General features: G+C 43.4%; 1 protein-coding gene across 1 annotated transcript; it reads left to right on the top strand.

Annotated features, from left to right (window-relative positions):
• Positions 1-927: 927 nt before the first annotated feature.
• Positions 928-74159, top strand: TLR5 (toll like receptor 5). The gene is made up of 3 exons (XM_073628312.1): positions 928-1054; positions 22270-22324; positions 63948-74159. Exons 2-3 carry the CDS (start codon positions 22314-22316, stop codon positions 66547-66549), a joined length of 2613 nt encoding a protein of 870 aa, XP_073484413.1. The 5' UTR covers positions 928-1054; positions 22270-22313; the 3' UTR covers positions 66550-74159.
• Positions 74160-144179: the final 70020 nt, after the last annotated feature.

Raw genomic sequence — 144179 nt, forward strand, 5'->3', positions numbered from 1 at the left:
TATTCTTGGCAAGTAAATTTGTGAGGAGCAAGTAAATTTGTGAGGAACAACCCTGCCTAAACTCCAGGGTGCTACATAGCAAAAAAGTAAAAAATATTGTTTCTTTTTCAAAATTGTCTTTTTTTTTTTTATATAGCGCAAAAAATAAAAACCGCAGAGGTGATCAAATACCACCAAAAGAAAGCGCTATTTGTGGGGGAAAAAAAAAAGGACATAATATTTAGTTGTGTACAGCGCCGCACGACCACGCAATTGTCAGTTAAAGTAACGCAGTGCCATATTGCAAAAAATGGCCTGGTCATGAAGGGGGTTAAATCTTCCGGAGGTCAAGTGGTTAAAATTTGCAGGGTTAAGTCTTTGTGCTTTGTCATCAATCAAAAAAAATAAAAAAATTCCAGACTCGGCTCAGACAAATTGGCAAAACCCAAGTTGCCTTTTGCAGTTATAGTTTTTTTTTTTTTTTTTTTCTTATATTAGTTGTTTACCACGCCTTTCCTCTCGCGATGACCTGGATACACTCAGAATTTTTTCAGATTTTTGGGAATAGCTCCAGGTTTGACCACAGGGAACGCTCAGACTTTGCGCCGTCTTTGCAGGAAAAGTTAATGAATGCGGTTTTCGGAGGTGAGACCTTGTGTTGGGAGTAATTCCATCCCACCCCAGGGGCAGCGTGTAGGAGTATTAGGGATGCCATTACCTTTATGTGACAATTCCCTGCTAAATTTCATTTCCACTGCTGAAGGTTGTTCCCTGGGAGGTAAGTCACCCTTGCAGAATGGCAATTCCCTGATCGATACTTATGTGCCACTTTCTAACTCTTATAGAAAGTTTCCTAAACCCCCCTGAGAGTCTCCTACGTTTTGTTTGCAATCAGGTTGGGGGGAGGGAAGAGGAAGGGAGGAGGATGTCTCATATTCCACCTCCTCTTACATGTGAGATTAGGCAAAACATGAGTGTCAGTGTAAAGCAGGTAGGACTGTGATACGGACTCAGAAATGTCCTCAGCTGGGACACCGCAGACTCCGGACCGAGCTGGATCCTCAGCAACCGTTACGTAAGTATGTGAGAGTCCTCCGTCATACACGTGTGCAGATTTGGGGGGGCTTAAGATGACTGGAAAAGAGGGGGTCCAGGAACGATCTGCCTGAAAATTCCTTAAAGTGTAAACTAAAAATGTCTTATACGGCAGATTGCCATTTCTTGGATGTCCTTAGTCCTTTTTTCAGGCTTTTCTCAGTTTAATTCCTTCCGGTGATCCTGCCAGTAATGCACTTCTTCTCCTAGGTCAGGGATATGCAATTAGCGGACCTCCAGCTGTTGCAAAACTACAAGTCCCATCATGTTTCTGCCTCTGGGTGTCATGCTTTGGCTGTCAAAGTCTTGCTATGCCTCATGGGACTTGTAGTTCTGCAACAGCTGGAGGTCCGCTAATTGCATATCCCTGTCCTAGGGTGACAACGCTTCTTTACTGTGCTGTATAACAGTGTTGCCATACTAGAACAGGACTACAAAACATCTCCCTGTTTTCTCCAATATTGAGATGAGGCGAGGAGAAATGTACTAATGGTAAACCTGTTTTGGGGACATGTTTCTAAAAAGGATATCCCCCTCACTTTCAGAGATTTCCCTACTTTCTGCTGTTAGGACATGGTGGCTGCATAAGGCTGCCCATAGATGGATTATTATTATACAGGATTTATATAGCGCCGACAGTTTGCGCAGCGCTTAACAAAATAGAGGCAGGCATTACAGTTACATTACAATTTGGTACAAGAGGAATCAGGGGGCCCGGCTCATTAGAGCTTACAATCTAAAAAGGAAGGGTCAATTAAAACAAAAGGTAATAGCTGTGGGGGATGAGCTGACGGAGGAAGTAATACAGTGTACTAGTTAGAAGTAGGATAAGCTTCTTTAAAGAGAAGGGTTTTCAGGGATTGTCTAAAGATGAATAGATTAGGGGACAGTCAGACAGATTGGGGTAGGGAGTTCCAAAGGATGGGAGAATCTCTGGAGAAATCCTGTAGGCGAGTATGGGAGGAGGTGACAAGGGAGCTAGAGAGCAGGAGGTCTTGGGAGGACCAAAGAGAACAGCTTGGTTGGTATTTTGGGACTAGGCTAGTGATGTAGCTTGGGGCAGAGAAGTGGATGGCTTTGTAAATTGTTGTTAGTACTTTGAATTTTATTCATTGGGTGAGTGGAAACAAGTGGAGGGATTAGCAGAGAGGGGTGGAGGACACTGAATGGTTGGTAAGGTGGATGAAGTTTTTTCATTTAAAAAGACGAAAAGGATTCTTCCAATCACACAAGAGAGGTGGATAGAGGAATCCTCCCTGCTGAGACTTTTTAAATTGTTTTTCTATGTGTGTGGGAGTGATATTGCTTTAATAGTGGCGCCAGTGGAGGGTCTCATCCCTAGGATCAATCAGCGATCTACAAGTACAAAGAGGGATTTTAAATATCCCTTTAGTGGACACAAATGCATCATGTGGTATTAAAAATATATACAAATCTTTATTTCATCCAGTAAAAAACTTTATAAAGCATGTATCATTAGTGCATGGACATTGATATTACCAATCATCGCCCACCGACGGGGTTAAAATTGCTTGGCATGGTAGTCTTCGAAAACCAGGAAATTTAGGTCAACACGTTTCGCAGAAACTTCCGCTTCCTCAGGACCTCCTATCTCATGTACAGGTACAGACAGTAGAATACTTTTCTAAGAACTAAAATACATTTACGGTACGTCACACAGCTACATGTGCAATCACAGGCAATGTCAACAGTTTATATCTGGACAGTGAGGGTCGGTTCACACTGAGACAGCACGACTTACAGCGCAACTGCCTCAGGCGACCAGGACACGACTCAGCGGCGACTTGCAAAACGACTTCTGTATAGAAGTCAATGCAAGTCACCCCCAAAGTCGTACAGGAACCTTTTTCTAAAGGTTTCTTAGAACGGTTCCATTGCAGAGAACGGGACGCTACTTTTCAGGCGACTAGGTGGTCCCAGTGTGAACCGAGGCTAAATGGCTATTCCCAAAGAGGGGGGGGGGGTGAGACTTTGTATTGTAGTAGCTGGGATTCTCCGCTGTCAGAATACACTAATCAGCGGCTGCAGCCCGATGCCTGCAGCTGCTGAATGAGATTTTTTTTTTTTACAAGCTTCTCCATCAGAAGTTGATTATTAGATTGATTTCTGTTGAGCGGGAGCGGCCAAACATGGATCAAAATGTGTCTGGTCCCTGCTGAAAATTGCAATTCCTCTATGGCTAACTTCAGGCTTTCCGTCCCTTACTTTTCACCTGGAGATCCTGCCAATACAACACTTGTCGTCTCAAGTCTAGTACACATAGGCCAAATGTCAGGCATGGAAGACACCGGAGGGGGGGGGGGATGTCAGGACACAAAAGTACAGCAGGGGAGATCGCTGTACTAACATTGGATTGAGCGGTCAGTTATTATTTTTCGTTCAACCTGCTGGGTTGAATGAAAAAAAACAGTGGTGTGTACTAGGCTTTAGGGTGACAACACTCACTCACTGTGCTGTATCTGTGGAGCAATAACATTGTTACTCTAGAATAGGAAGTAGTGTGTTAGCACTATAGGACAACTCTCAGAACGATGTGCATAACTTACCTTCTAATTGATTTAGTCTCAATTTAGATCAGTTTCCATCAAACTGAGTCGTTTGCCCAGGGTTGAAATGTCTTGATTGTTTTTAATTGATTATTAGCCCTTAGATGCTTAATTCTTGGATACAATCATTATGATTGATCAAATATGAGATTGCATGGTGATCGTTCACTTATGATAGTTACGATCATATCTTAACAATTGATTGAAATACCTCCCTGTGTGTGGCATATCGATCAACCGGGTTAGTTGTCTATAAATTGATTATTCCTATTGGAAGGGATCAATCAGAAAAGAAATTGATCATTTATCATAGTGTGTATGGCCACCAATAGCTGGCAGGGTGTGTAGGTCCCAACAAATGTTAGTTGATTGAAGCCTCTGGAGTGGGTGACATCTTCTACCTATTGCCATCTTTAGAGTGATGAGTGAACTTGGCCCTGGCGACAACCCACCAATGACAGAATAGCTAATAGGCCCCTTACGTTAATAACCGGTTCAATACAGGGCATTTTCACCCCCTTCCTTCCCAGGCCAATTTTTAGTTTTCAGCGCTGTCGCACTTTAAACGACAATTGCGAGGTCGTGCGACATGGTACCCAAAAAAAATTGACGTCCTTTTTTCCCCACAAATAGAGCTTTCTTTTGGTGGTATTTGATCACCTCTGCGGTTTTTATTTTTTATAAACAAAAGAAGAGCGACAATTTTGAAAAAAACACAATATTTTTTACTTTTTGCTATAATAAATATCCCAATTTTTTTTTAAAAAAACAAATTTTTTCCTCAGTTTCGGCCGATACGTATTCTTCTACATATTTTTGGTAAAAAAAATCGCAATAAGCGTATATTGATTGGTTTGCACAAAAGTTATAGCGTCTACAAAATGCGGGATAGATTTATGGCATTTTTAAAAAAAATATATATTTTCTTTTTTTTTACTAGTAATAGCGGCGATCGTGATTTTTTTTCATGACTGCGACATTATGGCGGACACATCGGACACTTTTGACACATTTTTGGGACCATTCACATTTATACAGCGATCAATGCTATAAAATTGCATTGATTACTGTGTAAATGTGACAGGCAGTGAAGGGGTTAACCACTAGGGGGACACAAGGGGTTAACTATGTTTCCTAAGGGAGTGATTCTAACTGTAGGGGGCGGGGACATACAAGGGGAGGAGACCGATCAGTGTTCCGCTGTACTGGGAACACAGATCGGTCTCCTCTCAACTGACAGGACGTGGATCTGTGTGTTTACACAGATCCACGGTCTGGCCCGGTTAACGGGCAATCGCGGGTGCCCGGCGGACATCGCACACGCACCGGGTCCCGAGGAACGCGGCGGGCATGCGCGCGTCACCTAGGAGGCCGGGAAGCCCAGGCTGTCATATGACGTCCACCCAGGATGGGAGATCCTATCTGTGGACGTCATTTGTCTATGGCCGGGTAGGAAAGTGGTTAAGCAAAGGAGCCAATTCAGTGGAGGAAGCGATTGCCAAACCTTTTCGGTGGTAGAATCTCCCTTCTGGCTTCATTCTGAGATCGGATTCACATCTGTGAATATCACTAAAGCTGGCCATACACTAGTAGAAATTCATTCAAATTTTTTTGCTTTGAGGACGTTTGTTCAATTTAATAATTGATAGTGGGGACAAATCAATGTTTGTTTTCAACCACAGTGATGAGAAAATTCGAAGGAGAACGATGCAAATTTTTTCAAACGAAGGAATTTCTAACCGTGAATGTGCTTTTCATTTAGGAAAGGCCATTCATTCAATTTGAATGTAAAGCCGGCCATAGACAGTTTGAACCATGTATGGGCAGGCAGATTGTACCCAAGTCGATCCATCTATCTTCTTGGGTACAGCTAGCATGCCAGATTTTTAGGATGCAATTATTTTTCAGCGATTATAGCCGTAGATTATTGTGTTTTAGAATAAATCAGCTGGAAGTATAGGCAAAACCTTTTTTTTTATAGTAGGAAAGACTCAAAATATAAGTTCACCTTTGGGATTCTGGGAACATGCTACATGTCCCACCCGTTTTTAGCGTGGAACATGTAACATGTTCCCAATCCCCCCCCCCCCCCCCCAACCCTGTGACAGCAGTACGGGGAGAAGGTCCTGGCACTAGCTGTCAGTTTTTGAAATGAGTGCGGCCGGGCAGGGCTGCGCCCACACAGCCGTGTTATTCATTCACAGAATTCTGTGAACGAATGAACTACAAGTCCCAACATCCTTTGCAGATGTCAACTTGTAGTTCTCAATGAACTACCACAGTGCTACCGTATGGAGTAGGGTGACCACATTTCCAAACTTCCATTCAGGGACACCCCCCCCCCCCCCCCGCGCCGCCCAAAAAGGATGGTTTTTGATACTTTTTTTTGCCAATTTTTGGGGGGACAGCAGGATGGAGGGGGACACGGAGGAAGAACGGAGGGGGACAGCAGGACGGAGGGGGACAGCAGCAGAATGGAGGGGGACACGGAGGAAGAATGGAGGGGGAAAGCAGATTTCAATTTACAAATACTGTACTGGTGACCCCACAATAGGGATAAAACTTTTTCCCAGAAGAGAGTTTAATAAGACTCGTGGCCACTCATTACAATTAGAAGAAAAGAGGTTTAACCTTAAACTACGTAGAGGGTTCTTTACTGTAAGAGCGGCAAGGATGTGGAATTCCCTTCCACAGGCGGTGGTCTCAGCGGGGAGCATTGATAGCTTCAAGAAACTATTAGATAATCACCTGAATGACCGCAACATACAGGGATATACAATGTAATACTGACACATAATCACACACATAGGTTGGACTTGATGGACTTGTGTCTTTTTTCAACCTCACCTACTATGTAACTATGTATGTAACTATGTAACTATGTAGCAGGACAGAGGGGGACAGCAGCAAAACGGAGGGGGACAGCAGCAGAATGGAGGGGGACACAGAGGAAGAACGGAGAGGGACAGCAGCAGAACGGAGGGGGACAGCAGCAGAACGGAGGGGGACACGGAGGAAGAACGGAGGGGGACACGGAGGAAGAACGGAGGGGGACACGGAGGAAGAACGGAGGGGGACACGGAGGAAGAATGGAGGGGGACAGCAGCAGAACGGAGGGGGGCACGGAGGAAGAATGGAGGGGGACACGGAGGAAGAACAGAGGGGGACACGGAGGAAGAACGGAGGGGGACAGCAGCAGAACGGAGGGGGACGCGGAGGAAGAACGGAGGGGGACACGGAGGAAGAACGGAGGGGGACACAGAAGAAGAACGGAGGGGGACACAGAGGAAGAACGGAGGGGGACACAGAGGAAGAATGGAGGGGGACACAGAGGAAGAACGGAGGGGGACACAGAGGAAGAATGGAGGGGGACACCTAGGAAGAATGGAGGGGGACACAGAAGAAGAACGGAGGGGGACATAGAGGAAGAACGGAGGGGGACACAGAGGAAGAACAGAGGGGGACACAGAGGAAGAACAGAGGGGGACACAGAGGAAGAACGGAGGGGGACATGGAGGAAGAATGGAGGGGGACACGGAGGAAGAATGGAGGGGGACAGCAGCAGAATGGAGGGGGACACGGAGGAAGAACAGAGGGGGACACAGAGGAAGAACGGAGGGGGACACAGAGGAAGAACGGAGGGGGACATGGAGGAAAGATGGAGGGGGAGAGCAGCAGAACTGAGAGGGAGTGTGGGAGACAGCAGCAGATCTGAGGGGGGTGGGGGACAGCAGCAGAACTGAGAGGAAGTGTGGCTGTGTGGGGGACAGCAGCAGAACTGAGGGGGGTGGGGGTCTGGGGACAGCAGCAGATTTGAGAGGGAGTGTGTGTGCATTGCTCACTAGGTAGTGTGGAAGTTACACTAACCTGAAGTACTCTGGGGCCTGGCGGGCGGACCTCGTGGGCGGGAGGGAGGACTCGGATCAATCAGGAGGATGGACGACTCTCTCAGGACGGGCAGCTCGGAGGGTTGCGCTTGCTGGCTGGCAGTGGCAATCAATGTTCGGCTGCTGGAGTAGCTGTAGTCGGCTCGGCGGCTCCGGGAGGCACTGTCCACCACTGACTGGGGCTGGGCGGTGCGCACAGGGCAGGCTAGTAAGTGGACTCCGACTCACTGACACTGGCAGGCTGGCAGCTGCTCTCTCTCTCAGAGGCGCGTTGCTCAGACGTAGAGTGAGTCTAGACGAGTGCGCCGTCGCCGCCGTGCCGTGCGGGTGCCCAGTGCCCACTGCACTGACTCCAGTCCCACGTGACTGACGGTGCCAGCTGACGTCACTGGTTGCTAGACGCGGGGCGGGCGGCCCTAGCCTAGCAACCAGTTAAGGCACTTGTGTATACTGATATAATAAGGGTGGCAGTCAGACTCGGAGACAGAATCGGCGGCGGTGTGTTTTTTTTTCATTCCGGGACACTGTATTGTCCCGGAATGAAGGTACCCGGGACACGGGACAAATATCTAAAATAAGGGACAATCCCGGGCAAACCGGGACACGTGGCCACCCTAGTATGGAGCGCTGTGGTAGTTCATTGAGTCTTCCTGTCAGTGTATCTGTGCGCCCATACGGAAAGTGCAGATATACTGACAGGTCTATAGAAGACCTGCATGGTATCAGCAATCTGCTGATCACTGGTGCAGTGCTTTACAGGCTCCAAAATAAATAAATACACATTTTTTTTTTACCTGCAAAAAAATGTGCATTTTTTTTTTAAGTAAATCTTATCCATTAAGCCCTTTTAGTTTTTTGCTGCCTGTGTTCAGTTAAAGTGTTTATTACCCCAACATTTCATATTCCTGATATGTCTGCTGTGCCATGTACAGTACTTGTATGGAAAACTATCCTATTCTCTTTGTATTGGTTCCCTGGTGTACTCATCAGTCCCTCTGCTTTCCTATTAAAAACTAAGCAGGAGAACACATTGTGTTCAATTATCTAGCTATACTGAGAACTCGGTGTACTCTCCTCCAATGATCAGATTTGTCCTGACACGCCCTCCCTGCACAGCCATTCACTGGGTATCTCAGTATGCTGCTTCTCCTCCCCCAGCTCTTATGCAGCTGAGAACAGAGGGAATGTGATCATTTAAAAAAACTGGAAAAAAAGGTATTTAAAATGTTTATTTTTTATATCTATACACAAATGTTTTGCCTTTCATTTCTATTTTAAACTGAATAGGTTGTTTTTTCAAGGGGAGGGTTTACAATCACTTTAGGGGAATTACCGTTCACTTCCTGTTCCAGAAGCGAAACAGGAAGTGAGAGGAAATCTCTTGCAAAATGAAGGGAAATTTCCTCTTAAGCTGGTCATAGATGGATCAAAAATCAGTCAGTTCAACAAGAACTAGTTGAGTTTGAATCCAGCTATGGCTCTTTCCACTTGAGAGAAGTCGATCTAAGGATCAGCTTCCCTTGAACAGGAATGTTGGAAAATTTTCATTTTATCAGCTCATGCAACCAATCAGCTGCAACACTGATCAGTGTATTCTGACAGTGGAGGACTCCCCTAGAGCACTAGACTAGAGCAGGGAGCACCCCCCCCCTCCACCTCAATTGCAGTGTTGCCAACCTACCAAATTGAAATTTACTGACACAACACCCAAAATTTACTGGCACAGCCGAGTTTTTACTGGCATTTCCAAAAGTTACAAAATGATAGTTTTAAATGCAAATGAGAGTATTTAGGCTACAAACAAATACAATATGCAATTAGCAATATGATTTAAAGTAGATAATAAGGCAAAAAACATATTTCTTATTTTATTTTCAATATAGTAAGTAAGTAGCTCAGGGACAGGACTCAGGAGGGCAAGAAATTAGAATGGGCTGCACACACACATAAAATTGACTCTCACGGTGACACTGACAGCAGTGTGCAGCAGCACAGATGATGATGAGACCTCACTGACACCACACATCCCCTCCTGAGTCACAGTGACAGTCTCTCCAAGCCAAGCGGTCCTTCCAGTCCTCTCCAGTCTAAACAGCACTGACAGTCCGGGTCCCAGCCTGCCTTGCTCCTATACCGCAGACCCACACACGAGGCTTTGGCCGCTGTGCTTGGCTCCATTGCACCATGACATCACATGACATGCTCAGGCACCGCCTCTGCCAGAGCCGCCCGATCACACTGTAATAGGCACTGAGATGGTGCCTGCAACTCCGGACCAAGCCAAGCATCAGAGCCATATTTTTTACTGGCAACCTTTTTACTTTTACTGGCATTTACTGGCAGCAGAAAATTTCCATTTTTTTACTGGCTGCCAGTAAAAATACTGACGGTTGGCAACACTGCTCAATTGTGTGCATGGGGGATAAGCCCACTGGCTGATCAAGAAAAAAACAATCCATCTATGACCAGCCTTAGACAGTTGTCATGGGAATAGGTGTCCCCATTGGAAAAGTTTTCTCACCTCTTTTTCTGTTGTCAACTGTAGAAGTTTTGATTTCCTAATACTTTCCATCTCGGTGGTGATGGTCACCAGGGCTGCTGTTAGAAACCATGGGGCCCTCCCCCAAATAAACACAGTTTACTATGCTTCAGTTATGAATGAACACAGTGAGTGATCGGTACCAATGACTCTTTGTGTTAATTAGGGAAGGAAGGGCCGTGTATATATGACATTGTGTATTTATCTGATCCTTCCCCCATTCTCCATTATGAAGGATCTTATTGTGTGCTTGCAGCTTCCGATGGGAAGGAGAGGAGGGAAGCCAGCAGCACTGCAGGGGTGGGGCCCAAAGGGGGGCCTGGACAACAGGGGAAAATGTATGGTGCACAGGGAGAGTGATCAGTGGGGGGGGGGGTGGGGGGGTGGATACTGGAACTGATCCCCTGATTGGCTCTTTCTGCAGCAGGTGCAAGTTGGCAGGAGGGAGAGGAGAAGATGCCAGCTTTCAGTTGTTGTAGAGGGAGCCATACAGGGTATCAGCTCCAGTAATTGTCCCCCCCCCCGGCTGTGCCAATCACTCACCCTGCTGGCCTGGGCCCTGTACAGGAGGACTGGTGGTACCCCCTTATCCACGGCCCTGGCGGTCACTAGGACAAACAGGGCGGGTGAATCTTCCCAGCGAGGACACAGACAGCAATAAAAAACCTGACAGGGGCTCTAACCCCTAACTGTTTTACTATACATACACTGAAACCCAAAGCATGTTAGAGCACTGCAACAGTGTGAATCTGGCCTCAGGGTGGTATTTGAAAAAGAATGGACAGTCCCCCACAGTATTTAGGTGTGGGGTGAGATTAAGTGCAGGGACAGCCTTGGAAAGTCTTTCTGACAGCCTCCTAGAATGGAGATAAAGTAGAAATACTAATGCGCAAACCACAACAACTAATTTAAGAGTGAGTAGCTGCCAACATGAAAAAGTGTTCCCAGACAGTGATAAATTACTAATAAATAAATGTAGCGCTTACTCAATCACCAATTCAAAGATAACAATCCAATATAAATTATGCAGGAATGATGACTAATAATTGACGTATCAAGTGCAATAACTCTTAAAGTGACAGTGCAATAAAAACATGTAGTGAATAATTGATAGGATGTATCTTCAAACACAATATAAAGGGCAATAGCTTATGAAGTGACAATATATGTAAATGATGAGAAATAAGCGTGATAAGTCCAAAGTTCTTCCAATATAAATAAAGTGCTTTTGCAAAAATAGATGAAACATAAGTGCCAAAAAATCCAGTTCATATAAATGCTTCCACCATCCGCAGTGCACCAATGATGTGCCCCAGCCGCTCACCTCAAAGACCCCTACGGGTCTAGTCGTGCCTTTGTTATTGAGTAACTCTGATATCCAAAGTAGCAGACTCCTTCCCTTGCAATATCCAGCCAGATCGAAAATACTTCAATAATGGAAAGGAACTCCACTATTAGTGATATCTTCTTTAGTAACCTTCACTTCCCTCCATACAACACTCACATGCAATATAAGGAAGTCTCCATGGTTCAGTAACCCAGTAAAAATATTTAACCGCTTCAGCCCCAGAAGATTTAACCCCCTTCCTGACCAGAGCACTTTTTGCGATTCGGCACTGCGTTGCTTTATATGACAATTGCGCGGTCGTGCGACATTGCACCCAAACAAAATTGACGTCCTTTTTTTCCCTACAAATAGAGCTTTCTTTTGGTGGAATTTGATCACCTCTGCAGTTTTTATTCTTTGCGCTATAAACAAAAAAGGAGCGACAATTTTGAAAAAAAAAACACATTATTTTTTACTTTTTGCTATAATAAATATCCCCAAAAAATATATCAAAAATTATTTTTTTCCTCAGTTTAGGCTGATATGTATTCTTCTACATATTTTTGGTAAAAAAAAACCGCAATAAGCGTTTTGATTGGTTTGCGCACAAGTTATAGCGTCTACAAAATAAGGGACAGATTTATAGCATTTTTATTATAATTTTTTTTTTTTACTAGTAATGGCGGCGATCTGAGATTTTTATCATGACTGCGACATTATGGCGGACACGTCGGACAATTTTGACACATTTTTGGGACTATTGGCATTAATACATCAATCAGTGCGATTAAAAATGCATTGATTACTGATTATCAGCTTTACCTAAAATAAGGACTTCCGGTCTCTGCCGCGACCGGAAGTGACGTCACCTGGCTCCTCCCAACACGTTGCGTCAGAGATGAGGTGACTTTATCAAGGGTCCCCTTGATAAAGTCACCTCATCTCTGATGCAACACGTCAGAAGGATCCGGGTGACGTTGCGGTTGAGACTGGATGTCCTTGTTTGCTGCTGTTTATTAATACTATAATAATACTTTTATTGGATTACTGCACCATGGACACTTCCTTTATATTGCATGTGAGTGTTGTATGGAGGGAAGTGAAGGTTACTAGAGAAGATATAACTAATAGTGGAGTTCCTTTCCAATATTGAAGTATATTCGATCTGGCTGGATATCCCAAGGGAAGGAGTCTGCTACTTTGGATATCGGAGTTATTCAATAACAAAGACGCAACTAGACCCTTCGTGGTCTTCATTTGAGGTGAGCGGCTGGGGCACATCATTGGCGCACTGTTGATGGTGGAAGCATTTTTATGAACTGGATTTTTTGCCACTTATTTTTCATCTATTTTTGCACATGCACTTTATTTATATTTGATAAATTTTGGATTTATCACGCTTATTTCTCATCATTTACATATATTGTCACTTTATAAGCTATTGCCTTTTATACTGTGTTTGAAGATGCATCCTATCAAATATTCACTACATGTTTTTATTGCACTGTCACTTTAAGAGTTATTGCACTTGATACGTCATTTGTTATTCATATTTCCTGCACAATTTATATTGGATTGTTATCTTTGAATTGCTTCTAGAATGGAGACCAACCATGTTCACAACTCTTAATTCAAGAGACAGAGTCTGAAAAAAATTGAACCAAGAATGGATGGATAACTGATTAGTCAGCGCTCTAACAATGCCCCATCTATAGCTGAAGATGGTTGTGTAATCTGGGATTTCAGCAGGGATTAGAGTTTAACATTGCAAACATCTAAACACACACATGCAATACCCACAGTATATGGGCACCTGCCCAAGGAATTGTATATTTGTCCATTCATTCCTGAGATTTATAAAGCTGTGCTGCACAGCCCTGTCTGGACAGTGAAAGGAGAAGCAGCAGACTGATGAGCTCATCTCTCTATCACTTGGCTCTCTTCTATTATCAGCATATTCCTTGTTACTGCAATGTAAGAATTAAATGCTCATTAGTCTAGGGCAATGGTTCTCAACCCTTTTAGCGCCGTGACCCCTTGATAAAATTTCCCAAGTTGTGGGGACCCCTAACAGTAAAATTATTTTCGTAGCGTGGGTTGTCAGCACCCAAGACAAGTAATTTGCGCCCCTAACCCACTGACATATAGTGCTCCCTGAGTCCCTTCCACTCGTACAGTATTAAAACCCCTTATGTTACATTTTAGGATGTACCACTCTCTCTCTTTGTTCTCCTTTCTTTCCCTTTTATCTCTCTATCCTAATTTCTTGTTTTTTTTCCCCATTCCTCTCTCTAGCCATCTTTCTTGTTCTTTCTCTTATTCTTGCTCTCCTCCCCCCCCCCCTTTTCCTCTCCCATGTATCCTCTATTTTTATTCCTTCTCTTACTCCTTGGTAGGGGGGGGTGGGGGGAGTTGGGATTAGTGGCAGTGCTGAGGGGAGTTCTGATCAGCCAACTTAGATGCTCTTGATCAAGGTCATCTGCTGATCTGAGAAATGTAGTGGGGACTTTTAATGGAAACTCTAATCACAGGTAGTGTTACTGTGTCTCTGATTTTGTGGTGTCTTGTAGCAGTGACACCTATGCCAAAATCAGGAGATAGGGTCTCCTCCAGCCCCTCCCACTTCATATTCCTCACCAGTCAGCTGACTTCTAGTCTCTGCCCCCCAGCCATGCCGTGAACTGAATGGGCGGCTGCAAAGAAGCTGAGTGGGCGGCCACAGACTCCAGGGACAGCCCTGCAAAAAGGCTGGGAGAGCGATGCAGGCTTCAGAACAGCCCAGGATTTGGTGACCCCTGGCAAATCATCATTTGACTACCGAGGGGTCCCGACCCCCAGGTTGAGAACCACTGGTCTAGGGGAACTTGAATGGGCATTGTACTTACCCTAAAGACTAGTACACACTAGTTTTTTTTCATTCAACCCGAAAAAAAATTTGTCAGCTATGCGAAGTTAGTACAGCAATCTCCCCCGCTGAGCTTTTGTATTCTGACGGGGGAATGCCCCCCCCCGCCAGAACACTACGATCAGCGCTCTCTTTACTATGGGCAGCCCATCAGCATCATCATGTAAAATGCAAGGCTATTAGCCCTGTTTTGTAGGAGGTGGGGGCATGTATGAGACTGTGGCCATGAGCGCTGTAGGGGACTGGTCACACCACTGGAGGGACACTGTTGGAGCGCAGAATAAGGCCGGACATAGACTTTCTTGATTTTCTTTCCTGCAACCATTGGCCATAATATTCTCCCGACGGGGACAGCTTCACCCGACAGTGATTTTTGGTAGTGGCTTCACCAACCGCTAGCGATAATCGCATGTAAAATCCGGCAAGTTTATCAATCAACTTGGGTACATTCAGCCTGTCGATATGAGATTTGAACCCTCTATGGCTGGCCTAAGGTAAGGCAGGACATACATTTAAAGGGGTTGTAAACCCTAAGGTTTTTCACCTTAATGCATTCTATGCATTAAGGTGAAAAACCTTCTGTAGTGCAGATAGGGTTGCCACATTTTTCCTTCAAGCCAAACCCGAACACTTTAGTGGCCTACAGTAATTTTTTTTTGTTTTAATATACACTATAGGACTAACATACCTTTGACACCTTTGGGCACTCCAAAGAGAATAGTAATGCAGCGTACATAGTGCCCCCTCACCCTCCTGTCAAGCCCTGCTCCGAGCCACATTCCTGTCTGAATAATGTGTCTGGGTTTCAGGTGGACTGAAACCCGGACACATGATTCAAAACCCGGCCTGCATGGGTGAATCCTGGACAGGTGGCAACCCTAAGTGCAGAAGCCCCCTAGAGCCCCCCTTTTACTTATCTGAACTCGATTGTTCCAGCAATGGGGACAAGCCCAGCAGCTCCAGCCGCTGTCTCAGTTCCTCATTGGACAGATTGATAGCAGCGGGAGCCATTGGCTCCCGCTGCTGTCAATCAAATCCAGTGGTACGGGAGTCGGGGGGTGGGGCTGAGTCCTGCTGTCTGTGTCAATGGACACAGAAGCAGGACTTGGGAGCGCGCCCGCACGAGTGCCCCTCTTTGGAAAGCGGGTTTCAGAGGGGGCACTCGAAGCGGGGAGGAGCGCCGCAGGGGGACCCCAGAAGTGAAGGAACCCTTGCACAGATGAGGTAAGTATGACATGTTTGTTTAAAAAAAAAAAAAAAACCTTTACAACCCCTTTAACTAAATTTCTTTCCTTCAAATACTGGTTGAAGGAAAGAAAATTGCTCAATTCCCCCATCAACACTGAATGGGAATACCTCCTGCTGCACTATTATATTCTGACAATAGGACGTTTGATCACTGCTTGCAGCTATAGCCCTTGGTTTTGTTTATCTTTTATCCATACATAAACAGGACAAACTGCGTGCCTATCAATACAATGTGCTGCAATCACAGCACAGTGTAACTTTTACAAGTATTTTATATTTCAATGTTTTTATTGAAAAAGTCCAGAAATAACAAGAGTATCAGGTAAACATAGGTAAATGCTTGGATTGTCGCACTGACCAATATACAAATACATAGAATATGTTTAAACAAAAAATTACATGGTCCATGAATATAAGGGAACAAACAATAATCATGGGCTGTTCTCAGGTAAACCTGCTGAGCATAGAAAGCCCAGCTTTTACAAGTATTTTAAAAGTCCAAGTACAGTGCCTCCGCATTTTTTTCATGTTACAACCAAAAACGTAAATGTATTTTATTGGGTTTTTATGTGATAGACCAACACAAAGTGGCACGTGATTATGAAGTGGAAGGAAAATGATAAATGGTTTTCAAAATTTTTTACAAATCAATATCTAAAAAGTGTGACGTGCATTTGTATTCAGCCCCCTTTACTCTGATACCCCTAACTAAAATCTAGTGGAACCGATTGCCTTCAGAAGTCGCCTAATTAGTAAAAAGAGTCCACCTGTGTGTAATTTAATCTCAGTATAAATACAGCTGTTCTGTGAAGCCCTCAGAGGTTTTTTAGAGAACCTTAGTGAACAGCATCGTGAAGGCCAAGGAACACACCAGACAGGTCAGGGATAAAGTTGTGGAGAAGTTTAAAGCAGGGTTAGGTTATAAAAAAATATCCCAAGCTTTGAACATCTCACAAAGCACTGTTCAATCCATCATCTGAAAATGGAAAGAGTATGGCACAACTGCAAACCCACCAGGACACGGCCGTCCACCAAAACTGACAGGCAGGGCAAGAAGAGCATTAATCAGAGAAGCGAAGATATGGAGGCCAAGAGCCCATGGTAACTCTGTCCACAGGATAATTATTAGTCCTGCACTCCACAAATCTGACCATTATGGAAGAGTGGCAAGAAGAAAGCCATTGTTGAAAGAAAGCCAGATAAAGTCCCGTTTGCGAGAAGCCATGTGGGGGACACAGCAAACATGTGGAAGAAGGTGCTCTGGTCAGATGAAACCAAAATTGAACTTTTTGGCCTAAAAGCAAAACACTATGTGTGGCGTAAAACTAACTGCACATCACCTTGAGCACACCATCCCCACCATGAAACATGGTGGTGGCAGCATCATGCTGTGAGGATGCTTTTCTTCAGCAGTGACAGGGAAGCTGGTCAGAGTTGATGGGAAGATGGATGGAGCCAAATACAGGGCAATCTTAGAAGAAAACCTGATAGAGTCTGCAAAAGACTTGAGACTGGGGCGGAGGTTCACCTTCCAGCAAGACAACAACCCTAAACATACAGCCAGAGCTACAATGGAATGGTTTAGATGGCCCAGTCAAAGTCCAGACCTAAATCCAAGTGTGAATCTGTGGCAAGACTTAAAAATAACTGTTCACAGATGCTCTCCATCCAATCTGACAGAGCTTGAGCTATTTTGCAAAGAAGAATGAGCAAAAATTTCACTCTCTAGATGTGCAAAGCGGGTAGAGACATCCCCAAAAAGACTTGGAGCTGTAATTGCAGCGAAAGGTGGTTCTACAAAGTATTGATTCAGGGGAGCCGAATACAAATGCACCCCATACTTTTCACATATTTATCTGTAAAAAAATTTGAAAAAAAATTTCCTTCCACTTCACAATTATGTGCCACTTTGTGTTGTCTATCACATAAAATCCCAATAAAATACTTTTGTTTTTGGTTGTAACATGACAAAATGTGGAAAATTTCAAGGGGTATGTATACTTTTTCAAGGCGCTGTATATTCATATTTTCTGAACATAATAAAGCTGTAAGGCAGCTTCCATGAGTGTTTTGGAGTAACCAAGAAAAAAAGTTTTTCAAAGGATGTACAAATAGTCACATGAGAGGAAACACAAGGGGGGAAATGAAACTTGGTGCAATAAATTAAATTGACTTAATTGGCACCTACGTGCTAACTGTGCCAACGTGCTACTATAGAAAAAGATCTGGAATTGATAAATGGCACAAATGCAGCCCTGTATACATGAATTCATCATTAAATGTATTTTTTTTTAAAGGCAAACGTTGTAAGTAAGGAAAGTTGGAATAGGCAGCCGCACACCACAGCGGGATACCAATCAAACTTCTTTATTGTAATGCAGACAGAGACAGTCACAGGAAAGAACGGAAGGTGAACGTGTTTCACACGTATTATGCTTAGTCATAAGTCATGGGTTATGAGGAAGCACAATATGTGTGAAACATGTTAACCTTCCATTCTTTCCTGTGACTTCATCTGTCTGCATTACAATAACGAAGTTTGATTGGTATCCCATTGGGGTGTGCGGCTGCCTATTCCAAGTTTTCCTTGTTTGTCGTGGTGGCGAGCCAGGCCAGCACCTGTGGGGGTTACCTGCTGTGCGAAATCCTCGGCTCACCTGGAGTGGTGAATAATCCTCTGCCTTCCTGCAAACAGTGTAGGTACCTGAATATGACCTGCTGTCAGCCTTCGGTAGTCCCATGTGCAGCAGACTGGGACTGGAAGAAGAAGCAACACAAGGGGCCATTCAGTTATGCTGTAGTGCTTGTGTGCTATCAAGGAACATGCTGATAGGAGGAGAGAGCAGAGTGATAAAAAAAAATGAGTTAATCAGTCTGCTGCTTCTCTTTTCACTGTCCAGTCACAGGCTAGAGGTGGGACAAGACCTGTAAGTGTTAAAGCAGAGAAAAATCAGTTTTTCTGCCCTGCCCATGGGTTGTGCTGTGTGGCAAAGGACTGAATTGACAGGAATGCAGATCCATTGGCAGCTAAAACAGTGCTCAGATATGTATTTCACTTATGTTGTTTAGCTGTTTGCCTGAAGTTCATCTTTAAAGTTAGACATGTGAAATGAAGCTTCGAGCTGATAAATTTAAACATGAAATATGCCCCGAAAAATGGTGGCAAACTGGTGGGTTTTACCTCTGTGAAATGCTATTGTGGCTGTACTCACAAGGCAACAGTGTCCCTGATGATGGCATTTCTAAATACCAGTAATTGTAAACCAGTGTCAGAAGTCTATTGTATTCAAAGTATAATGGTGCTTATGTGTGCAATGTCTGGCCGGACTGCCATGTTTTTGTCCCTGTTGGCTTTGAGGTTGAGCTCTTTCCTCACTCCATAGTGAGATTATCTTCTAGGCCCATTAGTGTTTTTAAGGGTTGGCCCCTAAAGTGTTACTAAACCCACAACAGTAAAATCAGTCTGTATATGCAGTAAAGCATGCTTGTTCAAAAAAAGTTCACTCAGCTTTGGGCAGAGGTTGTCATCATCCTTGTAATAGTATCCAAACATCAAATAATTTCTCTTATTAGGACTTTTACATGGCAACCAACATATACCACCAGATGGTTCATGTATAAAAAAAATATTAGTTTTATTATTCACAATTAAAAAAGACCTCCATGAGGCTCAAATATATGGCATTAGGACATTCTACAATATAGCACAATTGCTTTAGCAGTGGTGATACCCAATACCATATAACACTGTACATCACATAGGATTCAGTACCAGTTAATGTATGGAGAAGGAAATCCAACATGTTTTGAAAATATCTTCATCAGGGATATGTATCGCCACCATTCAAACAACATGTGACAATGCTTAAGAATCTGTCCAAGAATATCCTCCTCAGATAAGAACATGAGACACCCACGAAACAGGACCGCATGTATGTTAAAAAGTGACCAAAGGATACAGCATTTGTATCCACGAGAACTGATAAATGGTGGAAAGAGTCCCCCAAGGAACCAAACATATGTCTACCTAATTTGGAGACCAGTGTGGTGTCTCCCTCTGTATCATGGAGGGTTGTTGTGTTATACTCACTGTTGAGCCTAAGGGGTTAATCCTGCGCATTGTGTAAAAAGGCTGTTTGATTCCGTCTTCTCTGATCCTCCCCTTCTTTTACTGTCCCCAATCCATCTACTGATAGCACAGAGCCCTAGGAGACACTCTGCACATGCTCAGTTTGGTGAGCAATGATTTTTTTTTTTTTTTGGGAGGGTGCATGTGATTGGCACGGGGCCAATAAGCACAGCTCAGAAAGAGGGTCAGGGGTTATGCAGCCTCATAGGACAGTCAGTGGAGAATGAAAACTCCTCCTATAAGCTTTAACCAGTGCTTGGTCAGACACTGATAGAAGTCACGAGACTGCTATATACTGGTGATAAGAAAAGTTATTTAGCAGTATAAATTTATGAAAATAGTTTCCATGTTCTGTGTACTGTGTGAGATCCGATATAGTGAATACAGGGCCCTGGGTTTAGGAACAATTTAATCAGAGAGAATAAGCATTGCTATGAAGCTCACCATAGTTAGTGGAATGCAACAGGATGTTGGCAAAAAAATGTTTTTTCCATTTGGCTTGTATTTGCTGGAAAACCAATATCACCACTCTTTCAAGAGAGCAAGTAATAGTCAAAAAATTTCAACTCAGAATTTGTTTAATTTTTGTTAGAAGGCCTGGCAGTTTATTTTTTTCCAGTCTGTGTTTTATTGGATAGATTTCTTTTCATTTCCTGACCCAGAGACACAACAGGAAGTAAGAAATCTCTGCAAAGTGTCAATTATCAGAATAGGTGTCCTGTTCCAGTGACAACTGTAACATTTTGGATTTTCCATCATTTACTGTCCTGGTGACAATGGATGAATCTTCTCATCTGGAATACAAAAAAAAGCCGACAGGGGTTCTGACATTTCCCAACAAAGAATAATATCTAGTAGGTGTTTTAGGGAAAAAAGGGCTTCATAGCTGACGGGTAGTATAGATCATGTTCTTCACTTTAGGATTTATACATAAAACTGAAAGAGAGAAAACATTTTGTGTCACCTAAAACAACTATCCTTTTCTTCAACTATCAGCTTTTCTGATGTCCTGTTTTCATGGTATTTAAGATTGTTAGTTATTTCCTAGTGAAAAGTCATAGAACACCGTGTCCAGACTATGTCGAAACATTTTAATCTTGTGTAATGACACCACAAAGCTGACTAAGACAAACTGCACTTTATTGCCACATAGGTCAAGCCAAACAGAGATATGAAGAAAGTAAGATCTGTGGTGACCATTTCTTTACTACATTTCCTGTGAGGCATTAGGTCCACATTCATTATATTTATATATATATATATATATATATATATATATATATATATATATATATATACATAAGAGAGAACTGGTGATTGGCTGTCAGGTAGGTGAAGCCCAGAAGTCAGCTATGACAAGTAGGAGAGACCCAAGGATTGTCTGTGACATGAAGGTGAGGCTAATGAGTCATCTGTGAGAAGTACATGAAGCTCAATGATCATGTATACAAGTAATTGAGGCCCAAGGATCACCTGTGACAAGTAGGAGAGGACCAGGAGTCATCGATGACAAGTAAGCAAGGTTCAGGGTTCACCTGGAACATGTAAGTAAAGCCTTAGGATTTTTTGTGGCAAGTAGGTGAGGTTCATAGGTCATCTTTGACAAGTAGATGAGGCCCAGATGTAATCTCTGACCAGTTGGTAAGGCCCAGGTGTCATCTCTGACCAGTTGGTAAGGCCCAGGTGTCACCTCTGACCAGTTGGTAAGGCCCAGGTGTCACCTCTGACCAGTTGGTAGGGCCCAGGTGTCACCTCTGACCAGTTGGTAAGGCCCAGGTGTCACCTCTGACCAGTTGGTAGGGCCCAGGTGTCACCTCTGACCAGTTGGTAAGGCCCAGGTGTCACCTCTGACCAGTTGGTAGGGCCCAGGTGTCACCTCTGACCAGTTGGTAAGGCCCAGGTGTCACCTCTGACCAGTTGGTAAGGCCCAGGTGTCACCTCTGACCAGTTGGTAAGGCCCAGGGGTCTTCTGTGACATGTAGGTGAGGCTCAAGGGTCATCTCTGACTGGTTGGTAAGGCCCAGGGGTCATCTGTGACCAGTTTATAAGATCCAGGTTACACCTGTAACCAGTTGGTAAGGTCCGGGGGTCATGAGGCCTTGGTGAAATATGTTTACGCATGACTGTGGTAGAAGGTAACCAAAACGATGTGAAACAAGCTCCAACTGCTTATATTTATTTCCTGATGGCAATTGAATCTCCTGGAGTAGTCAAATTTTATAGCACGTTTAAAGGCATATTGCAAGTAAATAAAATATATTTTATGTACAGGAAAAATGGCAAGTAAGCATTTAAAATACTCAATTTTCTGTACAATTTTTATTGTTGGTGACAGCGTCTATTTATTGCCTGAGCAGCTTATACTTACCTGAAGCTAGCAATTATAAAAGAAGAATGATGCATGGGCTAACCTAACCTGTGCAAGAAGACCTTTGTGAATTGAAAATATAATTTCTGATTTAAATATTCTACAAAGGATGCACAATGGTAAAATGATGCATGTGTTATATTGTGAAATACTGACACCATTGAGATAATCTAGTGTCTTGTCCATGTGTAACTATGGTAATGTTTTATTGCATCTCGATTCCAGGCATTTCTGAATAATGAAGATTACTTGTCCATGCTGCTGAAAAGATGGGCGTCAGGTAAGTTTCTATTGAAGGAAAATTACAGCAGTTTTTAATCACTCTAATTTAAATATATATGTTTTAAGTTTATTTATATATATATATATATATATATATATATATATATATATATATATACACACACACACACACACTAGAGCTGCACGATTCTGGATAACATGAGAAACCCAATTTTTTTTTGCTTAGAATAAAGATCACGATTGTCACGGTGTAACATCATCTTTCACATTATACAAAAAAATTGGGCTAACTTCATGGTTTAGTTTCTTTAATTCATTTAAGTGTATTTTTTATTTTAATTCATTTAATTTTATTTTTTAATTCATTTAAGTGTATTTTTTATTTTAATTCATTTAATTTTATTTTTTAATTCATTTAAGTGTATCTTTTAACAAAAAATTGTGTTTGAAAGACCGCTGCGCAAATAAAGTGTGACATAAAACATTGGAACAACCGCTATTTTATTCTCTAGGGTCTCTGTAAGAAAATATATATAATGTTTGGGGGTTCTAAGTAATTTTCTAGCAAAGACTACAGATTTTAACTTGTAAGCAACAAGTGTCAGATAAAGGCTTAGTCTTTAAGTGGTTAAACTGACCTCATTTACAGGCCAAAGTTCATTCCTTTGAGCTAAAAGAACCAATTGATACATTGTATCTCTGTATCTCTTCTCTATCTCTCAGTGCTGAGGAATGTTGATAAACATTTGCCTTTTTTTTTTTGACAGCTCTGAGCAGAGAACGGCACTGTTTACATAGAATTGGGGAAATGCTGGATGAAGATCGTGAAGGGGGGTTGAATCGAGATCTTGATTTTTTAATGATTAATCATGCAGCTCTAATATATACACATACACTATGTTGTCAAAAGTATTGTGACACCTGCCTTTACACGCACTTGAACTTTAATGGCATCCCAGTCTTAGTCCGCAGGGTTCAATATTGAGTTGGCCCACCCTTTGGCCCTTTTCTGTTCCAACATGACTGCGCACCAGTGCACAGAGCAAGGTCCATAAAGACATGGATGAGTGAGTTTGGGGTGGAGGAACTTGACTGGCCTGCACAGAGTCCTGACCTGAACCCGATAGAAAACCTTTGGGACAAATTAGAGTGGAGACTGCGAGCCGGGTCTTCTTGTCCAAGATCAGTGCCTGACCTGACCAATGCGCTTCTGGAAGAAATTAAACATTCCCATAGACACACTCCTAAACCTTGTGGACAGCCTCCCCAGAAGAGTTAAAGCTGTTATAGCTGCAATGGTGGGTCAACACAATATTGAACCCTACGGACTAAGACTGGGATGCCATTAAAGTTTATGTGCGTGTAAAGGCAGGTGTCCCAATACTTTTGACAATATAGTGTTTTTTAAGTATAACAAAACGCAAAACTTTTTTTTTTTTTTTTTATTTAGTTTTGGATAGAGTGGAGAGGGATCATAACACCTGTCAGTTTTTATTGCTGTGTAGGCCCCTGTTGGGGAGATTCACTCTATTTGTCCTGTTTACTATTACCGTTATCAGTGAAAGTAAAAGAAATTTCCAAATTTGGGGTTGACATCAGAACAGTAATAGAGGGGGAATTTTCCAATGGGGACACTACTTCTGGTGACCCAGGTGACCCCCTGGGATTCCCACATTTTGGAACGATTTTCTCTCACCACCTGTTTTTTCTATGGAACAGGAAGTGAAGGGAAATTTTCCCTATTGGACCGTATGGCAAAAAACAAACTAACAGGGGTTATTACCCTCCCTTGTAAGAGGTCTTTGTGCCCCAAAAAAATGGGAAAGTGGTGTCCGCCGAGGCGCCCGAATGTAAAGGAGAAGCTAAGAAGTGGATTCTTCATTGATTCAATATTTATTGCTCACAGAAAAGTATAAAACACTGTCAACGCGTTTCATGGCCTCCCTTACTCTATCCAAAATTAGAAGAAAACATGCTTGCCTCAAGTTACACTTTGACTATAATATGAAACCTTTGTTTTGCAAATAACAGTGTGCCTGGTCCAAAATGAGAAAGTTTGCTGAAAATGACTTTTTTACAAGTGTGTAAAATTTAGGAAAGAAAACAAAAGACAATTTATAATTTCAGGTTGTGGGGAGTGTTGCTGTGTGAGGATGTGCTGGATACAGGTTCCAGAGAAGTATGCATTGCGATGGGGGTGGAGTGAATAGCGATTTCAGTGAGGTATAGTCTGTGATGGGAGTCGTGAATAGTTGTTGTAGGGAGGGATGAGCTGAAAGTGGGGTGAATAGAGGTTGTAGGGAGCGATGCGCTGTAAGTGGGATGAATAGAGGCTGTAGGGAGGGATGCGCTATAAGTGGGATGAATGGAGGCTGTAGGGAGCGATGCGCTGTAAGTGGGATGAATAGAGGTTGTAGGGAGCGATGCACTGTGAGTTGGATGAATAGAGGCTGTAGGGAGCGATGCGCTATAAGTGGGGTGAATAGAGGCTGTAGGGAGCGATGCGCTGTAAGTGGGATGAATAGAGACTGTAGGGAGCGATGCGCTGTAAGTGGGGTGAATAGAGGCTGTAGGGAGCGATGCGCTTTAAGTGGGGTGAATAGAGGTAGGGAGTGATGCGCTGTAAGTGGGGTGAATAGAGGCTGTAGGGAGCGATGCACTGTGAGTTGGATGAATAGAGACTTAGGGAGGGATGCGCTGTAAGTGGGGTGAATAGAGGCTGTAGGGAGCGATGCGCTGTAAGTGGGGTGAATAGAGGTAGGGAGCGATGTGCTGTAAGTGGGATGAATAGAGGCTGTAGGGAGCGATGCGCTGTAAGTGGGGTGAATAGAGGCTGTAGGGAGCGATGCGCTGTAAGTGGGGTGAATAGAGGCTGTAGGGAGCGATGCGCTGTAAGTGGGGTGAATAGAGGCTGTAGGGAGCGATGCGCTGTAAGTGGGGTGAATAGAGGTAGGGAGTGATGCGCTGTAAGTGGGGTGAATAGAGGCTGTAGGGAGCGATGCGCTGTAAGTGGGGTGAATAGAGGCTGTAGGGAGCGATGCGCTGTAAGTGGGGTGAATAGAGGCTGTAGGGAGCGATACACTGTAAGTGGGGTGAATAGAGGCTGTAGGGAGCGATGCGCTGTAAGTGGGGTGAATAGAGGCTGTAGGGAGCGATGCGCTGTAAGTGGGATGAATAGAGGCTGTAGGGAGCGATGCGCTGTAAGTGGGGTGAATAGAGGCTGTAGGGAGCGATGCGCTGTAAGTGGGGTGAATAGAGACTGTAGGGAGGGATGCGCTGTAAGTGGGGTAAATAGAGGCTGTAGGGAGGGATGCGCTGTAAGTGGGGTGAATAGAGACTGTAGGGAGGGATGCGCTGTAAGTGGGGTGAATAGAGGCTGTAGGGAGCGATGCGCTGTAAGTGGGGTGAATAGAGGCTGTAGGGAGCAATGCGCTGTGATGGGGTTGGGGAAGCGGAATGTAAATGGGAGTTTCAGGAGGGATGAGCTGCTGGCATGAGATAATTAATGCAGGTTGCTGGGAGGGATGAGCTGTGAGATATTAGGGTAGCTTGGTGAAGGTTGCTTGGGCAGATTCGCTGTAATTTGTGTGTGTGTGGAGGGGGGGGGGGGGGTGCTGGAATATGCTGTGTGGGGAAGGTGGTGAATGCTTATTGCTAGGAAGGATGCACGTTATATGGTGGGAAATGCCGATTGATGGGGAAGAATGAGCTTAGACATGTCAAATCGCAGCCTATTAACGGCAATGTCCCAATCAGTGCGGCGCCACACCGATTTCCAAAAGTAGTTCCTGTACTACTTTTGGCGACTTCAGGGGCGATTTCAATAGACATCTGTGCATGAACCCGCACAGATGTCTTTCAAATCGCCACCGAACTCGCACTGAAATGCAGGTTTAAAATTGCGCGACTTCAGCTGAATTTGCGTGATTTCAAACCCGCGTTCAGTGTGAATGTACCCTTATTGTAATATCATTCAATGCTCTTTGAATTCATTTGCTTAGTATGGTATTGTTGCTACTTTTCTGAATTATATTACTTCATAATAATGTATTATAACTCCAGGCAGGTATACAAGACACAAATGAATACAGCTTTGTGTTATTAAATACATAACTAAATGTATTTAATTTTAAATGCAGTAAGGCTCGGTTCACACATGGGCGGCACGACTTGCAGGTCGCCTCAGCGAGGCGACCTGCAAACGACTGCCGGGGCGACTTGCGAGACGACTTCTGCATAGAAGTCTATGCAAGTCGCCCCAAGTCGCCCCCAAAGTAATACAGGAACCTTTTTCTAAGTCGGAGCGACTTGCGTCGCTCCGATTAGAACGGTTCCATAGCACAGAACGGGAGGCGACTTGTCAGGCGACTAGGTCGCCTGACAAGTCGCCCCAGTGTGAACCGAGCCTAAGAGTATCTGAATGTGATTTGGCATCATCCCCTTGCAGTTCATATACAGCAGAGCCCAGACTGGATTTATCACTGTGCTGCTTCTTCTTTGCTGTCAAGTCACAGGCTTAAAGCGATCCTAAAGGTTGTATTTTTTTTTTTTTAACCACTTAAAGACCGCCCACCGCATATACTGTATGGCAGTATACTGTATGGCAGGACGGCTCTATTGCGTGAAACAACATACCTGTACGTTGTTTCATGCAATAGATACTGTGGGTGCACGTGCGCTGCCAGAGGCGCGCGCACCCGCTGCACGGAGGGGGAGCCAATCAGCAGGCCACCCGTAATTGCTCCACAGAGAAGCAGAACGGGGATCTGCTTATGTAAACAAGGCAGATCTATGTTCTGACAGGGAAGTATACAGAGATATTCTGTTCCTAGTAATCAGGAGCAGCGATCTCTGTGTTCTTCTTGTCAGTGCTTCCCCCACACAGTTAGAAAACACACTGAGGGAACACACTTAACCACTTGATCACCCCTGATGTTAACCCCTTCCCTGCCAGTGTCATTTATACAGTGATCAATGCATTTTTCTAGCGCTGATCACAGGGGGCGGCCCGTCCATTGTGGGCGAACGGGTGCCGCCCTCCCTGTCCATGCACCCGGCCCCTTTCAGGATGCCTGGTGCATGAATTCTTATGGTGGGGGTGGGTTTTGAAGCACTGATTAGAGCCAGACGCTCTAATAGGCTTCAAAATAGGGTGGGCTCGGGGTGCAGAGCATTGCATCCGGAGCCCACCCAGGTGTGTTGCAACAGTGAATGCAACACTGATCCTTCTCCTGGCCAATCGGGAAGCGGGTCTGATACCTGTCACCCGATTGGCTGAAAGGACAGGCGATCCTATTGAACGCCTGGGAGAAGAAGGGAGGAGTCGCACAGATAACACAGGAGCCTGCCCACCATCCATAAAGATAGAAACCTGCTGCCGCCGGAGCCTGCAACCCGCCGAAGCCGAGGTGATCAAATACCACCAAAAGAAAGCTCTATTTGTGGGGAAAAAAGAGGACATCAATTTTGAGTACAGCATCGCACGACCTCGCAATGAAATCAGTTAAAGTAACGCAGTGCCGTATATATTGTATAGTAGCGCAGTGCCGTATAGTGAAACTGCGACACTGACTTAACCCCTCTACGCCCCAGAAATGAAAGAAAAGGTTCCGCTCCCTTGGCCCCTCTGTTGAAGTTATGGGGCCCAGGGAAATGTAATTTAAGCCCTGGTAAACAAGTAGGAGCAGTCCTATGATTCTATGACCTTTTCAAATTAATCAAAATCTCAAATAAATTGTACACCCCCTTAAAAGAATTTCTCAATGGCATCCCTGATGTAGCAAGCTTCTTGTGCTGCGACATCCTGTCAATGTTTACAGGAGAGCTGCACGACTTTCAGGGCAGCTAGGAATGTGTGTTCACCCTTGTGATTGTAAGACAAGAACATTGGAAAGGGCAGCGAGTTGTCATCAGGTGGGTTTCATACCTGCTCGCCTCCTGGAACAATGCCCTGATTGTGTGTGAGCGCAGGGTGTATTGCTTAATACAGACAAGTACAATTGTGCAATCCAAATGCACGCAATTTGTATTAAATAGAAAGGGCATTATACAGTGACAGTTCTTAAGTAATCATTTGGAACAGTTCGATATTCTGCAAGATCAGCATGTTTCTTTTATTAGTCAAGTGCAGTATTTTGATGTGCTGAATGTACAGTTTAGATTTTTTTTTTCCATTAAATTGGAACTTTTTTTATATTATAGAAATAGAATAGAAAACAAAAGAACTCTACTCTCTGTATGTGAAATGACATTATCAAATAATTATTTTAAGGGTAAAGAGACCCTGTCACCTGACCATTAATTTCAAGATAAATCTTCCCTTCCTCTAAGACTCTATGTGCATTTAATGTATTTTATGCGTGATATTTACTTGTAAAAGCCACCCTTGTAGACATCCAAAAGCCCGGAGTCTGCTGCTGGTCACCACCATCTTGGATGGTGGTCAATGGAGAAAAAAATCCTTTTACATTAAAGCGGAGTTCCGCCAAAATTTTTTTTTTAAGTCACCAGCTACAAATACTGCAGCCGCTGACTTTTAAAATATGGACACTTACCTGTCTGTCGCTCGGCTCTCGGGTGCTGCCACCACCATCTTCGGTAAGGGGATCAGGAAGTGAAGCCTTGCAGCTTCACTTCCCAGTTCCCTACTGCATATGCGCGAGTCGCGCTGTGCAATCCGGATGTTCCCTGCTGGGCGGGAAATGGCATAGATAACCGTAGATTCTGTGGTCATTTATGCCCGGAAGTGGGTGCAAATACCTGTATTATACAGGTAACTGCACCCCCCCTCCCCCCAAAGGTGCCAAATGTGACACCGGAGGGGGGGAGGGTTCCGAAAAGCGGAGGTTCCATTTTTGTGTGAACCTCCACTTTACTTGAAGACCAAGCCTTTTCTGGAACTTTTTGTTTAAATCAGTATTTTTTGCTAGAAAATTACTTATAACCCCCCAACATTATATATATATATATATATATATATACACACACAATTGCAGCGATCGCCATTTTATTCCCTAGGGTCTCTGATAAATATATATATATATATTATTTATTTATCAGAGACCCTAGGGAATAAAATGGTGATCGCTGCAATTGTTTATATCACATGGTATTTGAGTAATAGTTTATCAAATGCAATTGTTTTGGAAAAAATACACATTAATGAATTTTAAAAAAATACATTTTTTTTTGTAAAATATGAAAGATGATGTTACGCCAAGTAAATAAATACCTAACATGTCACGCTTTGAAATTGCAAATGCTTGTGGAATGGCGACAAACAACGGTACTTAAAAATCTCCATAGGCAACGCTTTAAAAATGTTTCCGGGTTACCTATTTAGAGTTGCAGAGGAGTTGCTAGAATTATTGCTTTCACTCTAACATTTGTGACGATACCTCACGTGTAGTGTGAACACCATTTACATATACAAGCATGACTTACGTATGTGTTCGTTTCTGCGCATGAGCACGGAGGGATGGGGCACTTTCGTCTGTATTTTATTTTTTATTTTTATACTGTCCCTTTAATTTTTTTTTATATTTATCTCTTTTATTCCTAATAGAAATAAGGATGACCGGTTCTCTTTATGCAGAGATCTGGGGTCAAAAAGACCTCAAATCTCTCCTTTACCTTAAAAGCAAAAGATCAAAACATTATTTTTTTTTTATCTTCTGCTTTATAAAGAAAAAACATTTGTTTACTTCCACCCTAGACCGGAAGTGATGTCATGACGTTGCTCTGGTCCTCCAAGCCCATAGAGGCATTTAGAGACAATCTGGTCTCTATTCGCCTCTTTAACCAGCCGGGTGCACCGTCAGATCGTTTCTTGGGTGCACCAGTAAAAATGTAAGCCCGAGAAACACCAGCGAGTGAGGGGGGGTTCGTCCCCTCCCACCCCTTCTGAAAACGATCCAGCGGCTAATGAGCCCCTTGGCCCACTTTCATGAGGAAGCCAGCCGCCGGCTGAAAGAGAAATACCAGGATTATGGTTGATATCTTCAGCCATAATCCTGGTAAACCACTTGCAAACCGCAACGTGTATACAGTAAGGGAAAAAAATATTGATGCCCTGCTGATTTTGTATGTTTGCCCACTGACAAAGAAATGGTTAGTCTTAAATTTTAATGGTAGGTTTATTTTAACAGTAAGAGACAGAATAACAACAAAAATATCCAGAAAAACACATTTCAAAAAAAGTTTTTTGCATTTTAATGAGTGAAATAAGTATTTGATCCCCTATCAATCAGCAAGATTTCTGGCTCCCAGGTGTCTTCTATACAGGTAACGAGCTGAGATTAGGAGCACTCCCTTAAAGGGAGTGCTCCTATTCTCAGCTTGTTACCTGTATAAAAGACACCTGTCCACAGAAGCAATCAATCAGATTCCAATCTCTCCACCTCAGCCAAGACCAAAGAGCTGTCCAAGGATGTCAGGGACAAGGATGTCACAAGATTGTAGACCTAAGAAAGGCTGGAATGGGCTACAAGACTATCGCCAAGTAGCTTGGTGAGATTGTGACAATTGGTGCGATTATTGGCAAATTGAAAAAGCCCACAAGGTCCCCCCGCTCAAGAAAGCACATATACAAGCCCGTCTGAAGTTTGCTAATGAACATCTGAAGGATTCAGAGGAGAACTGGGTGAAAGGGTTGTGGTAGATGAGACCAAAATCAAGCTTTTTGGCATCAACTCAACTCGCCGTGTTTGGAGAAGGAGGAATGCTGCCTATAACCCCAAGAACACCATCCTCACCATCAAACATGGAGGTGGAAGCATTATGCTTTGCGGGTATTTTTCTGCTAAGGAGACAGGGCAGTTTTACCTCATCAAAGGGATGATGGACAGGGCCATGTACTGTCAAATCTTGGGTGAGAACCTCCTTCCCTCAGCCAGGGCATTGAAAATGGGTTATGGATGGATATTCCAGCATGACAATGACCTAAAATACACAGCCAAGGCAACAAATGAGTGGCTCAAGAAGAAGCACATTAAGGTCCTGGAGTGGCCTAGCCAGTCTCCAGACCTTAATCAGATAGAAAATATGTGGAGGCTGCTGAAGGTTTGAGTTACCAAACGTCAGCCTCGAAAACCTTAATGACTTGGAGAGGATCTGCAAAGAGTAGTGGGACAAAATCCCTCCTGAGATGTGTGCAAACCTGGTGGCCTCGGTGGTAAAACCCTTGTTGGTGATCACAAAGTACTAAGTCATGTTTTGCGAAGGGGTCAAATACTTATTTCACTCATTAACCACTTGCCGACCGGCTCACACCGATATACTTCAGCAAAGTGGTTTGTTCCCGTGAATTGCTGTATGGGTACATCTGTACCTTTAAGGGCGATAGCAGGCGAGCGCCCGCTGCACGAGAGGGAAACCCGATGCGAGTGGCAGGTAGGGCGCGATCGCCGATGGTCACACGCGATCGCGTGCACGAGAGTAGGAACAGAGATTTGTGTGTGTAAACACACAAAACCCTGTTCTGTCAGGAGAGAAGAGACATATCGTTTGTTCCTACTAAATAGGAAAAATGATATGTCTCTTGCTCTAGTCAGTCCTATCCCCTCACAGTTAGAACACACCCAGGGAACACACAATTTAACCCCTTGATCGCCCCCTAGTGTTAACCCCCTTCACTACTAGTGACATTTACACAGTAAACAATGCATTTTTATAGCACTGATCACTGTATAAATGTCAATGGTCCCAAAAATGTGTCAAAAGTGTCCGATCTGTCCGACGCAATGTTGCAGTACTACTAAAAATTGCAGATCTCCGCCATTACTAGTAAAAAAAATAAATAATATAAATGTCATAAATATTTCCCATAGTTTGTAGATGCTATAACTTTCGCACAAACCAATCAATATACGCTTATTGCAATTTTTTTTAACCAAAAATATGTAGAAGAATATATATTGGCCTAAACTAAGGAAGACTTTTTTTTTAAAAAAAACATTTTTGGGGATATTTATTAGAGCAAAAAGTAAAAAATATTGCTTGTTTTTTTTTTTTGGGTACAGCGTCGCACGACCGCGCAATTGTCAGTTAAAGCAGTGCCGTATCGCAAAAAATGGCCTGGTCATTAAGCAGCCAAATCTTCCGGTCTGTTAGTGGTTAAAATGCAAATCAATATATAACTTTTTTGAAACGCATTTTTCTGGATATTTTTGTTGTTATTCTGTCTCTCACTGTTAAAATAAACCTACCGTTAAAATGATAGACTGATCATTTCTTTGTCAGTGGGCAAATATACAAATCAGTAGGGGACCAAATACTTTTTTTCCCTCACTGTGTACATATTGCAGTCGGCAAGTGATCAGTATAGAAGTGAATTGCATTGGATGTTAGTGGGGAATTTCCCCTTTGCATTAGTGATCATTATTGTTGGAGATCAATCTGCCCAAAGAACCCCTAGCAACCTGTGCAGAAACTTTGGTTGAGAAAACCTGTTTGTTCTGGTTAAAGCACCGCTTTATGCATTGACAGAACTGCTTTAGACCTTGGTCTATCCAACCAGTATGGTAATCTGCTGAATCAGCACCTTCCTCATGTCCAGGAATTGCCTTATGCACGCCAGGTTGAGTCCACTGGGGCACTTGATTTTTTTGTTTTTCTTTGCTCTTCCATATAACATAATACAGTGAAGCTGCCCAAGTGGATGCCAGAGCTCGCATCTGCATAGTTGCCAACATTGTAAAAAAAAATGTGGGACACTTTTGTGGCTGTAGGAGGAGCCGTACAATAATAAGGGGGTGGGGCATTCATTTGTAGGCGTGGCTTAGGAAAATATACAAGTGCGGCACGTGCCGCGATGAAAAATTGGCGTGGTTTACGCGACATAGTGGGCGTGGCTTAAATGGGCATGGCTCAAGAGGGTGTGGTTAGAGTCTGAGATGAATGAGGGATGGAGAGGGAGAGAGGGGGAGAGGGGGAGAGGGAAATGACGGGACAGCAACCCTAGATCCTACACAATAAAAATATGTGTATTCTAGAAAGTTTAACAATCAACAGATAGAGATACTCCAAACACCTGGTGTTAGCACTTCAATCATCCCGGCACCATGGTTGTTATGGTGTCAGGATGATTGAAGTGCATTATTTCTATTATTACATTTTAATATAAAATGAAATCATTCAACTCACCATAATGCAGAATCAGTGGGATCCCTGGGCGTGTCACTAGCCAGGTCGCCTGCCACCAGCCGTCCGTCCTTGCATCAGATGTCCCAGCAGAGTCCGTCCTTGCATCAGATGTCCCCAGCGGAGCCCCCCCCTCACACCAGGAGTCCCCAGCGGAGCCCCCTCTCACACCAGGAGTCCCCGGCGGAGCCCCCTCTCACACCAGGAGTCCCCGGCGGAGCCCCCTCTCACACCAGGAGTCCCCGGCGGAGCCCCCCCTCACACCAGGAGTCCCCGGCGGAGCCCCCCCTCACACCAGGAGTCCCCGGCGGAGCCCCCCCTCACACCAGGAGTCCCCGGCGGAGCTCCCCCTCACATCAGGTGTCCCCGGCGGAGCTCCCCCTCACATCAGGTGTCCCCGGCGAAGCTCCCCCCTCACATCATGTGTCCCCGGCAGAGCCCCCCCTCACATCAGGTGTCCACAGCGGAGCCCCCTCTCAAATCAGGTGTCCCCGGCAGAGCCCCCCCTCACATCAGGTGTCCACAGCGGAGCCCCCTCTCAAATCAGGTGTCCCCGGCAGAGCCCCCCCTCACATCAGGTGTCCCCGGGAGAGCCCCCCTCACATCAGGTGTCCCCGGCAGAGCCCCCCCTCACATCAGGTGTCCCCAGTGGAGCCCCCCCTCACATCAGGTGTCCCCAGCGGAGCCCCCCCTCACATCAGGTGTCCCCGGTGGAGCTCCCCCTCACATCAGGTGTCCCCGGTGGAGCCCCCCTCACATCAGGTGTCCCCAGTGGAGCCCCCCTCACATCAGGTGTCCCCAGTGGAGCCCCCCCTCACATCAGGTGTCCCCAGTGGAGCCCCCCCTCACATTAGGTGTCCCCAGTGGGGCCCCCCCTCACATTAGGTGTCCCCAGTGGAGCCCCCCCTCACATCAGGTGTCCCCGGCGGACCCCCCCTCTCACATCAGGTGTCCCCGGTGGACCCCCCCCTCACATCAGGTGTCCCCAGTGGAGCCCCCTCACATCAGGAGTCCCACAGCGGTGCGCCCCCCCCACCTCAGAGGTGTCCTAGTAGTGTCCGCATGGCTAAAACCCCCGCCCCTTTCCATATCAGACTGGCAGCGGGGCGGGGGGGTAGGCAGGGTGAGGCGGAGCAGGGCGGAGGGTAGGCGGCGACGCAGGAGCTCCGTCTAGTCCCCCCCCCAGCCGTCTTCCTGAACTTCATTAAAATGGCGGCCGGCGGAGACAATGTCTCCGCCGGCCGCGGACCTCTAGCGGCGGCAGCGGCGAAATTCGTGAAGAACCGGATTTCTCTGGACATTTACCGGGACACCACAAATTCGGGAATGGCGTCCAAGTCCCGGGAATGTCCCGGGAAATCCGGGACAGTTGGCAACTATGCATCTGCTGGAATTTTGTTGTTGCCCACATGCCTCATAAGCATTATTTGCTGCTGTTTATGGATGATGTTATACATTACTGAACATGTCACAGCACTAAGCTCATGTTTTTTTTTCTTTTTCCTTCTGATTGTTAATGTGCCAAAACCTTTAATAAAACTTTATTCTTTGAAAAAAAATCTCAGCCTTATGAAGGCTGCCAGTTTACTGAGGGAACATATAAAAAAGGGAGGGGGTCTATCTATGGATTGAATAACTAGCCTCAACATACAGGGCAGCTGGATTATACCATATATATTATTTACAAATATAGAAATAACAAGATGTAATTACACTGAATTGCCACTAGATGTCAACATCAAAACATTAATGCAAATCAAATGAAATCCAATGCTAGTAATGTATAAACAATAAGTGTTCCAGATTAGTATTATACAAGATTTAAATAGCGCCAACAGTTTATGCAGCACTTTACAATAAAAAGGGGGACAGTACAATTAAAGTACAGTTCAATACAAAAGGAATAGGAGGTCCCTGCTCGTGGAGCTTACAATCTAAGGGTGACTGCTTTATAATTTTCCCCTTTGCTCCTTCCCTGGCATAGTTGCCAACATTGTAAAAAAAATTTTAGGGACACTTTTTTGGCTGTAGGCGGAGTCTTGTTATAATTAGGGGAGGGGGCATGCGTTTGTGGGCATGGCATAGGGGAAATGTACAAATGTGGCGCGCGAAGCGCGCTGTGACGAAAAAAGGGCGTGGTTTACATGAAATTGTGGGCATGTCTTAAATGGGCGTGGCTCTAAGGGAGTGTGGTTAGAGTCTGAGATGAATGAGGGATGGAGAGGGAAAGGGGGGGGGGGAGAGGGATGGAGGGACAGAGGCCCAGATCCTATACAACAATGGAAATATGTGTATTCTAGAAAGTTTAACAATCAGCAGATAAAGATACTCCAAACACCTGGTGTTAGCACTTCAATCATCCCGCCACCATGGTTGTTATGGTGTCAGGATGATTGAAGTGCATTATTTCTTTTACAAAGGGTTTTATTGATAATCATAGCAATTTCACAGCTTAACAGTGTAGATAATGCATCATGAATAAACATAACATAAAGTTTTGCATCTTATAAATAAAATAAGTATGCTAGTAAATCAAAGAAAAACAAAACAATAAGAATATAACAGAGGCTGAAAACAGTTTTGAGAGGGAGGTTAAAGAAGAGCTAGGGGCAGAGATTAGTTGAGAAGGGAGGAGTAAAGAATAGGGGGAAAGGAGAGCAGAGGAAGAAAGGGGGGGGGGGTCCTCGCGGTGGGGAGCAAGAGTGCATTAAATCCGAAGAAGGGTGGTATCAAATCTGGTGGGTTTAGTATATTCGACCCATGGCCGCCATACCTTCAGGAACTTATCATGAGTGTCTGACAGGACAGCAGTCAGCTTTCATTAACCATTATATCGTCCATGCGATTCTTAACCTCCTCAAAACCTAGTGTCTGTGTCTTCCATGCCCTAGCTATCGTTAGTTTGGTTGCAGTACAGAGATACAGAGCCAGCTGGCGCTCCGGGCGAAGCAGCTCCGCAATTGGGTTGCAGAGAAGTGCCTCGAACTGATCCTTTTTGAGGTCAGCATGGAGTATGTTTTGGAGGAGGGAGTAAACTCTAATCCATAACCTGCGTACCCTCGGACAGGTCCACCAGATGTGCGACATTGTGCCCTCCTGGGAGCACCCTCGGAAACACAAGGGAGAGTAGGCTGGGATGAACCGGGCCAGTCTAGCAGGCGTGTAGTACCACCTGTAAAGTACCTTATAGGCATTTTCTAAAAAGATGACATTCCTTGAGCATTTGGATATTGCTAAAGTCATGACCTGCCAGTCCTCCGGATCAAGCTGTTTTCCTAGTTCCCTTTCCCATTGAAGGTGACAGAGCCGTGTCGGTGTTTTTTTAGAAGTAATAATAGAGGAATAGATCAGTGATATTAAACCCAAGGTTTGGGGTCTTGCTCTGCAGAAGTTCTCGAAGGGGGTCAAAATATAAGGGGTCGGTTGAGATTTTATAAGCCCCTGGAGAAAGTGACGAATCTGTAGGTAGCTGTAGTGTACGCGTAACGGGATATCGTGAGAGGAGCGTAGAGCCTCAAATGATATTATCCTGGTGGGGGTGAAGAAAGAGTGGATGTCCGTGAAACCGTTTGTCTTCCACCAGAACTGCTGGGGATTTTCGCAGCCTGGTGGGAACAATGGGCACTGGAGAAGTTGAAGTAGGGGTAGATGTGGAGAAATCAGGCCGGCCGAATACTTTACCGAGTCCCACATGCGAAGGGAATGGGCCAGACATGGCCCCGTCACGAGAGGCGATCTGTGGGAGGGAGCCAGGGCAATGAGGAGATGGCTGTTGGGTGTGAATCCACTAGGTCCATAGTGGCCCATAGCGGCATTTGGTGTTGTGCATTTAGTTGGGATAACGGGGCTATGTTTGCAGCTATATAGTAGGTTTGTAGGTTAGGGACTGAAAGTCCACCATTGATTCTGCGGGCATATAGTATTTGCTTATTGATCCTGGGGCGGGTAGAACCCCAGACAAATTTCAGGATTTTGCGCTGATGTATTCGTAGGATATGCGGCGGGATCGGGACCGGTAGGACTCTAAAGAAGTAGAGTAATTTCGGGAGGTATATCATACGAATTGCCACGATCCTGCCGAACCAGGATAATGGGAGATGAGTCCAGGAGGACAACATGTCCGTCAGCTTCTTAAGTATAGGAGGAAAGTTTGCCTTGTAGAGTCCCGCATAGGTTGGGGTGAGCCGGATCCCCAGGTAGGGTAATGAGGTCAGCCATTGGAACGTAAAGGTGTTTTTTAAGGTTATCAAGTCTGAGGACTGAAGATTGATTGACATGGCTTTTGATTTGGTGGGGTTAACGGACAAGCCAGAGGGGGAGGCAAAAGAGTCTAGTAAAGAGAACAGGTTAGGTAGGGTGATTCTAGGGTTTGTTAGGGTTAGGAGAATATCATCTGCGAACAGTGATATCTTATGGGGTGTCCCTGCTATCTCAACACCAGTTATGTCCGGGTGGGATCGGATCGCCTCTGCCAACAGTTCCATGGCCAAAATAAATAGGAGTGGGGAGAGTGGGCAGCCTTGCCGAGTCCCCCTCCTGATGGAAAAGGGAACTGATTTGAAACCATAGTATTTGACCTTAGCCTGGGGGGAATCATATAGTGCCATTACCCATTGCAAGAATGACGATCCGAAGCCATAGTGGCTGAGTACCTTCGTCAGGTAAGGCCAGGACAAAGTGTCAAAGACCTTGTTCATGTCAAGAGACAGTAACATAGTTGCTATAGACCGGCTATGGGCTGTGTGCTGAAGTTGTATTCTACGTCTAATAGCGTTTGAAGTGCATTATTTCTATTATTACATTGTAATATAAAATTAAATCATTCAACTCACCATAATGCTGAATCAGTGGGATCCCTGAGCGTGTCACCTGCCACCAGCCGTCCGTCCTTGCATCAGGTGTCCCAGCAGAGTCCGTCCTTGCATCAGGTGTCCCAGCAGAGTCCGTCCTTGCATCAGGTGTCCCAGCAGAGTCCATCCTTGCATCAGGTGCCCCCAGCAGAGTCCGTCCTTGCATTAGGTGCCCCCAGCGGAGCCCCCCTTACATCAGATGTCCCCAGCGGAGCCCCCCCCTTACATCAGATGTCCCCAGCGAAGCCCCCCTCACATCAGATGTCCCCAGCGGAGCCCCCCACACATCAGGAGTCCCCAGCGGAGCCCCCTCACACATCAGGAGTCCCCAGCGGAGCCCCCCCACACATCAGGAGTCCCCAGCGGAGCCCCCCCTCACATCAGAAGTCCCGAGCGGAGCCCCCCCTCACATCAGGAGTCCCGAGCGGAGCCCCCCCTCACACCCGAGCGGAGCCCCCCCTCACATCAGGAGTCCCCGGCGGAGCCCCCCCTCACATCAGGAGTCCCCAGTGGAGCCCCCCTCACATCAGGAGTCCCCAGTGGAGCCCCCCTCACATCAGGAGTCCCCAGCGGAGCCCCCCTCACATCAGGAGTCCCCAGCGGAGCCCCCCCTCACATCAGAAGTCCCCAGCGGAGCCCCCCCTCACATCAGGAGTCCCCAGCAGAGCCCCCCTCACATCAGGAGTCTTCAGCGGAGCCCCCCCTCACATCAGGGGTCCCCAGCGGAGCCCCCCCTCACATCAGGGGTCCCCAGCGGAGCCCCCCCTCACATCAGGAGTCCCCAGCGGAGCCTCCCTCTCACATCAGGAGTCCCCAGCGGAGCCCCCCTCACATCAGGAGTCCCCAGCGGAGCCCCCCCTTACATCAGGAGTCCCCAGCGGAGCTCCCCCTCACATCAGGAGTCCCCAGCGGAGGCCCCCTCACATCAGGAGTCCCCAGCGGAGGCCCCCTCACTTTAGGAGTCCCCAGCGGAGGCCCCCCTCACTTTAGGAGTCCCCAGCGGAGGCCCCCCTCGCATCAGGAGTCCCCAGCGGAGCCGCCCTCACATCAGGAGTCCCCAGCGGAGCCCCCCTCGCATCAGGAGTCCCCAGCGGAGCCTTCCTCACATCTGAGTCCCCATCAGCACAGTCTTCCTTACATCTGGTGCCCCCCTGTGACATCCAGACTATACGGCCCCCCCTGTGAAATCCAGACTATACGCCCCCACCGTGACATCCAGACCAGCCCCCCCTGTGACATCCAGACCAGCCCCCCCCCCCGTGACATCCAGATCGGCCCCCCTGTGAAATCCAGACCGGCCCCCCTGTGAAATCCAGAGCAGCCCCCCCTTGTGACATCCAGACCAGCCCCCCTGTGACATCCAGACCGCCCCCCCCTGTGAAATCCAGACCGGCCCCCCCTGTGACATCCAGACCGGCCCCCGCGTGACATCCAGACTGGCCCCCCCGTGACATCCATCGAGCGAGCCGCATGGTTACAGTAGAGATTGAGCTGCGGCACTGCCCATCCCCGCCCCTTTCCATAACAGGTCACAGAGACTGGCAGCGGGGCAGGGTGGGCCGGGGGGTGGGCGGCGCCGCAGCTCAATCTCTACTTTAAGCCATCTAGCCAGCCTACGGTCTTCTTAAAAATGGTGGCCGGCGGAGACATCGTCTCTGCCGGCCGTGGACCTCTGTAAATTGTAAAAAAACAAATTTCTCGGGACATCTCCCGGGAAACGATTAGATCAGGAAAAGGGTCTAAATCCCGGGAATGTCCCAATAAATTTGGGACAGTTGGCAAGTATGACATGGGTCCACTGACATCTGGAGCTCTATGGAAGAGACTGGAGGGTCCGATCAGGTCTGCCTTAAAAATGACGGGCGGAGCAGATTGGATCGCCCGTGTGAAAGGGGCCTTAATGTTCCCCTAAAGGAGTTGTAAAGGCAAAAGGTTTTTATCTTAATGCATTCTATGCATTAAGATAAAAAGGAGCAAATAAGTTAAAGTGGTGTTCCACCCTAAAAAAAAAAAAAGTCATGAAAAATAAAAAAAAAAACATTTGGATATTTTTTTGTTTTTTTACTTACTTACCTCTAAATGCCTGTTGCTAGGGGGTCCCTCGTAGTCTGCCTCTTCCAGTGCCTGGGCTGGTGACATCACTTCCCCCTCGGCACAGGAAGGGCTCAGCTCTGCTCCCTCCTGTCAATCATCTGGGACCCATTACAGGTCCCAGGTGACTGAGTGGCCAATCGCGGCGCCGCTCGCGCATGCACAGTGGGTGCTAGGCTGTGAAGCCACAGCCCGGCGCCCACAGTTGCAATGCCGACACCGCTGAACGGAGGGGGAGACAAGCGGGGTTTCGATCCCCCGCATCGCTGGACCCTGGGACAGGTAAGTGTCCAATTAAAAGTCAGCAGCTGCAGTATTTGTAGCTGCTGACTTTTAATTTATTTTTTTTTTTGACTGGCCCTCCTCTTTAAGTGCGCTAACAGTTAGATGGTCACAGATCTGAATTCATATATTACTTACATAAATTAATAAATAAATGCATGTGTACTGTGAATAATTAATGAATCAGGTAACACAATCAAAAAATGCTTAAAGATAAGTGAACTTGAATCATAAATTAGGTGCACAGTAAGTGATGAAACGTGTGAGCAAACATAAAGAATTCAAATTTCATACATAATAAAAAAAATAGATGAAAAAAATGTGAATAAAGTCCATTCATAAAAAACTCAATAAAGGTGCATCATTCCCATAACGGAAAAAAAAAAAAATCACATATCACAATTCATTGGAAACCGCCAGTGTAGGTGAAAGAAGGAAGATGGTGTGAAGGGATATCCAAACCAACAGTGAATCTGGAGGATACTATAGATGGACCCTTACCAGGAATGGTGGACCTCCCTGATAGCAAGGTCTTGTAAGCATGCAGATACAGCCCTCTGCAGGGACAGCTGGATGGTGGCGTCCAGATCAGCCGGTGTAGACAGCGTTCCAATAGAGGACGATTCCAATGCCTCTGCCTGAAGGGGGGCACCCACTGGGCCCGGGGGCCGTGAGTGCAAAGGGTAGCAAGAAAAAGGGCACCGATAGTGTAGTAGAATTTAAAATTTATTACTGAACACAGGCAGGAAAGACAACTCCGCCATACAGTGATTAAAGCAAATATAAAAAAGCCAGCATAAAAAGCGAACACCCGTGCAAACATGGGGTGGACGGCGTGATGGCGTACAGTGTGTAGCCATGCCCTACATGTTTCGTCATAAGTGACGTCTTCAAAAGGGCCCTTTGACTGTAGGCAAGACACACTTGTCTTTGTACTCCTCACCTGGTTGCCACCACACACGCTTGCCACCATCTGAACCAAATAAGTTTATCTTGGTCTCATCAGACCACAGGACATAGTTCCAGTAATCCATGTCCTTAGTCTGCTTGTCTTTAGCAAACTGTTTGCGGGCTTTCTTGTGCGTCATCTTTAGAAGAGGCTTCCTTCTGAGATGACAGCCATGCAGACCCATTTGATGCAGTGTGTGGTGTATGGTCTGAGCACTGACAGGCTGACCCCCCATCCCTTCAACCTCTGCAGCAAGGCTGGCAGCACTCATACATCTATTTCCCAAAGACAACCTATGGAAATGACGCTGAGCACGTGCACTCAACTTCTTTGGTCGACCATGGTGAGGCCTGTTCTGAGTGGATCCTGTCCTGTTAAACTGCTGTATGGTCTTGGCCACCATGCTGCAGCTCAGTTTCAGGGTCTTGGCAATCTTCTTATAGCCTAGGCCATCTTTATGTTGAGCAACAATTCTTTTTTTTCAGATCCTCAGAGCGTTCTTTGCCATGAGGTGCCATGTTGAACTTCCAGTGACCAGTATTAGAGAGTGAGAGCGATAACACCAAATTTAACACACCTGCTCCCCATTCACACCTGAGACCTTGTAACACTAACAAGTCACATGACACTGGGGAGGGAAAATGGCTAATGGGGCCCAATTTGGACATATTCACTTAGGGGTGTACTCACTTTTGTTGCCGGCGGTTTAGACATTAATGGCTGTGTGTTGAGTTATTTTGAGGGGACAACAAATGTACACTGTTATACAAGCTGTACACTCACTGCTTTACATTGTAGCAAAGTGTAATTTCTTCAGTGTTGTCACATGAAAAGATATAATAAAAAAAAAATGTGAGGGGTGTACTCACTTTTGTGAGATACTATATATAGTGTTGTCAATTTACACAGCGCATTACATATATTGTACATTCACATCAGTCCCTGCCCTAAAGGATCTTATGATCTAAGGTCCCTAACTCTCATTCATACATACACATACTAGGGCCAATTTAGACATGAGCCAATTTACCTACCAGCATGTCTTTGGAGTGTGGGAGGAAACCGGAGTACCCAGAGGAAACCCACACAGGCATAGGCAGAACATGCAAACTTCAGGCAGGTAGTGCCATGGTTGGGATTTGACTTGAGGACCCTAGTGCTGCTAGGTGGAAGTGCTAACCACTTAACCACTGTGTTGCCCTAATACCAATGATGGGGCGTTGTTTACTCCCACTTACGCCAGGACATTTTCTTCTCCTACTTGCCAGAGTCCAGCCCCCCTAAAGTTTGAAGGACAGTAAGCTGGCCTTTTGTTTATAAAGTTTGGAGACCCCTATTCTACCATAACAGTCTCCTGACACATGCATGCGGTCTTTACCAGTCTCTTGTACCCTGAATGTATTCAAACAGTCTTGTTTATTATGGGAGCAGTGTGTTAATGTTTCCTGTAACATGCTGGAAGTCTCTGAAAGGCCATTGTAACAAGAGAACAGCTGCTAGCATGACACACTTTCCCACATGCGGCTCTTTTTATCATAACACTCACTTGTAATATTAATGATTAACTTTCACAACAAACGAATGTGATAAGCAATTGGGTCAGGAATGAGCTACCTGAAATGAAAGGATTTGTAACAATACACTGATATCTGCAGCTGAATAGTGTCCTCCGGATATAAACCACAACTGGATGGATGAGGAATGGATAATGACAGGGCACTGCCAACGGCATGACTGCTTCCCTGTTATACAGCTGCCAGTGCAGAGCACACAATGGGCGCAGTGATACTCTGCCGCTCTGGATGTTTGACAAAGTAAATTGGCAGGAAGTTTAAGTAAAAAGTAAGTGAGACAAGGGCCAGCACAACAGAAAGCTCTTCAGAAAGCAGGTGGTGAGGCAGTGCGGAATCCTGATGAAAGAGAGAAAACATGTATAGCAACATTACGCTGCCATACAACGCCAACCGATCCAGAGCCAGCGTGATGCCAACTGATCCACAAACATGTTCAAGTGGTCAGACAAGAGATTCCTTGTGCTTTTTAGTTTAAAGAGGAACTGCAGTCTGCTCACATAATTTGTAATAAAAACATCTTTCCTTTCTGAAGCTTCCCTCCAACCACTTTGCATATTATTTTATATATACTGTGATTCTGTACTTGCCAAATATGCTGCAGAAATCTCCCTCCACTGAGTGGGGGGCAGGACATGCGTTTTAAGGTGTGGTGTAGAGGGGGAAGAAAAATGCAGCATGGTTTCAACGGAATAATGGGCATGACTCAAAGGGGGTGTGGTCCGAGTCTGAGATGAATGAGGGATGGAGGGAGATAGAAAGAAATAGGGAGGGAGGGAAGGAGTGAGAAGGAAGGAAAGAAAGAGGGATGGAGGGACAGCAGGCCCAGATCCTACACCACACTAGAAATATGTGTATTCCATAAAGTTTAACAATCAGCAGATAAAGATACTCCAAACACCTGGTGTTAGCGCTTCAATTATCCCGGGCACCATGGTTGTTATGGTGTGTGGATGATTGAAGCGCATTGTTATTATTATTACATTGTAATATAAAATGAAATATTCTACATTATGGTGAGTTGAACTCAGTGGGAGCCCCGAGTGTGTCCCCTGCTACCAGATGCCATCAGGTGTCCCCAGAAGGAGTCCCTCCTTCCATCAGGCATTCCCAGCAGAGTTCCTCCTTACATCAGGTGTCCCCAGCTGAGTGCCTCTTACATCAGGTGTCCCCAGCGGAGTGCCTCTTTACATCCAGGTGTCCCCAGCAGAGTGCCTCTTATATCAGGTGTCCCCAGCAGAATGCCTCTTATATCAGGTGTCTCCAGTGGAGTGCCTCTTACATCAGGTGTCCCCAGCGGAGTGCCTCTTACATCAGGTGTCTCCAGCGGAGTGCCTCTTAAATAAGTGTCCCCAGCGGAGTGTCTCTTACATCAGGTGTCCCCAGCAGAGTGCCTCTGAGATCAGGTGTCACCAGTGGAGTGTCTCTTACATCAGGTGTCCCCAGCGGTCAGTGTCCCCAGCGCAGTGCCTCTTAAATCAGTGCCTCCCAGCGGAGTGCCTCTTAAATCAGTGCCCCCGGCGGAATGCCTCTTAAATCAGTGCCCCCAGCGGAGTGTTGGCTGGAGTCTAGCTACATCTCCTCTCATTCCTTGTGTTCGGTGGAGAGGGGAGGAGCCGATCCGTGCAGCTAACCCCGGCTTGAGGATTGTGAAGAGAGAAGCCGATTAATTGTCTGCACAGATCGGCCCCTCCCCTCTCCACCAAACACGAGGAAGGAAACATAGCTGAACACAAGGGGAAAGCTCTCGTGGCAGAGCCGGCGGCCATTTTGTTGGAGCCAGGAGCCAGAACTGCTGCAGAGCCAAACATTCCCGTTTTTCCATGGACAAAGAACAAAATCCCAAATCAGGACGGCCTCCGATCGGGACGAGGATCCCAAAATCAGGATTGTCTCTTATGACTCATCCCCACCCTCCCTTCCTGGCAAACTTTCATGAGAGTGAGAGAGCTGTGCATGATGTCATAAGTCTAGGCTTTTTTCCAGACAAGAAACAGGAAGTGGGCTGTATAAGGTATTTACTGGCAGAAAAAAAATGGAACAACTAAACAACAGCTTCTCTAGTGAGAACTGTTTGGGTCTCTAAATAATACCTATGAACAATACTGGCCCTGATCATCAAAACTGAAATTACATCTGGGACGCGATAACTAGTGCATAAGGCATGCTAAAATGCAACACTATTGATGCTGCTACCTATGCTGCCTTACCTATGTGAAAAAGATCTGTATTCTATAGATCTGTATACTTACCTTTTTCAGCCCACTCCAGTCTGGTCATGTGATCCCACAGCTCTGGCTCCCCTCTATCAGGGAGTGCTTGATAACAGCTGGCAATTCTGAAAGCAGTGACGTCACCCTTAGGCTCCCATAGCCCAGCCGGCATTCCCTCCTCTCTCCTGCAGATGGCTGCTCACTGATAAAGATGAGCCAGAGCTGCAGAATCATGTGACCAGAGCGAATGTAAAAAAGATAAGTAGACAGGTATTTTTTTACACAGGGTAGGCAAGAGAGGTAGCAGGAGGGGGAAGGAGACATTTTTAGGAATAGTTGTGGTTAGCCAGAAATTCCACTTTAACCACTTGCCGCGACCGCCCCATAGCACATTTACTGCTACAGGACGACCATGCTGCGCAGGATCACATATAGATATAGATATATATTTATATCTATATCTATACGTGATTCTGCACTTCCGGGTATCGGACGCACCACCGTCGGCTCACTCCCGCTGTGATTTTACACAGTGGGAGTTGATCAGCAGGTCCCGTGGACCCGATGTCCGCCGGCACCCGCTGATTGTTCGGTACACAGACAGAACGGCAGTCCGCCTATGTAAACAAGTCAGATTGCCATTCGGTCAGTACAGAAGGCATGGATCCTGTGTTCCTGTAAAGCAGAAACACCAATCCATGCCTGGGGGGTGCCAAAGCACCCCCCCAGCCCCCCCCCCCCACAGTTAGAAAACACATTTTAGGAACACATTTAACCATTTTTTTTTTTAAGGGTCAATTTATTCAGGTTTCAAATAAAGAAAGTTACATCCAAAACATGTCTGTTACAACGGATGACAGTCATGAGAAAAAAAAATGTAACTTTCATATACAGATTACATAGGAGTAGATTTCATGCAACATTACAAATACTACAAGCAGTCTGTTTAAACCGTTATATGTGACACCAGTTTCTTGTACCTTCATGAGATTACCCATAAAGAGGTAACAAGTAGCCCAGGAAAAAGAGCACATAAACTGAACTTAAAGTGAAGTTCCACCAAAATGGAACTTCCGCTGATCGGATCCCCCTCCCCTCCGGTGTAACATTTGGCACCTTTCAGGGGGGAGCCGATACCTGTATAATCCAGGTATTTGCTCCCACTTCTGGGCATAGATCACCGCAGGCTCCGCGGTGATCTACGCCGTGTCCGGCCCCTCCTCTGTCCGCCCTGCTGTCTTCTGGGAGACACACAGGTCCCAGAAGACAGCAGGGACCAGTGACTCACGCATGCGCAGTAGAGAACCTGGCTGTTAAACCGCAAGGCTTCACTTCCTGATTCCCTTACCGAAGTTGGCGGCGCCTCCACCCAAGAGCCGAGGGACAGATCGGCTTCGGTTGAGGACATCGCGGGTGACCTGGACAGGTAGGTGTCCATATTTTAACCACTTCAGCCCCGGAAGGATTTACCCCCTTCCTGACCAGAGCACTTTTTACAATTTGGCACTGCGTCGCTTTAACTGCTAATTGCGCGGTCATGCAATGCTGTACCCAAACAAAATTTGAGTCCTTTTCTTCCCACAAATAGAGCTTTCTTTTCATGGTATTTGATCACCTCTGCCGTTTTTATTTTTTGCGCTATAAACGGAAAAAGACCGGAAATTTTGAAAAAAAATGATATTTTCTACTTTTTGTTATAAAAAAAATCCAAAAAACTCAATTTTAGTCATACATTTAGGCCAAAATGTATTCGGCCACATGTCTTTGGTAAAAAAAATGTCAATAAGTGTATATTTATTGGTTTGCGCAAAAGTTATAGCGTCTACAAGCTAGGTTACATTTTCTGGAATTTACACAGCTTTTAGTTTATGACTGCCTGTCATTTCTTGAGGTGCTAAAATGGCAGGGCAGTACAAACCCCCCCCCAAATGACCCCATTTTGGGAAGTAGACACCCCATGGAAATTGCTGAGAGGCATGTTGAGCTCATTGAATATTAATTTTTTTTGTCCCAAGTGATTGAATAATGACAAAAAAAAAAAAATTACAAAAAGATGTCACTAAATGATATATTGCTCACACAGGCCATGGGCATATGTGGAATTGCACCCCAAAATACATTCAGCTGCTTCTCCTGAGTATGGGGATACCACATGTGTGGGACTTTTTGGAAGCCTAGCCGCGTACGGGGCCCCGAAAACCAATCACCGCCTTCAGGATTTCTAAGGGCATAAATTTTTGATTTCACTCCTCACTACCTATCACAGTTTTGAAGGCCATAAAATGCCCAGATGGCACAACCCCCCCCCCCCCCCCCAAATGACCCAATTTTGGAAAGTAGACACCCCAAGCTATTTGCCGAGAGGCATGTTGAGTCCATGGAATATTTTATATTTTGACACGAGTTGCGGGAAAGTGACAATTTTTTTTTTTTTTTTGCACAAAGTTGTCACTAAATGATATATTGCTCACACAGGTCATGGGCATATGTGGAATTGCACCCCAAAATACATTTAGCTGCTTCTCCTGAGTATGGGGATACCACATGTGTGGGACTTTTTGGGAGCCTAGCCGCGTACGGGGCCCCGAAAACCAATCTCTGCCTTCAGGATTTCTAAGGGTATAAATTTTTGATTTCACTCTTCACTGCCTATCACAGTTTCAGAGGCCATGGAATGCCCAGGTGGCACAAAACCCCCCCAAATGACCCCATTTTGGAAAGTAGACACCCCAAGCTATTTGCTGAGAGGCATGGTGAGTATTTTTCAGCTCTCATTTGTTTTTGAAAATGAAGAAAGACAAGAAAAAACATTTTTTTTTTTTTTTCAATTTTCAAAACTTTGTGACAAAAAGTGAGGTTTGCAAAATACTCACTATACCTCTCAGCAAACAGCTTGGGGTGTCTACTTTCCAAAATAGGGTCATTTGGGGGGGGGGGGTTGTGCCACCTGGGCATTCCATTGCCTCCGAAACTGTGATAGGCAGTGAAGAGTGAAATCAAAAAATTATGCCCTTAGAAATCCTGAAGGCGGTGCTTGGTTTTCGGGGTCCCGTACGCGGCTAGGCTCCCAAAAAGTCTCACACGTGTGGTATCCCCGTACTCAGGAGAAGCAACAGAATGTATTTTGGGGTGTAATTTCACATATTCTAATGGCATGTTTGAGCAATATATCATTTAGTGACAACTTTGTGCAAAAAAAAAAAAAATGTGTCACTTTCCCACAACTTGTGTCACAATATAAAATATTCCATGGACTCGACATGACTCTCAGCAAATAGCTTGGGTTGTCTACTATCCAAAATGGGGTCATTTGGGGGGGGGGGGGGGGGGTTGAACTGTCCTGGCATTTTATGCACAAAATTTAGAAGCTTATGTCACACATCACCCACTCTTCTAACCACTTGAAGACAAAGCCCTTTCTGACACTTTTTGTTTACATGAAAAAATTATTTTTTTTTTGCAAGAAAATTACTTTGAACCCCCAAACATTATATATTTTTTTAAAGCAAATGCCCTACAGATTAAAATGGTGGGTGTTTAATTTTTTTTTTTTCACACAGTATTTGCGCAGCGATTTTTCAAATGCATTTTTTGGGGAAAAAACACACTTTTTTAAATTTTAATGCACTAAAACACACTATATTGCCCAAATGTTTGATGAAATAAAAAAGATGATCTTAGGCCGAGTACATGGATACCAAACATGACATGCTTTAAAACTGCGCACAAACGTGCAGTGGCAACAAAATAAATACATTTTTAAAAGCCTTTACAGGTTACCACTTTAGATTTACAGAGGAGGTCTACTGCTAAAATTACTGCCCTCGATCTGACCTTCGTGGCGATACCTCACATGCATGGTGCAATTGCTGTTTACATTTGACGCCAAACCAACGCTTGCGTTCGCCTTAGCGCAAGAGCAGGGGGGGACAGGGGTGCTTTTTTTTTTTTTTTTTAACCTGAAAAGCAAACATGATAAAACATAATAACAATAAAACATTGCAGAATAGAATACAGTAAAAAAGAGCAGAACAATAGAGAGAATAGAGAGAGAGAGAACAATAAAACGATAACTATTTTTTTTTTATTTTATATATTTTATTTTTTTTTACACTTTTTTTTGTAACTAACTTTTATAACTGTAACCGGTTCCAGGTTTGGGTCTCTCAAAATGCGATGGCATCTTGGGAGACCCTGTGAAAGTGTGCCTAGTCTGTGCAATGCTGTACCCTACGCTAATACTCAACTAGTGAATGGTAGCGTTCAAAACATTCACCAATGCAAAGACCAGGATTGTCAGGACAGGAGGGACAATAATAGTGGGTGTCACGCCTATATCCGCGCTTGCTGCAGACACAACATCTTTTTTGGGGGGGTTAGTTGGGTAGGGGTACTCGGGAGGACATAAAGAAAATGCCTCTCATGCAGCTGACTGCATTTGGTTGGGGATGTGAATGGGGGAATTACGGGCGCTGCAGAAGCGGTGGGTTCCCAATTAGGATTGGCGAATGCTGCAGGAAGGGCACTATGGGCACAATGGGCCTGTGTTTGTCTTCTTGGTGGCAGCGGGACACTACTTGTGCTTGCCACCTCACCAGCTTGAACTGCACTTATGGGACTCGCCACGTCACCAAGTGTTACTGCAGTGCTGGTTTGACTACGACCGGGGTGTACTAGGCCGCTGGTGCTTGCCAGTTCACCAAAACGCTACCAAAAAAACTGTTAGCGATCGCAGGGATCAGGTCTGACTCTGCGAACGCTGCAGTTATGCGTTTAGTGTTTTGTAAGTGACAATGATCGATCGATACTGCACTTGGGTGGGCTGGGCTTGGCCGGGCGGAGGGGCAAAACGCAGGTGCTAGCAGGTATCTGGGCTGATCCCGCTAACACTGCGTTTTTGGGAACCCTAAACTGCTGGGAACGCTAGTATAGATCTGATCGGATCAGATATTGATCCGATCAGATACTATACCACTAAGGGAGGCATATGCTGCATATGTGGGTGTTAGCGGTACTGGCGCTAACCTGACGCTGCCTGGGGCGACGCATATCACCGCCGGGCGATCAGGGGGCTAAACCTTTATTCGGTAATAAACGGCGGGTGCCCTGACAGTATAAAAAATAAACGAACTAACCAGCGTCACCCGTAACAGTTATACGGTGATCAGTGGTGAAAAGGTTAACTAGGGGGCAATCAAGGGGTTAAAACATTTATTAGGTAGTATATGGGGGTCCCTGTCGCTATAAAACGCTGACAGTGAACCTAAATATTTACCTCCCTAACTAGCGTCACCAGTGACACTAATACAGCGATCAGAAAAATGATCGCTTAGCGACACTGGCGACAGGGGGTGATCAAGGGGTTAAAACTTTATTAGGGGGGTTAGGGGGGTACCCTAGACCTAATGGGGGCTAACCCTAACTGCCCTAACACAGTAACTGTCACAAACTGACACCATGCAGTAATCAGAAAAAAAAAAAAAATTGCTTGGTGTCAGTGTGACGGGGTGGGGGGGGGGGGGGTAGGGGTGATCGGGGGGGGATTGGGGGGGATCGGGGGTGTAATGTATGCCTGGCATGTTCTACTGTGTGTGTGTGTGTTGTGCACTCACATTACAGTCTTCTCTCCTCGGCGCCGGAAAGGAAAATGCCGAGCCAAGGAGAGATGACATCATTTCCTCTGCCTCTGTGTACAATACAGAGGCAGGGAAATGATTAGATTGGCCAGGAGCGCTCGCGAGGGGGGGGCCACGAATGGATGGCCTCCCCCTTACCACCGATCGCCGGGGAGGATTTGCCGACCGCCGCAGGCACCGGAGGAGACCCCCCACCCGCGGGCAGGCAAGGACGTACCTGTAAGCCCTTTTGCCTGCCCGTGCCATTCTGCCGACGTACATCGTCGTGCGGCGGTCGGCAACTGGGTTAAAGTCAGCAGCTGCAGTATTTGTAGCTGCTGACTTTTAAAAAAAATTTCGGCGGAACTCCGCTTTAAAGCGGAGCTTCAGTTGTTTTTTTCATCTTTCTATCTATTAAATGTTCTGCCCTTGTTGTTTTGACTTTGGATAGTAAAACATTTTTTTTCTGCCTGTAAATATCTTTATACAGCCCACTTCCTGTTTCTTGTCTGGTCATTATCCTAGGCTTATGACATCATGCACAGCTCTCTCTCTCACTCTCACGAGAGTTTGCCAGGAAGGGAGGGGGATGAGTCATAGGAGGACCAATGAGAGCTGCAGAGCTGGAGGTGTGTAAATCCAGGAAGTGAACAGGCAGCGGCTTTAGCTGCCCACAGTTAAAATGGATGCAGCCAGACTCAGTGGAGGGAGATTTCTGCAGCATATTTGGCAAGTACAGAATCATAGTATATATAAAATAATATGCAAAGTGATTGGAGGAAAGCTTCAGAATGGCAAAGATGTTTTTATTACAAATTATGTGAGCAGACTGCAGTTTCTCTTTAAATGTTATTAACATATATTATAGTATATTAACAATGCAGACCACCTTTTGACGACATGCTATTAAACTGAACTCCATTTCGATTTATAGACATTTCCATTTCGTAGTTGTGTATAGGAACACATTTGAACCCTTTGATCGCCTCTGATGTTAACCCCTTCCCTGCCAGTGTCATTAGTACAGTGACAGTGCATATTTTTATTACTGCTCACTGTAATAATGTCACTGGTTCCCACAAAGTGTCAAAAGTGTCAGTTATTATCCGATTTGTCCGCAATATAGCAGTCCCGCTATAAGTCGCTGATCCCTGCCATTACTAGTAAATAAAAAACTCCATAAATATATCCCATAGTTTGTAGACGCTGTAACTTTTGCACAAACCAATCAATATATGCTTATTGGGATTTTACCTACCAAAAAATATGTAGCGGAATACATATTGGCCTAAATTAGTGAAGAAATTAAATTTATTACATTTTTTATTGGATGTGTTTTAGAGCAGAAAGTAAAAAATATTGTTTTTTTTTTAAAGTTGTCATTGGTTTTTGTTTATAGTGCAAAAAATAAAACCCACAGAGGTGACCCAATACCACCAAAAGAAAGCTCTATTTGTGGGAAAAAAAGGACATAAATGTTATTTGGGTACAGTGTCTCCCGACCGCATAATTCTCAGTTAAAGCAACGCAGTGCAGTATCATAAAAAATGGCCTCGCCAGGAAGGGGGGTAAATCTTCTGGAGGTGAAGTGGTTAAGGTGGGCTTCCAGCCCACCCAAAACAAATGAGCTGCCTCAACGTACAGAAATCTGCTTGTTGCAAAATACATAATGTGAATGAGTCCTTAAAGTGGTTCTAAAGTGAAGACAGTAAAGTCTAAAAACAGACCCGGTGGTTGTATTGTGCCCCCCGCCCCCCACCTAGCTCTGTAAATTTCTCAATCCAGTCCTGTGCCTGTCTGCAGGGGCGCTCTCCCCGCTCTCACAGTACGCAGAGGCAGCAGCAGCTGCTGTCAATCAAATCCTGGGAGCAGGGGGCAGGGCTAACCATGCTGTGTGTGGCAGGGGACCCCAGAAGAGGAGGTTTGGGCTGCTCTGTGCAATACCACTGCACAGAGCAGATACATATAACACGTTTATTATTTTAGAAAAAAAAAACATTTGAATTTTAAACCTATTTTTATTATAACTTGATAAAATAAATAATTCACAGTCCAAATAAAATATAAAGGGTTCCATTGGTAAGCTAATTCTTGTAATTTGGCAGAGGGTGATACATAAAGCCTTGTCCTCCTAGCATTGTGGGGAAGAGATGAGATCATTCGGTGCTTCGGATCTCACATCTCTTGCATAGGAGAAAACGTACATTTGTTTAATTTAGTACACAGATTTACTATGGTCACTTACCATCCAATGCTGAAACTGATATAAAAAAGAAGTCGTATCTCGGCCCTATGTCTCATTTTGTTTTGTCTTTTAATCACTTTCTTTATCCAGTTTTATTGGGTGTGGCTGAGGCTTTTCCAGTTTTATAAACCTCCATCCAGCATATTACAATTCTCTTAATCAGGGGTGCTCAACCTTTTGAAAAACAGGGGCCACTTAAAGGGTTTGGTAACCAGTATCAGGCAACAATGAAGTTTTTCCATCCCCCAAACTGCAGAGGTAAGCGAGCCCTTTTGTCCTGAGCCCACTTTAAGGCTGCTTTCACACTAATGCGCTGCAGTTTATCGGCATGCACCTGCAGCTTTCTTGCGGGTTAGCTGCACTGAGGCATAGACTTCTATTACATCTTGCAGGTGTGGTGCACTTTATAAAAGCGCACCAAAACTCCTGCATTTAGGAGTTTTGGTGCGCTTTCAAAAAGTGCACCAAACCCGCAGGTTAGGCAGTGTATGTGATATTTGATACACTGACCTTTTTCTCTTCCAGCTTCTGCTGGCATCGCTGTTCAGGCTGCTAGAAAAGGTCCCAGGCAAAGTGCTCTTGGCATCCCTCCACCTGGGACAGGAGGCGGCGCTACAGAGGAATCATCAGCTTTTGCGGCTCCTGCTACCTCCGCAGCCACCTACTTCCTTCACTACTGATGCCGGTGTTCTGACGAGAAGTGTCCCCCCATCGGATAGTGTCCGCCCAGTACTGCGCAGGCGCAGTGCTTGTGCAGTACGGAGGACAAGGAGATGCCGAAAGTCTCCGAAGTTGACCAGCTGACTATCAGCTGTACACGGCGCTAGGGCACTTAATAGTCAACGCTTTGTAACAGGGCCCCTCGCGGGCTCGCTTTGCTCGCCACGCTTCGGGCACGGCCTCGCTGCACTCGGCATATTTTTATTCTAACTCTATGTCCACTTGGATAGTGGGGCATGAACCTGGACTCAGGGCAGAATAAGTGCAAAGGCGCCGTGTACAGCTGACGATCAGCTGTTCAACTTCGGAGACTTTTGGTGTCTCATTTGTCCCCCGTACTGCGCCTGCGCAGTACAGGGCGGACACTATCCGATGGGGAACAGTATTCGACAAGACACCGGCTCCATACACTTTCATGCTCTGGGATCAACCCATTGATCACGATCTGGGCTGGCCGACTCGCCACCCCAGAGCATGGGCATGCGCTTCCCTGGTTTGAGGTCGCGGGCCACATCCAAAGGCTCCGCGTGCAGGCCACGGGTTGAGTACCCCTGCTCTAGACCTTTGTCGTTCCCCCCCCCCCCCCCAACACATAACTATTCCCCTGTGTTTTTCTCAGTAAGTTTTTGCCAAAAATCAATTTCCAACATTTTCTGGTTTCAGAATTTCTGGTTTTCTGGTTTCAGAATCTGCAACACTTATGCCGCGTACACACGGTCGGAATTTCCGACAACAAATGTTCGATGTGAGCTTGTTGTCGGAAATTCCCGACCGTGTGTAGGCTCCATCGGACATTTTCCGTTGGAGTTTCCGACAAACAAAATTTGAGATCTGGATCTGAAATTTTCCGACAACAAAACCCGTTGTCGTAAATTCCGATCGTGTGTACACAATTCCGACGCACAAAGTTCCACGCAGAGCCGCACTGGCTATTGAACTTCATTTTTCTCGGCTCGTCGTACGTGTTGTACATCACCGCGTTCTTGACGTTCGGAATTTCCGACAACATTTGTGTGACCGTGTGTATGCAAGACAAGTTTGAGCCAACATCCTTCGGAAAAAAATCCACGGTTTTGTTGTTGAAAAATCCTATTGTGTGTACAGGGCATTAGTTTGGGGACATTGGGGGACATTCTTATCTTTTATGGTCAGCTCCTGACAGACTTCTTAGAGGGATAAGGGATACTGCAATGCAGACCATTGAAATCTAATTATAATTATAAATCTATTCACAGTGGCTCTTAGCGTCACACAAAGCAGATCTATCTGAACTTTCCGATGTTAGTACAGTGATCTTCTATTGAACCGGCCGATGCCTCCCGACATTCGACCCATGTGTACTAGGCTTTAAACAGCCCATAGATGAGTCTTTTTTTTTTTTTCAACCATGCTCTCGCTGAGCCTTTGTACAGTGGGAAGACTTTCCTGCTGCCAGAATTCACTGATCATTGCTACTGGCTAAAGCCTGCAGCACTGATTGAGTGGCAAAACTAACATCCACCCTTGCCCATACATGGTTTGAAGTTTGGCGATGCAATGGATAGGCACTGTGGCACGCACTGCGCATACGCGAGCCGCGTTGTGAATGGCCGCACAATCTTCTGGGACCTGTGACGTGTCCCAGAAGATTGCAGGGAGAGAAGGGGGAGATTAGAACTTCCTTCCGGCACTGCAGAGCATCGGGAGGAAGTGGGAGCTGGATGCCTCTAAAAAGAGGGTATCCGCTCCCCTCCCCCCCCCAAAAAAATGACATGCCAAATGTGGCATGTCGGGGGGTCACCATCACTGAAAGCGGAAAATCCATTTTTGGGTGGAACTCCACTTTAAATATCTGGGAATAAAATTGACACCTGCCCTTAAATTACTTTACAAAGCTAATTATATTCCTCCACTCAACTCTGTTAAGAATGAATTAAACTCTAAGGTCTAAGACTCTTTCATGGGTAGGGATAAACATAGTAAAAATGGGAATCCTATCCAAGATATTATACTAATTTCAGATGCTCCCAATATATCTCCCACAGGTATTCTTTAGGACATTACGTTCCCTCCTGGCAAGGTTTATGTGGGGTAAAGGGCAACCCATATTGACCAAAGCAAAAATAGAAGGTGGCCTGGCAGTGCCAGATTTCAGACAGTACTCCCTGGGTGTAATAATATCTCAGATAGTAAATTAGGCATGGAGTAAGCTATCGATAAGCGGGGTTAATATGGAAAAATTCAGAGCAATGCACTGTTGGAAAGGTTGATTTGGATACCACACCAATTTTAAGAGCTTAATAAAGATACCAACCCACTTATAATAAATACACTTAAGCATAGGTGTGCGCAGCCTATTGAATTAGGGTGTGCACCTCAAAGTTCCAACACATATGCCTTTATGACACATTAACCAGCCTCTTCCCCACTCGTCATCCTAAAACAATGGGGGGGGGAGCAGGTACAGCACACCGGGGGACCTGGGCAGCAGAAAGAAAAGGAACTGGGACAAGAGGGGTGGCATACATTGGTACCAATCCCCTGTATTTTCCTCCTGTGGCAGCTGAATATCGGCTAGAGGAAGAGGAGGAGAAGCCTACTTTCAGCTGCTGCAGAAGAAAATACAGATTGGTCCCTTAATTTCCACTCCAGCCGCCTACCCTGTCCATGTTCTGGGGGTCGGCAAGTAAAGATCGCTTCTTACCTTTCACCTGCCCACAATTGATGGGTTGCCAACTCCAGGATTAGGGTGTGCCCAGGCAAACCTGGCACACCCCTTGCGCATGCCTATGCACTTAAGGTATGTGACACAATACATAAACAATATCCTTGGCAGTATAACTCACCACTATTTTACTTCTCACTGACACTAATTATTTTACTCCATGGAAAATAAAATATTGGATGGAATGGGGACATTGAAAGAAAGGGGGCACATTGAGATTAAAAGATGTAATACTAGGGTCTGTACAAAAATGGGGACGTACGCCATTAGATGAATGGAGACATGGGAAAATATGCCATTTTATTGCCGATACGTGCAGGAGGAAATTTACTCCCCCTGGAGAGATTATTTAATTCACAAATCTATTTTTGTGGGGGAAAAAAATAGCAAATAAATAAAAAATAATATACCGTATACAATTGCGACACAAGTCATTTTGTAATTGAATGTTATTAAAAATTACCTTTCCTTTTTAATCTGCAGCTCTGTCATTTTCTGAAAATACGATGCAATGTGGCTACCTGGAGGCATTCTGCATACAGAGTGTGTTCAGAAGGCCCCCCGAAACAGCATTTCCTGCTTGTGTGATTGGCTCACCAATTTTCCCAGAAGTCTGCACTAAGATACAAGTCAGATTTCTAGCATCTCCTGCAACAAAAATTTAATTTTTGGTGAGAAGCTTTGAATAGGAAATCACGGCTAAAGGGATGCAGACCCTGCAGGTGCACAGCTGATCAATATTTATGAAACCACTCCCATTAGACTCACTTAGCACAGGGGCACAGAGAAACAAACAGGAATTTCTTTAGAATAACAAAAGGTAGGAATCCGCAACAATGTTTGTTAAAATCCTTGTAATGTACATACATCACCCAGAAGGGAATGTTTTTTTATCAACAAAAGTGGGGTTACTCTTTAAATCATTGTATCTCCCGAATGTATGGTATACTTACAACACAGGCTGAACCCAAAGAACCACTTTAACACTTTAGGAGAGGCAAATATTTAAAATACTGAATTTGTCACATATTTTATCAATAGATCCTAAAATATCTGACACAAACTAAACTTTTGGCTAGGTGGTATATAATCCCAAAAAGGACCCAGTCAGGAAAATCACCACTCTGTCGGAGGGGTTGTAACCTCCAAGGAAAACTAGCGCACATGTGGTGGAATTGTCCTAAAATACAAACGTTTTGGAAAGAAATTGGACAAAATATTGTAATATAACAGGAATGCGCATGCATATAAAAGCCTGGGCATGTTTGTTCCATCATACAGACACTTCAGTGGCACAGTATAAGAGATTACCAATTCTTCACTTAAATCGGACCTTCAGCCATTTTTTCAACTTTCCATCTATTAAATCTTCTGCCCTTGTCATGCGACACTGTACCTAAACAAAATTGATGTCCTTTTTTCCCCACAAATAGAGCTTTCTTTTGGTGGCATTTGATCACCTCTGCGGTTTTTATTTTTTGCGCTATAAACAAAAAAAAGAGCGACAATTTTGAAAAAAAAAAACAATATTTTTTACTTTTTGCTATAATAAATATCCCCAAAATAGTTTTTTTAAAGAAAATGTCTTCATCAGTTTAAGCCGATATATTTTCTTCTACATATTTTTGTTAAAAAAATCGCAATAAGCTTATATTGATTGGTTTGCACAAAAGTTATAGCGTCTACAAACTATGGGAAAGATTTAGACCCCTTTCACACTGGAGGGGTTTTTCAGGCGCTTTAGCGCTAAAAATAGCGTCTATAAAGCACCTGAAAAAAGCCCCATCTGCAATCCGGGCTTTCACACTGGGGTGCTGTGCTGGCAGGACGTCAAAAAAAGTCCTGCAAGCAGCTTCTTTGCAGCGCTTTAGGAGCGGTGAATGCACTGCTCCTAAAGTGCCCCTGCCCATTGAAATCAATAGGCAGCGCCGCCAAAGCGCCTTGGCACCGGCAATTTGCAGGCGGGGTTAAAAGCGCCCGATAGCACCCGAAAAGCACCGCAAAAACGGCGGTTAAGTGCTGCTAAAACTAGCGGCGCTTTACTGCCGATGCCCGGGCTCTGGCAGTGTGAAAGGGCTCTTATGGCATTTTTATTATTTTTTACTAGTAATGGCGGTGATCTGCGATTTTTAGCAGTACTGCGACATTGCAGCAGACAGATCGGACACTTTTGACATTTTTGGGACCATTGACATTTATACTGCGATCAGAGCTATAAAAATTCCTGTGTAAATGTCACTGGCAGGGAAGGTGTTAACACTAGGGGGCGATCAAGGGGTTAAATGTGTTACCTGGTTAGTGTTTCTAACTGTATGGGGATAGGACTGACTGGGGGAGGAGACAGATCATTGTTCCTACTTACTAGGAACAAAGGATATATCTCCTCTCCCCTGACAGAACAGGGATTTGTGTGTTTACACACACAAATCCCCGTTCTAGCTCTCGCTCCTGCAACCTCGGGTGGCCGGCTGCGATCGCACATTGGGCTCCCCCCCGGAGGCTCTTAAAGGAGAAAACGTACCTGTACCGCGATTCACAGGAACGTGCCACTTTGCCGACGTATATCGGCGTGAGCCGGTCGGCAAAAGGTTAATTCTGATTTTCCGAATTTTTGAATTTCGAATTTTCGGAATACGGAAATTCAGAAATTCGAAAATTCGAAAATCTGAAAAAAGAAAGAAAATCAGTAAAATTCAAAATAATAACTAATAATAACTAACTATTAAATTATAGGTATTGGAATTTCCTTTCAAATTTGGCTGTTTGTGAACGTAACGAATACAAATGTATCTGAAGTTACGAATTATCCGAAATAACGAATGCCGCATCTAAACAAATGGAATGGAACAAATTAATAATAAATATTAATAAAAAGGTTCTAATATTATTATTTATTATTATTAGATCGTTACGTTCCATTCGTTTAGATACGGCATTCATTATTTCAGATAATACGTTCACTAACAGCCAAATTTGAAAGGAAATTCCAATACCTATAATTTAATATTTATTATTAGTTAGTTATTATTTCGAATTTTCAGATTTTCATTCTTTTGAATGTTCAGATTTTCATTCTTATTTTTGGATTTTCAAATATCCAAATTTTAGAATTTTCAAATTTCCTAATTTAGAATTTTCGAAATTTCGATTTTCCGAACTTCCGATTTTCCAAATTTCCGAAATTTTACAATTTCCGAAATTTTGCAAATTTCGAATTTCCGCATTTCCGAAATTTTGAATTTCCGCAAAATTCCGAACTTTCCAAGATTCCGAATTTTCGCAAAATTCGGAAATTCGAAATTCTGGAAATTTGAAAATTTACAAATTTGTCAAAATTCGTTTAAAAAATGAATTCGGAACTAAACGAATTGCACATGTCTAATCTTCAATGTAGCTGAGGAGAGCAGCACCCGGTCTGTAATCAGTGCAGTGCAATCTGGTCCTCCCACTGACCATATAAACAAGAAATGTCCAAAGGATTGCTGCACTTAAAAATGTATTGATCCGAAAAATGTAAGCAATTACATGGTATGATGTTCAGAGATTTCCGTTTCGGGCTTACAAGCTTACGCCCTTCATCAGATTAGAACACATCTAACATTTCAAACACATTCATGAGAACTTTTTCATGATACATTTTCAAAGTGGTCACATATGGAATCAATTTTGTGGTATATGGCTAATTATTACAATTGTTTTCCTTCATTGATTGGTTTTTCAAACCACTAATACAGAAATGGTTAACCAAACAGACATTCCTCTCATTATTCCATCAAGAACCTTCATTTTGTTAATCTGTCAGGAAAGATGTGTGTATATAATATGTAATATATCACCATCTAAACATCCAGATATAATTGCATAATAATTCTCAGCAGTATTAACTATCATAATCACATAAATAAATCTAAATCCGTGTTCAATCCCTTTGGGGCAACAGTATTAAGAAAATGTATCCAATAAACTTCACGTTTTTTTAAATCAGTTCCCGGTCACCTCCTCTCGTATTCTTACTTATACCTTCCAACACCATATATTTTAATTGGGAAATCAAATGTCCGTTATCTAAAAAATGTTTAGCTTGTGGTAGTTGTACTACTCTATCCCTATTCGAACATTTATGTCTAGCTGACCTTTTGAGTTGTTTCACCAATATAAAGTAACCCGCACAGGCACATTATAGCGCAAGTCACATATGAAGATTGGCAAGTATAATAACCTTTGATTGGGATATTAAAACCTCTATGGGGATGTGATACTGTGTGTTTTTTTTCTTTAATTATAGAATTACATTGTACACATGATAAACAGGGATATGACCCTGTATTACCTGGTCTTAAAAATGTTATATTAGGGTTGGAAGGGAAGTATTGATCTGATTTAACCAAACGGTCTCTCAAAGTTCTACCTTTCCCATGGGTTAGGAAGAATAGGAGAGGAGGTGACTGGGAACTGATTGAAAAAAAAAGTGAAGTTTATTGGATACATTTTCTTAATACTGTTGCCCCAAAGGGATCGAACATGGATTTAGATTTAGATTTATTCGTGTGATTATGATAGTTAATACTGCTGAGAATTATTATGTAATTCTAGTGCCTTGCAAAAGTATTCACCCCCTTGGCTTTTTACCTATGTTGTTACATTACAGCCTTTAGTTCAATGTTTTTTTAATCTGAATTATATGTGATGGATCAGAACACATATACATAAAGCAATTTTTCAGAAATAAAAAACTGATATTTGACATGTGCATATGTATTCACCCCCTTTGTTATGAAGCCCATAAAAAGCTCTGGTGCAACCAATTACCTTCAGAAGTCACATAATTAGTGAAATTATTTCCACCTGTGTGCAATCTAAGTGTGACATGATCTGTCATTACATATGCACACCTTTTTGAAAGGCCCCAGAGGCTGCAACACCCAAGCAAGAGGCACCACTAACCAAACACTGCCATGAAGACCAAGGAACTCTCCAAACAAGTAAGGGACAATGTTGTTGAGAAGTACAAGTCAGGGTTAGGTTATAAAAAAATATCCAAATCTTTGATTATCCCTAGGAGCACCATCAAATCTATCATAACCAAATGGAAAGAACATGGCACAACAGCAAACCTGCCAAGAGACGGCCGCACAACAAAACTCACGGACCAGGCAAGGAGGGCATTAATCAGAGAGACAGCACAGAGACCTAAGGTAACCCTGGGAGAGCTGCAGAGTTCCACAGCAAAAACTGGAATATCTGTACATACTGTAGGACAACAATAAGCCGTACGCTGCATAGAGTTGGGCTTTATGGCAGAGTGGCCAGAAGAAAGGCTCTACAAAGTATTGAATTTGGGGGGGTGAATAGTTATGCACATTGACTTTTTCTGTTATTTTGTCCTATTTGTTGTTTGCTTCACAATAAAAAAAAAAAAATCTTCAAAGTTGTGGGCATGTTCTGTATATTAAATGATGCAAATCCTTAAACAATCCATGTTAATTCCAGGTTGTGAGGCAATAAAACATGAAAAATGCCAAGGGGGTGAATACTTTTGCAAAGCACTTTATATCCGGATGTTTAGATGGTGATATATTATATATATATATGAAAACAAAAGTAAACTGCGCTTGTGTAAACGTATTAAACTTGTGTTTAGCAGCTCCACTGACGTGAGATATGATCACATAAATAATGAATGTATAGCAAAAGTGTTGCTCTAAACAAAAATATAAATATATTAATATACATATAAATATAAATATTATATATATATACATTTTTCTTGGCAGATTAACAAAATGAAGGTTCTTGATGGACTAATGAGAGGAATGTCTGGTTAACCATTCCTGTATTAGTGGTTTGAAAAAACAATCAATGAAGGAATACAATTGTACTAATTAGCCATTTAACACAAAATTGGTTACATATGTGACTACTTTGAAAATGTTTAAATTCTCATGAATGTGCTTGTAATGTTAGATGTGTTCTGATCTGATGAAGGGCGTAAGCTTGTAAGCCCGAAATGTAAATCTCTGAACATCATACTATGTAATTGCTTGAATTTTTCGGATCAATACATTTTTAAGTACAGCAATCCTTTGGACTTTTCTTTCATATATATATATATATATATATATATATATATATATATATATATATATATGAAAGAAAATTCCAAAGGATTGCTGTACTTAAAAATGTATTGATCCGAAAAATTCAATATATTCATATATATATACACGAAATGATGGGGCAGACTAGATGGCCGTCACTCTTCTATGTTTCTATGTTCAGCTTGGCATGGAGCTACAGTCAGCATTAGGGCACATTCACACCTGTGAATGCACCCTGCTGGCAAATACCGGCGAGAACCCCAGTAGGTTCCCACGATTAGCTGGGTTTCTTGCATTTATTTGTCTGCAGGGTGCATTTACAGGTGTGAATGCACCCTTAAGAGAAAAACAATGTTCTTTTTATTTCTCTACCAGAGCTCAAATCAGAGCGGAACAAAGCATGACATGAAATTGGTATTGAAAAAGAAAAAAAATCTTTTCTTATTCAATTTTGTTTGAAGATATCTCTTTTTTAGGGCCTCATGCACACTAGGCATAAAAAATACTGCTTATAGAGGCGTTTACCATTTTTTCTTTCAGCCTTTAGAAGCAACTCTATGTTAGCCTATGTATCCATGCACATTTGGGCGTTTACAGGCATATTTGTAGAGCAAAATTTGTGAGAGGAGTTTTCGGGGCAGAAAGAAATGCTTGATGAGCCTAAATGACATTTAGGCGTGTCAAGAGTTTTTTAAGTGTAAATTTTTTCTAGTGTTTTGGGGAAAAATGCTTATAAACGGAAACGCACCCAAACGCGTGTACAATATGCTCCATATGAGCGTTTTTTTTCTGCCAGCAGTATCTGCATTTTCTTCTGCTGCCTAGTGTGCATGGACCCTTAAATATACTTAAAAAATAATAAAGTTTTAACACTGCCAGTCATTTTTAAGTAATGCAGTAGTCTCTTTGTCCTTTCGTGTACATTTTCTTTTAACTCTTTCAGTGATGCTACAAATCCTCTGCACATGGGAGATTGTTTTAAAGCAGCTCCAGCCCAAAACATTTAAAAGCCTTTTTAAAAGATTAAATAAAAAAGGAGACTTATGTTTTCAGTGAAAATATGCTCAATGGGTTAAATGAAAAAGTACTCTTTTACTAAATCACCTCCCAAAATGATTTTATTATCATTCATCATAGTTACTGCCATTGTGAAGTGTTTTAACTATCTTTTTCTGTTGTATAGGTACGTCATGTTCTACCACATAGCCCTTCTACTTGGTGCACCACTCCTTGTCTTCAGCAATGAGAAACGCTGCAAGACTGTTGGATTTAATGTCTTTCTTAGTTTCTGTAATTTCACTCAAATTCCCTACCTGGCAAACTACACAAAATATGCTGATTTAGGTTACAATTACATCCAGGAATTAAATTCCCTGTCATTTCCACTTCTGGAGGAAATGCTTGTCCTGCTTCTTGTCGGCCAGGAAACTAAAAAGCTTACAATACAGAAGAACAGCTTCAGAAATTTGCCAAACCTCCTTACTTTAGATTTGTCCTATAATGTAATGCTGGTATTGGATCAAGATGCATTTGCTGGCTTGTCACAACTCAACAGTCTTTTCTTAACCTATAACAATTTAACCAGCTCCATTCTGGAAAATGACTATTTTAAGGACCTACTTTATTTGGAAGCATTGCAGCTGTCCGACAATCAGATAACATATCTCAAACCCAACCCCTTGTTTTATCGTTTGCACAACTTCAATATACTAAGCTTAAAAGACAACAAAATATCCAGACTTTGTGAGGGAGATCTTCACAGCTTTGAGCTGAAGACTTTCACTCTCTTTGATCTTTCAAGAAATAAGCTAGGTTGGGCAGAAATCAGTGACTGGAGCAAGTGTGGAAATCCTTTCCGGAAAATTAATTTTAACGTATTAGCCATTTCTGGAAATGGTTTCAATGATCAAATATTGAAATCACTGATAAATGCTATAAATGGAACCAAAATACAACAGTTAGAACTTAGTTCTCACACAATGGGTCCTGGATTTGGCTTCCAGAACCTCAGGGATCCAGATAACTCAACTTTTGCAGGTTTGGTCAACAGTGACATTCAGGCTCTGAACATATCAAGAGGATTAATCTTTTCTCTGAAGCCCCTTTTGTTTGCAAAACTGTCCACCTTGCGAAATCTGGACCTCTCAAGAAATAAAATAAATCGTATTGAACAAAATGCCTTTCAAGGACTGTACCAACTTTTTTTTCTATATCTTTCAAGTAATTTATTGGGCGAAATATACGATCATACGTTTAATGGCCTCACAAGCGTACTTGAAATCCACTTAAATGATAATCATATAGGGCCAATCCAACAAGACGCTTTTAAGAACCTTCTAGATTTAAACTATGTAGACCTGCGAGGCAATGCCATTCTATCCATAATATTTTGCGAAAGAATAAAGTTTCTACATTTTCTAAATCTGAAAGAGAACAAGCTAAAAGAAATCGACACCAATGAATTAAAAGCTGAGGTAATTAACTTATCAGAGAATCAATTGGTAGACCTTGGAGTATTGTACAAGGTTCTACAGAACACCAAGCTTATTGGCATCTCCTTAAAACAAAATCGATTGTCTAACTGTTATCCCCACTACAATATCCCACCAAACAATTCCCTCTTACATCTGGATCTTTCTAACAATATGATACAATTAATTTGGATAAATGGGCAGTGCCTTGACATGTTTCATAATCTTTCTGCTCTTCAGTATTTGTATCTCTCCAACAACCATCTCCAGTTTCTTCCAGATGGCCTTTTTATGGAACTGACCTCTCTCGAATTCCTTAACTTGTCATCTAACTTTTTAAGACATCTAACACCTGGCGCTTTCCCAGAGAGCCTGATAACTTTAGATATTTCAAGGAACCAGCTACTTTCACCAAACCCAGAGATTTTTTTCACTTTGAAGAATCTTACTATTGGCTTTAACCAATTTGTTTGTGACTGCACCCTTGTAAATTTTTTAATATGGTTAAACCAAACTAACACTACCGTGAAAGATTCTCCTGATATTTTTTGTGCCTATCCTGAACCTTTTATGTACGTGTCTCTTTATAGTATGACATATGAAGACTGTGATGAAGAAAATTTGTTAAGGCATCTTAGGTTTTCCTTGTTTGTTTTTACCTCTATTGCCCTTGCAATCTTTTTGACCTCTGTCATTACGTACAAACACTTTCGAGGGGTTTTCTTTGGTCTCTATAGGAGCATGGTATTCTCTCTGCTTGAAGAAAAAATCCAAGAAGAAAAAATACACAAATACGATGCCTATTTGTGTTACACTCAAAAGGATTTCCACTGGGTGGAAAATGTCTTTCTAAAAAACCTGGATTCTGAGTACTGTGAAAGGAACCGATTCAATCTGTGTTTTGAGGAAAGAAACTTTATTCCTGGGGAAGATCATATTGTAAATATTCGCGATGCTATCTGGAGCAGCAAGAAGACCGTTTGTATTGTGACAAAGCAATTTTTAAAGGATGGGTGGTGTGTGGAAGCATTTAATTATGCTCAAAGTCGCTATTTTACCGATCTGAAGGATGTACTTATCATGGTGGTGGTTGGGTCACTCTCAGACTACCAACTAAGAAAATTCAAACCAATACAGACTTACATACAAAGGTGTCAGTATTTGAAATGGCCAGAGGACTACCAGGACATAGACTGGTTTCTAAGTAGACTTTCCTACAAAATATTGAAGGATGAAAAAGTAGACAACAAAGAGGTCAAAGTTTCATCAGTGACATCTACGATAGAGCTACAGCAAATAGTAGCAGTTTCCTGAGTTGCTCCATTATGAACCCATGTTGCTGACTAGCTCATAAAACTAGCATCTAAGGTAAGGTAGGCTTAAAAGCTTACAGGCTGCAGGCCCCAAATGTTACCTTAGCAAGGTAAACCCAAAAAGCGGCTTGTGGTTAAAGTACTTTTGAATCTGTGCATCAATTTTTACCACTGCAACTTAAATGCCCCAACCCCAGCCTACTCAGTACTCTACTGTATTTTAGTGCAAACAAAGGTGTACCACTGAGCAGTCACTTAAGTGTACCGAAGAGCACCAGGCATCAAATGTCTGAAGATCTACATGTTCACCCATGTGCATGAGTACTGAAACCTATCATTCATAAAAGCAAAATGATGCAGGATATGAAACGTTGTGACTCAGTTGTTCAACAATCTGATATTATGGAGTAAAAACAACAGAAGTTATTTCCCAAGAGCTCAAGAGCTTTACCCCTAAGGCCCATATCACACTTACAACCCAAAGGTTTGCTGAAATGTGCAGAGAGAAAACTCAACTCGCCAGCTGAATGAGCAAGGCATCAACTGCCTCCCACCTAAAATGTTGCAGAATGAAAGTCACTGGTAAAACAGTGACACCTTACTCATCCAGCCAGCGAGAAAGTGGCGCATGCAAGCAGGTGTTCATTTTATCTCCCTACTGTGTTCTCCATAATGACTCTGCTGCTGTTGGGTTCTTAAAACATGGATAAACAGGAAGCGTGTCCAATCAATTGGTAAAAAAGTTGATTTAATGGTTCATAATGAGTCAAATAAAACAGCCAATGCGTTTGTGGGTCCTTCATCGGGGCCTAAAATCAAATAGTAGAATGTAGCACATGGGAAAATGTTTGCTAGATGATTCTATAAAGGTCTAATTTTTGACAGATCCGGAAAGTAAGTGAGGTGCACCAGTACTAGTGGCAGTAACAGTAAAGTTATTTAAAATGTAACGTGTTTTGGTGGCCAAACAACTCCCTCTCAGCTACATCAAAGTATGAATATATACAAAAATTGTTAATATTATTATTAATTTAAATGCATAAGAAATCTGAAATTGAAGTTTAAGAAACACTTGGATAAATAATGGATGATAATGAGAGAAAAATAATATATTAGAGCAAATTCTCAAATGCAAACTAGTAACTGAAAACTAAGTGTGCTACTAAAGCATATACAGGTATCTAAAAGAAAAACATATTGAAGAAACTGCTATACTTCAAATAGTGTTGCTAATCTCAGCAAAAACATGTAGCAAAAAAGTAGAATTCTGCCACTGTTATGACCGAATGATAAAAACATATTTTGATCAAACTGATAATATAAAAAAAAAATTGTACTTAAACCATATTTGCAAAACTTAATGGCCAGATTTCTCCCAGTGTTTAAAGTGGTACTAAAGGCAAAATCAAAAATGACATCTACAATGCAGTCTATCAACAACATTAACAAAGCAGTCCCCCCCCGTAACACGTTTTTTTACCTGCTGATTCTGCTGTTATTTTCCAGCATGCTTTACCAGACCAAGCTGTGCAGCAAAAATGGAAGTTAGAGGGTTCAGACAAACCATTTAACACTGACAGGGGTGCTTACAATGGTCAGCTTTTATTAATTTATTTAAATCCTTTATACCAAAAGAAAAGAAAAATGTCTAACTGCTTAAAAAGTGTTAGCTGGAGTTAGGATTTAATTACGGTAGTCACTTATGGAAAGTCCATCTAAACATACTAGTCCATCTAAGTCCATCAAACACTACCTTCTCCAGCTAGTGCTGATGTCCAAGGGTGACCCCAATGCTCCTCAGCAGTTGGGGGAGCCACTCTAAGAGAGAAATTATGTTACTGTCCAGATCACTAGGTGAAACTAAACAATGAAAAGTAAAAAAAGAAACCGGATGCAGCTACCACATCTAAGGATTGGTAAATTGCAGTATATAAACATTTCGTTTTGGGGTTTACTACTGCTTTAAGTGAATATTTACATCTTCCTTTTCTGGCTGTCCTCATTTTCCTTTTTTCCTGTTCTGGCTCTCCGCATGTCGGCAATCCTGGAGGGTCAATTCCATCTCTTGACACGCTAGAAAAACCCCTCAGAATAGAAAATCTTGAGGTTTGTCCATCCCCCGATAGCCCATGACCACATACTCTCCCAAGTACACAGGAACTTTTCATCTGTGATGGACTAATGCCTCACCTGCTTGCTCGACTGTCTAGGACGGTTCAGTTCAAGCACAGCAGGAATAATTTCCATCCCCCAGCTGGTTGCCTGTTCCCTGCTCCCCCCTGCTTGAGCCTCCAAGCGGCTGACACACGGCGGTACCACCTTGACAGACTTGGTTAATCTGTGATACGGCATCCTCTGTGGTGGTGCCCAGTGTGTCAGTAAACTTGCTGTCCGGACGATTTTGTTTCATGCTTCTTGTATGTGTCTATGGTTTTGTTCTATGTCAGCAAGCTTGTCATGCCATGCACAAGTGGTTTTAGGTGTACCCTACCTGGGTGTTAATGTATACTAAGACCTATGTTTTTAGGTGGTACATTTTTTGATAATTAATAAATGATTTATACTTTTTCGCATTACAGCTGTCCACACTCTTTGTCACTATTTCAGCCTACTTGGTTCCCCACTCTAAGAGACAATTTTTTCTTTTTTTTGATACCCCTCAGAATAGCATACATTTTTGCTTCAAATACCGCCCCTCCCCCATCCCCCCCAAACCCAAGGAGGGCAAACTGGGCTTAGCCCTGGTCTCTCTTTCCAGAGCACTCAAGTTGTGCACCTCAAACATAGAGGCTTCCCTGGATTTGGGTATTCCTAGGGACCCTAATATCGAGTCTTTGGAAGAATTAAAGAGAATTTCTGATTTCATGGCAGAAGCATCTTTTGATTTAGTTCGTCTCTCAGAGAGAATTCTGGTCTATTCAGTTAAGGGCTGTTGAGTTGTGTGTTGTGTGCAGCAGTGTTCGGCAGACACTGCCTCCAAGTGTGCAGTTCCTTTTTCCAGCAAGGTTCTGTTTGGGCAGGATTGGATGAATTAGGAGGGTACTGAGGGCTATTTGAGCCTCTTCCTGCAGGCAGCAGTCCTTTAGTTCCTCCAGATATGATGTAAAAGGGTACCCCGCGCTGCCTGGACTAGTGGTAGCAGCTAACACAACAAACAGATAATTTTGTTATAATCACAAGAGTGTTCCTCCAGGAAATCACGGGATCAGTACAGAGAGCCTAGATCGTGTAACGGTGATGTAACATGTCTGTCTACTGTTTGCAAAGCCATATCAACCTTCAGAGCCAAATCCTAATATTCTAAATCCCCAGCATTAAAGAGGTCCAGCTTGGAGAACCTGTTAGCTCAGCTAGGCTTCCTATTAGGCTTTGTCCACTCCTCCAATAATTCCTTGATCTAAATTAAATGGTGGGTAACTCCTTTTTAAGGGAAGGGAAATACTTCCTCTACTTTAAAGGTGGATCTACAGTATCTTATTACTAACCGACAGCCTCCTTGATTGCTGTCACATATAAAGAACAAAACCAAAATCAAAGACTCCAGTTCCTCCTCTTCAATGCTCTGGTCATGATCTGAAGAAATCTTGCAATGTCTCCTGCCACCTGCGTGGATCCTTTTCCTTTGTCACTGATTCCTTGAGGACATAGTCCTCCATATTAGCCTCAATCACCGGCTTAATAAACAACCTATCCCCCCGACATTTAGCGTCTCAATTTCCTGCTGCCTCCTTCAGGCAAATTTGACACAATAGCTTGGTAGGAAGGGCCTCAGCACCACAGGTTCAGCAGAAGTCCACTGATGGTCTCTTGGGTGATGACTGCCTGAGTAAGCAATTGGAGCAAAATTTTGAGGAGTTTGCCTAGTGAATTAAGGGGCGTACTTCACTCTATGGGTATGCCGACATGAGGAGAGCCAGGAAAAGCAAATATGTTTGAACCCATTATATTAGCATAAACACAAATGAAAAAGTGACTTCACAACTGGTAAAGGGAACGTAAAAGTGGCTTACCTTAAAATCAAGTAGTAGCTTAAGTGGACTCAAGGGACAGCCTTTGCTAGGCTGATTTGTGTAAATTAAAAGTGTAATACATCTGTAAGTTAAAAAGCTTGTAAAAGTATAGTAAGGTTGAAAGCAATACAAAATAAATATGGTAGTGATAGTTCTCATCAGCAGCAGAATCATAAGTGTGGTAACAGCCAAAGACCTTCCTGTTAAATGACTAAAATCCACTTTACAGTATAGAAAATAATTGTTACAATTATACAGGTACAGGGCCTTTTTAAAAATGAGGGAAGTCCTAACTTTTTACACAAATGTTACAGATGCTACTGAAGGACACAGCAGACCACCCAGGTTTAACCTAAAATGGTTGTTTTTCTGGAAGGATTGTATACCAATACATATAAATACAACCACATATGTGTCCAGTACTGCATCTGTCTTGTTCATGTTACATAAACATTAATAAATTGTACTAGTTCATTTTTAATATGTGCAATGTGTTTTAGCTTTACCAGTCCATTAAAAAGACACTCGAATAACCTGTCACTTACCCTCTATTCACTTCATAGTTTACCTTGACCTTATCCTTAGTTCAAAAGCTATAATGTTTTTTGTTATTTAAGAAAAATTGTACTGTCATGATATACATGTGAAAAAAGAAATATAATCTATCTAGCTTGTTGAACCATGCACAGCAGTTTACGGTCCTAATATATCTTCTATCCATTACATTTTTTTAAATCATATCTAATATATATATACCTATATTACCAAAAGTATTGGGACGCCTACCTTTAATGGCATCCCAGTCTTAGTCCGTAGGTTTCAATATTGAGTTGGCCCTTTGCAACTATAACAGCTTCAACTCTTCTGGGAAGGCTGTCCACAAGGTTTAGGAGTGTGTCTATGGGAATGTTTGACCATTCTTAGAGAAGCGCATTGATGAGGTCAGGCACTGATGTGGACGAGAAGGCCTGGCTCGCAGTCTCCGCTCTAATTCATCCCAAAGGTGTTCTATCGGGTTGAGGTTAGAATTCTGTGCAGGCCAGTCAAGTTCCTTCACCCCAAACTCGTCCATCCATGTCTTTATGGACCTTGCTTTGTGCACTGGTCCAAATCATTTGGTGGAGGGAGGATTATGGTGCTGGGTTGTGTGGCCCCTCAGGGGTTGGGCTTGGCCCCTTATTTCCAGTGAAGGGAACTCTTAAGGCATCAGCATACCAATATGACTGCCCACCAGTGCACAAAGCAAGGTCTACCTACTCACAGGACAAAATGGTCATGTGCCAGAGAATTTAAGTTTACAAGTTTCAAGATCATTTGGAGTAACAGGGGTAGGCTAGACATTTTTGAAGTTATACACTTGGAAATTAATAAATAATAATGCCAAAATTAATGAATGAAATGATACAGGTCATACATGATGGGAGGCTGGAGATAAAGGTGTTATGTGCAAATGTGGAGGATAAGGGAGTTGAAGGGTTTAATATACAGGCAACATACACTCCAGAGATAAACGTCTACTTCCCTGCAGTTTTTTTTTACAATAAGTCAGTAGGGAGGTGGTTAAAACAGACTTGTCACTAACCTGGGCCATCCAAATCAAACCAAAACACATAAGGGAAAAAAATATTAGTATTTACCTTCAGTGAAAACAGGATATCATGAAGTTCCTGCTTCTTTTAGCTGTTTTTATCTCCAGATCTTCTAATCTGTTTGATATGGAGTTTTCACTTAAGGTGACCATCAACCTTTCCCTTGTTTATCTGTTCAAACTGAATCTATGATGGTAAAAATGTATAGTTCTTCATGATATGTCCAGTTTGCAATGATAAAAATTGAAATGAAATTTTAGCTTTTCCCTTAGTTTTAGCCTGATATAGAAATTGCAAATTTGAAATAATAGAGGATTCAACAGTTTAGGAAGGAGGAGTGGTAAATAGTGGTGTTTTTCAATGAAAAAGCTTACCTTAAAAGTAAAAGAAATAACCCTGTGACATTGGAAGGGTTTGCAGTAATGGAGGTGATGGGCATCTCAAAGTTTGGCTTCCCTCTATCTTTTAAGCCCTATAGTGTGCGCCACCTTCCCCTTTCCGAAAAACACACATATTGTGCACAGCACCCCCAGGGAGCGGAGGACTGACTGACTTTCACGTGCTGCACTGCATAGTTGGTGAAGCCACCAGAGAGAGACAGAAGCAGGCAGAGAACCCAGAAATTACAGTTTCTGCCTCCTCTCTCTGCATGTCCCTGCAAAGGTGGCAAGGGGGTCCAAAGTGGAAGCAGTGATGGAGTATGCATTGGCAGACTTGCTAGCTGGAAAAAAGGTGAACTGTCTGGGATGCTGGAGTGCAGTGTCAGGGGTGCCAGCAGGATAGATGTTTTAGAATCATGGGTGCAGTGGGTAATAGTCCTGGGAGGCTGGAAGGTTCAGAGTCAAGGGTGTAGAGGGCTTAGTGGGTAAGGGTGCTGGGAGGCAGGAAGGTTTAGAGTAAGGGGTGTAATGGTAGGGGTGCTGATAGGCAGAGAGGTTCAGAGTCGGGAGTGAAGTTGTAGGGGTGCTAAGTGGCAGGAAGATGCTTTGTCGGGATGCAGAGTGCAAGTAAGAGAAGGAACCCTACTCTCTGTACGGAAGCAGTGACCTCTTTGCAGATGTCTGATTTGCCTCCCGCTGAGTCAAAAATACTTCTCTCCAATCAGTAGGACACTATATTGTGCTGATTGGAAAACTGTAGCTTTGACTTAACAGGGGACGTATTGGATATCTGCAGAGAGGTCACTGCTTCCATACAAAGAGTAGGGGTCCTTCTCTACAGCATGCTGGCAGGGGATAAGCTTTTCTACTCAGGCTGTTGCTGATTACTAGAGAAAACAAAGTAAGACTTTGCATTCTTTGCTGGCATGGGACAGGCTTCTTTACTCAGACGATGGCTGCTTTCTAAAGATAATAAACTGTTAGACTGCATACTTTTTGTTTTGGTGCACCTAAAATGTATTCAGCTAATTTAAACTAAAATTTCAATTAGGCTTTATCACAACCGTTTATTTTTCCTGAGTCCTTCCTGCAATATAGTTTTATGTTGATCCTGCTAGTAGGGCGAGTATTTTTCCATTTCCTAATAGGGTGACAGCACTGTTCATTCCATAGTAAATCGTAGAGCAGTATTGTCACCCTATCGGCAAGGCAATCCTAGATTGACATGTAGCTTTGCAGTGTGGAGATCTTCATTTTCAGCCCACAAAACCAAGTAAAGTGAATATGGTGGGCAGCAAATAGAATATGGAATTCCACCAAAGAGATGCTTCTGCAGAGGTCACCAGTAGATTTAAGCATCTTCTGGGGTTTCATCGTGTTAGATTCCACCCAAAACTGTAGACACGCAGTTGTTGACAGGTGTTATCTTTTATAAAGAAACAAATTATAACATTTGCAGTATTTGTCCTTTAAAAGTCTTCCCCATCTTAATATATGATATGTTTGTCTAATGTACATTGAAGAAAGCAACCCTTGTATATAGTTTTATGGACATTACATTTGAAATATACTGTATTTATTATAACATAGCTGATTTTAATATTGAAAAAAATAAAACATTTTTAAAGCGTCCGTTTATTTCATTACATCTGTTTATTTTAAAGGAGAAAAAAAGTGTCAGCTATGACCTTTGGTAGATTTGTTGGTATTACTTTCCTAGAACCTGCACAAACCTAATCTGGAAAAAAATATTATGTAATTGGATAATATGGCACTCTCCAGCAAGATAAAAAGTCTGGATGAGATTCAAACTAAAGTGTACCTGTGTCCAGGCAATAGACATTAAAGTTATTACATAATGTTACCAAGCAGTAAAAAAGATTTAAAGTGATTGTAAAGGTTCATTTTTGTTTTTTTTGTATTATACTCACCTGCTCTGTGCAAGGGTTTTGCACAGAGCAGCCCCGATCCTCCTTTTCTGGGGTACCCCGGTGGCGCTCCTGGCCCCTCCTCTTCATCAAGAATGCACCCTCTTCATCCTCTTCATATTTACATTTGGAATCTATTGCTGTGAACCTACATCATGCACCATTTATATTATTAGTATTTGATTCCTTAAGAAGAAGATCTGTTGCGCTAAACCTAGTAAATTATAATTTATAAAAAGCTGCTAGCACTATATTGCTGGATACAATAAGAAAGGTAGAGGGTAAGAGGTGCAGCGCTAGTAAATGGTAATAATAAACAATGAGTTCATCATATGATAATTCTAATTAATTAATAGGTTATGTAGTCCATCAAGAAGAATTCAGAAATCCATCAGAAAAAGCTGAGGGAGAGCCGTCACCAACACCCAATAATACTGACTCTTACCGCCAGTGCATTGCATATACACAGTATAGAGATGTATAGTTGGTTTGATCCCCGCTCTATATAATTCACTGCATTAGAGAGGTCCCTCTTTCACTGACAAACCAGGTGTATACAGCTCGGTAACCAAGCGGAATATTCCCAAAGGTACAACCCGGTAACCACATAAGAAAAAGAAGAGGAAGAATCTCATTGCGCAAACATCTGACAGTAAGCTTAATTTATTGACATGAAGCAGTAGATAAAAAACTCAAATGTAGTGAATAAAATACAGGCAGCTAGGAAAGCGTCCAGCGCTTCCTACCGGCAAGATGGCAGCCACTCCCCCGTCCACAATGCTACGTCACGCGTCCCTCGTACAGCCCTGTACGGCTGTACGAGGGACACATGACGTAGCATTGTGGACGGGGGAGTGGCCGCCATCTTGTTGGTAGGAAGCGCTGGACGCTTTCCTGACTGCCTGTATTTTATTCACTACATTTGAGTTTTTTATCTACTGCTTCATGTCAATAAATTAAGCTTACTGTCAGATGTTTGCGCAATGAGATCTACCAGAATGACGGGAAGAAAAAAGTGTAGAGAAGACTTGGAACAGCTCATGATCCAAAGCACACAACGTCATCTGTAAAACATGGTTGAGGCAGTGTGATGGCATGGGCATGCATGGCTTCCAGTGGCACTGGGTCATTGGTGTTTATTGATGATGTGACAGAAGACAGGAGCAGCCGGATGAATTCTGCAGTGTTTAGAGATATACCGTCAGCCCAAATTCAGCCAAATACATCAAATATGATTGGACGGCGCTTCACAGTACAGATGGACAGTGATCCAAAACACACTGCAAAAATCCAGGAGCTTTTGAAGGAAAAGAAGTGGAATATCTTGCAATGGCCAAGTCAATCACCTGATCTCAGCCCAATTGAGCATGCATTTCACTTGCTGAAGGCAAAACTAAAGGCAGAAAGACCCACAGACAAAGAACAACAAAGACAGCTGCAGTTAGAGCCTGACAAAGCATCAAAAAAGGAGGAAACACAGTCTTTGGTAATGTCCATGGGTTCCAGACTTCAGGCAGTCATCACCAGTAAAAGATTCTCAACAAAATATAAAAAATTAACATTTTATTTATGATTCATTTCATTTGTCCAATTACATGTGAGCCCCTGGAAATGGGGGGATTGTGTAAAAAATGGTTGCAGTTCCTAAAATCTGTACTTGATATTTGTGTTCAACCCCTTGAATTAAAGCTGAAAGTCTGCACTTCAAATTTATTTGGATTGTTCCTTTTTAATTTTTTTCTGGTGGCATACAGAACCAAAAGTATGAAAATTGTGCCCGTGTCCAAATATATATGGTCCTATCTGTATCCCTCACTGCCCCTGACTCCTTCCATGTGACAGACTCCCCAAAGCCTCTTCCTTCACCATTCTGGCTTCTAGTTGCATCTGTGAGGACATCATAAACTATGCCGGACCAGCAGTCCTGCACTGTAAGTAAGGTTACTGAGGGCCCACCCACAACCTATAGTTTGGGACAAAAGAAGTGAGCACTGGCTGCCTGGGTAGCAGACAATTGGGTAAGAAAAAGACTTCTTTCCTGCTATCCTAGGCAAAAATGAGCACTTAACCCTTGCAGTCCAAGGGGAGCCCAATTTTTTAATACTGGAGCACACATTTCTCCACAGGGCCCCCTACAGAAGTCAGTGATAGCTTGATTTTAAGCTCCTATACTGTTCATTCAGAATATGTATTTTTTGGCCTGTATTCTGGGCCCAGGTGCACTTTAGCCTTCAGTTCATTGGACAAAGTCTGAAGACGTTAAACAAGCTCACAGATGCAGAAGAAGCCATGAGCGTTTTTCTTTTTTTGTGCAGCTGATTCCTGGCTTATATTTAAAAATGATCTGGACAGTTTTAGAGCCACCTGATCACTTTTATGATACCTGCGTGGTGCTGCCCTCCCCCCCCTCTGTGGTTCCCAGGCTTCTTTGTTGCATTCATTAACACTTTTCTTTCTGGTATCTGCTCACCTGAGTCTAACCTTTTTGCCAACCGCGCTATAGTCAAATGACAGCTATAGTGCGGTTGCACATTTCTGGGAGGGCGTCTACTGATGTCCTCCTAGAACCCTGCCTTCCTGTGCGCCCCCAGGGCGCTGATCGGGAGCCCTCTATGATTGCTGTGTCCTCAAGGCACAGCTGATTACAGATCGGGGGAAGGGCCAATCACAGCGGCCCTTTGCCATTTGGTTAGCTGTGTCCAATCACAGCTGATAACAGTGTAAACAGGATTTGCCGGTTATAGTCGCTCTGTCAGCGTGAGGAGAGTAGAGCTGGTAAGTGGCAATCCACACAGGGGACATCTACAATGATAATCGGGGCACTGATCATCAGTGCCTTGATTATCAGTGCTGCTGGTCAGTGCCCATCAATGAAGCTCTGTCTGTGTCTCAAAAAAATTAGAAAAAATTTGTTTGGGTACAGTGTTGCATGAGTGCACAATTATCATTCAAAGTGCAGCAGCACTGAAAGCTGAAAATTGGCCTGGTCAGAAAGAGGGGGGGAAGCGCCCAGTAGGTAAGGGGTAAAGCTTAGTCAGAATTCATAAGCGCTGATGAAGAAGGATTGTGTTTGGCCCCCAGAACGCGTTGGTTAAATGCTGCTATGAATCAATTTTATTATTAAGTAACCTTGGGCTCTGGGATGTTTGTTCGGCTCACTCATTGGATTGTATGCGAGTGTGGATTCTCAATTCTGGGTCCTTTCCCTTTTTCCTGAAGGTGGTCCCTGTTTTGTGGAGTGCTGCCAAACCGGAATCAGTGTGCCCAGTGCCAATTTCAGTGACCCTTAAAAAATCTAAGTTTCGGTATCCAAATTGTGGCCTGGGGGTCGGATGCTTTGTTTTATCTGGCCCTTGGAGCATTATTTAATTCCCTGATATCAGCGATAATGCACAGTTTCTACCAATGACATCAATGATGTGGCACAGTTCCTCCCAATGACACAGAGGATGGGGCACAGTTCCCCCAAAAGACATCAAGGATGGGGTACAATTCCTCCCACTGACACCAAGGGTCGGTCAAAATTCCTCTCAATGACACCAAGGATGGGGCACAATTCCTCCTACAGGCATAATGTAAATAAAGTAAATAGCTCAACTTGTTAAACAGGAATAAGAGGGTGTTACTGGAAATATATAATGACAGCTGGTGGGTGTAGACCAAGGAACCCTTCTGATTGTCAACAGGTAGATAGAAGCCATGAGCATAGCAAAACCCGATAATCACTCTGCGAATGAAAAGTCCACACAGCAGATGGCCAAAAAGAAGAAATGCACCAGAAATGGCTAGAGGGGTATGTGAGGGGGTATATTATGAGCTAAAATTAATGCTAATAGAAGTAAAAGACACTGTGTAAAAAATAGGAAAAAGGGAAAACCGTGAAAAAATGTAAAAAATATTATATATCCAGTGGGGGGATGGGTAATAATAGAAATGAGACACAGATGGCAAAAAAATCTGACCAGGATTATTATCCTCCCGTACTCTATCAAAAACTAAAAATTTTCTATAGTTCTACTTTAGAGGGAAACAGGAAGTGATGTGACTTATGCTGTCTATAGACTTTAAAGGGCAGTCGGACTACACCTGCATGTTCTACCACCCTTTATTGTCTATTGCTAGCATAAGGCAGGTATTTTCTGTTTAGCCTATGGAGTAGGGCAGGGGAAATGTCTATGGAGCAGGATGGTCAAGGTGTCAGGTGCCTAATGGGCAGGGCAGTAGAGTGCCTATGTAGCAGGGCAAGGGAGGTGTTTATGGAGCAGGGCAGTAAAAATGTCTATGGAGCAGAGCAGTGGAGGTGTTTATGAAGCAGTGCAGTAAAGGTGCTTTTGAAGCAGGGAAGTAAAGGTGCCTATGAAGCAGGGTAGTGGAGGTTCCTATGGAGCAGGGCAGTAAAGATGCCTATGGAGCAAAGCAGGGGAGTGTTTATGAAGCAGGGCCGTGGAGGTTCCTATGGAGCAGGGCAATAAAGATGCCTATTGAGCAGAACAGTGGAGGTGTTTATGAAGCAGGGCAGTAAAGATGCCTATGGAGCAGAGCAGGAGAGGTGCCTTTTGGGGCAGGATTGTAAAGGTCCCTTTAAACCGGGAGGGAAGGTGCCTATGGAGTAGGAATGGGGAGGTGCTTATAGAGACGGGGTGATTGCATTTGTGACTGCCACTGTTTTGTCAGGGAGACGAGAACCACAACTGGAAAACAATTTCTACCATGTCTGAGCTCTGTTCCTCCCCATAAGGGCCAGCTAGTAGTGGGTGTCCCATATATATATTAGATTTGAATAATAAAATATTACATTGCTACATCCCTTACCTGTTCACTCCTACACTCCTGTCACCTATGTCATTAGCAATGGTGTGAGAGTTATTGCCTGTGCTGTGGATCATGAGATTGCAATGGAGAATTTAATTTTATTGCAATAACATCACTTACCCAGGGTTAGGTAAATTACATAAATACATAATTACTTTGCAGTAAATGAATGCTTATGTAATAATAAAAAAAAGGAAATATATCACATTCTTTCTGGTGAAAGTAATTGTCAAGGCAGACAAACCACATTTTTACTCTGCCAACCATTTAACTAAGACAGGCCCATTGATTTCCTCATTCCTCTTGCTGGAAACAGCTAGCTGTGTCATCTGGCTACTCATTGGATAGCAAATCAGCTTTATTACCAATGCAAAAAAGCACGCAAGTTTACATGAGTACAAGAACGTAACGTCGTATGCACTTCTTTGGCTGGCTGTAGGCACCATTTGTGGCTTCCCAGGTGCAGAAAAATGCCAGGAGTTATACACTAGAGCACCCTTGCGCCTGCAATGTCTGTGTGCATGTACCCTTATGCCGTGTACACACGGGCGGACTTTTCGGCATCAAAGGTCCAACGGTCTTTCCGACTGACTTTTGGCAGACTTTTGACGGACTTACGACGGACTATCGATCGAACGGACTTGGCTACACACGATCACACCAAAGTCCAACGGATTCGTACGTGATGATGTACGACCGAACTAAAATAAGGAAGTTCATAGCCAGTAGCCAATAGCTGCCCTAGCATCGGTTTTCAGCCGTCGGACTAGCATACAGATGAGCAGATTTCTCGATAGGAACTGGGTCCGGCGGAGTTCCGGCGGAAAGATTTGAAACGTGTTCCAAATCTAAAGCCCATCTGATTTTTGACCGAAAAAGTCAGCTGCAGGTCCGATGAAGCCCACACACGGTCAGATTGTGCGACGGATTCGTTCCGACGGACCAGTCTGGTCGAAAAGTCCGCCCGTGTGTACACGGCATTACACTACCTTCCTGTAACTTTATCAGTAACCTTAACCCACTATGTAACCAGCACATTATCCTCTCTGACATACACTACCCTGCCTGTATCCCTAAGGTCTCGTTCACATGGGGTGCGTGTATTATAACATACACCTGTGCAAAGGCCGTGTTTACCTGCATGGGGATGCATAAGTGTTCTTTGCATCCCCATGCAGGTAGTCTTATTGATGTCTTTTGAGCCACAGCAGCTGCATGAACACAGCTGCTGTGTCACAAGATAAAATCCATGTGGGTGCGGGTGCGTTTTCCCGAACACAAACAGTGTGAGTTCTGGTGTAAACAAAAAATAAAATAGTTAACTAAGCTAGACCTCTATATACTGGATCCAGGGCCCAGAAACCTTGGATCAGTACAGACCGTCTCTCTACAGAGGGAAGAGGAATGTGTTCCTCTAGATCAGGGATATGCAATCAGCGGACCTTCAGCTGTTGCAGAACTACAAGTCCCATGAGGCATAGCAAGACTCTGACAGCCACAAGCATGACACCCAGAGGCAGAGGCATGATGGGACTTGTAGTTTTGCAACAGCTGGAGGTCCACTAATTGCATATTCCTGCTCTAGGTTAATGCCAGCATATGTATAAATGTACAAGAAGTCCACAAGAAGTTGTCAACGAGGAACAACCAGTATTACAAAAATAAAAAAGGCTTTATTGAAAAAAGCGCAAATATTGATTAATATGGGAACTACACCTCCACCATATATTCACTTAAAATAGGACAACGTTGTCAAAGGATACAAGTAGCTACCACGGACACTCATCCATCCACTTGCATACTGATGTATAGTCGTATATGGGCAGCAAAAAGACCACTATGAGGAAGGTAGTCACAGACCCAAAGGAGCAAAAATTGGTCAGTAAGGGGATCAATGTGGTATTCCACAGGTCAATTAGTACAGTCCAGGATGATAAAGGTATGCACAGGTGGATCAAGCCTATTGCAGTCCCAGGATATTTTCATAAATCTCCTAGATTGTAAGCTCTAACGAGCAGGGCCCCCCGATTCCTCCTGTATTGAATTGTATTGTACTTGTACTGTCCTCCCTAATGTTGTAAAGCGCTGCGTAAACTGTTGGCGCTATATAAATCCTGTATAATAATAATAATAAATCACATATGCCAGTAACCAAACTATGTAGGGATGAAGTTGTAGCAGAATCTCTGACCTCTTCCAGTCTGATGAGAACCTTCAAAGCCAAAGATAGATGACATCCTTCAATATGTGATGGGTTGTGAGGCATAGTGGGTGCAAAGGTAGTAAAAGTCATTGGGCGCCAGACACTTCTTGAATGTAAAAGAGTCCTTTTTATATTTTGCAAGGGAAAAAGGGTTAGGGCCAGGACCCCCCTTAAATAATTGCAATTTCAAATGGCAGACTCCGAGACTTCAACAGGAGGACAGCCGTACAGTGAAAAGGCCCCAGCAAGGTGCCACATCTGCACGTGCAGGATTGCTCTCTCCTTTGGTAACAGTACTTAAACAGTTCCTAACTCAAAGTAGCAGTTCTCTCAGCTGTACTACAACTTTTACTTGTAGTTCTTCAGCTCCTTGAGCTCCCGGTCTCTCACTAGACCCTCTGATTTACTGACTCTGAATCCTGTGAGCTCCTCAAGGCCTTCGCGGTGGTATCTCCCTCAAGTGTCACCCACGCTTCCCTGCTGGGTCCCTAACTTGGTACTTTAGATACCTTCAAGCTTAACCCCTGCTGCCCAGCTCGGTCCCTAGCTTTGGCACACAAGGCTGCTCTGCAAGCGTTACCTCCGCTGGTTGGGTCCCTGACTTGATCACCAGCTAAAGCTTCCTGATTCTCCACCCTGCCCGTTTGGATGTGAATACTGCTCCGGTACTTGCTTCAGTTACTCACTGTGGTCCCTGGTAAAGCCAAATTAAACCTTAGTGGCGACAGCTTCCCTTCTACTTCCGACCACGACAGATTCTCCGGCTGGCAGAACTGTCACTTTTGGATGGACTGCAAGCCGCAGTCCCAACCCTGCGCTGCCCTCTTACACTGGATAGGCCCTGACACAGTCTGGCAGCCTGATGCCCCCGGGATAGGCCCAATCTCTGGCCCAGCAGCCCAGGGCAGGAGACACCCATCCGTCTGGGTGGTACACAAGAACTTGGATCACCTGACCTCACCTGAATATATAGGCTCTCCCAGCAGGTGAAGAGATTCAACAAAATCCCTGCCCATTGATTGAGATACCCCATATACCCATAACCTGACCTTGAGTTGTTTTTCTAAATCTAATACCTCCAAGTAGGGATGGGCTTTATGTTCGGGTCGAACATGAGTTCGACTTGAACATTGGCTGTTCGCCAATTCGCCGAACAGCGAACAATTTGGGGTGTTCGCAGCAAATTCGAAAGCTGCGGAACACCCTTTAAAAGTCTATGGGATAAATCAAAAGTGCTAATTTTAAAGGCTTATATGCATGGTATTGTCATAAAAAGTGTTTGGAGACCTGGGTCCTGCCCCAGGGTACATGTATCAATGCAAAAAGAATTTTTTAAAATGGCAGTTTTTTCGGGAGCAGTGATTATAATAATGCTTAAAGTGAAACAATAAAAGTGCAATATTCCTTTAAATTTCATACCTGGGGGGTGTCCTATAGTATGCCTGTAAAGGGGCGCATGTTTCCCGTGTTTAGAACAGTCTGACAAAATGACATTTCAAAGGAAAAAAAGTCTTTTTTTTTTTTTTTTAAACTCTTTATTAGAAAATTTTTACTCACAAATTATTTAACATAATTTACATTATCATTTCTCTATCTTTTCTTCCACAAATTTTAACATATATATCTATTTTCATACCCATTCACTCTTACAACTCATTCTTCCCTCTCAATCATCTTATGGTCACTAATTCTTTCCCCTTTTACTCGTTTTATACTATATTTTCTGGTCTTCCTATATCTGTCGTCAAGTGTGATTTGTTCCACTTTGCCCAAATCTTATTGCATATTTCTGCATATTTCCTCTTTGTTCATACATTATTTTCTCATGTGGTACCACTTGGTTTACTGCTTTCACCCATTGATTTATTGTAGGTGGATTTGGCTGGATCCATTTTTCCACTATTTGTTTTCAAGCCAGGAATAATACTTCTTGCAAAAATATCCTGGTATATCCACACCCCCTTTCTTTTACCACCCCCAGCACACATAGTTCCACAGTGGACGCAATAGGTTTATTTAGGACTTTTCCTAATTTCTTGACCACCTGTTGCCAATACCTCCCTAAACATCCACACTGCCACATCACATGGATGAAATCCGCTCCTCCTTCCCCACATCTTGTACAGTCTGGCGCCTGCATCATCCCCATCCTATACAGTCTGTTTGGTGCCAAGTATGTCTGATGTATTATATTTAATTGAATTATCCTATTATTCATTGCCGACAATACTTTCAAATGCGAGGAGCAGATTTCATCCCAGTCCTGATCACTCATTCCCAGGATGACCCCCTGCCATCTATCCCTCACGGGTCCCCACTTATTTTACTCTGTAATAGGTGCGAATACAACTTAGATATCAGTCCCTTTGGTCCTTGAGATTTTAATATGCCTATAAGGGGGTATCTAGAGATTTTTGGTTCTTTTCTTCCAAACTATTCCTGTAGTAAATGTCTTAGCTGTAGGTACTTATAAAATTGTTTACTCTGGAGGTTATATTGTTTACACAGGTTCTCATATGTCAATATTACATTATTATTATACATCTGGCCAATAGTTTTTACTTTTTTCTGTTTCCAATAATTATTATGTTCAAATATTTCTAATTTTTCGAAACGTTGGATTATTCCATAATGCCGTTTCTGGTGGGATGTCCTTAAATCCCGTCAGTTTTTTTACCTCCTTCCAAACTGACCTGGCCAGCTTTAGAAGGGGAATTTTTACACCGATCTTTCTTAATTCTGCTGTTTCTAATCCTACCAGTAGATCTCCTACCTGCATTTTATTTAGCAAATATTTCTCCACCCTCGTTTCTTGTTCCTGAACTACCCAGGTTCTTAAATGTTTTAATTGCCCTGCCAGATAATATAAATATAGATCTGGTATTGCCAACCCTGCTGCAGTGTTAGGTCTTTGTAACGTAGAAAGCTTTAATTTACATCGCCCATTTGCCCAGATGAACCTAGTTAGCTGGGAGTTTAATTTTTTAAATATATATTTTGGTATCTTTACCTCCGAATGCGCCATCACATAGAGACACTTCGGTAGTACAGGGGGTCCCCGAGTTACAAACAAGTTAGGGACTGTAGGTTTGTTCTTAAGTTGAATCTGTTTGTAAGTCAGAACAGGTACATTTTTTAAGTGTAGCTCCAGCCAAAAAAAATATTTTTAAGCTTTTTGGATAGCATAGGGAAGGGTTAACACCCCTGTAAGGTTTGTTTTGCTGTCTGAGCCCCTGTTCAGAAGATTTCCCCTCACTTTCTGTCCCAATGACGATTGGATTTTGAAAATTTTGGGTTGTTGTGGAAACAAGCCTTGGTGATAAAGCATCAGTGGAGACACCTTTTCCCAAAAATAGCTCTTACAGGAGAGAATTTCCCTTCCTAGGGGTAGATTTCCTCTCACTTCCTGTTGTCTCCTTCCGTTTGTAAGTAGGAGTCGTTTGTAAGTCGGATGTTTGTAACTAGGGGACCCCCTGTATAATAGATTTGATCAACTGTATTCTCCCTGCCATTGATAACGGTACTTTTTTCCATACTCCCACTTTATTCTTTACATATTCTACGAAGGGGTCTATATTTGCTTTAAGAGCTTCTTCTGGTTCCAATGTGATATTTATTCCTAAATATTTAAAAGTTTCCACTATTTTTAATGGGGTATGAGGGTTTCTCTCCTTTCCTGGCCCTAATAACATCAATGCGGATTTCTGCCAGTTTATTTTAAGTCCTGATAGTATCCCATATGTTTCTATAATTTTCATTGCCTCCCCTAATGAAATATGTACATTCTCCATGTATAATATGATGTCGTCTGCATATAGTCCTATGTGTTCTATCCTATCCCCCACCCTAATCCCTTTATATATTTTGGATTGTCTAAATCTATTAGCTAGTGCTTCTATTGCCAATGAGAACAATTGGGGGGACAGCGGGCACCCCTGTCTTGTTCCCCTTTGCAATTTCACTGTGGGAGACAAAATTCCATTTATCAAGAGGTTAGAGCATCGTTGTTTATACAGTATTCTCACCCATTTTCTAAATCCTTTCCCAAATCCACTTTTTTTTCAACACTGCCTGCAGGAACTCCCATTCTATGGAGTCGAATGCCTTGGCTGTATGCAACGATGCCAAGGCACTCGACTCTGGGAAGTACTCCCTCAACTGGACCATCAGCTGAGTTCTTCTAATATAATTTGTAGTGGACTTCCCCGGCATAAATCCTGTTTGATCTTCTGATACAATGGATAAAATTACCCCATTAAGCCTCTTAGCCAATATCTTTGCCAATACTTTATAATCGATATTTAACAACGATATTGGTCTATAGGACGCACAATCTTTTCTGTCTTTTTCTGGTTTTGGTATCAGTATTACTGTTGCCTCATACATGGATGAAGGCATCTCCCCCCGATCAAATGCCCCCCTATACATCTTAGTATCGGAGCAATAATTTCCACGTACTGCTGGTACATTTCCAATGGAATATCATCAGGTCCCAGTGATTTGCCCTTTCCCATAGACTTAATAGCTTCCTTTACCTCCTCTACTTCAATATCTTTCTCCAGTTACCCTTTTTGCTCTTCTGTTAATTTCAGGAACTCTAAATCCTCTAGGTATTTCTCTATCTCCTCTCCTGTGCATGTCAGTGTTGATGTATACATTTTCTCATAGTATCTATAGAAAGTTCTCCCAATGTCCTCCACTGTATTAACCATCTCCTCCTTCTCATCCCTCACCTCTGTTATAGTCAGTGTAGCTACTTGTTGTTTTATCAGGTAATTTACTATTTTATTGGCGTAGTATCCTTGCTCAAAGTTTTTTTGCTTTGACTGGAGCCTCTTTCATTTATTTTTGACTATTAATTGATTCTTGTATTGACGCACCGCTTCTACCCATTTTATCTGGTTCATAATTGAGGGGTTCTTAATAAACTCTGCTTCAGCCTTCTTGCATACATCTTCCATTTCCTCTTCCTCTTGTCTATTAGCACGTTTAATATATGATATTGTAGATCTTACTATCCCTCTTTGTAGTATGGGTCTATATTCATATATAACTTTAGTTGTTGAATTACAAGAAACTTAGTACAGGGGGTCCCCTAGTTATAAACATCCGACTTACAAACGACTCCTACTTACAAACGGAGGGAGGCAACAGGAAGTGAGAGGAAATCTACCCCTAGGAAGGGAAATTCACTCCTGTAAGAGCTATTATGGGGAAAAGGTACCTCCACTGATGCTTTATCACCAATCCTTGTTTCCACAACAACCCAAAATTTTCAAAATTCAACTGTCATTGGGACAGAAAGTGAGGTGAAATCTTCTGAACAGGGGCAGAAACAGCAAAACAAATGTTACAGGGGTGTTAACCCTTCCCTATTCTATCCATGAAGTTTAAAAATTGTTTTTTTGGCTGGAGCTACACTTAAAAAAATTTACCTGTTCCGACTTACAAACAGATTCAACTTAAGAACAAACCTACAGTCCCTAACTTGTTTGTAATCCGGGACCCCCTGTAATAGTTTTAAGGTGATTACTTATATATATATTATATATATTTCTATATATGTAAAATGTGTGTTTCTGAGCTCACAGACGGTCATTCACAGATGGTCACATTGTCTTGGGCTAGGCTTTGTTAGTACCAGATAAAACCAACTTTTTCGCGCCTTCCATCTAGCTTTTAAAAGGTCAGACAATAGAGCAGGCCGGTGAACTTCGTTGAGGGACGTGAGTGGTCCTAGATCTTGAACAGGCTGTCTGCTTCCAGAACTGTCTGAAAATTCAGAAGTTGAGGGGTTCCCTGGATTGAATGCTGAATTTATCCTGTATTGTAACATCTGTAATACATCTTTAATCGAAGCTAAGTAAATCTCTTTTATTACATTGTTTGTTTTGTGTGTTTTAATCATTGCATTTACTGACCACATATCTGAAAGGGTAAATATATAAATGAATCTATGAATAAATGTAACACAGAATTTAACCCCTTGTTACATAATGGCGCTGCGAGCAGGATTTTTAACCCTTTCAGTGCTGGTTTGAAGTGCAGTGATTAATTCTAGTAATACTGTGAATTGTAATGTTTTTTGACAATTGGGAAACTGAATTATTAGTGTGCACTGTGATAGCAAGTTTGTTGTTAGCTTTGCTTTGGTGGCATTATAGTGGTTTAGCACGTGGTGTACACGTACTGAAGAGGGAGGATGTTTAACTGGATAAAAAAAGCGAAGGGGGGAGACAGTCGAAAGAGCCCCATCTCAGAGTGGGCAGATTCTAGACACTGGTCTACTCTGGCTCGTGAATTGATCAAGTATCAGGATGCATTTAATGTGGAAGACCCCCGCCACTGTCTCCTGAATCTTGACTTGTCTTGATATTCAAAATCGGAACAGAAAGCTGCATCTTTATTAGGATGGATATTTTTGCAGGCACTGAGACAAAAAGGGGGTAGATGGTCGAATGTTTCCACTCATTGTGTGCTTAGCGAACCCCCGGCAAGCTTTAGATTCTTTGAGATATAGAACAGATGAGCTGATGACCGCGTTAGGTGGACGAGTGGCCCTTTCGCTGGTGCTCACATAATTGTTCTTTGAGGTTTGAAAACGATGAGCAGAAAACAGGTAGGAAAAGGAAAAATATGACCTGTGTTGATGCTTAGATTGTGATTACTGCAGTAATATATGTGTTGAGTTTAAATGTTGAGCTCTTTTGTTGGTTGTTTAGCTAGCTATTGGTGAGGAAAAGTTGTTGTATGGATGATATGTAAAAATGCATTTGGCTACTGATGTTTAAGTGAGTTTTTTTTATGTTTAACTGAAAAGATCAGTAGTTATCAGGAATGGCTGCAGCTTGCAGAATCCCCCCCCCACCCCCCACCCGGACAATGGACAATAGTCCAGCATTTTGTGAAAAGAAGAGCTGCAGCTGTAGACTGTATTTGTGAGTCTGCTTGAATGGAGACGATCCCTTAAGAGAGGGAGATTCCCCCTTGATGTTAACACCCTTTAAAATCCTGAATAGCAGTCATGATTATTATAATTCTATTGGTGAATGTAATAGTGTCATGTTCTAGGATACAACACTAATGTTTTTTTTGTTAATACAGAAGGAACCAGATCTATTCCTAGAAGTTTTGTAGATCTGTATGGTATTGAACAAGAGGTTGCAATAGAAACATCAATATGAGTTTGGTGATGTATAATGTTTGTGCACAAATGTAATGGACACCATATAATCTTGTGAATTATTTCAACCATGGTTAATGACAACTTTGAATGGACGTCCTTTAATGAAAATCCACGTGGTGATAATTAATTAAGAAATATGAGCTCAATTAATAAGGGTAATAAAAGTGCACTCATGAATAACAGAAATAATGGCCATATGTTTTGTTGTTTGTGGAAAGTGTTGGTTAAATGTATTTGTTGCTAACTATTTGTTACTTTCTAGGAAGGAACTATAATAGCATCACACCAAATAACCTTTTGTTTTGTTTAGTTCCTAGACAATATTAAACAGTATCAATCCACCTGTCTGATATGGTTTGATGTCCAAGAACTAAAGATGAAGATTACAGTCAAACTGAATAATTTATGTTGTTTTGTTGTTATTTTTATGCAATATGCAAATGTACTGAAAGTTTTCATTGGAACTGATTGTAAACCAGAGCAGCTAATACTCTCGATGCTGCATAATAGATTTATAAGGGTTTCCTCTGATTGAGTTGAATATAAAATAATATAGAACAAATAATGTTTGAATATTGACAGCAAGATTATTTTGATATCTGGAATTATATAATACTTGTAATGGTTTGAAGGGTGTAAGAATACCCAAACATTTACATATTGTGCCTTTCTGTGTATATGTAAGATAAATTATGGCAGCATCTACTTCTGTATATTCTGCCATAATTATTTTGGTGGAACTGTAAGGAATTACCACTGTGGGAGTGTGCCTGGGGTTTTACATATAAAGTACATTTTTCTGCATGATTGACAGTTTCAATTTAAAGTAATCATTTTGTTTTTCAAGAAAAAAAAGTACTTATGTCTACTTATAACTGTGCATTTAGGTTAATATTATTGCACTGAACACAATTTTTAAGTCTTTCAACATGAGGTGTTCTAGTGGTATATATATGGTCAGTTATATCTGACACTCAGTGCTTCTTTGATCACCCTGTTCTTTACACCTGATTGAGTTTTCATAAAATTTTCTTGGTAAAGAAAAAGAGTTATAAAATAGGTTCCCAGGTTTTGTTTTCCTCAATTCTTCTTGATTGCTTGGGGTGGGACTGGCATGTAGAATACAGTGACACATATGTATGGGCATATTATATGCACATATTGGGATCAGTGTAGACAAGAGCCAGTTAGCCTGCCAGAATGTCTTTAGAGTGTGGAAGGAGATCAAAGTGCATAGAGGAAACACACGTGAAGCAGTTTAAAGTTGGGCCTATAATTTGAGACAGAGTAGTGTATAGTTCAGGTGGGGGATGAGTAATATACCTGTAATAATATTTCACCTTTAATGTAGAAAGCTGAGTTTTTCAGTGTTAAGACAGGTCACTAATGATTATCGATTTGCCTGTTCAGAAATCTATAATGGGCTATATGGGCATTGTTGTTAATTAAGGAATGTTGGACTGACATATTTGGTAACACAGATGCCATGATGTCAACTAGAAGCATATTGGAGAAAGAAGACAAACACTTTTGACAGCAGCAACGGTCTATAAAGTCTTTACCAATGATCAGCAGCTGAACTGTTGGTGCAAGTTCCACCTGTTCTGAGGGTCGAGTACCTGAACTGTTCCATCCGCTATCATGGTTAAGTACCTGAATCTGATGGTGAAGTACTTGAACTGTTTTATCTGCTCTGATGGTCATGTGCCTGAACTGTCTGTAGAAGTTCCAGCTATTATGTGGTTATGTGCCTGCACGTCTGTGACTTGTGAGCTGCAATAGTCCGAAGGATATGGACTTTGTATTCTACAGTTCTTTCAGTTCCACAGTGTTGCAAGTGTTATGCTGCAGCTGCGATCTGGTAACCGGATGTCTAAGACTCTGCTGTCCATCACCAGATATGGAGGACTTTGACAAGTATCTATGCGTTTAAACTCTTGGAAAGGAAAGTTTGATGCTCATGCCTGTACTTTCAAAAGGAAGTTTGGTGTTATTCTGTTAGTCCAACATATAGTTGTTTTTATAAGCTTGGACTTTTTTTATATTTGTCAGCCCTAACATAGCAGAATGAGATTTCCCGGACAGGTAAATCAGACAGAGAAAGTGGGTCAAGAGATAGAATTTTAGTGGAAAATACCCAAGGGGTGGGATATATGGGACCATATTTAATAATGTTTCGCATACATACTCATAATACTGGAAATGTGAAGGATGAAATTAATGAAGTCAGAAATGTTTATATTGGAGTACAAGCGAAAGGACTACCTTGAGTAGAACATCTTGATACAGTATATCTATAAGTAATCTTGAGTATTATAAACTAAACTAGGAATCTTGTAAGTCAAGGGGTGGAATGTAGTATGGGTCTATATTCATATATAACTTTAGTTATTGAATTACAAGAAACTTAGTAATAGTTTTAAGGTGATTACTTATATATATATATTATATATATTTCTATATATGTAAAATGTATGTTTCTGAGCTCACAGACGGTCATTCACAGATGGTCACATTGTCTCGGGCTAGGCTTTGTTAGTACCAGATAAAACCAGCTTTTTCGCGCCTTCCATCTAGCCTTTAAAAGGTCAGACAATAGAGCAGGCCGGTGAACTTCGTTGAGGGACGTGAGTGGTCCTAAATCTTGAACAGGCTGTCTGCTTCCAGAACTGTCTGAAAATTCAGAAGTTGAGGGGTTCCCTGGATTGAATGCTGAATTTATCCTGTATTGTAACATCTGTAATACATCTTTAATCAAAGCTAAGTAAGCTTTTATTACATTCTTTGTTTTGTGTGTTTTAATCATTGCATTTACTGACCACATATCTGAAAGGGTAAATATATAAATGAATCTATGAATAAATGTAACACAGAATTTAACCCCTTGTTACACTCCTAAATATGCCTTAAAGGTATCCCATGTTACACCTTCCATTATACTGTCCCCATGGGCCTCCAGAAACATTTCCATTTGTTCCGGTATACGATCATTTGACCCAATCTGGGCTAACCAATAGGGCTGTATTCTGTATCCCGGCTGCCTTTCTCTGGGACCTATCTTCAACTCAAAGATCAGCCCAGAGTGGTCAGACACCCCTTTAAGCATATATGTAACTGAGTGCACCATTGGGAGTAGTTTCTCATTCCCCAGTGCCAGGTCTATCCTAGACATGCTCCCTCTACCTGGTGCATGCCACGAATAGACTCTGACCCCTGGGTTTCTAATCCTCCATAGATCAATCCATCCTACCTCCTTTAAGAAGTTTTCCAATGTTTTAGACCCTTCACCTCTCCCAAGGTTCACCTCTCCCTCTCTCAAGGCTTTTTTTTTTCCAAATCTATCCATCTTTGGGTCCAGCCACATATTAAAATCTCCCATACATATAACATATGCCTCTGGATATTCTGACATAAATAACATTGCTTCCTTCAATACTCCCAATGTGGCTGGAGGTGGATTATATATCCCCATAATAACAACTGGGAGTGAGTGCACCAGGGCAAAGACAAAAACATAACGCCCATCTGGATCCCTCCTTACCCTGATGCACTCCCATACCCATACGTGCCCATACGCCTCACATTCCAAGATAAAAAAGTACAATTACTAGTCATTTCTACCCATTCTAATTCATTCTTTTACCAGGAAGCCTGACCTCTACTTCTCCTCTCTTCCCTTAGTAACCATATTTTCATTCTCCCTCCATTCATCCATTCATACATCCAACACATCCTTAATTTTAGGGCATTACCGACATATCGCATCTGCTTTTATATAGGTAATTCATCTTGTTTCAGCCTGTCTACTCCTCAACCCCCCCTCCAAAAAAAAGAAAAGAGGGGTGCACTTATTAATATACCCCTCCCTATCACTAGGGAAGGCGGGAGGGGGAGGGAAAAGGAGAGAGAGAGGAAAAGAAAGGGAAAAAAACAAAAAAAAACACCCCCATAACATATATCGATCCCCCCTCGCCTCACCCAATTTTGACCCCCCCCCCGCTTCTGTGTTTCCGTGTTTAAATTATTTATGTGTGTATATGTGTAACTACATATCGTTCTCCCCATTGGGTTCTCCTATCCCTTTTATCCTTTAATAACACCCTTTGTTACTCCTGCCCCTCCCCCTCCTTATTTCTATCCATCCCATCTATTGTGTTCACTTAATTATTAATTCCTTGGTTTATTATAACACCTCTAATATTCCCCCCAAGTGTTTGTGAATCATGTTCCAATTAAAAAAAAAAAAAAAACCACCAGCAACCCACTTTTGCCACTCAAAATATTAAAATCAAAACATCACCCTTCAGGGGCACACCAACACTTCCACTCTGTGATGAGAGGGGTTCAATACATTCTCCTGCATCTGTCCCATGTCCCCTGCTTCAAACCTCCGGCAGGGGCCACAGGGGGGAGGAGGGAAAAAAAAAAAGACAGAAAAACAAACCCCATCATTTCTCCTCTCCCTACCCTACCCCCCTCCCGCCATCAACCAAACATAGTTCTCCCCTTCTTTTTTTTTCCAATATTTTTGTCCCAACAGCATCTTTTTCCTTAGATTATCTCACGATTTTCCATTTCTTGTTATTTAGATACAGTTTTAATTGTCTGAATCCATTCTTTAGCTTGCTCCGGTGTATTGAAAAACAAAGTCCTTCCTTCTTCATCCACTCTCAACCGGGCTGGATATGCCATGGAATACTCTATTCCTGCTTCTCTCAATTTCTTTTTAACCTCATAAAAGGTTGCCCACTGCTTTTGTAACTCTAGAGAAAATTCTGGGAATATTGACACTTTGCTGTTCTCATAGTGAATCTCTCTTTTTTGTCTTGCATTCCGCAGAATTGTATCTCTGTCTCTGCAATTCAAGAGTCGCGCCAGCAGTGGTCTGGGGGGAAGCCCAGGCCTTGGTACCACTGCAGGGACCCTATGCGCCTGTTCCACCGCAAATGCCTTTGATACCTCCATATCTGGAAATGTATTTATCAACCATTTTTCAATAAAGTCCCCCGGGTTAAGCCCCTCCACTTTTTCCGGAACACCTATTATTCCTATATTATTGCGGTGCATCCGATTCTCAAAATTGTCTGTTTTCTGCTGCCATGTGCCAATCTGCTTTTCTACTGTTGCTATCTTTTTGGGCATATGAATTACTGTATCTTCCAATTGAGATATCCTATTTTTAACCTCGGCCATCCTGTCTCTAATACTTTGCATATCTTGCCTGATCAATCCAATGTCAGTTTTAATCTCATCCATTTTACCTGTCAGTCCCGCGCTGCTTGCTTGGATGGCTGCCATTAGTTGTCCACTCATCTGCTCCAGTGTCAATTTAGCTGCTTTCTCTGGCTTCTCAGCCTGGGACTGAGGCGTGCTGGTTTTTTGGGCGTCCAGCGCCGATGTTCCGCCGCTCCTTGTCTGCGGAGGGCTCCGCACGCCATCAGTTTTCTCCGTCCTCTCATACTCTTTAAGGCGGTCTGCTGCCAATTGTTTGGTACTCATCTCGCCGCCGGATTTGTTTGTTTTTCCGGGTCTTGGGTCTCGGTAGTAGTAGATGCTAATCAGGATACTGTCGGAGACTCAGGCTGAACTCAGAGCTTCCGCCGCTCACATCCGATCATATCAGCGGAAGTCACGCTCCCCCTGAAAAAAAAAAGTCATTTAAAACTACTTGCGGCTACCAGTTTCGGAGGCACAGATCATGTGCAAGTCCTTTCCGTTCCAGTGGGCAGACAAATCCATACGCTACCTGGGAATAGACATTACACCGGACCTGGCGCACTTGTACTCTCATAACTATCTATCCCTCTTACAAAGACTTAAGATGGACCTTTGTGCTTGGCATAACTTAACCTTGACCTGGTTTGGACGGTGTAACGCCCTGAAAATGACGGCTTTACCACAGGTTTTGTATGTACTCCAAACATTGCCGATTTGGGTACCGCCTACTTTCTTTAAGCAATTACAGACGATCGTACGGGACTTCATATGGGCCCATAGGTCGGCAAGGACGAAAATACAAACCCTAACCAGACCCAAAGAGAAGGGAGGCATTGGCCTCCCCGACATCCGTCGATACTACAAGGCAGTGCACCTCGATAGGATTGTGGATTGGCACTGTAACAAAGACTCAAAACAATGGGTAAAAATGGAAGTTGAGCATGCCTCTATCCCTTTGCTTTCGTCCCCGTGGCTTTTGTCTCCGCCACCAGAAGATTTGAAAGCTCACCCTTTGATAGGTGCCACTCTCACGATAGCAAAAAGGACATTCCGTAGCACAGAACTATCACCACTACCTTCTCCTATGACTCCTGTCATAGGAAACCCTGACTTTACCCCAGGTTTAACTAGTCGCAGGTTAAGACAGCTGACCGTACTCTCTGGGAGATGTTTGGCCACAAGGAGAGCTTCCCTCTGCCTCCACCATCTCTAGACTTACGGAACCACAGTTAGACAACCTTAGCACCCTGCAACTCAGACATTTTCTGAGGTCCCTACAGAAAACACCATACACCCCACGTGACATCACCCCTCTTGAATCACTTTGCAAATCTGGGGAACCAACGCGACATACGCTCTCATTCTTATACAGCCTTCTAACCTACCAGAAGGAAGAACTGACTCCGGCATTTATACATAAATGGGGAAGGGACCTGGGAATTCAGTTCTCCCCACAACAAACGGAAAAAATCCTACTCCTAGCACACAAATCCTCGATTGCGAACCACTATCAGGAATCAGGTTATAAAATTATGACCCGATGGTATAGAGTCCCATACTTACTTCACAAAATGAACCCTACGTTATCTGATAAATGTTGGAGGTGCAACGCAGAGGTGGGGAACATGGTACACATCTTCTGGGCATACCCAGTTTTGCGACCTTTCTGGGAGGAGGTGACATTGACCATTCGTAGTTTGACTTCAGTTGAACTAAGAGACAATCCGGCTGCATGCCTTTTACACCTGACCGCGAGACCCACCCGAAAGTACAAAAAGACCCTGACAATGCAACTCTTCAATGCAGCGAGGGCATGTATCCCCGCACTGTGGCAACAACCCCTTCCCCCAACCAAGGTCCTGTGGTATTCTAAAGTCAACTATATCCTCCGCATGGAGGAATTAACTGCAACTTTACACAATAAGGAGGAACAATTCAGTGATAAGTGGAGGCCATGGAGATATTTTGTGAGAACTAGCACATACCTACAAGAGATAGCCCATGCACAAACCCTAGATACATAAGGTATTAATTGCGTACCTACCACCTAGTTACGCACACATGTACATCATATAGGTGCGGGAATACCAGCCTCTCTGGAGGGGGCGGCGTTGCGGCCATGTTTCCCTCGCCCTCTCCTGTCCTTCCTCCTCTTCCCCTTCCCCTCTTCCCCTCTTTGTCTCTTTCACAACTTGACACTTGCTTCTTCCTCTCCTATTTCTTCATCTTTTCTGTATACCTCGTGTATCCTCTGTAGCATTCTGCTCGCTACCATAGCCGTAGTGACGGTGGTAATTCAAATATAGTGATTTTACATTACTTGGTGAGCTGGAAATGCATGCAAATACATTTTGCATTTTATCTGTTCAAATTCGTATAATAGTTTGATGCATATCCCTATTGTTTTATGACCAGTTTGATGACTATACAAGGAGGCCCCTTTCTAGGCCACCTTGGTTTTCTTTTATGTAAATGATACAATATTGGCAAGAACATATCCACAATATCCCAAAAGTCTATGTTCACTCGGTCTTATTTTTCTGTCTCAATGAATATGATAATCAATATGTAATTGTCAGAAAGTATATGACATGACTTGTTCTGTTATTTGTAACTATGCCATATAATAACAAAATAAAGGAATTAAAAAAAAAAAGCTACTTGCGGCTATTAATATATTGTCGGTCCGACAATACACATAAAAGTTCATTGATAAAAATGGCATGGGATTTCCCCACAGGGGAACCCCCCCAAAAAAAGTGCGTGGGGGTCCCCCTAATATCCTGGTATGGTTTTTAAGGGGAACCCTGCGCCAAAATTTTTTTTAAAAATGGCGTGGGGGTCCCCCTCAAAATCCATACCAGACCCTTCAGGTCTGGTATGGATTTTAAGGGGAACCCTGCACCAAAATTTAAAAAAAAAATGGCATGGGGTCCCCCCCAAAATCCATGCCAGACCCTTATCCGAGCATGCAACCTGGCAGGCCGCAGAAAAAGAGGGGGGGACGAGAGAGTGCCTCCCCTCCTGAACCATACCAGGCCACATGCCCTCAACATTGGGAGGGTGCTTTGAGGTAGCCCCCCAAAGCACCTTGTCCCCATGTTGATGGGGAGAACGGCCTCATCCCCACAACCCTTGGCCGGTGGTTGTTGGGGTCTGAGGGCAGGGGGCTTATCGGAATCTGGAAGCCCCCTTTGACAAGGGAACCCCCAGATCCCGCCCCCCCCTGTGTGAATTGATAATGGGGTACAAATGTACCCCTACTATTTCACAAAAAAAGTGTCAAAAAGGTTAAAAAACACAACAGACGGTTTTTGACAAGTCCTTTATTAATTTCTTCTTCTTTCATCTTCTTTCTTCTGGTCTTCCTTTGGTGTTCTTCTCCATCAATTCGTTCCAGAGCCCCTCCAGAGATGTGTGAACCGGCTCCATTGAGAGCCGGTCACAACCTCCTGACATGCTAATTGGATGCAGGGAGACCCGCAATAGTGTGAACCCAGCCTAAAGAATGCTTGTTATACTCACTGTGGAACCTAAGGGGTTAATCCTCTGCTTTGTATAAAAAGGCTGTTTGATCCTGTCTTCTCTGATCCTCCCCTCCTTCCACAGTGCCCAATCCATCTGCTGATAGAACAGAGGCTAGGGGACAAGCCGCACATGCTCAGTTTGGTGTATAGTGCTAGAGTTTTGTTTTTTGTGAGAGAGAATGTGATCAGCACAGGGTCAATCAGCACTGTCCAGACAGAGGGTCAGGGGTCCTGGAGCTTTATAGGATAGTCAGAGCAGAATGAAAACAATGAAAATAACCAAGCATTTAAGGGGTTGTAAACCCTTGCCTTTTTTATCACCTTAATGTGCATTAAGGTGAAAAACCTTTTGTGCATTAAGGTGAAAAACCCCCCAGACCCCCTCCCCCCCTTTTTTCTTATCTGAACCTGATCGTTCCAGCAACGGGGACGAGCACAGAAGCTCCACCTGCTGTCTCAGGTCCTCATTGGATAAATTGATAGCAGCAGGAGCCATTGGCTCCTGCCAACCAAATCCAGTGACACGGGAGCCAGGCGGTGGGGCTGAGTCTTGCTGTCTGTATCAATGGACGCAGCAGCAGGACTCGGTAGCGTGCCCGCACGAGTGCCCACATGGAATGCAGCTCTCTGTAGGGGCACTCGACAAGAGGAGGAGCCAGGAGCGCTGCGGGGGAACCCAGAAAAGGAGGACTGGGGCCTTTCTGTGCAAAACCCTTGCACAGAGCAGGTAAGTATAACATTTGTTATTAAAAAAAAAAAAGAATCACAAGACTGCTATAACTGCTGATGAAAAAGGATATTTAACAGTTTATAGTTACTTAAAGTGGAAGTAAACCCATCCATAAAAAAGTTTCATTTCCGCCACGTGCCAGAAATGTAACACTCCCACTGTTTGTGCTCTCAACCAAACTGTCAAACCATTCGATGGCTAGTGTCATAACTGATCACATGTGCAGCATCATGGCAGTTGTGGATTAAACAGAGGCAAAGATGGCAGCTTCCTTGGCTGAAAACGATAGGGGGGTTTACTTACACTTTAAACAATTGCATTTCCATGTACTCTGGGAGACCAGATATAAGGAATGCAGGGTCCTGAGTTTAGCAACACTTTAAGTTAGAGTTTACTACCACTTTAACTAGTTAATTGATGTGGTGGCTGCATTCATTTTTATTTTGTATTTTTCTACCTTGTTTTTCACCTGGTGATACTGCCACTAACACACTTTCTGCCCCTACGTAGGTATGAAGTATATTGGTGATCTTCACGACACACACGAGCCCCCAGTTCCAGTGGCTCATCCCTTGCTCAGGAAATTGCTTCACCAATATACTTTGTAGCGCCCTGGGGTTTAGTCAGGAAGCTCTTTACCAAATTCCTTGTCAGAAGTAGCTACTGTAGTTAATTATTAGGAATCCATTGACTTCTCCCTAAGTTTGGCCTGGTTGTACTTTCCTCTTCTACCACCAGGTGGCCGGGCACTTGGAGGTAGGGATGAGTCGAACACCCCCCCCCGGTTCGGTTCGCAGCAGAACTTACGAACAGGCAAAAAATTTGTTCGAACACGTGAACACCGTTAAAGTCTATGGGACACGGACATGAATAATCAAAAGTGCTCATTTTAAAGGCTTATATGCAAGTTATTGTCATAAAAAGTGTTTGGGGACCTGGGTCCTGCCCCAGGGGACATGTATCAATGCAAAGAGAAGTTTTAAAAACGTCCGTTTTTTCAGGAGCAGTGATTTTAATAATGCTTAAAGTGAAACAATAAAAGTATCATATTCCTTTAAATTTCGTACCTGGGGGTGTCTATAGTATGCTTGTAAAGGGGCGCATGTTTCCCGTGTTTAGAACAGTCTGACAGCAAAATTACATTTTAAAGGAAAAAAAGTAATTTAAAACTACTCGCGGCTAGTAATGAATTGTCGGTCCGACAATACACATAAAAGTTCATTGATAAAAACGGCATGGGATTTCCCCCTAGGGGAACCCCAAACCAAAATTTAAAAAAAATGTGTGGGGGTCCCCCTAAATTCCATACCAGGCCCTTCAGGTCTGGTATGGATATTAAGGGGAACCCCATGCCAAATTTAAAAAAAAAAATGGCGTGGGGTTCCCCTCAAAATCCATACCAGACCCTTCAGGTCTGGTATGGATTTTAAGGGGAACCCCGGACCAGAATTTTAAAAAAATGGCGTGGGGTCCCCCCAAAAATCCATACCAGACCCTTATCCGGGCACGCAACCTGGCAGGAAAAGAGGGGTGATGAGAGAGCGCCTCCCCCTGAACCGTACCAGGCCACATGCCCTCAACATTGGGAGGGTGCTTTGAGGTAGCCCCTCAAAGCAGGTTGTCCCCATGTTGATGGGGAGAAGGGCCTCATCCCCACAACCCTTGGCCACTGGTTGTGGGGGTCTGCAGGCGGGGGGCTTATCGGAATCTGGAAGCCCCCTTTAACAAGGGGACCCCCAGATACCGCCCCCCCTCCGGGTGAATTGGTAATGGGGTATAAATGTACCCCTACCATTTTACAAAAAAAGTGTCAAAAAGGTTAAAAAACACAAGAGACAGTTTTTGACAAGTCCTTTATTAAATTCTTCTTCTTTCTTCTGGTCTTCCTTCGGTGTTCTTCTTCCTCCATCTTCTTCTTCATTATCTTCTTCCTCTGCATCTTCCCCCAGGCTTCTTCTCTGCTTCGTCCGCACGATCCGCCTCAGTGGGAATCTTCCGCCGTGTGACGCTTCGGTTCTTCTGACATTTTTCGTTTACGTACGACCCCGCCCCCTCTGACAACACCGGGAAAGCCACAAGGAAGTTCCCTGTGCGTCAGAGGAGGGCGGGGTCACTGGGTGGCCCCGCCCTCCATTATATAAGAAATGTCAGAAGAACCGAAGCGTCACATTGCGGAAGACTCCCACTGAGGCGGATCCTGCGGACAGAGCAGAGAAGAAGCCTGGAGGAAGATGCGGGACGAGAAGAGTCCTGTTCATCTTCTGTTCCGTTTCAGGTCCAAATTCAGCCAAAAATTCGGACAGAAATGGACCTGAAACGGTGAACAGGGACGCACTGGACCCCTGCTGTGAGCCACTACGTACGGCAGTGTGAACCCAGCCTTACTGCATATACAGACTGATTTTACTGTTGTGGGTTTAGTAACACTTTAAAACTTTTCCCTACATATAGCTTATAATAAGCCTTGCTTGTAGGTACCGTTAAAATCTCTTAAATCTGCACCGTTTAGGAGATACTCACATCAGTTCCATCCGATGATATCACTAACATTTTGGCCCACTCTTTAATGCAGGATTGTTTTAATTCAGCTACACTGAAAGTTTTGAGAGCATGAACAGCCTGTTTAAGGTCATGCGACAACATCTAAATTGGTTTAAAGTCTGGACTTTGACTAGGCCACTCCAAAACCTTAATTTTGTTTTGTTTTTTTGAGCCATTCAGAGGATGACTTGCTGGTGTGTTTCGGATCATTGTCCTGCTGCATAACCCAAGTGCGCTTGAGCTTGAGGTCACAAACTGATGGCCGGACATTCTTCTTCAGGATTTTCTGGTAGAGTGCAGAATTCATGGTTCCATCAATTATTTGCAAGTCGTCCAGGTCCCGAAGCTCCAAAGCAGCCCCAGACCATCACACAACCACCACCATGTCTGACTGTTGGTATGATGTTCTTCTTATGAAATGCCATGTTAGTTTTATACCAGATGTAACGGGACGCACACCTTCCAAAAAGTTCAACTTTTGTCTCGTCAGTCCACAGAATATTTGCCCAAAAGTCTTGGGGATAATCAAGATTTTTTTGGCAAATGAGAGACGAGCCTTTGTGTTCTTTTCGTCAGCAGTGGCTTTCGCCTTGGAACTCTCCCATGGATGCCATTCTCTGTCCAGTCTCTTTCTTGTTGTTGAATCATGAACACTGCAATGATATTGCATTCTATGCAATATGATAAAAAAACCTTCTGTGTGCAGCAGCCCCCCTCAGCCCCCCTAATACTTACCTGAGCCCCATCTCGATTAAGCGATGTTGCACAAGAGCCTCGGCTGTCCGGCGACTCTCCCTTATTGGCTGAGACAGCAGCGGGCGACATTGGCTCAATCAAAGCCAGTGAGCCAATGAGGAGAGAGAAGGCGGGGTCGAGCTGCGGCTCTGTGTATGTTGAGTGTGCAGTGAATGCAGAGGTCGCAGTGCTGCGATAGTGACTTCATAGTGGCCCAGCCATTCAAATGGGCAGAGGGAACAAACTACTGAAACTAGCACATTATGGCACAAACCTGCAGGGGGTCCTTTTTTTAAACAATTTTATAGAGATTATAGCAATATTTTACTATACTATTGGTTTAAGCTGGAATTTGACCCTCAGCTTCCGGAAAACCACAGAAAAAATGCAAAGAACCTGAATTGTTTTTGCAGTCTTTATACAAACTGGTATTGTGATTTCGGCAGTGCTACGCAGTAACAAGAGCAAGTTTCATGAACTGAAGCAATTGTTATAAGCTGGCTTGTCATCAGAGATGGCTGGTGTGTTCCACTTCCCTCCCTGGAGAGAAAGTCATTGGCTGTGAAGACGTAATCGCGGTGATGGAAAACAGACATCACCTTGATCTCAGTAAAGAGCATGAGATAGGTTCTAGCACAGCAGAGAAAGCTCTGTGCCATCCTGAGTGAATGGATCTAACTTCTGTTTCTTTTAACGTCATCGAGATTTCAACATCACCCACAAAAGTGTGACCCCACTTGTGGGAAGTGGCCCGCTAAACCTGTATGTAAATAGGAAAACCAGAACCTTCGCTAAGTGGAAGAGTGGGTTTGATAATAAAGTTGGCAGTGCCTCCAACCAGGACAGGGCCTCTGTGAACAGAGGGATTCCCTTCCTAGGGAAGTAACCAGTTTTTTCTAATTAAAGAAATTGGGAGCAGAGGAACTACTGAAACCAGCATAAAGCATTAACCATAAGTGTATAGATGCACACCAGTGTAGAGGTAATGTAAGATTTATATAAGAAAAGATATAGTACATATATCCAATGTACAAAGCAGTTAATAGCAAATTGTCCAATAAGAGTCCTAGTGGAATTGTGCACATATACCCAGAGAAACAAATGTTTCTCTCTCTCACAACTTACTTCCTCTGACCGCAGATCATCCCGAGCCCGCACACAGCCTGTGACTGGACAGTGAAAGGAGAAGTAGCACAACTCTGAGTTCATCTCTTTAGCACCCTGCTTTGCTTTCCTATCAGCATGTTTCTTGTCAGTACATTAACTAATAGGCACCTTATGCTGCTTCTTCCTCTTATACTCCAGCCTTGCTGTACAGGGACTTCAAAAAATTCAACTACACTACTTGCATTTAAAAATACATTTAATGATATATTAATTATTATGGAACTGCACTATTGTGTGTCTTTTAGGTCTGCCTTTACTAGGTTACAGGAAATAATATGAAGAGAAACAAGAGCAGGTTTTATAAGGGTGACCTGCTGGTATTTCAATTAAATTAAATTATTAAAGATTATCCAATTACTCAAAAAAACCTTTTATATAAAAATGTGTGACTTCTTATTGTACAACGATTAAAAGCAATAGGATCTGAAACTGTACAAAAAAGAGGAAGAATTACTGTTCAGCGCAATAAATAAATAAATAATCTAAAAAACAAAGAATATATCAATATACATCATATGCATAGGCATTACATTTTACAACTTTTGAAAAAAAGAACCACTATCTCCTTAAGAAGAAAACAGGAAGTAAAGCCGGTGACACAAATTTTTTTTTTTTAAATAAAATTATATACTTACAAAAGCAATCAAAAAGACACAAAAGAAGAAAGTTCAGTTCATCTCGGGTTGTGGAGAGGCAAAAGCATTATCACTTTTGCGACCCGCGTTTGCACGGGGACGGCAGCCTATTCAAATGAATGGGATGCCGTGCCTGCATTCCCACAAAAAAAGGTGCATGCACCTATTTACAAAACACAGCCCGCAGGGGAATCGCATGCTCACTTTGACCATGTGATTTCCTTGCAGTTTCTGCAAATGTGCTGCGTTTTCACATGCAGGGGGGTGCCATTCAGAATCGCAGCCTCACGTGTTTTCTCAGAGCAGCAAATTTTCACTGCAGGTGGTTGCAGGTGCGGGAATCGCAGCATTAATATATAAACAAACGACAAAAACAATACATACAAATAATGCTAGTTTGAGTATTTATCTCTTTCATAACTGATGAAAATAAAAAAAAGGGGGACAATTTTTTTAGATTTCATTTTTATTAGTCCATTTAAAAGAGATACATGCCCCAGATGAGAATTGTTTTTTTTTTGTTTTTTTTATATTTTTATTCAGAAAATTTTGAAAAAGTACAAAATCAGCATTTGCCGTAACAAAGAATAGTTGCTCATAATAAAACCGAATATTATTTGTTTACGTCACAGAAGAGTATATGTTGATATTAAATTTATTATATCATCATACACATATTAGACTTATGTGTGTAAATTAACAATGAAGAAACACTGTTTAACATATATAAGAAGCATCAAGCGATGATATTACACAATATTCCGTTCCCTCCCTGCTTATCCCCCATTAGAAATATAAAAAACTTGGGTGGGGAAATGCATACATAATGTAGTCTTAATTCCGGAATAACCTTTCTCGCTCTCTGTAATTTGCGGATGTATTGCTATGCATGAATCTATCTATTGGTGATAGAGGGGGTGGCAGGAGAGAGGGGGTGGTGCCCATGCGCCCTTAATGCACGGGCCGCTACTGAGATAGAGAGCAGTGAAAAGAGGTGCACTCTATCCCCAAAGAAGAGCACTCCAGAGCCAATCCCATCTCATAATGCATCTGAAAGGTATTTAATCCAAGGGTTCCAGGTTTTGTCAAACAAAGCAATTTTATCGTTCAAAATTGCCGACAGGCGTTCATTTACCAATATCCATGATAGCTTAGATTTCAGCAGGTGGAAAGGGACCCTAGGGGACTTCCAAGATCTGGCTATGGATATTCTCTCTACATGAGAATTGTTTTTATGTAATTTAGTTTCATGTCAATTTGACCTGAAGCACCACCCAGTGGCCCTGTCATGAATTTGAAGCTACCTGACTAGAGTTTTGGATCCATCTACAAGGTCTGATGCCACGTACACACAAGCGGACTTTTCGACCGGACTGGTCTGATGGACCGTGTCCGGCGGACAATTCGACCATGTGTGGGCTTCATCGGACCTGCAGCTGACTTTTTCGGTCGAAAATCTGACGGACTTTTGATTTGGAACATGTTTCAAATCTTTACGTCGGAACTCCGCCAGACCCAGTTCCTATCGAAAAGTCCGCTCATCTGTATGTTAGTCCGACGGACGAAAACCGACGCTAGGGCAGCTATTGGCTACTGGCTATCAACTTCCTTATTTTAGTCCGGTCGTACGTCATCACGTACGAATCCGTCGGACTTTGGTGTGATCGTGCGTAGGCAAGTCCGTTTGTTCGGAAAGTCCGTCGGAAGTCCGCCGAAAGTCCGTCGGATAGACCGTCGGACCAGTCCGGTCGAAAAGTCCGAACGTGCGTACGCGGCATAATGCACAAAGCAGACAGGGAAAACAATATCACACTGGAAAAAAATGGCCTAGGTAAGAGAACATGCTAGGGAAAAGAACAGATTGCCACTTGGGAGGAACTGTGCCCTATTGTTGGTGTAATTGGGAGGAATTGTGCACCATCGCTGGTGTCAGGGAATTAAATAGTGCTCCAAGGACTGGATAAAAGTAAGCATCCGGCCCCCAGGCCACACTTTGGATACCAAAACTTAGATTTTCGAAATAGTCCTCAGGCACACTGGTTCCCGTTTGGCAGCACTCCACAAAACAGGGACCACATTCAGGAAAATGGGAAAGGACCCAGAATTGAAAATCCAAAAACATGCAATCCAAATGTGTGAGCCGAACAAACATCCCAGAGCCCAAGGTTATTTAATAGTAAAATTTATTCATAGCAGAATTCATCCAATGCATTTCGGGGGCCAAACACACTCCCTCTTCATCAGTGCTTATGAATTCTGACTGTGCTTAGCAACTTACCTACTGGGCGCTTTCTGCCCAGGCCAATTTGTAGCTTTCAGGACTGTCACACTTTGAATAACAATTGCGCCGTCATGCAACACTGTACCCAAACAAAACATTTTTATCATTTTTTTGAGACAGATAGAGCTTTCTTTTGGTGGTATTTAATCACCACTGTTTTTTTTAATTTTTTGCTAAATAAACAAATAAGCCTGAAACTTGAAAAAAAAAAAAAGTTTTTCTTAGTGTCTGTTATAAAATTTTAGAAATAAGTAATTTTATTCCTTCACTGATGTGCACTGATGAGGCTGCACTGATATGCTGCACTGATGGGCACTAATAGGCTGCAGTGATGGGCACTGATGAGGCAGAACTGATGGGCTGTAGCATGGTCGCCAAGGGGTTAAAGTACAATTGTACTGTTGCCAGCCTAAACAAGTACCAAATCCAGTTACAATGTGATGCAGAAGATTCAAAAGAAACCAAAACTTCCTTCAACTTTCTTGAATGATCCAAATCCTCTTTTTTTGTGTCTCACACACTTCCCCTCCCAGCCACTACAGCTCAAAAAAGGATGGTTTCTGTAACAGGGGCAGAGCAGGTAATCCAGAAATCAGTAGGCAGGACTAATGCTGATAGCCACAACCCCTGCAACATTTTTTTTTCATCCAGCTGTAGTGCAAACAGTCACAGGCTACACGAATGTGGCAGCTCTGCTTTCAATTCAGGAGCAGTACAGCATTGTTGTCTCGCCATCATAGGAAGTTGCAGTACGTGGACTTCACTGGCAGGATCAACAGGTATTTTTGGGATTTTTAAGAGGGTCTAATGAAAACTGTAATTGCTGATGCAATTATAAGCACTTATGCTTTTAATGGGAGGCATTGTTTGCTTTAATTACTTAATGTCCTGGTAAATGCCAATACAGAGACAATAAATGTTGCATTGTATTATGTTTCAAGCATTCCATGTAAAAAGCTGGACCTTATATATTGTGGCTGCTTGTACATGACACTAATCATATCACTTCTTAGGCTCTGATAGGTCAAACCCTTCAAAAGTAAAAGGTGCTTTTTTATGTGACAGGTGCAAAAATTACGTTATGATTCCATTAAAGTGCCGGTTCACACATATGCGATGCTGTAACCAGCGCAATTCCAGTGTGGGTTCTTGCATCGCATACAACTTGCAGGCAGTTCACACTGCCCTATGTGAACTGCTGCGGGTGTCAATACAAAGTTAATGACACCCCCAGATCGGTTCCCATATCGCAGTGCCAACTGTGAATTCAGACAGTAATCAGATCGCATGGGTGTGAACACCCATGCGATCTGATTCTGGTGCAGACAAAAAAAGGGTCCTGCATGATTTTGGTCCGAATGCGATGCGAATTCAGCCATACAATACGTATGGCTGAATTCACATTGCATGTGATCCTCAAAGCAGTGCTGTGCGAATCACATGCGATGTCTGTAATTGTAGACGTGTGACCCGCATTTTAAGACAAGACTATTAAAAGATAGATATAGTCTGTAATGGCTTCCCTCCTTCTAAAAAAATACAGTTGACTGTCTGCCTGTGGCCTTTATACTTTCTGAGTTAGTGATCCAGGAAAAGTGTGCAGCCAGTGAAGTCAGAATAAATCGGAACTCTTAAACAGCAAACATGTTCTGAAGCAGTGACTCAGAGAATACTGAAGTCACTGGATTAGTATGATTGTAGGCAGGCGTCACTATGTTGCCCCTTAAAGGACTCATTCACACCATACCCATACCTGGAAAAAACGCACAGATTTCACTTGCAGAGACATCAGTTTTCATGCGCGTTAGTTATGTGACCTACTCACACCAATGTTGATGTCACGTCAGTTTTTTTTCCTGAGCAGAAAGCTTCATACACGTTTCAGATTCCTGTGCAGAAAAAAACTGCACGTTGTGGTATGAACAGGGCACATTGTTGTTTTGAGCCCTTGCAGAATGCTTGCAGAATAACTGATGTCTCTGCACCATGGTGTGAACGAGGCCTAAGAGTAATGCTTCTTTAAAATACTTCCAGGAAGGAGAATGATTTTATTTCCTCCTGGCAGGATCATAAAAATGGGGTACAGCCTAGTAAATGAGTCCAGAGACCAGCCTGGGCAGTGGGGAGAGCAGGCAGGGAGAGACATGGCCTAAAAAACCCAATTATTTATTACCCCAGTGATGGGCACCCCTCTTACTGGGCACACAATGGTACACCACTGCTGAATGATCATCTAAGAAGGTTTAATTTAATGGCCATCTGCTGAGAACTGTGCCAGTGAAATTGAATTGGACAAAGCCTGTTGTGTTACACTATGTGATTTATTATCATTTCATCCGTGTTACACTATTTGGTTTATTATTGCTCTGTGTCTTTAACTACTTCAATACCAGGCACTTACAACCCCTTCCTGCCCAAGCCAATTTTCAGCTTTCAGCGCTGTCGCTGTTTAAATGGCAATTGCGCGGTCATGCTACACTGTACCCAAACAGAATTTTTATCATTTTGTTCCTACAAATAGAGCTTTCTTTTGGTGGTATTTGATCACCTTTGCGTTTTTTATTTTTTGCTAAACAAATAAAAAAAAGACCTAAAATTTGGAAAAAAAATAAGTTTTTCTTTTGTTTCCGTTATAAAATTTCGTAAATAAGTAAGTTTTCTCCTTCACTGATGGGCAGTGATAAAGCGGCACTGACGGGCACTGATAAGGTGGCATACTTTATAAGAGAATGGGAGAGGGAGCTGGGCCAAGTTTGGACAGATAGACAAATCAATAGAATAATATCATTAACATTTACTACCTCCATAAGCTCAAAGGTGCAAGAAATGGCATATAAGTTTCTAGCTAGGTGGTATAAGACACCAGTAAAAATAGCACAAATCTCCTCAGCTTCCAATGATAGGTGTTGGAGGGGTTGTGGACAGAGGTGGACATGTCCAATAATTAAACCATTTTGGGAATCAGTTGCCCCTTGGATTAAAAAAACAACAACGGACCCCCCGGAGTTTGGGCCTATACAATACTTATTCCATGGAAAGCCTGGACCTGCCAAAAAGTATAGAGAAGGTATAACCCCACACCTAATAAACGCAGCAAAAAAACTAATTCCGAAGTACTGGAGACAGGACCGGATACCGTCGGTTATAGAGTGGAGAAACTAGGTTAATATAATAAAGGAAGCGGAGAGGTGGATACATGTGGTGAAAAACCAAAAAAAGAAATTTGAAATTACTTGGGCGAACTGGGAACAGTGCGATAAGGAGATAATAGAAGAGGGAAATATAAATGGGTAAGGGAGGAAGAAGTGATATAGTCATGAAGTTAAAGAAATAAGATTAGCCCTGAAGGAAAGATTTAAATAGTGATTTGTATTCTCTGATTCTCTAATGCTAATCAAGAGGGAGGGTAATATATGATTATATGGATATGTTTTGTTTTTTTTGTTTTTTTTTCTCCCTCCCCTCGCTTTCCCCTCAGGGGTTTATTTATTTATTTTTTTTAATTTTTTTTTTTTTGTGTGTGGGGTAATGAGGGTTAAAATAAATATACACATTTACACATTAATAAGCTCATGGGCACTAGAAGTTTTGATGGGAAGGGAACGTCCCGTTTTCACCATTTTTAAATTTTAAACACATATGCATGAATCATATAATTATGAGTTAAAAGGATTTATTACACAAGGAGAATAAAGGGGAAATTCACTTTATATTTCTAACCCTTTTTTTTTTTCTTTCTTTCTTCCACATACACAAATTACATAATTATGGATCACAGTGTTTAATGTCATGAATAGAATAAGGGGGAAATTCACCAGATAACCTTACTCAATGTTCTTTATAAACTCATAATCACCTTTTTACACTGAAGGGGAAGAGATGGAATAAATTATTATAATTAATGTTAAGGAGGGAGGGGAGGGAGGGATCACAAAATTTGTGGGGGGGGGGGGGGGGAGGGAGGAGGAAGAGGGGAGGGAGATGTGGAGGGATTGTGTCTTTTTTTTTTTTTCCTTTCTCTGTATATGTAAACTTGGGTTGGTGGGAGAGGAGGTTAATTGTGGTAGTAGTGGAATGATGTAATTTGTAGTTTATTAGTTTTTTTCTTGTATGGGCGGAATGTAGGGGTATAGTATGACTGTATAAATGTTGTATATATAAATGGAACAAAATAACAATAAAATTTTCATTATAAAAAAAAAAGATAAGGCGGCACTGACGGGCACTGATAAGGTGGCACCGATGAGGTGGCACTGATGGGCACTGACGATGGGCACTGATAGGTGGCACTGATAGGCGGCACTGATGGGTGGCATTGATATGCAGCAATGATGAGCATTGATAGGCAAGACTGGTGGGCACTCATCGGTGGCACTGGTGGGCACTGATAGGCAACACTGATGGGCACTGAAAGGCTGCACTGATGGGTACTTATGGGTGGCACTGATAGGCGGAACTGCTGGGCACTGATAGGCGGGACTGTTGGGCACTGATACGTGGCACTGATATGTGGCACTGATAGGCATCACTGATGGCACTGGCACTGGTAGGCATTGGGGATGGGCACTGATTGGCAGCTGCTGGGCACTGATTGGCATTTCCCTGGTGGTCTAGGGTGGCATACCTGGTGATCCAGTGTGGTGGCAATCCCCGGTGGTCCTGGTGGCATCCTGGTGGTCCTGGGTGGGCATCCGAGGGGGGGCTGCACTGATAAACGGATCAGCTCTCCTCTACTCGTGTCTGTCAGACACGAGTGAGGAAAAGCCGATCAACGGCTCTTCCTGTTTACATCGTGATCAGCCGTGACTGGACACGGCTGATCACGTGGTAAAGAGCCTCCGGCAGATGCGCGCCCCCACAGGTGCGCAAGAGTGGTCGTTCTGGAGGGCCATTATATGACGTCCACCCAGAACAAGAGCCGCGCCGCCCAGCCATCATTTGACGGCCGGCGGGCGGGAAGAGGTTAAGCTGTGTTGTTCTGTCTAAGCTGAACTCTCTCTCTCACCATACTTTGTATATCCCCTCCCCTTCCTTCTCTCTGGTATCATTCCTCAGTATTCTTCCATGCTGTACACATCTTTCCATGTGGCTTACAACATCAATGTTTTTCTACCTATGAGTATCCTTCATTAAACGGAACATTCGAAAGGCTTCATCGTCTGACACCTCAACATGTAAGCTTACTCATCGAGTTAAACTTTCTGAATTGATGCAAGGGATAAATAGATCACCAGGTCCTATAAGCTCTATATGAAGCTGGAGATAAGCTTATGGCCTTGTAGTTGAGTCAGAACAGTAGAAAAACTGAGTTTTTCAGCCTAAATACTAGATTTCTGGGTGACAATACTGATACAGACAATATTTACTGGAAATACAATACACAGAGACCTTACGTTACCATGCTTGCAGGAGGGGGGCCCACAGAGAGGAAGAGAGGGCGCATCAATGGGGGCTTCGATTTTTATGTTCCCTCTCTACCCATCCCCACCAATCACACAAATAGACTACTTTTATTGGTTCAGAGTTGCATCAAATTCTGATTGGCTGCACCTGAAGCCTCTTTGGCTACCATGCTCAAGAATCAGAATTTCCGGTGCCCCTCTGTCTACCATGTTTATGGTTGTTAGGTAAGCAACCCTCTTTGATCCTAGCATAACCAGTTCCAAAATTAGCATGTCAAGGACCCATGACCAGGTGGGGACACAAAGTCTGATATGGCTATCTCTACAGACAAAAGGGTAACTTAGATATCACCTGACTATTGAAGACATCAAACAGCTTTTGAGAAACAGGAAAAATAAGTCTTGTAAGCCGAGCCCATATCTCATTATGATATCTCAAAATATATTATGTACATCATCTTCCTGTAAAAACACACATACATACAGTGGGGCAAACAAGTATTTAGTCAGCCACCAATTGTGCAAGTTTTCCCACTTAAAAAGATGAGAGAGGCCTGTAATTGTCATCATAGGTATACCTCAACTATGAGAGACAAAATGTGGAAACAAATCCAGACAATCACATTGTCTGATTTTTGAAAGAATTTATTTGCAAATTATGGTGGAAAATAAGTATTTGGTCAATATCAAAAGTTCATCTCAATACTTTGTTATATATCCTTTGTTGGCAATGACAGAGGTCAAACGTTTTTTGTAAGTCTTCACAAGGTTGTCACACACTGTTGCTGGTATTTTGGCCTATTCCTCCATGCATATCTCCTCTAGAGCAGTGATGTTTTGGGGCTGTCGTTGGGTAACATGGACTTTCAACTTCCTCCAAAGATTTTCTATGGGGTTGAGATCTGGAGACTGGCTAGGCTACTCCAGGACCCATTCATTCTTTCATGTACACGGATCAGTCGTCCTGTTCCCTTTGCAGAGAAACAGCCTGCCACCCCCATGATTCACAGTAGGTATGGTGTTCTTTGGTTGCAACTCAGCATTCTCTCTCCTCCAAACATGACGAGTTGTGTTACTACCAAACAGTTCTACTTTGGTTTTATCTGACCATATGACATTCTCCCAATCCTCTTCTGGATCATCCAAATGCTCTCTAGCAAACCTCAGACGGGCCCGGACATGTACTGGCTTAAGCAGGGGGACACGTCTGGCATTGCAGGATCTGAGTCCCTGGCGGCGTAGTGTGTTACTGATGGTAGCCTTTGTTATGTTGGTCCCAGCTGTCTGCAGGTCATTCACTAGGTCCCCCCGTGTGGTTCTGGGATTTTTGCTCACCGTACTTGTAATCATTTTGACCCCACGGGGTGAGATCTTGCGTGGAGCCCCAGATCGAGGGAGATTATCAGTGGTCTTGTATGTCTTCCATTTTCTAATTATTGCTCCCACAGTTGATTTCTTCACACCAAGCTGCTTGCCTATTGCAGATTCAGTCTTCCCAGCCTGGTGCAGGTCTACAATTTTGTTTCTAGTGTCCTTCGACAGCTCTTTGGTCTTCACCATAGTGGAGTTTGGAGTGTGACTGTTTGAGGTTGTGGACAGGTGTCTTTTATACTGATAACAAGTTCAAACAGGTGCCATTAATACAGGTAATGAGTGGAGGACAGAGGAGCCTCTTAAAGAAGAAGATACAGGTCTGTGAGAGCCAGAAATCTTGCTTGTTTGTAGGTGACCAAATACTTATTTTCCACCATAATTTGCAAATAAATTCTTTTAAAAATCAGACAATGTGATTGTCCGGATTTGTTTCCACATTTTGTCTCTCATAGTTGAGGTATATCTATGATGACAATTACAGGCCTCTCTCATCTTTTTAAGTGGGAGAACTTGCTCAATTCCTGGCCGACTAAATACTTTTTTGCCCCACTGTGTATATATATATGACCCCCTTCAATTTTTCACTCTTTGTTATATTGCAGCCATTTGCTAAAATAATTTAAGTTCATTTTTTTCCTCATTAATGTACACACAACACCCCATATTGACAGAAAAACACAGAATTGTTGACATTTTTGCAGATTTATTAAAAAAGAAAAACTGAAATATCACATGGTCCTAAGTATTCAGACCCTTTGCTCAGTATTTAGTAGAAGCACCCTTTTCATCTAATACAGCCATGAGTCTTTTTGGAAAAGATACAAGTTTTTCACACCTGGATTTGGGGGTCCTCTGCCATTCCTCCTTGCAGATCCTCTCCAGTTCTATCAGGTTGGATGGTAAAACGTTGGTGGACAGCCATTTTTTGGTCTCTCCAGAGATGCTCAATTGGGTTTAAGTCAGGGCTCTGGCTGGGCCATTCAACAACAGTCACAGAGTTGTTGTGAATACACTCCTTCGTTATTTTAGCTGTGTGCTTAGGGTCATTGTCTTGTTGGAAGGTAAACCTTCGGCCCAGTCTGAGGTCCTGAGCACTCAGGAGAAGGTTTTCGTCCAGGATATCCCTGTACTTGGCCGCATTCTTCTTTCCCTTGATTGCAACCAGTCGTCCTGTCCCTGCAGCTGAAAAACACCCCCACGGCATGAATGAATGAATGAAAGATTTGTATAGCGCTGCAAATGCGAACTGAATCGCCTCAAGGCGCTAGATCCGTCCTATGTTGTCCAGCTTCTTAGAAGAGGTAGGTCTTGAGTTTCTTTCTGAAGGCCTGATGGTTTTCTTCCATGGGAATCTGAGTAGGTAGAGCGTTCCATAGCCGTGGTCCTTGGACTGCGAATCTTTGTTCTCCCTTTGTTTTGTAGCGGGTTTTTGGAATAAGCAGGAGGTTATGGTTAGAAGATCGAAGACTGTGATTGGGTGTGTAGCGTTTTATTTTCTTGCATAGGTATTGAGGAGCGTTTCCTTTGTATACATTTGTGGGTGAGGCAGAGGGTCTTGAAAGTGATACGATTCTTTATGGTTAGCCAATGTAGGCTCCTCAGGGAAGGGGAGATGGATTCCCAGGGTTTTTTTCCTGTTAACAGTCTTGCCGCTGTGTTTTGGATGAGTTGTAAGCATGCAAGCTGATATTGGGGTAGTCCTATGTAGAGGGAGTTTGCGTAGTCGAGTTTGGAATTGATGATTGTTCCAACTACTGCTGCTTTTTCCCTTTTCTGGGACGAAGGGGATGAGTCTACGTAGCAGGCGGAGGAGATGGTGAGATCCGCTGACTACTGATCCTATTTGTGCATCCATTGACATTTCTGAGTCAAAAACTCCAAGACTCTTGGCTTTGGTGCTTGGAGAGATGGTCTGTCCAAAGATGGTGGGAGGTGTCCATGGGGTCTTAGTTTTGGAATTTTGGTTTGCGTGTAGGAGAAGAAGCTCTGTTTTTGATCCGTTGAGTTTGAGAGAGCTAGTAGTCATCCTGTCGTCTATCAAAGTGAGGCATTTTTCTAGTCGCTGATGATGGTCTTTTTCTCCGGTGATGCGAAGGTAGAGTTGGGTATCATCAGCGTATGAGTGGAAGCAGAGGTCCGATTTTCTGATGATTTTGAGGAGTGGGCGGATGTAGATGTTGAAGAGCACTGGTGACAAGGGTGAACCTTGAGGGACTCTACAAGAGATTGCGCGGGTTTCAGAGGTTAATGCTCCTAGTTTCACTGTCTGAGAGCGATTACCTAAGAAGGATGCAAACCATTGTAGATCTGAATCTGTGACTCCTGCTACTTCTGGGAGGCGGATGAGTAGAGTATTGTGGTCCACTGTATCGAACGCTGCACTAAGGTCTAGCAGTACCAGGAGACATGATTCTCCATCATCAGCTGCTTCGAGGGCATCGTCCCATATTTTGAGGAGTGCCGTTTCTGTGCCATGGCCTGGGCGGAAGCATGATTGCAGAGGGTCCAGGAGTTTGTGTGTGTCCAGGTGGTGTTGTAGCTGTTGTACTACTGCTTTCTCAGTAATCTTGGAGATGGTGTTGAGGCTTGTAATCAGGTCTGCGATAGTTAGGGTCCTTAGGGTCGAGGTTGGGTTTCTTTAGGAGGGGTTTGACGATGCCATGTTTGAGGGCGATTGGGACAGTCCTTTCTTTGAATGACTGGTTTATGAGGTGTGTTATAGTAGGAGCCAAGATGTCGGAACATTCTTTCAGAAGTTTTGTGGGAATGATGTCGTTTGGTGATGTGCTGTCTCTGAGTCTTCTGATGATGTTTTTGGTGGTGTCAGTGGTGATTGGGATCAGCGAAAAATTCGGTGCTTGTGTGATGATCGTATCGATTTTTTTCTTTTTGCTTTAGTTGGATGAGGTTGGTTGTTTTTTTTCTGTTGAATTGATTTCCGGATGTTGTCGATTTTGTCGATAAAAAAATCCGATAACTCATTGCAGAATTCTTGGGTTTCGTTTCCTGGGGGCTCTAGGCAGGTAGGGTTCATAGTCTTGGTGACTATTTTGAAGAGTTCCCGAGGGCGGTTTAAGGCTGTTGAGATGGTGTTTGAGAAGTGTTCCTTTTTTGCTTTGAAGATTGCTTTGTGATATTTGTCCGTGAGTGTTTTGTAGTTTGTGTGGTTTTCCTTTGTGGAGTTTCTTCTCCAGGCTCTTTCAGCTCTTCTGCGTTCCTGCTTTAGTAAAGTAAGAGTGCCATTAAACCATCCAGAGTTTATTATGCGGTTGTGTGTTCTACGTTTTGGAGCCACTGAGTCCGCTGTTTGTAGTAATGGCTTGTTTAAGGAGTTGAGTGTTTGTTCCGTTAAGTGGTTTAAGTTTAGCATTGCTATTTTGTTTGATATTGTGGTTTTGAAGAATTCGGAGTGTAGTTTCTTCTGAGATCTTGTCCAGCGTGTTGTAATTGCCTGATTCCGTTTTTGGAGGGTGGTGTTAGTGGCGATTTTAAATTTGATAATGTGGTGATCCGTCCATGGTAGCGGTAGGTTGTCGAATATGTTGATGTCCATATTTTGTTTGAAGATGAGGTCCAGAATGTGTCCTGAACCATGTGTAGGAGCATTTATCAGTTGCTGAAGACCTAATTCTTTCAGTTGGTTAATGCAGGCGGTGGCAATAGGGTCTTGGGTGGAGTTTGCCCAGAGGTTGAAATCTCCAAGTGCCAAAAAGTTTTTGGCTTTCAGGGTGTGAGTTGACATGAATTCTGTGAGGGGTGTAAGGAGATTGGTCTTCGGTCCTGGTGGTCTGTAGCATAGAAGTATGTGGATAGTGTCTTGGGGTGTTGTTTGAAGATGTAGAGTTCTGTACAGTTGGTTTGGTACAGACTGCCATGATACTGCCACCACCATGCTTCACTGTTGTGACTGTATTGGACAGGTGATGAGCAGTGCCTGGTTTTCTCCACACTTACCGCTTAGAATTAAGGCCAAAAAGTTCTCTCTTGGTCTCATCAGACCAGAGAATCTTATTTGTCACCGTCTTGGACTCCTTCAGGGGTTTTTTAGCAAACTCCATGCGGGCTTTTATGTGTTTTGCACTGAGGAGAGGCTTCCGTCGGGCCACTCTGCCATAAAGCCCTGACTGGTGGAGGGTTGCAGTGATGGTTGGCTTTCTACAACTTTCTCCCATAAAAAAAAAAAAAAAAAAAAAAAAAGGTGGGGAACCCCAAAATATTTCCAATTTAGTACAGGTCAAGCCAAGTAAATTACAGACTTATCTATTGCCCACTTGGTTATAGGACCTGTTTTAATCGTCAGCCATGTTTTTGATAACATAATAAATTTAAAAAAATCAGGGGGTGGTTGTCTTCTGAACTAGGGAATACATAGTATAAAAGGCGAAAGAGGTCCAACAGCAGTTCATCAATGAAGACAAACCGATAATATAACTAAATATCTTTATTGATTATCTCCAAAAATAAATTTACAAAAAGAACACCCAACTCCCAACCATGAATAAAAATAAGACTAACGTCCTATAAAACACTGGTGGCCACCGGATCGATACACGTATTTCTCACGAACTCATCATGCACACAGCATTATATGGACTCTATAATGGCTACATTCTCAGCGGGGTTATTGCTGTAAGTCGGGACCTCTAGGAGCTTTGCATCCCAGTACACAAGACGTCAAACAGTGAGCTGCTTTACTCCAGTATATAGGAGCTTCATTGCATATTGCTCGCCACATTTGTTTTCCTTGTAAAACATTTATTGAGGTGATTCCTGCCTTCAACCCCCACCACCATTTTCACTGCTGCATATAGTTGCCTTTGAGCCAGCATATCCCCAGCTATCACATCCAGGAAACTTTCGTCAGCCTCTAAGCACAAGCACCTTATATCTGGAAGTATGCCCGTGGGACCTTTTCTTAAATTTTGATAATATTCAAGTTTTGAATCAATTAACTACTAGTCTGTGATAGACCCGGGTCCTAGATATTTGTTTATGTGTATGTGCGCATGATGAGTGTGTGAGAAATACGTGTATCGATCCGGTGGCCACCAGTGTTTTATAGGGCGTTAGTCTTATTTTTAATCATGGTTGGGAGTTGGGTATACTTTTTGTAAATTTATTTTTTGGGATAATCAATAAAGATATTTAGTTATATTATCGGTTTGTCTTCATTGAACTGCTGTTGGACCTCTTCCGCCTTTTATACTATTTCTCCCATCTCCCTACTGCATCTCTGGAGCTCAGCCACAGTGATCTTTGGGTTCTTCTTTACCTCTCTCACCAAGGCTCTTCTCCCCCAATAGCTCAGTTTGGCTGGACGGACAGCTCTAGGAAGGGTTCTGGTCATCCCAAACATCTTCCATTTAAGGATTATGGAGGCCACTGTGCTCTTAGGAATCTTAAGTGCAGCAGAAATTTTTTTGTAACCTTGGCCAGATCTGTGCCTTTCCACAATTCTGTCTCTGAGCTCTTCAGGCAGTTCCTTTGACCTCATGATGCTCATTTGCTCTGACATGCACTGTGAGCTGTAAGGTCTTATATAGACAGGTGTGTGGCTTTCCTAATCAAGTCCAATTAGTATAATCAAACACAGCTGGACTCAAATGAATGTGTAGAACCATCTCAAGGATGATCAGAAGAAATGGACAGCACCTGAGTTAAATATATGAGTGTCACAGTAAAGGGTCTGAAAACTTAGGTCCATGTGATATTTCAGTTTTTTCTTTTTTAATAAATCTACAAAAATGTCAACAATTCTGTGTTTTTCTGTCAATATGGGGTGCTGTGTGTACATTAATGAGGGAAAAAAATGAACTTAAATGATTTTAGCAAATGGCTGCAATATAAGAGTGAAAAATTTAAGGGGGTCTGAATACTTTCCGTCCCCACTGTATATATACACACACACACACACACATACATGCATATACATACACATATATCTGACGGGGCATGGTAATTTAATTAGAAAGTCCTCACAATGGTTCCCTTGAAGCCCCTTGATATAAATATGAAGCTCAATATTTCCACATCAGTTCCCCCTGAAGTTCATTCTGGAACTTATGCACTCCCTCAATGATTTTGTACCCACCCACAACAGACCAGAAGCCCCGACCCCTCCCCAACACCACTGCGGCCTCCTCTTTCTTTCTTAAACATGCCGGAACCAACCAAGGTAGACTTGAGACAGCAGAAAAAACCTGGTGCCTTTGAGACTCCACATCCGGATCATCAGTGACTGTGCTTCGATGTTTCCACGGTCCTCTGCCTTGGAAGAGCGGAACTACAATTTTGATGGCGGGATCCTGGCATATCTCGTCCTGTAACTTGGGAATATGGTGTAATGATTGTAACGATTGGATCGGACCGTGAGACAGCACTTTTCAGCATGGTGAAGGAAAGTTCAGGAGAGTCTTATTCGTTGCACATTTGTCTCAAGAAATGACTTGGTTGTCGTTGCTTCTTCAGGTGATGGTCAGGCGGGCCTCCGGACAGTCGTGCATGGATACAAATAAAAAGGAGTATGTCATTGTACAGTTATTGGAGGAATGCCAGACAGGAGCAGCAGGTTGGCCATTAAGACTAAATACATATAAGGGGTGTAATGCGGACGAGTAAAGTGGGATCCCCACAGGGTACAGAGTCCGAACAACAGCCAGTATCATCCATGGCCCTTAATGGTAGGGATAGTCAACACTGCCTGCTATTGCCAGGTCCCTAGGTTCAACACACCTGCTCACGGGGCTCAGGTTAAAGCAGTAGGCAGACTAGGGGAGGTAGAATTACATTATTTGGGAGGTAGAATTACATCAAGACATAAGACCTGGATGTCCAGGGACACTTTGGTTTCAATTGCTGTGAAATATGGTACTGGCGGGCAGGAATTCCAACGTCTCATAATTCGCAAAAACAAAAAAAATTGTATGACTGATGTCTTAGTAACATTATCTCAAGGAAATAGACAATAGAAACCAAAAGAAAAACTTAGAGAGCATAATATTAAACAAGGAAAAGGAACAAAAGAGAGGTATGTAATGAAAATGAACAAGAAGAATAGTAAAAATAATAATGAAAAGAGAAAAAAACAAAAAAACTACAGATTTAATGCTGCTCCAACCAAGATTTTTAGTTTACATTTTATTTTAGACTGTTAAAGAGCATTGAATCTGTATTAAAAAAAACTAATACCTAGTTGCCCTAAAAACTATTGCTGACTGCAAAAAAAACAAAAACAAAAAAAATATATATAGTTCTTCAAGAAAAAAGGCAACTCCTTTCCCATACTAGTAATTAGCAGTATATTTGCAGGTAAGGTACACAGATATTAACAAAGAAAGAAAGAAAAGAAATGACTGAAACTTTTAGAATTTAGGTAAACCTGACTTCACTTATTACTCAAATTGTTAGAGGCTTCTCCCCGAAACAACAAAAAGAAAAATATAGTTCTAGGGTCCTCTTTTAAATGCACTCAATCCTCTACATCGGTCTCTTAATAGTTACCCACATCAGGACAGCAACAGGGTGGAGTTTACTAAAGCTGTGGCCCTAGGACTGTACCTGAATAAACTTTTCCCATTAAGAAACCTTAGTTCGAGATATTTGGATTAACCTCTTTCGATCTTGAGATATCACCCAAATCGTCAACTTCACTCCTCCTAAGACTGATTATATCCTGATTTTCAGCTCCCTTGTTACCTCCTCCCATGCTCAACACCAGGACTGCTCCAGAACCTCTGTAACTCCCCACCCCAACATGTCCAGCCAGGCCCTACCCTTTTCACACCTAGGTGATCCCTAATAACTATTTTATTCCGGGAAGCCTACCCCGCCTCTACCTAAAACATTACCTCAGCCAGCTCGATCAGATAATTCCCTGCAGCTATTACTTTTTGTACCACCCTCTCCCTTAGATTATAAACCCCTAGAACAGGGCCTTTCTATTCACGCCCTGCACAAACTGTTGGCACTATTTAAATGCTGTTGCCCAAAGTCTAACTACCCAACTTTTAACTCCTCCCCGAATCCCAACGGAAGTTTCAGTAGGTGTAAGGGGGTGTCAGGTTTGCTATAAAACCTTTCTTCAAGGGTAATTGGGGTACAACCCGGTATTCCTGCTATATACATGCCAAGGGCAAGAGGAGATGTACAATACACTCCCCGAGTTAGTGTACCCTGCTGAGTACACTTTAACCTGATGCTGAAAACAGTGCATCATTATACATGTGACACCAGCACCAGTACCCTGGCCTCAAGTATTTTTAAACTTTGTTTAGGACCAGTTGGGACACTACCCCGGCATCCATTAGACATGACCCCTTCCCGTGCCAGCATTGCTGTTTCACAATTTTGCCCTTCTCCCTGGAGATAGCACAACACCTCCTTTTCTCCAGCACCCATCAGTACCAATCATCTAAGGCTGTCCAGACTCATAGACCATCAGAATAACAAGGACTCCAGGGTGTAACACAGTAGAGTCTGAAAAGATAGCACCCAAATTGACCGTGATATATGCACAATGTTCTGTCCCTGCCATTAGGGATGAGAATAGCGCAAGTTAGATTTTGACAACCCTGGAACTAAGTAATCCACCACTCTATACGACTCATAGTCCACTTGGATACTACCCCCACCTGCCTGTTTTTGCAAAGTGGAAATTGTCCCACAGAAAGAGTCAGTCACTACTCCGAGGTCCTGGATGCTGGACAGAGCAAGTTGGATTTCCTAACCATTTCCCTGATATGTAGCACAAGACCTCCCAATGTGTTCCTGATTATCTCCAGCTCCATAGTGTTTGAGGGACCCAGTGACCCGCCCCCAGCTCCAAAGGCAGTCTCCATTAAGCCTCTCTTTATCCTAAGTATGGAAAATAGTCTAAGTCTAAATTGAAAATCACCTGCCAACAGGTACACCTGATTCTTTATAGAGGCTGAACACCTTTTCCCTCCTTTATCAATCTGGCAATTAGACAATGTTATCCTTCACCCATACAACATAGATGAATGAATGAATGAATGAATGATGATGAATGAATGATTTGTAGTGCTGCAAATGCGAACTGAATCGCCTCAAGGCGCTAGATGCGTTCTGTGTTGTCAGCTTCTTAGAAGAGGTAGGTTTTGAGTTTTTTCCTGAAGGCCTGATGGTTTTCTTCCATGCGGATGTAAGTCGGAAGAGCGTTCCATAGCCGTGGTCCTTGGACTGCGAATCTTCATTCTCCCTTTGATTTGTAGCGGTATTTGGGAATGAGAAGGAGGTTTGGGTTAGATGATCGAACACTGCGATTGGGTGTGTAGTGTTTTATTTTCCCTCGAAGGTATTGAGGAGCGTTTCCTTGTATGCATTTATGGGTGAGGCAGAGGGTCTTGAATGTGATACGATTCTTTATGGTTAGCCAATGTACTGCCTACACTGTTCAGACAGGACTCACATGAATGGCAGGGGCATAGTGTAGCACTGGGGCGCTGGGCTTACTGGCATGCAGGATACAGACGACTAGTTAGGGTACACAAGGAGTCTAGGACAGGAAGGACACCTATGGGTATTAGATGAGGAGAATACAGCATGCGCACACATATAACGAAAGGGAGGGCCCTTGGAACAGCCGAGAGCTGGCCACACCCCACACAATCTTCCTGCACATCTCTTCTCCAGACTCACCCAAAACCATACAATATGAGGCCAGACCTATTCACTATCAACTTGTATGCAATCAGGCAGGCCCTTGTACTACACATCTGAAGGTAAATCTAAAGGAAATTAAACAACAAAAATTGTATAATGTGTATCCAGCTCAAGGAACTACTGCTACTATACACAACTGGCCAACAGACAAAGAAAAATCCCTTGCACCACTGAGGCGCCGGGATCACCGAACAGTTGGGGGTACAATTCGAGCCGACCAGTGTGCCTTGAAACACACAGATATTAGTGACAGATATGCCAAATACACATTAGACAATTGGTAACAAATAGCCATGTAAAAACAGACAAACAGGAAACTCTAGGGGCAAATAGAGTTGCATGGTGGCACTGGGCGGGAAACAGGCTTGAAATACACTTGGGGACACACAGATAGACTGCTAGGGACATTAACATACCTTAGCCTAAGGCAAAGGGCTACGCTTTACGAGAAAGCCCTGGCTGGGCATGTAACTAAATACAATAACAGCAGAGGGGTGAAGCAGTCTTAAACACAAGTCTTGTGAGATAACAGTAATAGCAGACCCCTAACAGTCAAATCCATGGAACTACAAGTATCAACATGGCTGATCTTTGGGAATAGGAAACAGATATGTAACAGATCTATGATAGATCCAATTCAAACTCTGGATAATACCAAAACACTGTTACCAATAAACGCAGTAATATTGACAGAGATTTATATCCACTGCTGTCTTAATCAACTTTTCATTTAAAACTAAGTGAGAACTGGAGATGACCAGTCATATTGTCACTGGTAATAGGGGATTGCAGACTTTAGCTAGTGGTTTCTGCTAATCAGTGGAGCAAAGAAACTCGTTCATACCAGAGCTTCATAAATGTTGGATCAGAACATACCACACACACCCAAGTTAGACCAAACACAGCCAAACGGACTGAAACAGAAGCACCAACTAAATAATGGTGATGAAAACCTAAAACATTCACATGTGAAAACCAACAAACCATGAAAAAGAAAAACTATTTTGTGATCTCCCGTCGTTCTGAAAGCCATAAAACCCAATTATCGAATCTGAGGGATAAAACACCAATAAAGTTTAGTAATGAACACTCAATTTTTTTCTCCTAGAAACAAAATAAACCAATGGTTATATACCTGTAACAAGACATTAGCATATGAAACACAAATATACATTACATTCCATAAAGAAAGTCTTTCTTGTTTGTTTTGGAACAGTGCACTTTTTTAAAATACCAAAAACTATTGAGCTCAACTTAATTAGTACCACGTGGATTTTGTCTTATGATATACCAATAATTTCGCCCCAAAAATGTATTCACCATGGTGAGAGAAAAAAAATAGCAACTCGTAATAAACCTTTTAGCTGTACCATTTATCTACAAATCATAATACCTCACCACAAAGAATCTCTCCAGAACTGTGTCTCTGGAAATCAAACACATTTTAGTAAATACACATTTCAATTCACTATTAGATATTTATCTTGGCTCAGGTAATTTGCATGTCAATACAGTTCCCTGTACACTCTCACCGACCTGGTCAGAAACAAGGGGGAGGGGTCATTTGGGTGGGTTCTCAGCAGTTAAGACAACAGACCTCAGAAAGTTAAATTAATCAACCTATATTCCATGTATTCCCCACAACAGACACACTCACACAATTAGCTAGGTTAAACACAAAGTCTAAACATCACACATATCAGCATGTTTTTTTATAATAACCTGCACTTCTTCTTAAACCCATAACCTCTGTTTTGTGAGGTTGAAATTCTTTCAAAGATCCATTCCATTTTGTTAGCCCCTTCTCCGCCTGCATGGACGCATTCTTAGGATTTTGGAATGGGACCCATGACCTAGGTGGTCCATACTTCTTACACCTAGGCCACGTGGCAAACATGCAGAGTACACTTCAAAATCACATCCTGTGGTCCTACATGAAATATGTTTACCGACTTTTTCAGTGGAACTGGATAGACAGAATTTAGTTATGTGACCAAATACCCCACATAAGTGACATTTTATCTTATCGAAAGTGGTACAGCATCTTTTAACAAACGGCTTTGTATTAGATGACTGAGAATGTTCGATGGCTACAAGTGGGACGGCTGTTTACAAGATATAGGGGCAATTTTTAAAGAGCTCTCACCTTCCAGGGATTTATTCTTGTTGGTACATACCTTAGGTGTGGAGGATGCCCCCCTGAATTCAGACATACCCAAATTCGTTGCTTTGTTATCCACTCTGAGAACTGAGCAAACGGCTCCTGGCAGCTGACAGATAATGGTTTCACTTCACTTTCTGCATCCTTCAGTCTTTTTCCCAACTTCCAGTGAAAATTAATTTCACCTTCTCTCCCGTCAGCAGGACAGAAAGTGTCCCTTCTGTCTGGAGACTTTCCTTACTTAATGCCAGCATGGCCATTTCCTCTCCATTTCCCACTGCTCTGCCTTCCTCTTCCTGTACCTTACAATCCCCCTGTAATTCACATTTTATTGGGTTATCAGACTTGTGTTGTGGCTCTCCCTTTTTGTCAGCCACTGAAAGGTGACAGTTCAGCCCCTGAGCACTTTGCTGACAAGGACTGGGCAACTGCATAAGGCCCAAGTCCTGACAATTGCTCCTTGTCTCCCTGATCATCCATTGTTTGGAATGATTTCTCCTTAAATCCCAGTAAAAACATTCATTTCCTCTGTTCTATTCGCTGACTCCAGCATCCATATACTCCAAGCATCTTTAACATATAGCCGCGTCATCTTTTTGTGATGAGCACAGTACAGATCCTCCCATACTTTAAGCTTAAATGTACCTTTCTTAGAAAACCTCTTCCCAATCCAACTTTCCCATTACGAATATATTTTACCACCCAGGGCCCATATTTATCGATCATCTCTTCCCTCAGGGTCAGTTGGTAGGGTTTACCACTCAGACACCCTCTTTGAAACGATTCTATTACCCATCCTTATGGATTCTTGGACCCTGACCTGATTTCCCAACCTTTTATAGGTTGCTCTTCCAGAGGTAGCTACTCCCTGGAGTGTGATTGGGTTGACAGGTACCTCCCCTGTCACCGTTGCTGCTTTTCACTACTTGTCAGAACAATATTTTCCCTGTTCGTGACGATAGTCCTTCAAGTCAGCCTTGAGATTTCCCAAACTCATTAATAGTTCAATCTCCCCTGTGGACTTTTCTGAGGTATTCTAAACAATGCCTTAAAGTAGGGCTATTTCTTTTGTTATCTCAAGAATGATTAGAGCAAACTTGGATAATCAAGAAAATATATGCATGCTTGGAGTATAGAAGGCAGTCAACTGAGGCACACTTATTTGCAATATGATATATATATATATATATATATATATATATATATATATATATATATATATATATATATATATAGTCACGTTTACCACCTAACCCATCGCAGCCCATAGAGATAGAAACAGTCCATATTGCATTTTTCTCTTGCTTTATTAAGTAACATGAACTGGGATAGGAGAAGGATTTCTTTTGAGATGCTCTTTTTGTTGCTTTGTAATCTTTTCTTTGCCTCTCATGCAAAGACCTAGAATCATTGCGGATAATAGTAAATCACTCTATGTGATTTCTTCATCGGGGAAGAAGATGGAAGTAGATTTGATAGAGAATAATCGATAAAGAGTCACTCTGAATAACTTCTTCATCTGCAGAACTTTTCAAGAACAGTCTGTATCTCTATATGTGTGCTTGCAGCTTTACCGCTACCTTTTTACCACTACTTCCCATCTGCATGGTACTTCCAAGTTGAGCTAAAGAAAAGTCACTCTGAATAACTCCTCCCACTTGTGTGAACCTAAAGTCACAGGCCATCACCACCTGTCTCACTGACTTGCGTACCAACATCCCACAGCCTCTGGCAGTACCCTTCCCTTGGGCTTTCGCTCATGTGATCAATAGTCCATGTGCCACTCATAAACGATCGATCACCCAATTTCCTTCCCCTTAGTTGCTACTTCTTCCGCAATGATTCTTTGTTCCCTTTTCTCCTTTCTGGCACGCTCCCTTCCCCGCGGGGGCGGCCAACAACACCAGCGTCTACATGCTTTACGGTGTCATCTACTCCTCTACGGGTGCTGGTTCCCCACCTTCCTCGCAGGGGGGGGCTCCGTTGGCTCCCCGGAGGGGGAACCTCTCCCCTCCGGGAACCAGGCTGGGCTTCTCTCCAAGCTCGAACAGGAAAAACTCCTCACTGACCATGTGACCTGGCTTTTATATGAGAGTCCCGGGGCATTGTTCAACAAATTAATGATTGGCCGAGACTCGCATACAAACTACCTGCCACTCAAATCCCAAATGAACAAACAGGCCTGCTGTAATGGTACAAGCCTGCCTAAATTTATCTGAAACTATAACCTAGCAAAAAGGTCACATACTTAAAAGTAAGTGCCGCTACATATATATATAGATATATATCTATATATATAGAGATATATATCGATATATATATCTCTATATATATAGATATATATCTATCTCTATATATCTATATATAGAGATATATATATATCTATATATATATATAGCCAGTTTTCACAGGTCTACAAAACTTATAATCCCCAGTTAGTAATTGCAAAGAAGAAAGATTCATACACAAGATCATTCAGTGTGATTTAGTCTCTGTTTCCACTAGTGCAATTTGTCATGCGACTTTGGACACATAAAGTTGCATTACAAGTCGCAGCCCATTGATTTCAATAGCACCCGTTCCAAGCTATGTGACTCAAAGCTGCAGCGACTCTTAAAAGGTACTTGCACCACTCTGATGCAACTGCGACCCAAAGTGTAAATTTGGATCAAAGTCGCATTCAAAGCCACTCCACAGTCACACTCTATATCATGCGTCTTTGAAGTTGCACCAGTGGAAACGTAGCTCTAGGCCCACAGGTGTGTTTCAATCACACAGATTGGCCTAATCTCAGTCACGGGTCAACTGGACCTGCTTTTTGGCAGAGAGGCATGTATCCTTTTCCAATGCCTCCAAGATTCCAAACGGAGCCCTTATAATTCGCACTTACAATTTCATATATGAATCTTATTCAAAATCAGTCTCATTAAAGTATTAGTATAGACAAAAGGTAAAAGGTTCTGAAAAGTTTGTTAGTCTAGGTGTTCAGGTGGGAGACAGGTGAAAACAAAAGACATAAAAAAAAGCTTAGCGTTTCTGGAGTTAGGACTGTATAGACCAGCTCTGTCTTCCATACAAGGAATAACATTCACCCAAACGTTAAACTTCCTCACACAAGGAGGCACCATCTGTAATGGCAATGTTTACCTACCTCACTTATACACTTAACGATATATACCATAAGTGATTACAACCTTGTCTATATAAGAATCAACCAATGCGGTTGCAGCTATAACCCATGAAATCAATAAATAAAATGATAATATTGCTAAGATACAAAGATCTAATTTATTTATACAGAAAAGAAACGTTAGAAAAATCAGATATTACCAAATATAACGTACATGATACAAATACAGAGAAGCAGTGATGTTACAAATATAGTTTTGCCAATAGACAAAGATAATTGTCTAATAATAATTGTAATTGATAAGTTATACACAAAGAAAGTAAAGGGACTACAGTAATGCAAATACAATACACAGACACTTTACGTTACCATGCTTGCAGGGGGGGTACACCAAGAGGAAGAGAGGGCGCATCAACGGGAGCTTTGATTTTTTTTTTTTTCAAATAACATTTTTTATTAAACATATAGACATACATATGCATTGAGCAATAGTGTCGCTTATAGTTAAGTGCAATAGGTAAACAGTCAACGCAATAGACGTTGAGCCTCTGATGATAATCATCCAGATACATTAGTGGTATAATATCTTCCATACCATCTGAGGTTTTCAACCAGCAAATAACATCATTAAACTGAGAATGTATTAGCATTTTACAGAGAGGAGGAAAATAAAGTAGGAAAAGAGAAAAGAGGGATGGAAGGGAGAAGGGGAGGTGGGGGGGGGGGTCTAGCCGCAGACCTAGGGCGGGTCCTCTCGCCTGTGCCATTCCTCCCAGACCATGTCATGGGCCTCCATTCTGTTTTGTATCCTGGCTGTCATTTTCTCCATTAGCTCTATGTCCTTTATTCTGGTATAGAGGTCTGCTTGGGAGGGTGGAATCTGTTTCTTCCAATAGAGGGCTACCAGGCATCTCGCTGCTGTGAGAACATGACCTAGTAGTTTCCTGGAGTGTCGAGATATACGTAGCCCAGATACACCAAGAAGAAACAGTTTCGGGACTTTGGGGACCTGGACGCCCAGTAGGCGATTCAACAATAATTGTGTTTCCGTCCAAAAGGGAGCTATTTTGGGACATGTCCAGTAAATGTGAAATAAGGTCCCCCTGTCCTTCATACACCGCCAGCATCTATCCGAGCTAGATGGGAAAATGGTGTGGAGGACATCAGGTGTCATATACCAGAAGAAAAGGACCTTGTATGCATTCTCTTTGTACAGAGTGCATAATGAGCTTTTAGCCGCCCGGGACCAAATCGTCTTCCAGGTAGCTTCCGAGATCTCCTCCCCTAGGAACTTCGCCCAGCGGGTCATGTACGAGTGTTTGCCATGGTCTGTAAAGTTATAGGAGTTCAGTATCTGATAAATATCGGATATTAGCCCGCGTCTGGTTGAGCCCTCTAATATCAATCCCTCAAAGGGTGATGGGGCCGAGAACTGTAAATTCGGGGCAATTGATTGAGCGTAGTGCCTAATCTGCAAGTATCCAAAGAACACTTGCCTTGGTAAATCAAATTTTCTCTGTAGCTCTGTAAAGGACAGTAATCTGCGCGTGCATGGGTGCACCAAATGGCCAAAGTAGAATAAATTCCTCATCGCCCATGGATAAGACATCTGATGAGTAAGGCCTACAGGCAGCTTGGGGTTGTAGAGGAACGATGTGAGGAGTGATCTTTCTGAGCATAGTTTATAAAGCCGTGATACTTTACGCCAAAGTGTACTAATGTGGAGCATGGGGCCCAAAAGTTGAGTGGACTCCACCTTCACCTCCGCATTCCACAGCATGCTGTTTGGATGGACTGGGGCCATCCAAAGTTTTTCTATTTCTGTCCACTTATTATATGAGCGTTGGGTGAACCAAGAGGCCAGGGTTCGCAGTTGAGTGGCTTGGTAGTATTTAGTTAGGTCAGGGAATGATAGTCCGCCGTCTGATCGTGCCGCTGTCATGACTGATTGTGGAATTCTATGTCTTTTGTAATTCCAAACAAATCGTGTTAAATCCGCCTGGAGTTTTTTCAGCTCTGGTAGGGGTATTGGGATGGGGAGAGTTTGGAATAAATACAGCAGCTTTGGTAGGATGACCATCTTAACAGAGGCTATCCTCCCTAGTAGGGAGATATGATGGGCCTTCCATTTTAGTAGAAGGTCCCTTATAGTTTTAAAGAGAGGGGGGTAATTGGCTCGGTATAGGGTGGAATAAGAGGGAGTTAGCTGTACTCCCAGGTATTTCAGTGATGATGTCTGCCAATGGTAGGGGAAGCAATGTTGTAGGTGTTGTGTTTCCTGTGTTGGGATATTGATGGGTAGGGCTTCTGATTTAGTTGCATTTATCTTGTATCCTGATAGGGATCTGTATAGGTCAAGCTCGGCATGTAAGTTAGGGAGTGATATTCTGGGCTGGGTTAGGGTGAGGATAATATCATCAGCAAGGGAGCTTTGATTTTTATGTTCCCTCACTACCCATCCCCACCAATCACACAAATGGACTACGTTCATTGGTTCAGGGTTGCATCAAATTCTGATTGGCTGCACCTGAAGCCTCGTTGGCTACCATGCTCAAGAATCAGAATTTCTGGTGCCCCTCTGCCTACCATGTTTATATATATATACACATATATACACACACATACCTATACATATACATTTACATACACACACACATACATCTAACGGGGCAAGGTAATTTATTTAGAAAGCCCTCACAATGGTACCCTTTAAGCCCCTTGATATAAATATGAAGCTCAATATTTCCACATCAGTCTTTAAGCTGTGTTCTTCTGTCTAAGCTGAACTCTTTCTCTCACCATACTTTGTATATCCCCTCCCCTTCCTTCTCTCTGGTATCATTCCTCAGTATTCTTCCATGCTGTACACATCTTTCCATGTGGCTTACAGCATCAATGTTTTTCTACCTATGAGTATCCTTCATTAAACAAAACATTCGAAATGCTTCATTGTCTGACACCTCAACGTGTGAGTTTACTCATCGATTTAAACTGTCTGAATTGATGCAAGGGGTTGTGGAGAGGCGACCCCAGGTCACGGTGTGTATAAGCACCTTCAGGCCGGGTTCACACTGGTACGACAAACGCTCCGACATTGGAAGCTCATGTCGCATGACATGTGAAAATCAATGTTTCCCTATGGGAGCCGTCTTAACTGGTTCGACACAAGTCGGTCCGACTTTGAAAATGCTCCCTGTACTACTTTGGTCCGACTTTGATTCTACTTCAGCCCATTGACTATCATTGAAGTCGGATCAAAGTCGGATTGCCGTCTTGCATGATCCAACTTTGGCATGCGACTTGTGCTCTGATGATCTTGAGGGGGAACTCCACGACAAATTTTAAATAAAAAAACAGCATGGGTTCTCCCTCCAAGAGCATACCAGGCCCTTGGGTCTGGTATGGCTTTTAAGGGGAACCCCCCTATGCCGAAAAAACGGCGTGGGGGTCCCCCCAGAATCCATACCAGACCCTTATCCGAGCACGCAGCCTGGCCGGTCAGGAAAAGGGGTGGGGATGAGCGAGTGCCCCCCCTCTTGAACCGTACCAGGCCGCATGCCCTCAACATGGGGGGGTGGGTGCTTTGGGGCAGGGGGGTACCCTGCGGCCCCCCCACCCCAAAGCACCTTGTCCCCATGTTGATGAGGACAAGGGACTTTTCCCAACAACCCTGGCCATTGGTTGTCGGGGGCTGCGGGCGGGGGGCTTATCGGAATCCGGGAGCCCCCTTTAATAAGGGGGGGCCCAGATCCCGGCCCCCCACCCTATGTGAATGAGTATGGGGTACATCGTACACCTACCCATTCACCTGGGGAAAAAAAGTGTCAATAAAAAAAAACACACTAGACAGGTTTTTAAAGTAATTTATTAGGCAGCTCCGGGGGTCGCTTCCGACTTCTCCACGCTCTCCGGCCTCTTCTCTCTGGTTCTTCTCCCGCTCTCCGGTGTCTTCTGCCAGGCTCCGCCGCTATCTTCTGCTCTTTTGCCCGCTCTTTTGCTAGCGGTGGCCCGGTCCTCTCCGTCGTCTTCTTCCCTCTTCTCTTCTTCCGATGTTGACTCGATGCTCTCTCCCACTGTAATGCTGTGTGCGCGGTGCGCAACGACTTATATAGGCATGGGGCATGGTCACTGGGTGATGTCATCCGGTGAACCCACCCCTTATGACGTCACCGCCCCATCATGCCCCGGGAGGTGACGTCATAGGAGACAGTACACCAAAACATTTTTTTTCAAAAGGACCTGTGTGACCCTGGCTGCAGAGATGGGCCGTTCAAAGGGAAAAAGTTCTGCAGGGAGAGTGCGGTCTCCCATGGTAACCAGAGACAAAGTGTCATCTGGATAGTGAGGCTGCTATGAGGAGGTAGCTCACTGTTCCCACAAAGAGGGCTGGGATGCCCGAGAAAAGTCATCTGGATGGTGGGGCCGGTATGAAGAGGTGGCTCACTTTTCCCACAAAGAGGTCTGGGATGCCCAAAAATCTGTTGCTTCTTCCTGTGATCGCATGGGGAAAGGCAACAGGAAACCATTGGCCTGTGTGAGCACAACCAAGGAGGGACGACACCCTAAATTGAAAGTTCAGACACCTGTCACCTGAGTTGGTAAGACTATTCCAGTGTCTTATGTGAAACAGACTGATCATGTATTTGATGCCGGTGAAGTGGTGGCAAGTCCGGTGGGGAGATACACTTCTGAGAAGGACTTGTTGCGATGCAGTGTAAATGATAAGTTACTGCAATGTAATATGAGGACTGATAAGGACTTGTCTTCAGGCAGTCTGCTGTATAGCAGGAAGACAAGTGGTGAAAATGTGCTGTTGCAGCCAAAGATGTCAGGAGTGACCATTAAGAGATGTATGCCATTGCCCCTAGCAACCGTGGAAATCAGGAATGATAGTGAGAATTGTATTTCTGACAATGCTGATGATGTTCGTGATCATGTTCTTGAGAAGTGTAGTACTGACAAGAAAAGTGTTTCAGATGCTGTTGAGCCTCTTGGTCTGTCTATGCCTCCTTGGGCATATGCAGTGCTACGGAGCATAAACTACTGGGATGACTGGGCCAAGAGACGAATAGCAGAGCTGAAAGAAATTTCTGTGGCTAAAAGAGTAATGGACGCTATGGCTGCCGTGCCAGGAAAGGTTTCTGCAGAACAGCCTATAGGCCAAGGTGCACTGGTTGTTGCAGAGACTAATCCTCTCATGACTGAAGTTCCCAGCGAGTGTAAACGCAAAGCAGAAGTTGTGTCCTCAATGAAAAAAAGAGAAAATGTGTATTTTGTGACAGACATGCTTAATGAAATTTTAGCATCATGGAGTGTACAGCCAGTATATATGCTGCCGTCCTCTCCTGCTTTTGGAGACCTGGTACCACAGGGTACGGCTGATTGGAGCTGGATATTGCAGGCTGTACTGTGCAGAAATCGCAAATGCTTGATTCATTTAATGCAATGTTTGGTTTTAATGTGGAAAGTTGTCTCACAGTGCGCTAGATTTCTTCATACAAAGGTTGTGTATGAGAGGCACTCTGGAGCCCTGTTGGACAAGCCAGAGGTATTGGAAATGCCAGCGGTAAAAGAAATTGGTGTGGGAAAAAGTGTTGTGCAAGAACAGTCGCTGATGGAGTGTTGGACAACAGGGGTCAATGTGAAACTGTGGGAAGGTCCCATAGGGAGTAACTGCTGGACTGTGTGTGGTCCCTCCTCAGACACTGTCCTAGCAGGTGATGGGACAAGAGTTCTTGGTGATGTTGAATTGTGCATTTTTGAGAAGTTGGTTGCCAAGGGTAACCACACAGGTATTAGCGGACTGGAAAACAGAAAGTGCTAGTTGAAGTTGAGCCAGGTACTCAGGCCCCTTTCACACTGGGGCGGTTTGCAGGCGTTATTGCGCTAAAAATACCGCCTGCAAACCGCCCCAAAACAGCCTCCGCTGTTTGTTCAGTGTGAAAGCCCGAGAGCTTTCATACTGAAAAATCTCCTGTCAGCTGCATCTTTGGAGCGGTGAAGGAGCGGTGTATAAACCGCTCCTGCCCATTGAAATCAATAGGACAGCGCGGCTATACCGCGGCAATACCACGGCTATAGCCGTGCTATACGAGTGGATTTAACCCTTTTTCGGCCGCCAGCGGGGGGTTAAAACCGCACCGCTAGCGGCCGAATACCGCGGTAAAACAGCGCTAAAAATAGCGCTGTTTTACCGCCGACGCCCCCTACCGCCCCAGTGTGAAAGGGGCCTTAGAGAAGTCAATTCCTGACAGTGGGTGTAGAAGTCAGCCCCCTACAGTCCTGGGAGAGTAGGTCTGGGGGAGGTGAAAAGAAAGAGAGAACCTCAAAGATTAGGGAGAAGTGCATGTGGAAACACACCCGGAAAAAGAGGTGGGTGGGGTGCCCCTTTAGGAAGAAGGATTTTGTATTTCTCCCTCCGGTGCTAAACAGGGGGGGAGGATATGTGGAAAGGCTACCCCAGGTCACGGTGTGTATTAGCACCTTCAGCCTGGTTTTTGCAAAGACAGGCATGATGATTGCACACCTGTGGGCTGGGTTTATATTCTCCTCAGGAAGAGAGCTCAGGGCTCACACTTGGGAACAGCTCCACCTTACAGGCAGGTGGCCTGGTGTAGGAGTCGGGAGGGCTTTCAGGTCGAGATGGCTCCACGAAAGAGAGACAGGCGGTCTCTAGGAGTCTGAGCGTGTATGTCTGCAGGAGGCAGATGTGGCCCGTGACCAAGCAGCATGCAGTTGAGCAAGTAAGCTCCAGGGGGGAGTTTGACTAAGAGTGAGTGAGCCAGGAGGCTGAAGTTTTCTGTTATACAATGATGGTGGAACCACCTGCGAGGGAAGACTTTCTGTGAAGTTTGTTTTGTTTAAATAAAATTGGGCTGCTACGCCCTTAAAAATACAGTCTGGACTGACCAGTGTTCCTGAAAACGCATACACCACTTGAGCATAATCACCCCAGATCGTTACAGGGTAAATAGATCACCAGGTCCTATAAGCCCTATGTAGCGCTGGTAGATTTACGATCTACCATCTGATATGTAAATTTAGTAACTTGTTCGTTAGAGAAGTTAGATTTGCCTCTGTTCCAGCTTGGCTGATGTTGTGTGTGTTTCCATACTGAGCCGGTGGGTGTCGCTGTTACCACTGGCTAGTGTTGGAAAGGTAACGTGTCAAAGTGTATGGGTGCGTCTCTGTCCCGGAGACGACTCGGTGGAGGTGGTCCTCCGAGTTGCATTCTGGGAGAGGGTATTTATGGGACAGACGCCATATTTTTGGGGTTGGTTTTACAGCCACCTGCTGGCCCTCCTGGCCGACAGGTATGCGTTAGAGTGCTACCTCGTGGTCCTCCGTTCCGGAGGCCCACATCGCTGCGGCACATGGGTGGGCCAGAAGCTTGTCTGGGGCCTACCACAGCAGCCGAGGAATGGTCCTGAGCTGTCTATCCAGAGGGAAGAAGCTGGACAACCGAGGAGATCCCAGGGGAGGACCCGTCATGGAAGGATCACGCGGAGTGCTGGTCTGGAGAGGGGCCTGGTGACTCGGTTAGAGGAAGTATCCTGAGATAACTTTACAGCATAGTGTTGCTGAGTTTGGCTTAAAGGTTCAAGCACTGTAACTGACATTTACCACAAAAACCAATACATACTGTGGCAGAGGATCGTACGGGTTCATCCCAAGCAAGTCTGTGGCAGAGACTTTTGTTCGTGCTACGTACTGGCTGCTAGGCAATTGAGAGAGGCCTATCCAGGCGAGTAAAGATTGTGTCCCACAAGGGGAGTGCATTCCACTGTAATATTCAACTCCAAAGGACATTTGTCAAGAATCCTACAGAAAGGGTATTTGAGCTTTCCCTGCAGTTTCCTTTCTGCCTCTTTCCTGCTACTTCTTTCGTTAATTGTTAAATAAAGCATTGAAAACGTACTCAAGTGTCGGTGCTCATATCGTCCGGAGGTAAACTCAACGGAACCCTAGACCCGGTGCCGGTGAAACAGAGGGAAGGAGAGTGAAGGTAACAAGCCCGCTTAAACCAGCAGCTCCACCGTGAGTTATTGCTACACCTATATGAAGCTGGAGATAAGCTTATGGCCTTGTAGTTGAGTCAGAACAAAGCCTTTGGCTGCTTCTTGTGAATAAAGTGGAACCTTAGTAAATTTGCTCTTTTGAAGTGAGCTAGCACACCACTAAGTCATACTATATGATGCACCTCATGAACTACCCTGTGTTATGTGACCTCGTGCAAGACATTGCCTGGCACAAAAGGTATCCCCAGTCAGAGTGGCATGATTGCCAAGGCAGACCAGGAGTATGGTGAGTGCGTGTAAGTGGCACACCTTGTCTGAGGAACACCATGCATGTAGGTCTAATGGTGAAGAAGAGTTCTTAGAGGGCTGTGGACAATGTGCGGCCTGTAGTAGGTTTTAGTCAGCCCTGTTTGAGGTGGCCCCTGGTGCAGGAAATCTGGGTAGTGGTGGCCCTGTTGGAGGACATCTGGGTAGTGGTGGCGGGCCCCACCTATATGATGGTAGAGGCATCAGTATTTTCAACAGTGGAAAAGCAATTGTTGCCACTTCTCAGTACAGGTGTCCTAGCAAACCTTCACCCTCTTCTATCATTTGCCATCATTTTCCTTCTACCTCCCTACCTACTTTACAGCCTCTAGCCACAACTGCTATGCTCAGGGGCCTACTTGGGCTTCCTGTCGCCGAATATAAGGTTGTCTTAAGAACTTAAAGTGATACTACACATACAATTTTTTTAAATTCTTTTTTATTTTTCACATGTAAAAGTAGAACATCGGCGGCCGCACAACATAATATAAGTTACATGAGTATAGGGGTGGGTGGCGCTGCCCTTCACCTGAAGAGTGCTCCTCCGCAATGGGTCACTCTTTCCAGGTGAATATAAAATAGGTGAAAAAAAACACTTCCGTCACCTGAAGGGTAATCCTCCACAGTGAATCACTCTTTAAAGAGTAAGTAGTTAGTGCTAAGCTCAAAATAAAATAGATATCCTGATGGTGTTCTCACCCTGTGTTTAAGGCAAGTTTATACAGATAAAGCCCTAATAATAATGCTGATTGCAAACTGGTGTATCAGCTTGCAATGTGAAAGTGAATGGGCTTAGTGCAACAATGAGTGTTCTCACCCAGTCAGCAATTATAACCAAATTTCATTCTAAACAGTTGATCTCAGCAGCTATATCATAAACGTACAGCATGAGTTAATTATGTCCAAATCATTAGTAAACAAAAATAAGTGCATTAACATATTCTGTTGAAAATAATTTTTCGGTGAAAAAAATATATATATAAAAACTGATTATAAGTTTAGTCTTTTAGTAGTGCAAAAAATAGCAGGGTTTCAAGTGACTTTGTGCTTGTTCAAAAGTGACTCATGCCTATATAGCAATTTAAGTGACTTCCATGCTCCCCTTCAGTTCCCCACTCACCAGATCACTGCACCCCTGCAGGGGTAAATCGCATGCAGTGAGTGTGATAGCAGTCCTCAGGGCAATCACCTCCTCCTTATCTCAGCACGTACCGGGGTATCCAGATTCTTGTGCCACTCCGGGGGTAAGCCATTGCCAATAGATTCGATTTTAGTAGTTACCTCCTCCGTGGTAAACCACAGGTTACCCTCATGGACAAAAGAGATGGGTACTCGTAGTGTAAATCCGGATGATTTTATTAAAATTTAAAGTTTCAAAACACCACATAGGGTAATCAAGTGTGTAAGCTAGCATAGCTTGGTTGCAGTACAGGAGCTTCAAACCGGCGTGCGCTCCACTGACCTGGGCTCCGCAACCGGAAATGACGTGAGTGCGTACCAAGCTCAGGCTTACGTGTTTCGTCATAGGACATCGTCTGAGGCGGTGTCATCTTGGTACACCTCACACCTATTATAGTGAGCGGTCATGCAGGATTCACCCCCTGTAGGCGGGATTGCAAATCGGGATATTCAGTTGTCATGTGTGTGTTATGCAACCCCTGTGTCGGATTATCATGCACACCCCATAGCACGGCCTTATAGATCCCGAAGAGGACTGTTTTGCTGCATTTCCTCAAACAGTCTACTCTCCATAGAGATCTATGTATGCCCCCCCGGGGTGGTCGAATTTCGAATTTACGCCCTCTCTATTACAATACAGATATTAACCCCTTCAGATCCGTGCTATAGCCGAATGACGGCTACAGCACAGATCTACTTTGCCGAGAGGCTGTCAATAGACGTCCTCCCCTTTGCACGTTCCCCATGCACCCCCTGCAGGGCACGCGCGGCGCGCGCTGTGATTGCCGAGTCAATGAGACTCGGGTGATCACAGATCGGAGAAAGGGGTCAATCCCGGCCCCTTACCACGTGATCAGTTGTCACGTGATGTAAACAGAAGATCGGTAATCTTTTTTTTTTTCTTCTCACCCTGACAGCGTGAGGAGAAAACAAAGCTGATCACCGGCTTCTGTTGAAGGGTCCGGAAGAGGGGAAGCCACCTCATCTGTGCCCACCAGTACCCGCCTGCCAGTGCCACTTGCCAGTGCCCACAGTGCCACGAATCAGTGCCCACCAGTACATAACAGTGCAAGCAATCAGTGCCACCTATCAATGCCCACGAGTGCCACCTATCAATGCCCACCAGTGGTGCCAATCAGTGCCTCGTCAGTGCCACCTAGCAGTGCTGCCTATCAGTGTCACCTACCAGTGCTGATCAGTGCCCATCACTGCCACCCATCAGTGCCCATAAGTGGCAGCTATCAGTGCCGCCCATCAGTGCCACCCATCAGTGCCCACCAATTCCACCTATCAGTGCCCATCAGTGCCGCCTTATCAGTGCCCACCAATGCAGCCTGTCGGTGCCCATCAGTGCAGCCCATCAGTGCAGCCTATCGGTGCCCATCAGTGCAGCCTCATCAGCGTACATCAATGAAGAAGAAAAATTACCTGTTTGCAAAATTTATTAACAAAATATGAAACGGTTTTGTATTTTTTTTTTTTAATTTAGGTCTTTTTAAAAAATTTTTTAACAAAAAATAAAAAAAACTCAGAGGTGATCAAATACCACCAAAAGAAAGCTCTATTTGTGGGGAAAAATATGATAAAAATTCAATTTGGGTATAGTGTTGTGTGACCGCGCAATTTTCGTTCAAAGAGTAACAGCGCTAAAAGCTGAAAATTGGTCTGGACAGAAAGGAGGGTTTAGGTGCCCAGTAACCAAGTAGTTAACAAGTAAAATTCTAAAAACAAGACAAAAGGAAAGAGTGTTATTACTAATGGTCCTATTGTTATAATTCTATATGCATTAGCCTTACCAGACAGCTGAGTGGCACATATCCTGCTTTTATTATTACCACACAGACATTTTCAGGCATGGCTAGCAATATGCTAGTGACCTACATAAAGGGAAAGTTACACCTCCTTCAGAGGGGAAAAAGGACATGTGTGTGTTTATACATGTATCTCATTGGTTGATGGCTCTATTATTATTATTATTGTAGCGCCCTGCTCCTGATGGGCAGGTGCTATCTATGTAAATTTAAGTTTGTCTGAGGCTGTAGTTTAACTCAGACTAATTATGGTAAAGTCGCTGGTTTCTGTACCAGTTCAGCTGGGTTGTGTCAGTTTCCACTTGGCCGTAGGTGTCGCTGTAGCCACCAGTAAGTGTTGGAAATGCAACAGGCTGGATGCACTGGGTACCCCTTTTACTCAGAAACAGCCCGGTGGGAGTGGTTCACTCACCGTGCATTCTGGGTAAGGGTACTTCAGGTACAGGCGCCAATTTGTCGGGGTTCGTTGTTCCCGACCTGAAGGCCCTCGTGGCCCAAGGTGCGCCGTGGCAGCTCTGCTGTCTCGGAGCCGGCTGGCCCGAGGCTTTGTTACTACAGAAGTAGGCCCAGGAGTTCTGGGGCCTGCTGATCCAGAGGGTGGTCCTGTGCTGTCTTGCCTGCGGGGAGAAGCTGCTCGATTGAAGGAAACCTGGGGAGGACTTTCCTGGAGGTGACCGAGCAAAGTATGCTGGTATCTCAGGAGAAGCCTGGAAACTCAATTGAAGGATGCAACCTGGGTCACTTATCTCACAGTATCACCGGATCGGCTGAAAGAAACTGGTACTGTGCAGTTGTGCTTTAATCTTGCAAAAGTTTGGTTACACCATCCTGTGGCAGAGGATTGTGTAACGACCGTAACGTGATTTTTCAAGTCTGTGGCAGAGACTATGTCCAAGCATTGCACCGGCTGCTAGGTCAGTGAGAGAGGCCTATCCAGTGATTGCTATATCCAGTTGAAGGAAACCGTTTGTCCTCTGGATTGAAGAAATACCCTGATCCGCAATACCAGGTACCTGAATCTCCCTTAACCCTCCATCCCTCTATCTGAATTGTTAAATAAAAGAATTGAAAAGAAAAAGGAACTGAGTGTTTGGTGTAGACATCATTGAACATTCTTCTAATGGGACCCCTGTGACGGATACGGTGGAATGTTGAGGTAACTGTAAGCCTAATTTAAACCAGTAACTCCTTCGGGGGTCAGTGCTACATTTTATATACAACACCCCTCGTAGATATTGTAATGGTGTGTGTTTCACATATAAGTAACCAACAGCCGATCCCCCTACTTGTATTGTGACTAGATGCCCTAATCTAATCCTCCAGTCTCCTCATACCAGGGCCGGACTGGCCTACCGGGATACCGGGATATTTCCCGGTAGGCTGGCTGCATTTAGTACCGCTGAGGCCGCTTTTGCCTCGGAGTTTGGCTGGCTGCCTGTGTCAGCTATATGCATAGTGCAGCGGCGGCCGCCGCACTATGCATTGCAATGCCTGTGTCTCCTCCTCCGATCCGGCGCCGCCCACCCTCAACTAAAGTGTATTATGCCTCTGTGTGTGAGGGGAGGAGCAGGAGAACACCGTGCTTGATTTTTCCCTTCATCCCGTGCGGCGCCAGCACCGCCCACTAATCTGCACGAGGAGAATAGAAGTGGCCGTGCAGCTGCAGCAGAAGAATTAAGGTTCGACCCTTTCTCTCTCTCTCTCTCTCTCCTCTCTCTCTCTCTCTCTCTCTCTCTCTCTCTCTCTCTCTCTCTCTCTCTCTCTCTCTCTCTCTCTCTCTCTCTCTCTCTCTCTCTCTCTCTCTCTCTCTCTCTCTCTCTCTCTCTCTCTTTACTCTGACTACAATTTTTTTTTTTAAGTAATCATGAAATGAAACAAATAATTATGACGGTCAGAAAAGAAATGTAGACGTTGCTGTGGTCAAGACTATATAGTTTACAGCACAGCTGCTTACAATGTGCGGTGGTCAGGAGTATGTAGGAGAGCACAATCATCAGAATTTGTATCTATACTCTAAACGTTTTCTTTATTTTTTGGATAGAATAAGGAAAGGTGAGTACCCCTGTCAGGTTCTACCGCGATCTAAGCCTGTATTCAAGAGATTCCCCTTTAGTTACTGTCTCATAAAAGGTTGTCCCAGAACAGAGAGGAAAATCTGCAGCAGGGGAATGGACAACATAAAATACTGACAGAGGCTCTCATTGCTCTACATTACAAAAAAAAATTCAACATTTTTATTTCTGGTTGAGTTCTGAGAGATTTGTCATCACTTCCTATTCTAGGGACAATTTTTTTTTTACCTGACAGGAAGTGAAGAAATCTTTCTAATTGGGCCTTCAACTTCAATAAAACCTGAGAAGCGTTTCAATCTATTGCTATTTTACCCAAAACTAAAAAAAAAGTTTTGGCTATAGATGGACGTGTCAAGTGGCAAAACCAGGTGGCTGAGGCGTGTCCAAACCAGGCAATGGGGTCCATAATATTGTTACATGCAGGCAAGGGATATTCATTTTTATCTTTTATCATCAAGAATTGTTGTACCCATCGATTACAGCCACTGTGCCCATTAAACGCAGCCACTGTGCCATCAAGCCCAGCCACTGTACCCATAAATTGCCACCACTGTGCCCAATAAACGCAGCCACTGTGCCCATAAATTCCTGCCACTGTGCCCATCAAACACAGCCACTGTGCCATCAAACGCAGCCACTGTACCCGTCAATTGCAGCCACTGTGCCCATTAAACACAGCCACTGTGCCATCAAGCGCAGCCACTGTACCCATAAATTGCCACCACTGTGCCCATTAAACGCAGCCACTGTGCCCATAAATTCCTGCCACTGTGCCCATCAAACACAGCCACTGTGCCATCAAACGCAGCCACTGTACCCGTCAATTGCAGCCACTGTGCCCATTAAACACAGCCACTGTGCCATCAAACGCAGCCACTGTACCCGTCAATTGCAGCCACTGTGCCCATTAAACACAGCCACTGTGCCATCAAGCGCAGCCACTGTGCCCATAAATTCCCACCACTGTGCCCATCAAACACAGCCACTGTGCCCATCAAACGCAGCCACTGTACCCATAAATTGCCACCACTGTGCCCATTAAACGCAGCCACTGTGCCCATAAATTCCTGCCACTGTGCCCATCAAACACAGCCACTGTGCCATCAAACGCAGCCACTGTACCCGTCAATTGCAGCCACTGTGCCCATTAAACACAGCCACTGTGCCATCAAGCGCAGCCACTGTACCCATAAATTGCCACCACTGTGCCCATTAAACGCAGCCACTGTGCCCATAAATTCCCACCACTGTGCCCATCAAACACAGCCACTGTGCCTATCAAACGCAGCCACTGTACCCATAAATTGCCACCACTGTGCCCATTAAACGCAGCCACTGTGCCCATAAATTCCCGCCACTGTGCCCATCAAACACAGCCACTGTGCCATCAAACGCAGCCACTGTACCCATCAATTGCAGCCACTGTGCCCATTAAACACAACCACTGTGCCATCAAGCGCTACCACTGTGCCCATCAAGTGCCACCACTGTGCCCATTAAACGCTGCCACTGTGCCCATCAAATGCAGCCACTGTGCCCATCAAACGCAGCCACTATGCCATCAAACGCAGCCACTGTAGCCATCAATTGCCGCCAGTTTGCCCCATCAATTGCCGCCAGTTTGCCCCATCAATTGCCACCAGTTTGCCCATCAAATCCTGCCAGTGTCCCCCCCGCTCGGCACTTACCTGTCTCAGGTCAGCGCGTTGCTCCACGCACCCTCCGATAGGCATCCAATCACAGCGCCTGTCGCTTCAGCCAATCAGGTGACAGGTAACCAGACCCAGTGCACCTGATTGGCTGAGAGGCAGGTCAGTGTTAGGGAAGCGATTTATTTGATTTCTTAACACACCACTGTGTAAGCAGCGAACACACAGCAGTGTATATTTATATATAAAGCCCTATGTGCTTTTATATGTGTCTTATCTATATATAATGCACTCTTTAAATGTGCTTTAAAATGCATGGTTTTCCATTTTATGAACAAGAAAATAATGACGTTATGCTGTTGGGCTGGTATAATAATGCTATGGGACTGGTATGACATTTTTTCCAGGGCTGGTTTTCATACCCAGTCCGGCCCTGCCTCATACACTTCTATTTATCGTTTATAAAGTATGATTCATAGTTATATAAATGGTAATGAGTGCTGGTTAGGGACTGTGGTAGGATTCATATTTAGAAGTTGGATATAAAACAATTGAGGTCTATGTCAACCTCGACATAGACCTCAATTGTTTTATATCCAACTTCTAAATATGAATCCTACCACAGTCCCTAACCAGCACTCATTACCATTTATTATTATTATTTTTCTCCTCAGAGGAAATAAATGGATACGACAGAGTCTATTTTATATGAATAGAAAATTACTATACTGTGCTATCTCCGAATATTAGTTCCAACAAATACTTTTAAAGTGCCAACTATGCAATAATAAGAAAAATAATAATAATAATAATAATAATAATAAAAACTCGTGATAAACTGACAAAAATTATAATATATTCCAGAACTGTATATAGAATTTTAGGATTCCTGTGATGATAAATTCTGTGTTAAGTGTCACATTCCACAGATAAAATAAAAATACTAAACAAACTTATAAAAATTATATATATGGTGCCACAAACGTGAATCGTAAAGTGTTATAGTGCATATAACAGTGACAGAGCCTTTTTTATATTTTATATAACTATGAATCATACTTTATAAACGATAAATAGAAGTGTATGAGGAGACTGGAGGATTAGATTAGGGCATCTAGTCACAATACAAGTAGGGGGATTGGCTGTTGGGTACTTATATATGAAACACGCACCATTACAATATCTACGAGGGGTGTTGTATATATAATAATAATAGAGCCATCAACCAATGAGATACATGTATAAACACACACATGTCCTATTTTTCACTCTGAATGAGGTGTAACTTTCCCTTTATGTAGGTAACTAGCATAAAATTATACTAGAACCCCCTAACGGGGCTTTAAAGCAGCCAATGAAATACAGTATTAATAGTTGAAAAAATTCAATTTTATTAGTACAAAAAATATATAAGTAGCGTGTTAAAAGATCACAAAAGATAAATACTGACTATTCGAGTCAAGACATGATCTGAATGTGACATACCGTTACATAAAACAAAGCATACAATTAAGCCAAGTGCTAGGCACAATGCATTAAATGGCGACCAAGCTTATCTTAAATGTTATATACTTGAAAAGGTAGTAACAGACGTTGCCTGTAATACAATACATGTATGTGGAACAACAGAGGTTGTATACGTGAATTCTGACGCGTTTCGACCCTTCCCGGGTCCTCTTCAGAGGATGGTTGTCCACTATGAAAAGGTCAACATGTGTCAAAAATAGCATCAAATACAACAGTACCAAACTTATGTATATACACCATCTACTAAAGTTGCCTAGATCATATAGTTACCTAATACAGGAATTATGACGTTTCCGCGTGCAGTTTAAACATTGTAGGTTATTGTATTTTGGGTGGTGCAGTTTCTCTTTAGTTCCCCCCTCTCCCCCGTGTCGGACAAG

The sequence above is a fragment of the Aquarana catesbeiana genome, linkage group LG04, assembly GCF_042186555.1.
Source record: "Aquarana catesbeiana isolate 2022-GZ linkage group LG04, ASM4218655v1, whole genome shotgun sequence".
Classification (NCBI taxonomy): Eukaryota; Metazoa; Chordata; class Amphibia; order Anura; family Ranidae; genus Aquarana; species Aquarana catesbeiana.